This window comes from Solea solea, chromosome 6, assembly GCF_958295425.1.
Source record: "Solea solea chromosome 6, fSolSol10.1, whole genome shotgun sequence".
NCBI classification, from domain to species: domain Eukaryota; kingdom Metazoa; phylum Chordata; class Actinopteri; order Pleuronectiformes; family Soleidae; genus Solea; species Solea solea.
The window spans coordinates 13,214,258-13,316,884 of record NC_081139.1 but is presented as its reverse complement, the minus strand read 5'-3'; the positions used below and the strand labels follow the sequence as shown (position 1 = coordinate 13,316,884).

At 38.5% G+C, this 102,627-nt stretch overlaps 4 protein-coding genes and 1 non-coding gene across 20 annotated transcripts; 3 read left to right on the top strand and 2 right to left on the bottom strand.

Annotated features, from left to right (window-relative positions):
- The first annotated feature begins 4,313 nt into the window (after window positions 1-4,313).
- On the top strand, window positions 4,314-15,059 carry si:ch73-267c23.10 (serine incorporator 1). The gene is made up of 10 exons (XM_058631327.1): window positions 4,314-4,450; window positions 6,314-6,475; window positions 7,548-7,741; window positions 9,320-9,399; window positions 9,516-9,653; window positions 9,752-9,921; window positions 10,774-10,864; window positions 11,133-11,334; window positions 12,066-12,293; window positions 13,669-15,059. The coding sequence occupies exons 1-10, from the start codon at window positions 4,412-4,414 to the stop codon at window positions 13,802-13,804; spliced, it is 1,440 nt and encodes a 479-aa protein (XP_058487310.1). The 5' UTR covers window positions 4,314-4,411; the 3' UTR covers window positions 13,805-15,059.
- A 214-nt stretch (window positions 15,060-15,273) lies between these two features.
- On the bottom strand, window positions 15,274-17,835 carry tp53rk (TP53 regulating kinase). The gene is made up of 2 exons (XM_058631328.1): window positions 17,532-17,835; window positions 15,274-16,420 (listed from the first exon to the last, which is right to left on the bottom strand). The coding sequence occupies exons 1-2, from the start codon at window positions 17,752-17,754 to the stop codon at window positions 15,933-15,935; spliced, it is 711 nt and encodes a 236-aa protein (XP_058487311.1). The 5' UTR covers window positions 17,755-17,835; the 3' UTR covers window positions 15,274-15,932.
- A 61-nt stretch (window positions 17,836-17,896) lies between these two features.
- On the top strand, window positions 17,897-26,420 carry slc2a10 (solute carrier family 2 member 10). Of its 3 annotated transcripts, none has more exons than XM_058631326.1 (6): window positions 17,897-18,458; window positions 20,251-20,324; window positions 21,229-22,485; window positions 22,849-22,971; window positions 24,909-25,044; window positions 25,176-26,420. In XM_058631326.1, exons 2-6 carry the CDS (start codon window positions 20,321-20,323, stop codon window positions 25,255-25,257), a joined length of 1,602 nt encoding a protein of 533 aa, XP_058487309.1. In that variant the 5' UTR covers window positions 17,897-18,458; window positions 20,251-20,320; the 3' UTR covers window positions 25,258-26,420. The 3 variants fall into 3 exon arrangements, with proteins under 3 accessions (XP_058487309.1, XP_058487306.1, XP_058487308.1); XM_058631323.1 differs by having other exon boundaries at window positions 17,897-18,497; XM_058631325.1 differs by having other exon boundaries at window positions 17,897-18,497; window positions 20,157-20,324.
- A 2,250-nt stretch (window positions 26,421-28,670) lies between these two features.
- Window positions 28,671-85,396, top strand: plekha6 (pleckstrin homology domain containing, family A member 6). Of its 14 annotated transcripts, XM_058630740.1 has the most exons (29): window positions 28,895-28,986; window positions 39,370-39,516; window positions 49,674-49,757; window positions 50,503-50,620; window positions 50,706-50,810; window positions 51,186-51,258; window positions 54,936-55,036; window positions 65,352-65,366; window positions 66,086-66,267; window positions 67,063-67,629; window positions 68,093-68,573; window positions 69,051-69,137; window positions 69,786-69,839; window positions 70,110-70,190; window positions 71,797-71,868; window positions 72,367-72,447; window positions 72,594-72,743; window positions 72,935-73,030; window positions 73,962-74,073; window positions 74,161-74,300; window positions 75,829-75,996; window positions 76,974-77,043; window positions 77,217-77,317; window positions 77,866-78,024; window positions 78,752-78,904; window positions 79,024-79,157; window positions 79,433-79,581; window positions 80,544-80,651; window positions 81,768-85,396. In XM_058630740.1, exons 4-28 carry the CDS (start codon window positions 50,519-50,521, stop codon window positions 80,639-80,641), a joined length of 3,531 nt encoding a protein of 1,176 aa, XP_058486723.1. In that variant the 5' UTR covers window positions 28,895-28,986; window positions 39,370-39,516; window positions 49,674-49,757; window positions 50,503-50,518; the 3' UTR covers window positions 80,642-80,651; window positions 81,768-85,396. The 14 variants fall into 14 exon arrangements, with proteins under 14 accessions (XP_058486711.1, XP_058486716.1, XP_058486713.1 ...); XM_058630728.1 differs by lacking the exon at window positions 39,370-39,516 and having other exon boundaries at window positions 28,671-28,986; XM_058630733.1 differs by lacking the exons at window positions 39,370-39,516; window positions 69,051-69,137 and having other exon boundaries at window positions 28,671-28,986.
- Window positions 85,397-97,553: 12,157 nt separating this feature from the next.
- On the bottom strand, window positions 97,554-97,626 carry trnaa-agc (transfer RNA alanine (anticodon AGC)). The gene has a single exon. It is a non-coding gene; the product is annotated as a tRNA-Ala (tRNA).
- Window positions 97,627-102,627: the final 5,001 nt, after the last annotated feature.

Genomic DNA, 102,627 nt, shown 5'->3' with positions numbered 1-102,627 from the left:
CAAATTAGACAAGGATTAAACAGGAAAATAAAACAAAGGAAGGATATTTTCTCTGTTTCCAACATTGTCGTGGCCCATAGAAGTATAAACAAAAGCCCTGTCGTCTCTGGCTGGACGTGCAGAAAGACAGAATTCATGTATACTTGTTTTCTCACAAATACAATATGCAGAACTCCTTACTTTATCAAAATACTGTGTGCACAGTTTTCGTCTATACAGAGTGGGACGAATGACGCCTCATATATGGCAAGAATAAAGGAACTTCACAATCGTCCTATATGTTTGAATAATGATTTCCCTGTAGTTTCACTGCATGGTCTCAGACATCCATTTCGTTCTGATTCAGAAACACTGAATATTCTCAACATTCAAGTCAGTCTCACAAACCGAAAGGGGGGCATACATACATACTGTGCATGTACTAGTCACCTAATCCATCTGGGCCATATGTGCCTTGTGTTGTCTGAGCAGAATACAGGACAAACGACTCTCCAGATAAATATTAACATCTCACTTTTTGATCCTGTAAACACAGCCTGGTTGTAAAAACACAAAGTGGCTTGATTAATGTGTATAAGCACTTGGAAGAAATGCCGCGGCCAGATACAGACGGAGACAATCCACAGCAACAACAGTCTGTGAAAACACAGACACATCAAAGCTACTGCTGTGTTTTGAACCTTAAATAATCTTACATTTATATTTTTTTGTTTTGCCCTAAAACAACAATAGGAGGTGAAGTATCCCTCCACGCTAAGTCCAGAAAACCAGAAGCAGTGAGTGCTACAAGCATGCAAAAGGCTATTTCGGGTACTTTAAAGTGTGATTGTATGAGATATACTGACACATTGTCACACACTTCTGTTTTCCATCAGAAAGGGCTTTCTAAAGGTTATTTAAAGTGTTAAACATGTTCTTAAGGTAGGATTTATGTATTATTATCACATATAATGACCCTTAAAAAAAAATAAACCCAGGTCATCAGCTCACCTGGGAGCCAAATGTACACAACCAACTTGGCATATATTCTTTGCTGTAAAGGCAAGCTTATATGTAAACAAAATAAAAACATTTCTCATACTGTTGGTCACATCATATAGAAATGTGAAGAAATGTAAATGTAATGTCTGTGATGGTGTAATTTTTCCACAGATAATATCGAGTGTAAAAGTTGCGTTGGATCCTAAATGTAGATTAGCTGTAGGAAAAATGAAATCACCACCGATGTTCTCGAGTGTCTACAATGACAACGCCAAAGTCTGAACGTAACCCCACAAATGCCTGAAATGAAATGACTGTGCCAGTTATAAAACTCCATATTAATGATGGGCAGGACCTGAAATTGCACTGTATCATTTCCGTGTGTTTTTTCTATTGTGCAATGATTTGCCCGATAACACAGCGAAGCAGATGAGGGAGGTTGAGAGCACAGGAAACAACTGTCTATGACTCGTGTCTTATTATTGGGTTTCTACAATGACTGTTGAGTTTAGCTGCTAAGTTATTGCCATGATGTTTTCTGTCGCTGTCGGAATAAGGAGACATATTTAGGTTTTTCAACTCCAGCCAGACACCAATATACACAAAGGGTGGAGGCAACAAGACACAGGTGTAATATATGAGAGCAGAGCAGGTAATCCAAAAGATTAGAGACACACAGTATGAGAAAGAGCTTTTTCCATCACAGGAAATAGTAAAAGCAGAGTCACTTGTGATGCAGAACATGACAGCGGCCTACATGAAGTCACTGGATTGTAAGCTGTGACACGTGTGGCTCCATGGCTTTATCATTTAGTTTTATATGGGAGCACAGTTCTGAGTCAACCTGTAGGCTTGCTTAAAGGGATAGTTCACTCTTTGAGATAGTGACACCGAGTCAATGATCACTGAGATACGGAGGCTCACTGTCACTGAAAACATGGCTGCCAAGGAAAAACAGACTTAGGCCACTAAACAAAAGCCTCACCTGATACATCCACTTAAATCTAATCTATGTCACTTTAATGATGTATAATAACTTTGTTTATTATACGTTGTTTGCATTTGCAGCAAGAACACCGGGGTTCGCAACCTGGTCAGAACAAGGGCCTTTCTATATGGAGTTTGCATGTTCCTGTGTATGTGAGTGTTATTTTTATCTGGTTTGTTTCTCTGAGTGTGAGTGAATGGTTGTTTGTCTCGATGTGTGGTCCTGTGATGGACTGGCGACGTGTCCAGGGTGTACCCGCCTTTTGACCTATGTCAGCTACAACTGGCACCAGCGACCCTCATGTGGAGGATAAAGCATTCAACGATGAGTGAGTAAACTTTATTTACGAGCAAATAATAATTAGCTCCATCTTGGTTAGACAGCCTTTTCTCATCACTTAGGTAAATATAAGTAAAGGATTTGCCAGAGTCATGACATTACACAAGTTAACTTACTTAGTTATTATTAAAATGAATAATTGTCTCTATGGACTTTGATGCAGCGGGTGAGTGGTTTACAAAAGTATGAAATCAATGTTTGTTATGTATATAAATATAAAATATGTATATACGTCCAAATCAGGTTACAGCAATATGTTGTGATTGTTGTTGATGATAGAAATGCTGTCCGATGAGGAAACACACTTGGTGCTTCTTTATTGTGCCTGTACGTTGTTGCATCTGTGGCCCAGCTGTTCACACTTGTATTATAGTGTTTGCAAATGCGTTTCATAAAATCATAAAATAATAAATGCCAACGTTGATGGGCAATATGTTCCTATAATCTGTGATCCTTCTGTAGCATCCACCTGTGGCTTCTGTTTGTTTATAATATATCATCACATCACATCACGCTTTTCTTTTCTGTTTCACCTATCTGATGATGATGTGAGGAAAGTCACACTCATCCACCTGGACCCTGAATTCTCTGCACTTCTAACACATTTAGCACATGCATGATTTCCTTTTTCAATACTAGGAGTAATAGCGAAATTAAATATGGATTTATAAGATAAACAGAAACCAAGATGATATTTGTCTCCATCTAGTGGTGAAATCAGAGAGAACAGTGATGTCTTCACTGTATTGTGTTAATGTTTTTACTTTTCAAATTTAAAAAATGCTTCATTGCTATGATAGATCGCACATCAACAACTGTATTGACAATAATAGAGTAAGCATACATAAATCATCATACTACAGTATGATAAAGTTATTTTTCTTTAAGCTTTTTAATCTTAGGCTCCACATCCCCTTAGGTTACTCGCTAAAAGTTGCTCAATTTCTGGGAAAATGTTATGCTACTGTCTCTGGGAGGCAAAGGCTGCTCTCTGTCCAGATCGCCTAACCAGAACGTGAGATAAAGACGTGATTGAACTTGTTTCAATCAATCAAACAATAGACTGTTTAACACTTCAAAGTGAAAATTAGGCCAAAACAACAACAATGTTGTATTTCCTCAAAGAAAACTCGAATCACAATGTGAAGCCTCATTAGGAATTTAATTAAAAAAAAATAGTACAATAAAAATAAAAATAATTAAAGAGTAGAAAGTTTAGAAGTTGATTGTGCCTATTTATTATTATTATTATTATTATTATTAATAATAATAATAATAATAATAATAATAATAATAATAATAATGATAAAACTATTATCGTTATTATTATTATTATTATCAATAATAATAATAATAACAATAATGGTACCCTTATTTTTTATTAAAATACTTCAATACATAAAATCTATAAAAAAGTAATACAAGAGCTGTTTCATAATAAGTTAATAAGCTTAGGGTTACAAATAAAGTAAAACAAATGAACAAGTGCATATGACAACTACTCCCTCTAGCGGATTAGAGAGGTAAGACATTGTAATAACTGGTGGTCTTTATTTATTCAGAAAATCTTAAAGTCAAATAAAATAACCCTTTGAGCACATAGTCATCATAGGTCAAGTCCAGAATAAATGATGCATCGTCACATGTGACGAGTGTGTTCACAAAACCAGAAAACCTGGTCTCCGTTAAAGAAGGTACGAGAAGTATCAATGTCCTTTTTTAAATCTTCCCCCCACAAAAGTTTTCTCCACATAATATCGGTTAAGTGGATACCTACCCTTTTTTTCTTCAAAACCCAAAACTTTATTGATAAAAAATGTACAGAACAGCAGAAATGTACGCCTTGTACAGCAGATACAGTAACGGATAACTGCAAAATGTTACATAAATAAAGAAATATAAAAGAAACAACAAAAGAAGGAGACACCTATTATGAGTTTACAGCAATAACAGGTTGGCGTCGTAATGACGTCACTTAGCTTGTCGCGCACGAGCCGTGTGTGCATGTGTGTGTGTGTGTGACACAGAGGAGGAGGAAGACGTGTGTGTGTGTGTATCCACTGACTGACTGACTGTTTATCGTTGTAGTTGAACCGGACAGTTATGGGAGCTGTACTGGGAGCCTTGTCCTGCGTGAGTTGGGTAAGTACGTGATTTTGCAAATAATATAAGTGCGTCAGAATGTTTAATTTGACGTTAGAAAGAGCGAATGCGCGGCAGGTAAACAAGGGTGAACAGTTACAGGCAGTTACCCTTGATTTAAATCAATCACAGAGACACGTACAGGAGATTATCTCTCTCTCCACACACACACACACACACACACACACGTGTAGCAGAGCTTTTGCAATGACACAATGTCCTCTCTGTATTCTTTGAATAACGTGTGCTTTCACTTTTGTAAGTCGACTGACTTTAAGGCGCCTCTAAAATCCAACACAATTATTATAATACTATTGTTAACATTTAAGTGATGTATCTGGTAAATGCGAAGAAGACACAGTAAAGCAAAGGGTTAATCATTACACACTCAGTCATCTGCTTACACGTGATTAATTGGATTAACTGTACAGAGCCAACGACAAACCAGACTTTCAGTCAACATAGTGGACACAGATGGAAGCAGTGGACAAGAGAAGTGTATATACTGTATTATGACTAGAAGGATGGAGAGGATAGAAAAGTTACCACAAGACGATAAGAGGCTTAGTCTGCTGGACAGCCACAAGCACTTTCAGCTATTATTTACAATTTACTGTCACAATTTTTCTCACCAAAATGATCACGATTCACTATATTATCAGAGATAAAAAAAAAAAGGCCAAAACACACACATGTGCATACACATACTGTATATAAAATGATCTCTGCCTGTACCTGAGTTTCATGGTTGGTGCAGCATGAGAATAGATATGATATGATTTGTGATAGAAAATGCACATATATTAGGGCAACTAACTAGCTAACTAATTGTTTTCATTATCGAGTCACCTCTTGGTCCAGAAAATGTCCAGAAAATCTTGATCAGTGTTTCTCAAACTTGGAAATGATGTTGTCCTCAAAAGTCTTGTTTTGTCCACACACCTGACCAAAAGTTATAGCAAAGAAACCAGAAAATATTCACATTTAAGGAACTGGAAAATCAGAGAACTCGTTTCAGTTCTTTAAAAAACAACAACAATCAAACCAACCATCAAAATAGTTGACACTTAATTTAGTTATTGATTAATGATTGATTAATCGAGTAATTGTTTTCAGCCCTACTGTGAATAGAGAAATACTTTTTTGTCGAAGGGCTGCAACAATTCATTAATTGATTACTTCAATGATAGTCAACTTGATCATTGATTAATCATCTCGAGAGGAAGTAAAAAGAGAAAAAAATATAAATAAATATGATGCAAACTTAGTCTATTTACTAAGTATCTTTATTATGGACTAAACAACTACTTGATTAATTGAGACCGAGTCTTTTTACTTTCAATGCTAATGAACAAATATTCAGGCTTTGCTTCATGGCAAAGCATGAGCTGAGTGGTCTTGTGCTCTTATCTGGCACTCATTACCATGACATCCATTACCAAGGCCTAGACTGTCGTAGCACTAAGCTGGCCTTGTCTGGCCCGGCTTGGGTATTAACTTGTTGACAAAATCTGAGCATGTGTCTCTTGACTCCACTCAGTTATCTCTTTTTGAACTGTATGTCGCTGAGCCAGACAGCATTTTGATGTCATTCATCAAAGAGTTTTTACAGATTTCTCCATACATGATTATCCCGTCAATAGACATTTACCACAGAGGCAAGAGTGCTAGTGTCACCGTTTTAAATGTGTGTTTTGTTTTTTTTAGAATAATGATGTAAAATGACCTTGAATGCCTCTGATATCATGAATCAAATCGCAAGTCCTGTCAAAATAATCAAAATATTTCAGCCCTAGCATGTGGTGTGTGCCTGTGTGTCACAACACATTTGTTATGTTATGTTTGAATTGTTCTTTGTCCCAGGTGCCATGTCTGTGCAGCAGTGCAACATGTCTGATGTGCAGCTGCTGTCCAAACAGCAGAAACTCCACTGTGACCAGAATCATCTATGCCGCCATCCTGCTGCTTGGGACCATTGTGGCGTGCATTATGCTGTCGCCGGGTGTGGATGAGCAGCTAAAAAGAGTATGAGTGGATCATGTAGAGCTGTATGCTCTCTAATTCTGTAATGAGATGTAACGCATGCTTTTAGGTCAGAGCTGAATCCAAATTGTAGTTCTTAATTCATTGAATTGCAAACAGAACATCACAGAGAAGTATTTATTTTATGTCTTAGTAGTTAGGGAGATAGTTCAGGTCTTTTGAAGTGTGGTTGTGTAAGGAAGTGACACAATAGCTAGGTTTTCCATTGTTTAGTGGGAACATAGAAAGTTAAATGAAAGGTGAAAAAGTAGGTGTATTCATAAAAATTTAATGCGAATAAGCGCAATGGAAACAGATTTAGTGAATAAAAGAGGACTTTTAGAAATTATGCAAGTGACACGTTCTCCATGTTCATTTCACTGGAAAAGTAGCAGAAATGATGAATACAACAGTGAGTGAGAGGAATAGACCACAACTGTCCTCCACCTTTCCAAATAAAATCGGTGCCTGCTTAAGTCTATGACATGTGGAATATGTCTGCCACTGTTTCCACAGCCTTTTCTGCCTAAACTAAATTTAGCAAACTGCTTACTCTATCACATCAAAGTCCTTAGTGAAAATATGTGATTTTACATCCCAACCCGAAGGAGTTGTTGACCCACAGCTTCTGTCTACCAGTTACTTTAAATGTGACGTTTGTGTTTGAAATCATTTGTTCTCAATGACTTTAGTAACACAAACTGACCAAACAAGGCAGCAGTAGACCAGCAGCGCCTATGCCTCCCTGAGCTAAAAATGTTGATTTTCTTCCTGGACTTTGGTGTGAGGGAGTGAGCAGTTTACAAAGAGACACTAAATTTGGTTTCAAGCTGGAAATAAAGCTGCCAACGTGCAAGACACAGTGGGTTTTTTTCTTGTTTTTACTGAGAGCATGTCTGCTCTCATGGTGACAAGAACCACTATGTTCTCATAGTAGTTCTTATCATTGGACACTTGCCTCATACAAACAAACTTACTTAAAAAATACCTAAATTCTTCATTTAAGCTAAAACAATCTTCATCTTGTTGTTTATAGTTTGCAAATTAAAATGTGATTTCCTTTGATTTGTTTTAGATCCCAGGCTTCTGTAAAGAAGGTGCAGGCTCTTCTATCCCCGGCCTGAACGCAGACGTCAACTGTGAAATGTTTGTTGGCTACAAGGCTGTGTACCGTGTCTGCTTTGGATTGAGCATGTGGTTCTTGAGCTTTTCCATCCTCACGATTAATATCAAGAACAGCAGAGACCCCCGTGCTGCCATTCACAACGGGTAAGGATTATTACAGACAACATGTTGTCAATGGTGGGTTTGTCTTTCTAAACGACATCATTGGCTGCCAGCCATTTTCAGAGCAGTTGCCGAATTGACGTCTATAGCAGTCAATGGCAGCCAATGAGTTAATCTAACGTCCTTCTGATTCACTTCTTTGAACTTGAGTATATAAAGAGATGTACTGCTTGTGATGAGCTGAAAGAAAATGATCAACCAGCCTGAGTCTTTGCGTCACGAGGCCAGAGGTGTTAAAGTTATACAACATGTTATACAGGAGTTGGCCTTTGTCCTTCAGTCACATTTTATGCCTTGAGATCATTTATTACAGCTGCAGCCACAGTGCTTTTCTAATCATGGATGGTTCATAACGTTTAAAAATGCACCAGCAGTCAAGTCACTTGGTCTAACCAACAATAATTATGATATCTTAGTTCATAAGGTAGGATATTATTTGGAAAATTAGACAAGGGAGCTGTGTGTTTACACACAAAAGAGTTAAGTACATGCCTGAAAGCAGCCAACGTTGAAATTAATTCATTTAATCACATTAAGGTAATTAATTTTGCATACATCTTTACGTTGTTACATTTTTAGGGTCTTGCTGAAATAATATAAATATGCCAGATTTCTCTCCCAGGGGGGAGAAAAGCGGCGAAGGCGTGGGATGGAGGTAGAGGGATGTGTAGTATATGTGCATGTGTGTTTGTGTCCATGAGCGTGTGTGTGTGTATAAGCCTGGAGACTTCACTTTGCCTAGCTCACAATCAGTGTCTCAGTTCGCGGGATGCCATTGCGATAACATAGCAGGTTGCCATGGAGACGTCCTTGATCGGGTCCCAGACAGAGTCCAGAATCACAGGGTGTCCGTGAAGGAAGGGAGGGCGGAATACAGAGCATCTCACTGCAGCGATCTCCTGGGAGAGTTGTTCCAGCAACGGCCTTGTCCGAGACTGGTGCCGCAGGGTCCGAAACACAGATTAAATAATGATGACTGTTTGGGTTAGGGCGAGTAGTCGCATTCCAATAGACTCGACTTTGAGTTTGTCCATTCTGGTCTCCAAGTCGGTCCATTCGCTGTTGCAAAGCCGAAAGCCTCTCCAAGATGTTATCCATGTTGCAGTTAGTAACCACAGTCTGAGTGCTGACAGCTCTGCCCACCCCATCAATCATATTGGGCAGCTTCGTGGGGCTTTTGACTGCTGTCACCGTCTTCAGAATTTTCCGATACATCAGAGCCATGCTTAATCCAATCAGCCTGTTATCATGGTTCCGAATAAGTAGACATTTTCGATGTCCTCCACGGAAAGAATCGCCAGGCACACAATCCTCCACTTCTCCCAGGAGTCCCTCATGTAACCAGCGGCAAACGTTCCGTCAGGGCATCGGAGTTCCCCCGAACCCAAACGTCTCGTCAAATCAATGATGTGTCACACTTTGCTGTATGAACGTCTCGTGTTTTCAGCCATTTCATAATCAAGTGTCATCTCTGTTAAATATAGCTATATCTATATATACATACTGTTTTATTGCTCATGTGTCTTCTGTACTAATAACTGTCGGTTAATCTATTTTCAGATTTTGGTTCTTTAAGTTTGCTGCCTTGGTCGCAGTCACAGTTGGCGCCTTTTACATTCCAGATGGGCCTTTTACCTTCGGTAAGAGCTTTATATTTTAAACTGTTTTCAACTCCGATCATGACATCCAACATATAGATTTGATCATTTATGACAGTTGAGTAATAATAATAACCCAATGTGTCTGTTTTGTGTAGTGTGGTTTGTGGTGGGCTCTGCTGGAGCTTTCTGTTTCATTCTGATTCAGCTGGTGTTGCTGGTGGACTTTGCCCACTCGTGGAATGAGTCCTGGGTGGACAGGATGGAGACTAGCAGCTCCAGAGTCTGGTATGCAGGTCAGTGACACTGTGGCTCAGTGACAGACTGTATATAAAATTTCTCACAGCTGAAAATGACCTAATCAATCTGTCCCATCTCTGGCTTGTGTTTTCAGCTCTGCTGGTGGTTACAGTGCTCAACTACATACTGTCGTTGACTGCAGTTGTACTGTTCTTCATCTTCTACACTAAGCCTGATGGATGCTTCGTCAACAAGTTCTTCATCAGCTTCAACATGTTGTTCTGCATAGTGGCCTCGGTTGTCTCTGTGCTGCCCAAAGTACAGGTACAGACTGCTCTGCAGCAAACATTCAGTCAAGCATTGACACTAAAGCAATTCTATAATTCCCGTGACATACATGAACATCTGTTCAGCATGGTAATATTTTACATAGGCCATAGAATACTGTAGTCTTACTATAAAGGATTACAGTTCTCTGTTGCTCATGTTGATCTTCTGCTGTCCAGAGCCTTTTGTGTCTCATTAAGCAAATGACTGCTACAACGAGCCCCTTTATTCACTCGCTGTAACAATATACAACGTCAAACTCACACAGAAACATTCACTATTGGTTTATAGTTACAGTTCCGAAAATAAATTATGTTTCAAGTAGTGGCAAATGTACTATGAAGACGGTAGTTATCCAATAGGCCAGAATTTGCATATGTGTATGTTGTTTCACTCCAATGAGAGACTGAGTCTGTTTGAAACTATAATTATTGTTTGGTTTCAAAATTCTCCTCATGACCTAAGTCTTGTGGAACAAACAAATAAATAAAATCAATGTCTGTGGTCCCCACAGTATTGGAATAAACATGACCAACCATGTAGTGTTGAACCAAATAGACTGATTCACTGGCGTATCTGTTACTAACTGACCTGACTCGGATTTGATGTAGTCATTATCAGTGACTCTGTGCTCCACTTTGAGAACCACTCTGCTTATGTTTCAACAGACTAATATATTCCTAATCACCTCTCTCTTGCTTCTGATTTGACTTTTTTTTTTTAGAGATTGAGAGGTTTTTCTTTCTACCATTCAAAACAGTATATTCTTCTGTGAACTCAACATGCAAGTGTAGGAAGTAAATCTTGTGCATTCAAACATTTCTGACTATTCTATCTGTTCGTCCCCAGGAATCCCAGCCACGTTCAGGTCTTCTACAGTCCTCCATGATCACCCTGTACACCATGTTTCTGACCTGGTCTGCCATGACGAATGAGCCTGGTGAGGCTGTTTTGTTGGTTGTGTGACACAAAACTTTGATCACACTAAGGGTGCTGTTGTTGGTGCAGAGTCATGTGCTGTTGTTGACTGATTCAGTATGTCCAGTTAAAGAGCATTACAATTCATTTGAAATGGTTTAAGGTGATTTTTCAAGCCACTGTCATGATGCCCTGTCTTGTGGTGAGCGTGAAGACCATGTCTGCCTCCTTCATCCAACACACTGATCTATAGATTAAAACTCTGCTTTTTTTTCCCCTCCTGCTCTCAGACCGAGCATGCAACCCCAGCCTGCTGAGTATCTTCCAACAGATCGCAGCTCCCACGCTGACTCCTCTGGAGATGGAGAACCAGACAGCTGTGGTGATCATTGGCACAGAGGAACCTGTCCTCAACTCTCCATACCTGCAGTGGTGGGATGCTCAGAGTATTGTGGGGCTTGTCATATTTGTGCTGTGCATCCTCTACTCCAGGTAGGGTCACTGCCCCAAAAATGGTAGTTGGTAACTGATATTACTGCTTCATACAAGTGTACAAAATGACATGATTCACAATAATTCACAATTTTATGATATCTATCACAATAATATGACTGAAAACATAATTCTAATTAAAGTTAGTTAACACATTATACAAACATAATTTAATATAACGTGTATAACACCATCAACATATTAAATGCTCTATTTTTTTAATACAAGGATGAGAACTTATGAATATGAATTACCATTTTTAATGGTAAAGAATGGTGTAAAGCTTGGGTCAAGGATGCATATATAGGATTATTGTAAAGCACCATCTAACCCTAGAAAAGTGCTCAACAAAGTTTAAATTAACAAAGTTTGTAATCATCATTATACAGTAATATTGAATTGCTTTCCAGTTTCCAAATAATGGGAAAAAAACGAGAAAACTGAAACAAGACACAAGCACAGAAAAGAAACTTAAGTCAAGAAAATAAGACACCTTTTCATCTTTTGGCTTCTCCCTTTTGCGGTCGCTACACTGGATCACCTACCTCCACAAAAGACAATATATGCAAAAGAAAACAGGTGTAGATAGAAATCCAATTTTTGGCCTTTCCTCCTTTCATAAAGATGCTCTGTAGCGATATCTGTATACGTTTTTACCTGTTACTGCGGTTTGTGCTTTAGGTTCTTTGAATAAAACTGTCATTTTCCATTTGACCCTACTTTGCCCACAGCATTCGTTCATCCAGCACCAGTCAGGTGAACAAGCTGACCATGGCCTCCAAAGACTCAGCCATCCTGGCTGAGAGCGGCAGCAGCCCCGACCTCTCAGAGGAGTTGACTGCACCCAGGCGGGTGGAGGATAATGAGCAGGACCTGGTTCAGTACAGCTACTCCTTCTTCCACTTCATGCTCTTCCTGGCCTCACTGTACATCATGATGACCCTCACCAACTGGTACAGGTTAGTACACACTGCCCCAACACTCTACCTACATACTTTTCAGTTCAGCGCTCACATTAATGAGGTAAACATACCTGACTTATCAGCAAATAGGTTTCTAATAATCATTAACTTGATGAAGTGAAGAAGATTTATCTTCATAAACTCTTGCCAAGTAACTTCCCTTTTATAAAATAACGACCCCACATAAAAGATAAAACCAGTTCTGTTCTATTTGAACAGCTTATGTAGTTGCTGAAAATACTATAAAGGTACATTTTGTTGAATTTAGCAAGATTTATCAGTGAAGTTACACGTTCACAACTGAATATATAAGTGTGTTGGAGAACCTTTGTAGCCTTCAGTTAGCATCAAAACTCAAATGATGTTTTGTCTATTATTGGCTACTGTAAAAACATGGTGGTCCAAAATGGCGACTCGCTCTGGAGTAATGAAAGTTATCATACACAAAGTATCATTTATTTTTAATTTCTGCTAGGTAAAAATATTGTAAACTTAATTTTGCGTACTTTATAAGTTTTGGGTAAACAGGATTTTTCATCTTGTCTCCCTACTGGCTGCCATGTTTTGTCCGTATCTCAGGCTGATGGCACACGGAGTATTGACTATATATAGTCTTACTTACAGATAACTGACTATATATAGTCTTAACTTACAGATAACATCCAGTAACATGTTTTGCAAATTTTAACCCAACAAAAATGTGATAAAAGAAAATGCACATGTTTCACTGCTAAGGGAATAATGTTAAGCCAATATTTGGAGGTAGTTCATAAGCAGTGGGTGGCGCAGACGTCCGGGTCACCACATAAGAATAAGGAGATGTTTATGTCGTAATAAAGTTCGAAAAGTGTGTTATGAAAAGGTGTTTTATTGCAGCGTCCCATCTATTATTGCAGTCATTAAATACCTCTCTTGTCTGTCATCTCTGCTATTTTTCTAGTTCACTAAGTAGGAAAGTTGTAGTGTCACATTTTTTTCAAATTTCTTTTAAAAAAAGCACAGAAAACAGGCTTTTGGAAAAAAAAACAAAAAAAAACTATCACTTTAAAGCCTGGTGTGAATTGGGCCAAAGTGAAAGCAAGGCTTATGAGGAACAAGAAAAACACAGTTGGTGTCCTTTTTCTATTGCTTTTCAATCAGTTTTAACATCAAAATGTCAAATTTAAGACTATCTATTTCACCCTAAAGTTTTAAGGGCAAATGTTCAAGCTTTGTGTGCAAGTTGTTGTTGTAACATTATCGCTGAATCTCCAGACTTAAAAACTAGGTAAATTTCTTGTGAAATACACAGACTGAAATTCCTCTGGTGAAGGTCAACCTCATTGTAGATGAAATGATTTTTCTCCCACCTTTGGCTGTGTTTTCCTGACAGTCCTGAGGCAGACTATACTGTCACCAGCAAGTGGCCAGCAGTGTGGGTGAAGATCTCCTCTAGCTGGGTGTGTCTGACTCTGTACATCTGGACACTGGCGGCCCCCTTGATCCTCACCAACCGAGACTTCAGCTAAGACTCCAGCTATAATGCCTAAATATTACAGTCAGATTTCTTTTCTTTTCTTTTTTTACACTTTTAATGTGTCACATGAAAAGAAATTGGGTGTTTTGTCTGTAGTCTCTTTCCAAACTTTGTACATCAACATAGCATTCTCTATGCTCTAACAACATTCAGAATAATTGATGAGTAAAATCTTTATTTTTAACAATAAGAACGTTCTATTACAATAATCTTTATTACAGTATTTACACTGTTTGTCAGTTGTGAGTGAATAGTTTACTGATATGCCTTCCAATGCCCAATGTGTCTTTAAAAAGGTAAACTATAAGAGTCATGTTAAGTACAATGATGTAGTAAATCTGATAATGACGCATTTCTACATTATGACTTGAAGTCCGTTTACATTTCTGCCAAACATGATATTATGGAGCGTCTTTAAGATATGATTGTAAAGTTTCAGTTTAGAAAATGAACCCATACAGTGTCAGACCATAGATGTATTAATCGAAATGATATGGAAGAGCTTTTTCTGATATTTCTTTTAATATTTTTTCATTTTGTTTAATGGTGAAATATGTTTATTAATCATTGGTCAAATGCCTTTGTAAGCCAAAGTGATTGACTGTACTATCTGATTATTTCTTTGAAAGTTTCTTTTGTTTAAAAGGTAAATGTTTCGTTCCCTTTGACTCACAAGAACAAGTTCATGTACAGAAGGAAAAAGTAAATACCTTACACAAAGACACAAATATAAGAGGCAGAGTCAGTCCAACGATAGATGTGACAAGCAGCAGACTGACGACTCTTTATCATCATGTTTCAGTTCTACCTGGTTTATTCTTTGTTCACTAACAGTTTGGTAATATATTTTCAATTGTTACAGGGAAGTAATATTATTGTAATACCATCCAAGAATAATCAAAAAGTAAAGGTAATAAGTAGTAGAGAGTGTTTATGGCAATTAATTCGATTCACAAACATTTTCCTGTGGCGATTTTACATTGATGGTGGGCCATAGTAATTCTCATGACCAAGCCATAACCTTGATAGTACTTTGGAAATAACATGGTATTACTTTATTGTTTTTAAAAATTGGATGGTATTACCATAATGTTGACCCCTTTTACAAAGTTAAAACCATACCATTACAACATTGTTATTGTAAAGTGTTACCCTTTGTTCTCCTTCTGCCTCAGTTAGTCACTCCTTGTTTTTTATGGTCTTCCTCATAAATCTGAAGATTCCTCCACCATAAACCGCCAGGATTATTACCGTGTCTTTGTGCCGTATCGAACAAAACACAAAATTTTACTTGTTCAGATCATACTTATACTTCTTAGACTTGAAAAAGAATTGATCAGTTGTTTAATTGTAACTTTAACGTGTGTCTGTTGTTTTTACTGTTTAATTTGGCATAATACTTGCTGCCGTCACAGTGAAGATGAAATGAGTGATAAAAAAAATAACTCGATATAGCACATGTACAAACACAAAAAAGCTATTTTATTACTACATAAGCAAATAGATTTGATTAAAGGTTAAGGCAGAAACCTGAAGAAACACCAAGTTTGTATAAACATGTATAATTCAAGAGCAATTTTTAGTGACATCTAAGGGTGCGACTACAGATTGTAACAAATGGAGGATTCCTCTGGTCAGCGCTCCCTTTCCCAAACGTTTTAGGGAAACTACAGTTGCCTTTACCTAACAGAAATTCTTTGTTAGCATAGTAAGATTCCTCTTCCAAAAGCACTGCCATTAAAAAAAAAAAAAGCATTACTAAAAGCACAAGACTTATTGTACGAAAACCAATTTTTATTTTAACACTATTATATACACTTGGAGACATACTTATGAGAAGTAAAATTAATTTCTGCCAGGAAATCAAATGTTACACACTGGACTATTAAAGTAATAGTTTGAAGTTTGACTCGACTGTTAGAAATCAGTAATACATTCCTGGTGCACTTTTTGAGATATAGTCAGTGAAAGTCATGAAAAGTGCCACCCTCATTACAGTCCATCATGAGAAGCAAAAGCTTTATGACAAAACATTTATTTTTTTGTAATAACTGCACATAAAACCACCTTTTGATCTAAATATGCACAAATACATATTTAGATTTTAGGATGTTGGATCATCATCCCACCATGGACCTCTTCCTCCCTCTTAACCGAACCTCATCAAGCTTTTTGATGACTGCTGACGACTTCTTGGATGAGACGGTGTAGCTCTTCAGCAGCTTCTGGAACAGAGCCTCTGTGTTGGGATGGGTACTGAGGAAAGCCTTCTCCAAAACGTACAAGTCCACCCCCTTATCTTCTGGCAGAGCAGAGATGTAACTCAAGCCAAAGTCAATGAGGACAAGGTCAGACACTTTGTCCTCCTGACCATGTCTCAACAGCAGGTTGGAGGTGGTCAGGTCTCCGTGGATGACGTCCTCATCGTGCATTTTGGCCAGAACCTGGCCGACCCGCTGAGCGAGCTGCTCCAGCTTCTGTTCCTGACAGGAATCCGACTGCTGAGTGGAGGTGATGTAGTCACGCACAGTCGATGAACCCAGAATTTCCTCCATGAAAATACAGTTGGAGGTGTAGTCCACAAAGTAGACGACAGGGGCAGATATGCCTGAGGAGAGAAGTTAAAGGAGACCGATCAGTCACAATGTATGGCTCCAAAGACAGTGGTTACTATACACTTAAGTTATAGTGTCAACAAATAAGAATGGGCTTCTCCTATGTTGTGTTACTGTTGAAAAACCATAGTAAAAGTCCAATACCAACAATGCAATAATCCATGTAAGTAAGACTACAACTAATGAGTGGTAAAAAGTAAATGCAGAGATTTATTTTGCCAGACCGATGATTAGGTGAAACTAAAAGTAAATGATGACAACGATAACTGAGTCAATTAGAAAGTGAACTGTGGGAAACTTGTTCATCACTTCTCAGTTTTCAAGCTAAAACGGAACTGACGGGATTTCCATATTTCTCTGTTTAGTTGCTCCAAAACTGCTACGAGTGGATCGTAGCAGATGTGATGTGTATTTACAACTGACGTGCTGCATTTGTGTCTCTCAGCCTCGTGCCCACTTTTACAGATGAAAACCTATATGAATGTCTCATAGATATTATATGCTGTTGAATTTTTATGAAGTTCCATTAATTTCATAGAAGGGATGTGTCACTTGAAGTTCTCAATGAGGCATGACTAATAGGAAACCTGTGTGACTGTCACCTGTATCATCCAATAGGAGCCTTGAAGCAGCTGACCTCTGAACTTTCAATACTGAGACAACGCGAGTTTGTTTTACAGCTGGAAGACTATGTCCACTTTTAAAGAACGACAATGGTTCCGTGTCAGTAGAAAGATAAGAAAAACAGACAACATCCACTGTAAGAATGAGGCTCTGATGCTGATCAGCAGTACAAAGTATAAGTGTATCCTGCCCTCTTGTGGCCTTAAAAGTGCAAATCATTTCAGTTCCCAGTTCTAAAATAGTGACAATATGGGATTTCACTAATACAAGTACGTGGTGGCTTGTGTCTTACTGTAGAGCCATATACAACTATTGACAACTATAGTTATTATGGTACTTGTCATTTCTGGCCCCGAGTGAGATTTGAAGAAACCAGTTAATGGTGGTTGTAAACGTGTTTATGAACATAAAACAACACAACGCTTGTTAGTTAGCTGATTTAGCTCCTGTTGAGTTAGCCGTGTCGTGGTTAAAACCCACCTGCTCTGCGGCAGCGCAGAATGGAGCGAACCTCCTGCACCGCCCTGCGGTGCGTCAGCTTCTCGTCCAGCACCGGGTGTCTATATCGTTTCGGAAACCTTTCCTTCACTATGGCCGGTTTCCCGAGAAACTGTACCCGGTACACACGCGCTTCTGCTCCCTGTTTCATTAACTCTGCTTTACTCAGTAACTCTGGCACCGCCATACTGTGATTCAGAACCATGCTTCCTTCTTCTTCTTCTTCTTCTACTTTTCACGACGGTTTACAGCTATTTAGGCGCACTACTGCCTCCTACTGGTTTTGACAGTTCACTACACATGAGACGTACTACTGTAACTGTTGGCATGCGTTCTTTTACAGATGAATTACACTCCTTCCTTCTTCTTTTTGAAGGATTCTTGATAAAATCGTGTGAAGATGAAACAGGCCTTTTGATATTATCATTATTATTATTTTAAATGATGATGAGATAAGAATTGTTCGCATGGAATGGTCATGAAGTTGTTTTCACTGAGGGAAAGTGTTACCGTTCTGCGTAATTAAGGACAACAATACAACTTTAACTGTGTTGTTACTATTTCTGCTGTTACTATGAACATGATAGAATCTGCACTATGCTGCTCAGCAGATGTCGACCTCTGGCGTCAAAACCTCCTTTCGGCAACAACTTTCCTCCCTTTGCAACATGATACGGCTGCCACGTAGCTCAAACTTCCTGAAGAGGAGCCAGTGGAGTTTGAGAGCAGCGTCTTAATTTGGCTAATCCTCCCGGCTTTAGCCGTGAGTCTATGTTGTTGTTTTTTGACACAGTAGCAGATTGATGTGCAGAAGTCAACGGCGACTGAAGAGGCTCCGGACTGTTGTGATATTAACATGGGACAGATGGGTGGAGGGAGTGCTGCATCTGTACGTTCCGTTGCAAACAGGTACAGCGTCAATAACTTTCTGCCGGACATCGTCTTTGTGTGAGTATGAGAGAGAGAAAGTTTAAAACTAATGAAAACAGCAACACTAATAGATGCTGCACCCGTGCTGCATGTAATCCTACACTGATCAGCCACAACATTAAAGCTGCACCATGTAGCTTTTAAACATGAACATATGTTTGTTACATTCATAATGAGCCCAGATAGGGTCATGGTGGGGGATATTTTTAGACCAAACTTTTGCATTCCCTCACAATACTTTTTGCGTTCCCTCGCAATACTTTTTGCGTTCATTTGCAATACTTTTTGCATTCCTCCGCAATACATTTTGTGTTCCCTTGCAATACTTTTTGCAGTCCCCGCAATACTTTTTGTGTTCCCTAGCAATACTGTTTGTGTTCCCTTGCAATACTTTTTGTGTTCCCTCGCAATACTTTTTGTGTTCCCTTGCAATACTTTTTGTGTTCCCTTGCAATACTTTTTGCGTTCCCTAGCAATACTTTTTGTGTTCCCTAGCAATACTTTTCGTGTTCCCTAGCAATACTTTTTGCGTTCCCTAGCAATATTTTTTGTGTTCCCTTGCAATACTTTTTGTTTTCCCTAGCAATACTGTTTGTGTTCCCTTGCAATACTTTTTGTGTTCCCTCGCAATACTTTTTGTGTTCCCTTGCAATACTTTTTGCTGTCTCCGCAATACTTTTTGTGTTCCCTTGCAATACTTTTTGCGTTCCCTAGCAATACTTTTTGTGTTCCCTAGCAATAGTTCCCTAGCAATATTTTTTGTGTTCCCTAGCAATACTTTTTGTGTTCCCTAGCAATACTTTTTGCGTTCCCTAGCAATACTTTTTGTGTTCCCTCGCAATACTTTTTGCGTTCCCTAGCGATATCTTTTGTGGTCCCTCACAATACTTTTTGCGTTCCCTCGCCAAACTTTTTGCGTTCCCTCGCCAAACTTTTTGCGTTCCGGGGAGTTCACGCAGGGAGCAAGTGACATACACAGGCAGGCAGTGCCACCTGAGGCATGGGAAGAGCCAGGGAGCACTGTATGTACTGTGTGTGTGTGTTTTGAAATTGGGTCACCTGGTGACATTCCCATGCCACACACAGGGTGTGATTAGTTTTAAGGCAGAGGCACGACAATAACAGTATGCCTGTAAAGTGAGATGGTGGAACCATTTCAAGCAGCTGGCTAGTGTTGTGATAATTCCTCAGAATTCCTAAAAGCGAGGGGCGAAAGCAGTTATGCACTGGAGCTTTAAAATCATCCATCCATCCATTGTCTACCTCTTTATCCTCCACATCAGGGTCACAGTGCTGCTGGACCCTGCGTCAGCTGGGATTCCAGTTTCCCACAACCCTCAAGTGGAGGATAAATTGGTAGACGTTAATTTATTTATTCTCTTCATCCAACAATAAAACCAGTTTAAGGCTAATCGGTGTAAATATTCATTGTGTTCTCCATTAAAAGTACTAAAGGCTTTAACTTATAAACACAAGTGAATTTTAATATATAATAAATTTATTATTATTTATAATAAATTATAAATAATAAAATAAAAACAGATCTCTACACAGATGTGCAATTTGCTCAGTCTGAAGTGGACACCCTAATGAAATCCTGGCAGTCTCAAGCGTTGTCATGGTGATGGTCCTGCAACAACAAACACTTGTTGGCTCTACTGTCTTTTCTTTGAGCAGGACACGAGACTCTCTGTGGGTGTCGGAACAGGAGAACAGGAGGGCACCACGGCAACTATCAGTCACTATTGTGTGTTTTGCTTATATTTTAAAGATGAAGTCCTCGAAGAAACGTTTCAAGTTCTGCACAGTGTGACTGACATGCACATAACAGGACACAAGCAATGGGTAAGCCGTGTGTAAACAAGTGTTTTATTCACCGTAGTGTTTTTAGAGAAACTTAACTATTTAGGTAGCAGATGTGTGAATGAATATCCCTTGCAGATAGATCTGATAATTGTAATATGTTTAGTCATTTTTTTTTATGTTGAAGTCTCTGAGACGGCATTTACCATTAAAAAAACAGCCTGCCTCATTTGCATTTTGTCAAAAGATGCTGCACATCAAAGGGTAGTGCGGTGATAAACAGCTGCAGAGGACTTGGAGTGACAAATACTAACTAGAATATGAAATCTATATTTACAAATATTTACAAATGTTTTTCTGAGATTAGATACAGGTCGTTGATTGCAGTTGATTTACTATTCCTGGACTGAAAAGTGCCAGAAATAAAAAATAAATAAAAGAAAACTGAACAGAAACTCTATTGACAGTAATGACTCAGTTTTATTTAATTGTACATTTGTATATAGCAATTATAAATAATTAGTCCTGCAATTATTGTGTTGTGCTTTATCTCACAACTGAATTATGATGATTTATCATGATTATTATCCCCACATGTATTACAGTGTTTAACTCGGAGGCAAACAACCCTGTATTTTTGCTTTGCAGATTCTCACAACAAAAACAGACACACTAATGTGCTATTTGTGTAAAACACACACAGTGCACTAAAAATACTCTGACACAAATGATTATTAGTCTGGTCCAATTCATGCCTGATTTTAGCTACGTCAAATCAAGCACAGCACTGAACAATATACAAACTCCATTAACCAAGGCACAAGACAAAATAAATGTACCTTTATGACATTGGCATCCATACCCAAATTAGTGTTGGTAATCGCTGATGGTGGAATTGACGATCACATAGAAGAGCATTCATCTACATTTGTTTCCATACCCCTAGGTTCCTCCATCCTCCCATTGGCCAGTGTGGTGTCCACTCTGGGGGGCCTGGTCTTTGGTTATGAGCTGGGCATAATCTCAGGTGCCTTGTTTCAGCTGAAGGCAGAGTTCAGTCTCTCGTGTGTCCAGCAGGAGGCTCTGGTCAGCTCTTTGTTATTTGGAGCGCTGCTAGCCTCTACCATTGGTGGCTGGCTGATTGACCGTCATGGACGCAGGAACGCCATCCTCCTCAGCAACATCCTTATCCTGACAGGCAGCCTGGTCCTGCTCATCAGTTCCTACCCTGCGTTAGTGGTTGGGAGGATAACCGTGGGCTTTGCCATGTGTATATCCTCCATGTCCTGCTGCATCTTTGTGTCTGAGATGGTTAGTCCAGACCGCAGGGGCTTCATGGTAATACTGTATGAAGCTGGGATTACTGTGGGGATCCTGGTTGCATATGCTGTGAACTACCTCCTTTCTGACTCCAGGAGAGGATGGAAATGGATGTTTGGATTTGCTATATTGCCAACTTTGCTTCAGCTGCTCTCTGTGTGGTTCCTTTCGTCCAGCATGAAGAAAGATGTAAGCTACTGCTGTCAGACTGAAAGAGTCCTCATGAGTCCCGCTGAAACTCAAGAAGTAGATGACGCAAAACTTACCTCCAGCAAAGACAGCAAGAGGGCTCAGTGTGACTGCATGTACCTGTTCCAGAGTAAAGACAACATGAGGACTCGGACTGTCATTGGTCTCGGACTAGTGCTCTTTCAGCAGTTCACAGGTCAGCCAAATATTTTATTCTACGCCTCCACCATCTTCAGCTCAGTGGGCTTTCAGAGCACCAACGCAGCACTTCTGGCATCCACAGGCCTGGGGTTGGTCAAAGTGATCGCAACTCTGATCTCGATGGTGTTTTCAGACAGAGTGGGCAGGAGACCGATGCTCATCGGTGGATGCTCTGTAATGGCCCTGTGTCTGATAATCATTGGAGCCTTCTGTGGACATTCACCAATGAATGCTGAGAAGTCGTGTAATTCTGTGAACACAACAGATCCACCTCAGTTAACTGCTGTAAATCAGTCAGTCTTTGACTTACCTCTCGATGAGAGACTCAGGCTTTCCCATAACAATACACGTCATGAAAATCTGTCATTTGAAGTTGGACAAAAGCCACTGGAGCCTGCTGTGTCGCCTACGATCCACAGCTCAGTGATGAACTGGGTGATTCTCCTTTGTATGATGGCTGTCGTCAGTGCGTACTCCGTTGGATTTGGACCAAGTTTGTATAATAATTCAATACATTGTTTTTTAAATGAGATATTTTAAGGTCCAGTGTGTAAGAATTAGTGACATCTAACTGTGAGACTGCAGAGTGCAACAAATCCTCCGCTCAATCTTTTCCTCTCTCAAGGAAGTGCATCAAGGAACTATGGTGGCCTTAACGTACCAGACACTTACACAAATATGCTTATGGACAGGGGATTCAATTTCTGCCAAGAAACCCACCTAAATGTTACAGACTGGACCTTTAATCATCAGATTTTGTTCACTCAGCTGCACTCAGAGAGATAATATTTATTTAAATACAACTATACTGCTATTTTTAACAAAAAAACACTAAAGAACTGTTGTCTTTGACCAGTGACCTGGCTTCTCCTGAGTGAGATATTTCCCACTGCTGTCAGAGGAAGGGCGTTCGCATTCACCAACTGCTTCAACTGGGCTGCCAACCTGCTGGTCACGTTCACTTTCTTGAATGTTGTCGGTGAGTTCCCATAAAACCCTGTTCCTGTTAACACAGCCGGATGAGTCACTCTCAGAAAATTGCAGGTGTAAGAAATGTGATCTATGTTTGCTTATGAAGTTGGCAGTCAGGAATAACAATACCCAGTGAAAGCAAAAGAAACCAATGACAGTCGCATTGTAAAAGTCCTGTTGATCCTGTCTGGTTACAGTCTTTAAAAAAAAATGCAATTGTGTATGTCGAATATGGCAAGTACAATAGTCAACAGAACTTAAAACTAGTGCCGTCAAACAATCATTTGTAACCTAATCGTGAGTAATTGCAGAGGTTCAGTAGTTCATCGCAATAATGTCATGAACCAGAGTGATTCTGTGACACAGAGAAGTATTTTTCACTGTCTATTTCACTACTTGATGACGTGATTGATCCGCAGTCTTTTTCCCAAAGCCACACTGTACTTAATTGTATTTTGTTGCATTTACACAGAACAATCATCACATGTTTTTGTGTGACACCGACTGACCAATCCCCCCCCCCCCCCCCCCCCCCCCCCCCCCCCCCGCTTCCTCCACCTTTCTGTCTCTCAGCACTGAGCACCAATATTTACATGGACGCTTAATGTGCACTGCTCTTCACATTCACAAAGGGTTCTGAATATTAAACTAAGAACATGTTTTAAACGAGCTGCCCTAACATTTTCTTTTTAAAAGAACCTTCTATCCAAACGTCCCCAATCACTGACACTGTCCAAACCAAAAGAACTACTGTACAATCACTGACTCCAATGGCATTTCAACAATGTGACACGTTATGTTGAAAGTGGAAAAACAGGTGGACTAATGTAGATGCAACGGCACTTATATGTAGCTTGTAAAGATGTGAGCCTGATCAATCAGTGGGCGCATAGTATGCACAATAATGTCCAGCAGATACAAGTCCAACATTTTCATCTTCTTTTAACTTTGTTTTGGTCTCCGTAAACCTTTGAGAGAAACCTCCGACTCTCTAGTTGTCTTCAGACAGTCTCACATTTCTTGTTCTCTCTCATGCGCTTCACCTCGTTCACTTAAAAGTAACATGATCCTACATGCAAGTGCCAAATCTCCTGTTTCATTTTATAGGCTTACAAAACAGAAGTGGCTACACTTCATGTTATTTCACATGCGGCTCAGAATTGCCTGAGTTGCTATTTGGACTGAGGCTGTCATCTGTCAATATTTGAAATGTTTCTGGGCCTCGTGCAATGCATATACAGTGCATGTTTTTTTTTTTTTGTTTGTTTGAATTGCCAATGAACTTGTACATGTGTAATATGCCCAGTGTGCTGTTATTGGGCACATTATTGGCACATTGCAGAGCCAGTGGGCAGCAGCAGAACATCTGATCTGAAATTAGTGGTGCAGTGATTTGAATAAGCACCTACTTTGAGACTGTTTGTCTGGGTGACACATTGTTGCTGCTGCAGTCTCTCATAAGCTGACTTACTGACATTATCTGCAGAGAAGACGAGGCAGCCGGCGGGAGAACCTGCAGACATTATAAGCCCTGCAGATAATCTGTTAGGAATGTTTTGCATGTCTGAAAGCAGAAGTTTTGGGTGATAAAACAAAACTTTCACTTATGTCATTTTCACTTTTGTAAATATTGACTGACTAGCATGGCTTGTTGAGCAACATGACCAGAATACTGTAGATCTGAACACCTGAGCTCTTATTGAGTGACACATGACATGTCGTCTGTGTGCACACCTCTACACAGAATCCAATCATCCGACATAATAAACAAAAGTTTACTTAAATTTGTCTCACTGAAGGGACAAAAAAAACAAATGTTTATTTGATTTGTGAATACATTGTTGCATATGTTCACGTAGTCACAAGCTTACAAGTCACAAGTATTTCGTTTGTTTGTTTAAACATCATTGTCATCAGAGAGTAAAGCATATTTCTGTTCAACAGATGCGATCGGTCTGTCGAAGGTGTTTTTTCTCTACGGGATCACCGCTGTGACAGCTGCTGTATTTTTTTACTTTATGCTGCCAGAAACCAAAGGGAAAACTCTGGAGGAGATAGACGCGGAGCTGCGATTAACCAGGTGAGATTATACACTATACATTTGTGTGTTTTTCACAATGAATGACACTTATCGACGGTAAACATGTAAATGCAAATTCATGGGATATCTCCTGAGACAGTGGTGTGTGTGTATTTGTTCTTGTTGAACAGGTTTCACCACAGTGACAGTTGCTGCGGCCGCGTCATTTTGAGGAGGACGTCTCCACAGTACCAGAGAGTTCACACAACTTAGCATCTCAGAGTGAATATTCCAAAACTGTTATAATCACAAGACATTGGGCCTGCACTTGAGGGTTGGTTGAAACACATCCGGAAAACACAAAATAAAGTCATCCTGTCCACTATAATAACAGTAATCTAAATCAAGTTTATGGCTTGAAGTAAATGTTGCTCTGTGGCTCTTGATATGTGTGTGAAATCTTGATGAAATGTGCTGATAAAGCCTGTTTTTCTTCTGTGGGATGATATGTATTGATAATACCAGCTCACGACTGACAGTTTTGACTAACGTGGGCCTTATTTTCACACGTTGTTGTATTTGGTTGGTTTGACCGTCCAGAAAACATGGATCATGTGACAACAGCATCAGTCTGAATATACCTTATTTACTATAACACAAATATCGTTTTTACTGACATTTCTGCAACACCTTATATTATTTTAAATCAATAAACATGACATTTCTGAGAGACATGTTTGATAAATGAATCACAACTTAATTGTTTGTATGTTTTATTTAAAAATGTGTGAGGGGACGGCAAAGGGTTTTGTTCGGTGAGCCATGTGTTGGCTCTGACCCAGACTCAGGGAATCACTGGTGTAGATTATTGTCTCACTTCCCTGTCAACTGTCAAAGGCCCAATGCTCTTTAACAGGAACCGATCCCTCCTGTCATTGGTGTACAAAGACATTTTAAAAATGACACCGGCACATGTTTTATTTCTGTATTTATTTCAGCTTATGTGCAGATATTTATGGGTCTGCTCAACAATTTTCGAGGACTGTATATAAAAGTGACACATGGCCTGTCCTGTTACGCTTTTATTTTGATATAGTTGGTCTGCAAAATGTTGTCTATTGTACCTGTCCTCTCTGAAGGTTGCAGGGCTCGTGGCTGCTGCTGCGGTTGTGTCTCGGTCTCCAGCAGTTAACTGTTGTACTGCAACAACACATCACCCGTACAGCTACCATCAACTTCAGGTGCTCATTCTTTTCTTTATTATACTGTTCATTTTAGTTTTCACGTTGTTCTCGTGCACATGTCCTAGCTGATATTACAGAGAGAAAGAGAAAATCACTTTTCAAAGTCAACTCATCTCATTCAGTGATGGTTGCATTTTGCTGAAGTCCTGTTACCAGAACTAAAACAATATCAGCTTGTTTGTTTGTTTTCCTTTGGAGAGAGTCTTTATTTGAAACATTTGTAAATTGTAAATTACATGTTCAAATAAATAAAACTTGAGACAAAAAAATGACTGATGATGACTATGAGTATTTCTCTACAAATCTAAAGCCTTTTTTCCTATGAGTTAGCTCTACTTTTTATACAAGAAACTTGACATGTAATAGTGTTTAAGCTAGACTAGGAGTGAAATCATGTTCATGTATCAACTTTCGTCATTTCTATTAGAAAAGTCAAGCAAGTTATCATTTTGTGTATATCAACTTTACTATTTACTACACCAGAGGGCGCTATTTATTCTGCTTCTCAGTCCAGAATAACAGCTGGAGTAACAGCCCCTTCTAGAAGAGGCAAACTCCTTCTGCTGCCTCTGATGCCAACATCCTGTAAGCCCAAGCATTGAGGAGACAGACTGCACTGACCTGTCCACCTTTAACCCACCTCTTTAGAATTATTATTACTAACGTGATTAATGAAATGCATTTTATATTTTGCTTGTTTTTGATATTAGCAGATTTGTATTTGTCTTTTAGCGTCATTAAAAGTGCTGTTTAAAAATGTGTAATATAAATTTGTGTATAACTTTTTTTATCCCTAATTACAATACGCAAGGAACATATTTTATGATCCTGTATTTGGTGACTGTTCACATTTCTATGGACATGCATATCAACATGATGGGGTTTCAACTTTTTGAAGTGCATTTGGCTGAAAAGGGACCCTCATAACTATTTCCTGTCCATGACTGTGGCCTGAAATATTTGGTCTTGAACTGGCCTGGAACTGTAGTCTGCTGCTTGGACAGCATGTATTTCATCTTGCTTTGTTATAAATCACTGCCCTCACATCATTATCCTCGTCTTAGTCATGTACTGTTTCAGCTTTTCGAACATCTCTGCTTGGAACTTGTGTTAATTTCTCTTTCTCTCTGTTCTCTCTCTGTCTGTCTCCTTCCTTCGCTTTCTTTTAAGACAGATGGCCACCCACCATGAGTCTAGGTCTGGTCAAGCTTTTCTCCACTCTTCTTTCAGAAGGATGCTACACTGTGCCAAGTGTTGGCTGCTGCTCAGTCTGTGAATAAAACAAGTGCCCTCGCATCTCTGTTATGATTCAAACGTGGGCTTGTTTTGTGGGGAATCCAAGCTTCCCACCAGATGACTCCTGGAAGAATGGAAACGGTAAAAAACTATTTTTTTGCACAGTCTTATCTTTTCTCAATGAAAGACTCTTCAGCACTCAGGCCACCACCACTTCCGCCTCCTCTGAATACAGCTGCAGATATTTAAAATTGATTTTCTCTCACAAACACATCAGTGGGAGGCAGACAATGTAACCGACGTGGTACCACGTGATTCAGATAATTCAATAATATACAAGTAAATCACTTAGCTGGAACCTCATCATCATCAATATTGTCATCATCCTCAATTTAAAACTGGAAAGGGCCGCTGAGAGCATGTTCTCTTTTTCAAGGTCACCCCGCAAAATTAAATAAAATAACATGAAGACATTACACAGAAAAAAACTAAACAAAACAAAAACTACATGATGCTGTCAAAAAACATCAGGGAGACAAGAAACAGTCACAGAAAGCACACAGATTCACATTCACACTCTAAAATGTGTTCGATTGAGTCATTTTTGTCCAACGTTGTGCATTTCTTCTCCATAAATACTGACATATTGCTGTGAAATTTGTTTTTGTTGTTTGAATTTTTGTGACTGTCCCGTCAGCTTTTGCTCATCATGGTTAGTGTGCACTCAATCTGAGGCAAGAGACATGGAAAATGACAAATATCAGATATCATCTGGCATATTACTGAGATGCAGAGATATACTGAGATTTCCTAATTTGATGTCGTCCCTGTTCTGGTCTTCTCTGTGTTTATGTAAACACAGCAGGTCAAACATTAATGGCTACCTTTTGTCTTCATGTGCGTAGGCGACGCCTTGTACCAGTGTCTTGCCTCTCTCTTTGAGGTTTTCTTTGTCTCTCTCTCTCTCTCTCTCTCTCTTTCACTGTCCATGTTTGCGTCTCTTGGTTTTTTGTGCTCAGGGAGGGGTTCTCAGTAGCAGACAGGGCTCATATCTCATTGGCTCATGCCTCCTTCTATGTGCCCCAGCACTGCAATGAAAAGGGAAAATTGAACAGCACTGTGATGTCGCCCCCCTCCACCCATTCACTCTAGCCCTCTCTCTCTCTGCTGCTGCTGCTCCTTCCTTCTCTCCCTCTTTTCATCTCCTCCACTTGCACTGTGACTGACGGTGGTCATGTGATGCTCTAATACCCAGGGATTTTCTGGCTTTTACCGGGCATGCTCCGTAGCCTCCCTCCAACCATCCCAGTGTGAGGAGAGATTGCCTTTTATTGTCCTGCATTCAGTCGCCTGCTCAGCTCCCTTTACTGGAGGATCTATTGTTAAGCGGTGGTGACATATACAATGGTTAGGACTGACGGATGAATGGTGCGCTCACACCATCTTTCCACACTGCTCATCAGAGGATAAACACACGTTGGAATACATGTGTAAGAGAGAACAACAGGGATGAGGCAACATGGTGAGTGACATGCATGTTGTGTGTTTGGCTCATGGAACCATGGCTTCAATCTGTGGTTTTTATTAGCAATAAAAGGAAGTGTATTGATTAGGGATTGAGTATTTTCACTAGTGTGCATTTATAAATAAAACCAGAATGGTAGCTCCAGTGAACGTACATGTGTATTTGGAGCCAGGAATAAATTATGTATTCACTGCTTCCCCCTCCATGTGTTGTCTAAAATTAATGTGCTCATTGGTTGGTTTGCAAGTGTGTGAGGTGAAAGCCTCTGTCTGTTGTTTCTGCTTCGCTGAGCAGAATGCAGTGAACACTGGGCACAGTACAGGCTCGTATCATCATGCCGTTTGTACCATGAACACAAGAGCAGCAGCACAGACAGATGGGGTTGGTTTGTGCGGCAGTGGATGCCACCTGAGCTGATGTTCGCTGGCAGCACAGCATGGACCAGTGAAAGACGGACATGCTGACATACCCACATTTTGGGTGGAACAATAACATAGGCAGCATGCGCTGTAAAGTTGGTGGTAAATGTGGTCAAATAGACAGTGTGTGTGTGTTGTGTCAAAGCATATGTAGTTCTGGTAAAAATGTTGTGTTGTCTGAGGATGTAATTACCACTCAGCCTCTCAGCTGTGCTAACCACAAACAGGGCGTAACATACACTGACCGTGTCTGAGGTCCCAGCAACAAGAAAAGATGCAGGCGAGAAAACACAGGGGTGGGTTGGGTCTCGTGTCTGTGTCACTTTTTTCTTTTTTTTTAAAAAAAAAAAAAACGTGTCCATCACAGTCTTAAAAAAAAAAATAAAATAAAATAAAATCAGACTCTTTGGGAAAGGAAGATCATGCAGCATTTGTCAATACTTGAAAACCTGAAATATTTATATTTAAGACTGTACTAGCACTGTTGGTCCAACCAAGGGCTTTTCTGTATGGAGTTTGCATGTTCTCCCTGTGTGTGTGTGTGTGTGTGTGTGTGTGTGTGTGGGTGGGTGGGTTTTCTCCAGGTTCCCTGATTTTCTCCCACTGACCAAAAACATGCTTAATTGGACACTCTAAATTGCAGTAGGTGTGAATGTGAGAATGAAAGGTTGTTTGTCTCTGTATGTTGGCCCTGCGATGGACTGGCGACCTGTCCAGGCTGTACCCTGCCTTTTGGCCTATGTTAGTTGGGACCAGCTCTGAATCTTATGTGTATTTTATATTGTGTATGAATTATTATTATCATCCACTCGTGTTAACCCTTTGTGGACAATTTGCAGTTTGTGCAGTGTCTGGCTCGCAGACTCCCTTCTGCACAATGCTGCCTGTTTGTTGACAAAACAAAACTAAGTGATGCTAAAAGGAAGAGTCATTCTTAAGATACACACGCGCTGATTAAAAACAGACTGAGATTCTCCTGTGGGCGTGTCTGCATGTCATCGGGGGCTGTGCTAAATGCCACATGGCAGTATTAAGCTAATCCCAGCCAATTCCTCTGCAATCCTCCCAGCAGAGCTCATCAGAGTCAAAGTAGGATGAGAAGCTTTGATTCAAGCATTCAGCCTCACTCTGTTGTGTGTGTGCTCAAGGGAGCGAGAGAGAGAGAGAAAGAGTTGCTGACACCCCGTCATCTAATACTGTGTGTGTCGTAGTCTTTGGAGGGGATTGGATAAACCATGTTTCAGTAATGTGTGTGAGCCGTTGTCACAAGCCACGGAGCTGGAGAGTAGTTTTTTTTTCGACAATTCGTTACATTTTCCCCCCTTAAATGACCAGCTTCAAAATCATTTTAACGGGTGCATTTAATAAAAAAGAAGGATAACCAGAAAAAGCCATGTCTTTACTCTGAGCATGGGCATTATGGTACAACCAGTAAAGACACTGTAGATACATTTTGTAATCGATGAGGACAAGAGATTAAAAAATTAGATCTGCAAAACCAAGTGTTGCTTTAAATGAGTTTAACGTTATAGCTCATGTGTAGTTCCTTTCCTGTTCTGCAAGATGTAACAGTAAAAAGTTATATTTATTTATCTTCTAATTTGCTAATGGATGCGATGTGAAGTGAATTAAAGGTTAAGTACCTGTCTTCACTCTGCTCTGGCATGCAGACACTCCCCCCTACACACACACACGCACATACTCACACACACACACACACAGAGACTCACATGTACTACAACCATGGCAACAGCCACAATTATGGGACAGCCTCGTTGCGCAGATTGAAAAGTAGGGACAAAAGATGTGTGGAGGAGGGGAAGGCAGAGGAGAAATTAAGGAGAGAGTCTGTTAGGGTGAATGAGAGGAGATACACAGGATGAAGTGAGGGTGAGAGACAACGATATCTAGTTAAAATACAGTGGAAAAGGAGAGGGCAGATAATACAGTACTGGTTTGTAGACACTGCATTGTTCAGCCTGAGGCTTTCAGGTGGCATTGGATGGCACATGGTGTATATTTATATAGCGATTTTCTAGTTTTGATGACCTATCAAAGCACTTTATAACACAGTTTTGCCATCCACACCCATTTATACAGCACATCTCTCCAGTATCCAAAAACACACAGGCAAATGCATCGTAAACTAGAAAACAATCATAACAAAAACTGCTGGACCGACAAATGACAAACTAAAACATGCAGCTTGAATACACAAGGGAAGGGAGGTTAACTAGACACCGGTGTGGCTGAGTATGAACAAAACAACAAGAAAAAACAGAAAATAAATAAAATGCACAGAAACAGAAAACATAACTTAACTCAAGCATAAACTGTTACATTACATCAGTGTTTATACAGTAGTTTGCATTATAAGTTCAGGTTTGTTCATGTGAAGACAATATATATTTAAGTATGAAAAATAATATTATTGGTGAGTTTACACAAATATTCTCTTGATTGAATATACTAATAGTGGACATGGTCTACAGGTCTAGAGAATGAAGCCAATGTCAAAGTGCCTGACACCTGTGATCCAGGGGTCAAATTTGTTTGTGTTTGTAAAATAAATTAGCTTGCTTCTCACTTATATTAAAAATGTCAGTAAATATTTTCCTGATTTTCTTTATGGTTATAATCACTAGTTTAATAATCACTGTCTTCTTCAAGATACAATTATGACCATTTTGTAATTATGCTCCTATTTAGATAGATAGAAAAACTGTATGCGAATGCAACACTAAAATAGTAAGTAATGTCTATTTTTAATAATAATCCAGTCACAAAGTAGGGTCCAATTAGAGCACAGATGTTGACTTCATCTTGATCTCCACCACAGATCAGGTGTTCTAAGAGTACTGAGTATTTGTAACTTGTCTAATACAGTCCTTATAACAACATTTAAAAGAAACATTGGAAGGTGTAAGACTGTACTGGATCGTTGGCAGTTGCACGTGACAAACCCGCTTACCCTCACTTACCACACAGGAAGCATCTTTAATGCATTTCTATTAGATTAGAGCTCATTTATAATGCATCAGATGAGCTTAGGAGGGCTTGTGTGTGTGCTGGGTAAAGTTTTCTGAAACACAGTGGTTGGGGATTTACTGCACGCCGTATTGTTTCAAAAATGTTTAACAATTATGCTGTGTCTATGAATCAGCTACATGCGGATTTCAACATGTTCAGAATTAGAATAAATGTGTTGTTTACGTCATTTTACTACTCGGGAAACAAAAATGAAAAGAGTCCGCACAAAGCAAGCATATAGTTCCTGTTCTGAAGTCTAATCGTGTGAAACAATATTTATGTACTGAGGCTGCGGCACTGCTGAATGTTTTGTGTTTATGTTTAAACACATTGTAGCACTTGGATAATATGCGTACGGAAGGAAAACGAAAAGAAAAGACTGATGGTTTAATATAAGAAAACCTCATAAAGTGCTTTTCTTTATTCACATTTTGATGCAAGTGCTAACTTCAGTGACAGTATATTGTTTTCTGTGGCTTTTGAAAATGAAAGACATCCATTTGTACATTAACATGAACACTGACAGTGTTTACAGTGTACTGGAGTGATTTAATCTATCCATTATTTATACACTTGTCCTTGTAGGGCTAGCTGGGTTGGGCTGATTGTGCAGCTCATCTGAGACTTGTAATCAGAGAAACCAGAGACACTAACCCGGCTATAGCCTAGCCACACATATGTGAATATTGACAAAATGATAAACGTGAAAATGTTGGCTCTGACCCAGTCTCTCAAACCCCCCCCCCCCCCCCCCCTCTTCTCCACCTGCTCTCACTGTGTCCTCGGGGACTTGTTAATGGCCTTTGTCTTCTTCTACTGTTCATGACGGCACAGCTGGAGACCACCTGCACCCATGTCATTTCCACACACATTCATAATCTGGTGGGACTGACTATTAAAGCTTATTTTATTTATGAATGCTTTGGATACGTCACATTTCCCCATTTAGCAGATGCTTCTGTCCAAACCACATTACAATGGGGGAAGAAAAGACATGACAAGACACAGTGTTAGAGAACAGTAGGATGCTGTAAGGCTCAACCAACAATGTCAGGAGGATACTTTTAATATCAAAATGTTAATGTTCAACACATTTGATAAAGATGTTCTAACGTGGTGCTGAAAAACAAACAAACATGCAATCCAGTTCACATTTAAGTTTCAGTCTACTGAGCTTACTTTGCTTGATGATACAGAGCTGCCACAAAATCTAAGAACATCATACAGAAATATGAACTCTTAATCAGTCAGGTTTTAGCCACACATGTCACAAACATCTCCACTCTGCTTACTGATTCTCAGCAATAACTCTAATATAATAATAATAATAATAATAATAATAATAATAATAATAATAATAATAATAATAATAATAACTCTCATTGTTGCCTGTCAGACACAGCACGGTAATCACTGTGCCCCTGCTGACCACACACACACATAGACACACACCCTTCATCATAATCATCATCATCATCGTCATCATCATCACACCAACTCAGTTATATAACTGTTGCCCCTCCTATTGTGGTTTCATCCCTCACTCTGCTTAAGAATGCAGATGCCCCTCTCTCAGTTGTGAGGTCACTGGTGTTGTCCACCAGGACATGTCTAATCAGGATGAGAGGAATATTCCAACTGATTCCCACGGAAATGTATGAGTTATTTTGAGTCAGGGGCAGGACTTCAGTGTGTGTCAGCTACAGACTTAGTTTGACTGTGTTATTCTTATCAGGGATCCTGATGAGTGTTGTGGAGTTTTGGAGGTTCATGGAAGTTGTGAGAGGCCACCTGAAATGTAATATTACAAATCGAATAAATAATCAACAAGACAAATCAAAGAGTTTGAGTCCATCGTGTTTTTAAATGAGTGTAAACTCTTCTTTTGGAATAGCCACACACACACTCGCTGCACCGGTCTCATAGTCCTCTCTAACATGCAACACAGACAAGGTCAAAGGTCATCTAATTTTAAATCCCGGCGTATGCACTCTGCCGCCAAGCCTCGGGATTTATTTGGCTGGAGGTTTAATAACAGTGAAAAAAATCCTGTGGGTGAAGAGGGGGTGAGTCTGCATGTCCTTACTCTGCAAGTTAAAGCCTAATCTGTTTTTATTGTGGAGAAAAAAAGGGTCATAAATAGGTAAACAGTGCTCTATTCATATGGACTATACAGACTAATTTGTGTGAATACAATAACTTGAAGGAAATATTTTTGAATACATCTGCATTTTGTCATATCTTATCATCAACATTTCTTTTTAAATGTGGATGATATTATTTAGTTTGGTCTCTGTAAACAGAAACTATGTAACCTTAGTTGTATGTCCTTTATCATACAGCAGCAGTGCAGGAGCAAGAAGCCATGATCCCGTCAAACGTCTGAATCCCCTGGGTTTGTTTTTTTTAAAGCAGTAGAATTCACTTCTAAAACATTTCACGGTTGCTTCTTTGTGTTTTCAGTCACTTTCATCCTGTGTCATTTTGCTTGACACAGCCACACTGTAGCTTCAAATGGCTACAGTGACTGAACTGTATGACTGCTGAAGTATTTTACTGTACATAAAACTAATCTGGGTATTGCAGTGATAGTAATGTAGCCAGTGGTTTTGTTGTTTATCTGCTTAACGGAGTTGTTGATGTGTTTTTGTGGCGACATGTAAACATGTTGGATTGAGTGATTTGTGTCCACACACTTAAGTCTTGAGCCACAGGACCCACTAACCTCTACAAGTTAAAGGCCCTGTGTGGAAGAAGAACCACTGTGGCCGTCACATACCAGGAAGGATGTTGTTCTTCTTCAGTGTGTCGTAAGCTTCCACTTAAAGTACATACAGGCCTTATTGTAAAACTATTTTTATTTTAAAAGCAATTATTTACATATATGAACATATACACACACTATTACACACTGGACCTTTAACAACATGTCATTGTATATTTGTGATTTTGTTTTGCAAAGATAGTGATTCCCTGGCACTGAATACAAAAACTGTGCTGTGTCCTCTCTATAAACTGTGTAGTGCTAACATGGTTCTGTCCATATTAAAAATACACAGTTTCTGCTGTAAGTAAACATGACAATTTATGTCAGTATTTCATCAATAATAGTGCTCAGATAACTTACTGCTCCTGTACATTTTCATTCATCATTCCAAAAGACAAAGGGTTCTTTCTAAAAAAATCAAACATGTTAATGTCTTGTGTTTCCATGGGCTACAGCCATACTAGTCACACAAACACTGAATTAACTCTGCGGTGATAAGCTGAGCTGTGATGGACTGGGTAAGCTCACATGGATTAGTAAAAGTTGCAGCTCTTCTCTGATGGAAAGATTCCTCACCCTTTATTCTCATTTGAAATCATTTTTTTCTGATATAGTAAAAATAATGCAAATGTTTAGCGAGACGAACCAAAAGTGTATACTGTAAGAAAGAAAATAAACTTGGAAAGTCACTTTAAACCATAACGCTAAATGAGAAAAGAGTTGTTTATAGTGCTAATAATATCTTTGTCGGCCTTTTGATTGACTTGCGACCTTTTGTTTTCAAGCATCGTTCTGGGAAGCAACGTAAGACCTTGTCGTGCCAAAGAGAAGTTAACAGATTTTTTTCAAACAGATCTGTCACAGACTCTTTTTTTTTTTTGCATTAAAATACTATCTGTCCAGTAAAAAAATGGAATCAAAGCAGATTCACAAAGCAAAACAAAAACATAATCAATATCTTTGTGGGGTCCAAAAAAGTGGATACTACTGTCCCACTCAGGGAGACGTTTGGTGACATCTACTTCCACTGAATGGTTGTGACGGCTGTGCCCTAAAGGCTGTGCAGGGAGATGAAGGAGCAGCCAGCAGCAAATTATGATGGGAACACACTGATTATAGAGTGGATGTACATGCACAAGTTATTTCTGGAAGTACACAGCAATGACTACACACACACACACACACACGGTCTGTTTTCTATGACTTCAGAGGACATTACATTGACTTACATTTATTTCTTGGAGACTTACTTTAATCTTAACTACTACTGGTCTAACCCTAACCTTAACCATCACCTTAACCTAACCCTGACCTCATCCTAATACAACATGTCTTCATCGTAAAATATAATAATTTACGTTTTGGGGACTTGTTAACAGATTTAGGTCCCCACAACATGAGCAATACCTGGAAAACACACACACGGACCATGATAACTGTCATTATTTTAAAGTAACCAAAATAATATGACTCTGAATCTTCAGCCTCTTTTAATTTGTTTAGCTAGAAGATTCTTCTCGTATATCTCACTGCACAGTAAATCCGTTAAACACTTATTAAACACTCTCATCCTCAACCACCATATTGAAACAAACAATTGCTCCTCACCAGTTGATGAGCTGCGTTTCACGTTTCAAGCTCATTCCATCATAAATGTAATGGTAGCATTTTATTTTTTTCATTTTGTGGAGTCTTTAAATGGTGACGTCTGTACAGAGGCCGAGGACGGCCATTTATCTCATGATAAAGAGATAAATTAACTTGTTTTCTCGGGGCAGCAAGTCTCATTTTCTTGTGATAATGAAATTAAGACACCATGTGCAATTTGCTACTGCAGGATGTTGCACTGTGCACTTTGTAGAGATATGAGCTGCTGACATCATCGTGTCACATTAGATATTTTAATCTGCCAGCAGCCTCCCAACACATTAGTGGACTGAACCTGATATATGATCTCTTTACACAGACTGCACCTTTAGACAGTGTGAGAAATTGCTAAAAAAAAATCACAAAACACAAACCATTTACAATGCAAAATTAATTCATAAATAAGAAAACAGACAGAAATGAAATATAATCAAAAGTTAAATCATCACATGTAGACAACTGTAATTAAAAATTGTTCACTATTCATGACAATTGCAAACTAACATATTTAGTCTCACAATCTGTCGTCATTCTTTATCTTCATCATCATCATGTGCACATGAAGCAGCTTTTGCTTTGAGTGTAACTGTGGTATAAGTGCCCGAGTTTGAGTTTCTTCCTAAAGTCACCTATCTGTCTAAATATAATGTCAGCGTATCTTCATAACTTCACTGTATTGGGAAATTGTAGGCCAAGTCAGTCTATCTACTAATCAGAAGGTGGTTGTTTTCACATTGTGCCCCTTAAAGTTGTGTCCCTGAGTGCAAGTTTAAACATGATGCCGCACTCTGGGTCTGAGCAACAAAGGTGTTTGATTTGGCAGACGCAGAGTAGGAGTGTGGGAGCATGCGAGTCTGTTCCGGTGAGTTTCCAAAACAGTCTGGATGAAGTAATGAGACTTCATAGACTGGGGGGGCAGAGGCTTGTATGGACATGTGAATGGAGGTGTGTGGAGGTTGCAGAATGAGTTACAGCCCTCTGGCCATGAACTTCATCCTGTCCTTGAAAGCACCATCATGTAATGTAGAGATTCCTCCCGACACACCTGTGTTCCACAGAGTGGCGTCCTGTGACTAATGCAGAGTATACACCCATAATCATGGGTGAGTGGTGAACACTCACTCAGACACTAAGGAGACTGTGGATGTGTGTTTGATCTGAAGCTGGCGCGTGTTTTAATTGTTGCCCTGGGCCGTTCAGTCAGTATAGGGTCTCAGCATAACTATTTTTGAATTACTCTGGCATTAGAATTTCTTTTATAGCCACTTGGAAAAAAAGGTAACAATCTCAAGCAATTGTGTTCCATCTCTTTTGCACTCCACACTGACTATTTACATCCTATTATTTAGTCAAATTAGACACTGAAACCAGAAAACCTCTGGCCTCTAAAAAGAATCTGTTCATAAATATTATGGCCTAACCACTTTTAACCAGGTTTTTCTGTTAACTAAGTCATTGCATGATAATTCCCTAACTTTCAATCAGAAACTAGTTTTCTTTTCTTTTCTTTTCAGTTTTATTTGAAGTAGCTGAATGTTTTAAATCTGCCTCAGTCTGACATTTTGAGCATCAAAAAGCTTATTATTATTGGACACAAAACTTAACTTAAAACTAGTAAAATATAGCTAAGAATGAGTTTATGTTTACTTATTTTTGCAGTGGCCTTTTCTTCCAGTGCTCAAGCTAGACCGTTTACCATATGGGGCAGGAGGAGCCTGGGCAGGTCATCCTTTAACCTGATCGTTCAATTCCCTGACTCTTCCAGTCCTTGGGCTGTGTGTGATAGAAAAAGTGCCACATGAATGCGCCGTACGAACATATATGTGAATGGCAAAACTGTGAAGTGAGTTGAGTTGATGCAAAACTAGAAATGTGTTTATCATATAGAGCATTTCTGTAGTTTTGAGTCCTGGTTTCTCCACAATACACATTAAAGTCTCTACATTGTGTCGGCCCGGCTTTCTCTTCAATGCTTGATACACAAGCTTTAAATATAGAGCTTACTTGTGTAAATGTACCTGTGCAGCTGTCCTAAAGACTAAAGCAGCTCTAAATAAACACAGGCCATACCCTCATGCTAAACTGTTTCATCTGCTGATATTGCTGTGGACCCTTTGATTGTCTGCCATGCAACATCCAAACTGTGAAAATGTGGGTCTGGTCTGAAATGTGGGTCAGGTCTGAGGGAGAGGGGAAAAAAACAGAGGTGAGGGAAGAGAGAGAGAAAGCCAACAATGGCAGAAATGTACAGGAAATGGAATGAAAGGAGTGAAAATGGACAGAATGAAGTGCTCTGACTGATGTGATAAATGAATGAGTGGGAGATGAGGCAGAGGAAAGGAGAGGGTGAGAAGCAGAGAGGGCGATGGAGGTAGACAGCAGTGGGGAGGAGAAAGGGAGGGGGGTGATTGTTTCTGGAGCTTTGGAGGTTTCAAATTTCCAGTTTCTTTCGATTCTCAGTTCACATGCAGATTGAATCTCTTCCCGTCTTTTCCCTTCCTCTCTTATTTTCTTCAGAGTGGCGGGATGGACTTTTTGCAGACTGGCCCATTCCAGCCAAGTCCCAGCATGTTGTAGGCGGCTGCTAAGCCACAGGAAGACTAGAGTTAAGAAAGCAACAAAGACGAGAAGAGAAGAAAACCAGTGAAGGGATGGTGGAAGAAGGTAAGTGCTGCTGCTGCACGTGTGCGTGTGTTATTTGAAACAGTGGAGGGAGAGAAGGAGGGGCAGAGAGATGCAAGGATCTCTAGTTTCTGCTCTCTTTGTGTCCAGTTTCTGTCAGGGGTGACGTATTTGAGTTTGTATGTGTCAATGCTTATGTGTGTGTGTGTGTGTGTGTGTGTGTGTGTGTGTGTAGGACATGTGCTTGTTCTTATATTCCAATGGGGACGCTAACCTGTATATTGGCTAATGAGGACTTAGCGTCTGTGTTGGAGAGACTGCTTCTTCATGGTTTGTCTTGTCATATTTATTGCATATCGTACACAGAGATTGCCCATGTTCCTGCTACTGCTGCCTGTCGAGATGGTTGCAGTTTCCACATGCATGCGTGTAATAATAATAATATGTGTATTAGTATACAATATGGACATGTAGTCAAGTGCAGCTTGACAAGTACTCTTTTTTTGTTATAGCTCGCCACATGTCAGAGATTGTCCATGATGCTTGGCTCCCTCAGAAGCTTGACCAACCTCACTTTGTTAACATGACTCTGTTCACCTGTGAAAGAGAAACTTCCAGAGACAATAGTGTGCTGCCACCACAAGAGGGTAGTAACTTACAAGAGGAATTCAAATAGGCATCGTCTGATAATGTATTGAGCATAATGCTGTTCTGTGATTAGATGTAAGCATCCAGTTTGTTTCATCAAAGTATATGAATTTCCAGCTTTGGCTGCACTTGTCTCCTTACTTGTGAATACAACAGTGGATACAAAACTACAACATCCACAGAAAGTATAACAATAATGATCATTTCTTGTTGATCTCTGCCCAGTAGCTGAGTAAATGAGCAAAGGTGAAAGCAGCATGTCTTCCTGTTGCCATAAATGCTCATGAACGTTGGATGAAATGGGCAAACCTTATGTGGTCCTTATTGGTTTCCCATGACTGCAATTTTCCCATTGGGTCCTTAAGCATTTCATTGAGTTTTTAATCTTAAACAAACCTAATCTGAGAAGAGTACAAATAAAGAACAGAGAACAATAATAATTTGCGACCAATAGATGTCAGATCAGAACATTGGGGCAGTTGATGTCCATCCATAGACCAGAGCAGCGTGTGCAGCACTGTTGGCCCTTGTTGGCATCAAGAGGAGCCGACAATATGTTGAGAGAAATCACCGTGATTGGCAAAAGGGCACATAACAGTGACTTATGAACATTCTTCACTACAGTCTTTTGTCTTTAATGTAATTTGGCCATTTTGAAGCAAATACAACATGGAGTCTCTTTATAGTGATAATGTAGTGCAGTTTATATGAGCTACGGGTGAAAAGGTCTTCCCGTTTCCCTTTTTTCACGGATGACTACAGATTACTGCCGCTTGGCTCTAAGTAAAGTAATTTCCTCTAATGCAGGTGCAGAGCACACGTGCTGGGCGCTCCTCAGCTTTAGCAGATGCAGTGTGTGCGAGTTCAGCTTTTTGCTGCAACAGCCTGGTTGGTCATTGTTCTTTGCCACTGGCCGGTCCTCAGGGTGGTATGTCCTGGGCCTTACAAACCATTTTGAATGAAATGTGCCTCAGTTAAGTGGATGAGAAAAGGTCACAATCTTTCAGTGAAAATCCCTAGAAGTATACTCAACAGACAGTCTTATATCACACTGGCCTCCATCAATTCCAGATTTTTCTTCCACCTTTCCTATACTCAAACCCTCCCTCCCTCCCTCCCTCTCATGCTGACAGTTGAATAGCAGCCAGCGCCAGTGAAGGAGTCTCAGTAAGGAGGAGAGGTAGAAACAATTGTTTCTTTTTCAAGTGAAATCTGCGCTTTCCCCCTTAGGGCAGTTCTCACTGACCGCACATGGATCACATTCCCCACAAGGAAACTATCTAACTAACTTACTTACAACTAACCTACTCTTTCTTTCTTTCTTTCTTTCTTTCTTTCTTTCTTTCTTTCCTCCTCCTGGCTGCCTCCCTTACAATCTAAACAAAGTCCATATGTAAGTGATCATTTGAGCTACTGAATTCTAGCCCAGTATTGTGGAGGAATCCACATGTGTAGGATGTCATGGCCATGTTTTAACTAATGCACATCCCGATCTTTATGTATAAGTCATTTACATATTATCTTTGACATAGGAATCATAGTTTCTTTCTATTAGTCATGTGCTGAATGTGGTATATGGATGCACATACTTGCTGTGTTTTGTGTGTGCACAGTACATTTATTTGTTTTGTGCTTTGGTGATTTGAGTGAGATTTATCATTGTTCTTGAAAACTGCTGTCTCAATGTGGGGAATCTCAGTGGGATGATGTACAGCTTGGCAGGAAAAATCTGCTGCTGCAATGGTTGCAAAAAAACTATCAAAGGCTTCCCATGTTGCTCAGCTATTATGTGTGTTTGCAACATTCCTGGTAATTACAACATTAGTCGTGTGTGTGTGTGTGTGTGTGTGTGTGTGTGTGTGTGTGTGTGTCCACCAGACGGCAGTACAGCTCAGTCTTTTGTAAATAAGTAGGTTGGCATTGCCAACTGGGCCAGGCAGCTGATCTTGCTGTGACTTTATGAAATGAGACCAGCAGGTAATTTATGAGAGGCATCTGTTGTGGCTGCTGGGGCTGAAGAACACACATGTAGTATCATTGTGTATCAGCTCAGTAATCAAACCACCTAAAGTGACTGACACTGATGCTGCCTAATGACGTCGGCAGTAACTGTGGCTCCTGCAGTCATCCTCTTGCAGAGTCATGCCTTGTTCCATCTATTTTCTTGAACAAACTTGTCAACAGGCAGGGAAAATGCAACACGACACATGTCAAGATTCATGTCATCATTTTTTTTTGCCATGTTGTCCCCAAATCGCCAAACATACAGCAGCAAGGCAAACAGATAAATTAATCCACTCCACAAACAATGCAGATAATAAGCCGAGAAGGGTGAATACATAAATATGTTATAAATACTTGATGAATAGCAGATATGAACGTAGCCTGCTTTAAATGATATTTAGACTGAGTCTAGATAGGAGACATGCTTATTAAGTTGGGTGTAAATGGAGTCACATTATCTACTTCAACCAGTTCCTCTAGATTTACTTTAATAATTGTTGAGGTAAACATTACCGTGGTTAGGTTTAAGCAACAATACAGCCATTATTATTCACACCCTGGTTACATCCTGCACTGGTTACTGTAACTCCCTTCTCGTTGGTCTACTGCTCAAGTCTATAAGCTTCAACTGGTCCAGAACTGGTCACTGTTGAAAAATGAGGTCTCAAATAATGCAAAATACAGCAACATACTTTGCTGTGAAACACTGGGGGGGGGGATGTCTGTTGTACTTTCTGTTCTTCTCTACTTAAAGTCCTCCTCTTTAAATAAACTGGCAGAGCAGGTAAAACCCCTTATGAAGCACAACATGGGGTTTCATATTGTTACAGCAGGAGGAGGAGTTATGCTAATTATGGCTCTAGTGTGTCATCAAGCTGTGTTTTTAGACACACCTAAAACATCCTGAACAGAACACTGGAGAGAGACCATTTGCAGTCTTAACTCCATAATTCCTTTCTCCACATTAGAGAGATGAATCTCTGCATTTATTCAAAAGTACCAGGGCATTTTCCCACCCTTGTTTAGTGAGATGTTGGGTAGTGTGTAGGTGTTATCTGTGAACATGCCATTGCGGATAATTAGGGAACATTGAACTGCAAACTGCTCAAAAGTTATCAGGAATATTTCTTTAACACTGTGTGTCCCTAATAGAGAAGGCCTGTGATTGATAGTTGGGCAGTTAATACAAACTACAGTAAATTTCAGTTGTTTATCACATGGGGTTCAACATCCTGCGGGTTATCTGTGTTTGTTTTATACCAATCTGGCCACAGCTAATTAACTTGAAGCCAGCAATTCCTCCTCACTTTAAATGTTGAATTTGCAGAATATGTCCTGAGCTCCTCTCCCAGCCTCGTTAGAGAAGAAAAGTGGAGTGTTGTTCCCGTAAGTCCGCTTCTGTGTCTTTGTCATATCAGTATGTTGATAAAGAACTGTCTGGTGGAGCCAGAGTCATAGAGTGGAGACACGCGATGCTTGACAGTGAATCTGGGGGAAGATCCTTGTTACAGATGCTTAACATTTCCCTTCAGTAACTCTGTTAATGTGAAAAATGTCAAAAGACATCGAGTAATGATGGTTTGTACATCTAGCTAATGAATGCAGTATATTGGAAGACTGACTTGCTGGTCCTTTAGACTCTTGAAGAATTACATGATGCTGTATATTACATACTAGAAATGTTATCATGTAGGTTATCACTGAGCTTAAAGCATACATTCAGTCTATACTGATTTTTAGAGTAATTGGTTTATGAATCAATTGAGCAAAGTAAGTTGAGTAAATATTATAATAATAGGATTTTAAAATGTCTCTCAAGTCTCAAAGATGTTTTTCTTTCATACATGTGACCATAAAACATTACATTTATAGCAATACAAAACATTGGAAAACCTAAAAAAACACACACAGAGGAACAAGACTTTTAACATAAATATTTTAAGAGTGAAGGAACTGCACAGCTCATAAACCACTGAAAATAACCTCCAGTGCTTCTTCTTGAATTTAAAGTTGTTGTTACGCTTCAGTCATACCTGACAGGATATGTGTAAACATATCCATGGTAACAGCTTATTTGGTCAGAGGCTTTATATTTTAGAATTTGTTCATTTGCACATACAGTACATCCCATTTGTGTAACAACATCTCGGGTTAATACTTTAACCCTGTTCACTTGGACTCAGATGAACTGTTCAGATTTGGGTGGCCAAAGGTCAAGGCCGCAGTGACCACACCAAATGTGTTCCTGGACATTAGAACAGTGAAAACTGGGGTACTTTTATATTTTAATATTGTAGACTGTTGGTCAGTGGAGACATACAGTACAACCACCGGGTGGTCGAGGCTTAAAATGATCATATCATATGAATTTGTTGGTAATGATATTGCTTCATGACCTTGTAGCTTGTGGTAATTGCACTTCTATTTCAATCTCTAGTCTTTGTAGAAGAATAAGACCGATAATCAAAATCCATGTCAGAAGATGTGCGGGAGTAATACTTCCATAACCAACTCTCTCACAGCTCAGAGTCTGCAGAGATACACAGTAGGACTGGATGAGGATATCTCGTGCTGCGAGGCCAAATGAGTATCATCGTAGCTTGGCTTGGCAGAGGATGGCTGTGTAAGAACCCACCTGTGGTGAAATCTGATTACTTGTTAATGTAAACACAGATAGGCAGCGTCAACTGCTGTAGTTTCACAGTCTCCCTCACATGGTGCCAAATTCTCGTATTTCTCAATTCTTCAGTCTGTGAATGTGTGGTCCATTTCTTACTTCTGCTCTGAAGAGTTAGGATCCTCGAGGACATATACTCACTTAGAACTCCTTCATTGTCATGAATTAATGCAGTTATATTAGGAGATACATTACAGGAGCTACATGGTGCACAATCATGATTGTACAATGCACAATCATTACACACTAAAAACAACAAGAACTACATACTGTCAATTTGTATATTTCAGTCTTATATAACAGTCGTCTGCCTCAGTGCATAGTATCTGTTGTCACATTTAATAATTGTGAAAGGTGAATTAAATGCAACTTTGAACTTATCTTCTATTCATTGATGTGTATTACATTATTATTCATTATTTATTACGTCAAGCTATTAGTCTTTCTCTCTGCTGCACTCAGCTTTTTACAGCGGTGTAGTCTCTAGTTAATTTTACATTTATATTATCAAATACAACACAGGATCATTTGCATGCCTTCATGACTTACACTGGATTTAGACAACTTTGAACATTTTGGAAAAGATAAAGCGAGCAAGTATATATTTTAGTGATTAAAACCACTGTCTGCATTGTTTCCTGGAAATCAGAACAAAAGAGACTAAATTGTCTTTCAAGAACACAATACAACAATATTCAGTGAACGAAAGAAGGTCAGAAGACGGAATGACAATACAAGATTTATTTTTTCAGGTTAGGAGAAGAAGAGGGACAATTAAAAGGGCATTGATGGTTAAAGGTTAAGTCACTACACTATTATCAATGAATACACATTTTTACTCCCTTCAATCTGTTGCATCATATTATATGGATTTTTTCTGACCACTTCTTAAGTAGAGTGTAATAGGACACAGGAGAGAGAGAACTGTGAGGAACAGAGCCAGAAAACAGCCCCTCGGGTTAATGTTGGCAGCACGACGCGTTAATATGTGAATTCTGCAAAGCTCAGGGCTCAGGGGCTTCGACTGGAGCTACATTGAATGCTGACCTTGACACTTGCGTCTTAAAGCCCCCCACGTGTTTGCAGGATCATGCATGAGCTATTGAATTTGCAATATCTGTGTCAAGAAATGTTTTTGTTTGTTTGTTTATTTTCCTGTCTTATTTTCTTCTATTCTGAAGAGGAGCGTATGGTAGAAATGGATTTTTAAAATGATATAGGAACTGAGTTTAAATTACAGCGATGCTGTGAAACAACAAAATCAAGACACAGTTCAGATTAAGATTATTAAGATTATTAAGATTAAGATTATTATTTGGAGATTAATTTATAACAAGAGAGAGAGAGATTGCCAGAAAATGAGATCAAGATAGAGAGAGACCATGACAGAGATTAAATGTACATCAACCACACTGAGGCAACTGAATAAGCTGAGTGTTGCAGTTCTCATCCAGGAGGCAGTGACTGTGTGTGTGAGTGTGTGCGTAAGTGAGTGAGAGCGAGAAAGAGAGCGAGAGAGAGAGAGAGAGGGAGAGAAATAGGGGGTGAGACAGGTGGGGAAACAGGCAGAGAGAAGCATGCAGTCTGTAGGAGAGAGAAGGGGACAGTGGTGTTTGTCTCCCACCTCCCCTCCATCTGTCCAGCTGCTCTCCACCTCTCTGTTTATCTCTCCATCTTTACATCTGTCCGTCTGTTTTCACCTTCTCCTGCACTGTTGGTACATGACTGATCCAGGGAAGGATGTTGAAGTTCCGTGTGGACAGGAGAGTCAGGTATGTGGTGACAGAGAGGAGGAAGTGACATGTGGGGCCAGGTTAGGAACAAGGAAGGGAGGAGGGGAGGGGGAGAGGCTGATGGAGCAGTAGACGACCACGAGCTTGGAGGTCAGAAATGACTGCAATGCAGTGCCAGTCGGAAGCTATAAGCCCTGCTATGTATGTATGGATAAAGAATGTGCTTTATGTAGTGAAGCAGAGAGAGGGGGGAGAGGTGTGTATCAGTGCAGGAATCAAAAAGGAATTGTTGGATATATTGTCCTGATTCTGTGTGCGTGTCAGGGTTAAACGTTCCTCACTCGTTTGTCCTTTTGGGGTAAGGTTCAGTCAAAGGAAAAGGCTAAGGGAGACAGTGATGCAACATTACAGATGCCAAACAGCAAAGAATAACAACTGCATCTTTTTTTCTTTCTTTTTTTTCAACTCAACTGCACAGCACATGTCAGTCACAGGAACAGGGACTGGACTAGTATACGTACTGTTGTCTTCCACTCATTCTCTGTTGGTGTAATTATGTATATTTGTTTGTGTAGGAGTTCAGCCAAGTTTGGGTCCATCTGAACTCTAATAATCACATATACAATAAAGTCAACCAGCCAAACAATATTTTAAATAAACAAGTACAACCAAGTGCAATCAAGTACAACCTCTCACTTCAGCTCCCACTATGATGGATGGATGATGGATGGATGATGGATGGATGGATCAGTAACCCTTAAACCCCAAAAGTGGCCGCAATCTTCTGGTTGCAAAACAAACTTTGTACGTTTTTTCACTGGCATAACCTGCAACCAGGCTCCCATTGGGCGATAGATGTCATTCATACTGGTGTTTACTCATTTATGCAATGCTTTATCATCTATTTTTTCCTCTAAATGGGAACATAATTTGCAAAATTAACATCATGTACTATTGAAGCATACTTGAAAACAACAACATGAGATCAGGCCAATGATTACTGATGTTCTACATCAAGTGAGAAGTAAAGCAATTTTCCTATAGACTTCCATTCAGAGTTCTTTTTGCAACCAGTGGAGTCGCCCCCTGGTGGGTAACTTACTACTTACTTCCTAGGCTTCACTTTTCAAAATGGAATGTTATGACCATTTTGTATAATGACCTGTGGGACGTATGGATGTATGGATCTTTACTGTCAAGACAGTTGGAAATAAAAGCAACTTGGTTGAGCTTTTTCATCTTACCCCTTTCTCAGGAAATAGTTTGTTTTACTATAGACTGATGTGACTAAAGTTGTGATTCCCCTCAGGAAACCCCCTTGAAAAGTGGTTGAATGCTTCACACACAAAACAAATTGAAACGTGGACAGATGTTACATTTCTCCAATGAAAAGCTTTCAGGACAAGATTGTATGAATCTCTCACAGGAGATTTTCACTTGTTACAGCAAAGTGGGGGCCACATGTGCCACAACTTTAAATAAGAATTGAAAAATAAGCAAAATAGGAACATAAAATATTAGAGATATAGACTTAATGTATGCCATTCACTATACAGATAAGTAAAGTGAGTAAGGCAAGTGAATGGGAAAAGTTCACAGCTACAGGATGATTGTACTTTTCAATTGTTCAGTTGAAGTTGAAATTCTTCAATCTGGACTTAGAAACTGTGACTGATACAAAAAGGTGAAAATGTTGAAATTGTTCAAGCTTTTTTGGACATAGCTCACTCCTGAACAAAATGAATCTACATTTCATGTATTTAGATTGATGAAACACCTGGTATTCTTAGTGTCACCTCCTCTGATGTGTGCTTTATCGCCTGTCAGAGACATGGTTGAGTATGCTGACTGTGTCTGAGGTGACACACTTATACCGAGCCATGAGCCATAGAAATGTGCTACTGTCCTGTTTGTCCTCCAGCAGATTCAGCACACGTGGATCCTTCCACCTAGTTTCTGCTATTTCTTCTATGTAGGTTTATAGGTTATCTGTGAGCAGGCAGGAAACATCGTCCTAACAGATCTGTGTCTCACTCAGAGACACTTGATGCACAACCAGGACACACGTCATCTACACTCAATTATTTGTATAGATAGATAGATAGATAGATAGATAGATAGATAGATAGATAGATAGATAGATAGATCCTGTGACTTGGGTGTGAAGCACATTATTAAAATATGTATCAAGTCTTATCTTTTGAGAGTCATTCTATAGATTTACGCTGGCACTGGTAGTAAATGCATCTCAGGTTTCTCCCTGTGGTTCCCAAGTCAATAATGATGCCCCTCCCCCAAACAGAACTCACGCACATTCATATTCCACCCTGGCACATTTCCATATCAAGAGATAGCTTTGATAGTGTTTATATTACAATTATGCTGTACCAAAAGTCATCTCTCAGCTTAATATTTTTGCCTCAGAGTATTCATATTCGGTCCAAAATGAAACTGTCAAAACAAAATGTGAGTAAATGACTCAACATAATGCATTTGCTGCTCCAGCATCTCTCCAGAATTCCAGAAAACTATGCAAGTCTATCAAAAACTCATTGGATCAGTAGCATCTGGATTTAGTTCAGTTCAGTTTATAACTGAAGATGCTGGTACTCATTCAGTGACTTTTGGATACCTATGATCTGGATGATGAATGAGAATCTACACAGGAATTTGTTCACCAGTTTAGATTTAGCAAACTTGCAAAAGTGGCAATTAAGCTTCTATGTTTTATGAATGCTGATTTCACAGAGTTTGAGTGGGATGTGGTTGAGTGTGGGGAAGCAGCTTTCAACTCAAGTGCATGAAGTAGTCTGTGGTGTTTTCTGACATGGCTTCAGGTATCACAGCATCATATTGCATATGTACAAATGGCCTACATGGCACAATCTTTACTGCATTAAAAACTTTGTCACCCTTTAATCCAACCACGACACAACCTGAACCTAGGCCCACTTATTTGGGCCCTCACTACACCTGCAGAAGTTTAAAATGGATTTGGTGATTGCTGATAAGGGAAAAATTAGTGGCTTAAGCGAAATCTAAAATGCAGAGAGTCCCCTTTTTAAAGTGAAAAAAAGATGAAATAGATGTGCCATTTTACAGCTTGTGTTGATTGGTGTGCATTTTCCTGTTTTCAGTCAACATGACCCCAGTGGACCAGCTGGACCTGCAGTGAGTCTGATCCAGCTGGAAGAGCATACAACAATACACTCTCATCTGCAGTAAGTCTATCACTATAATCTGAATTTACCAGCAGTGGGTTACAACTAAGTCTAAGGGAAAACCTGACCGTTACAAGAGTGAGGAAACTCTCTCTTTCCAACTCTTTTTTATTTTAAACGATTATGAAAAAAACAAGCAGGAAATGGTTCTTTTATGCTGGAACCTCCTGTACAGGAACAATCAGCTCCCAGGAACCACAAACGTGTCAATCAATCAAACAAACACACCTGCAACCCATCACACACGCACATGCAGACACATCCTGACAAGGTGAAGGACGGCACGACCCTGGGGTCGTAACAAGTGACACACACATTTATGTTTTCTGTTACATTATTATCATGTTCAGCTTTGTCAGGTTCAGAGCCTCAGCAGCAAACTCACAATAAAATGAAATGTTTTTCAAATGATTATGTCCTGTTATTGTAACATCCAACACATCCTACACATAATGCATTCCCTATAGACCCTTACCCTTAAACATCACAACTAAGTGCCTAACCCACACCCTCTCTCTTACCCTAACCTTGACCTAAACCCAATTCTAACCCTAACCCTAATATCAGGTCTTAACCCTAAAAAGTTTTTTAAAGTTTGTGGGGCCCAGACAAAAAGTCAAAATGTCCTCATAAAGCACAACTACACACACACACACACACAAACACAAACACACACACGAGAGGCAAAAATTAGAAATGGGATTGGTTCGTAAGTGACAAGAAACATTTTTGCTTTTCTGTCCAGCAACTGTAATTTGGATATGAATGGAAAGGTGAATTCTACTGCTGAAAGGATCACCCATTCCAAAAGTGCCAATATGGTGTCAGACCTGTCTCCAGATGCCCAGAAGCTCACCCCACGGGTAAGTGCACACACAGACATATGGATAGATTTAATAAATGAATTGAATTATCCTCATCTCCTTCCATGTCTCTGCTGACCTGCAGATGTCTCGAACTCCCAGAAAGGTGGCTATGTTCGGCAAGCGCTCCAACTCGATGCGCAGGAATCCCAAAGCAGAGGTCACCAAAAAGGGGTGGCTGTACAAGCAGGTAAAACCCTTTCTAAGATGGTTCTATGTTTATTTTGCAATGTTTTTGCTACAAGCCACCACCATCGCCTCCTCCAGGTGAAATTCTTCTTCGAATACTTGTTTTGCACCATGTCATGTCGGTGTATGGAAAGCACAAAGTGTAAAAGTATTTTTAGCTCATTATGGCCCAGGACACATTTGTATTCACACTGCTTAAAGAATGCAGCCACAAGCGTCTTAGATCGTCTCTGAATCTGGTCTGTGATGTGTCTTGGGTGCATTGCAGTGTCAGTGGTTTGACGTCCTCTTCCTCCTGAGCCACAGCCCCAGACATGAAACAAGAAGATGTTGTTGTTTTAAATGATGAGTGAGTATGTGTTGTGTGTTCTGACAGGCCAGCAGTGGTGTGAAACAGTGGAACAGGCGATGGTTCGTCCTCACTGACAGATGTCTCTTCTACTACAAAGGTTTGTGCTTCATTCTGATTCTGATTCAGTCTATTGGCGCCACTGTTTTTACACAATACACAACGTTTTACCAGCATGAGAGGAGTGAGTATACTGATTTAATTAGCTCATAGACATACTGATGACTGATTCATGCTCATGACAGTGGAGCTGCCAAGGCACTGAGGTTTGAACTAAACCTTCCTAAATGGGGGATTGTGTCTCTTTTTGTGCTCACAGGATCACAGGCCATGTTGGTTGCTTCTACAGGTTCCTTCGGTGTTCTTTACTGCTGTGAAATGTTTTACAGTGTGTTCAGCCGGTTGAGACTGTTCATACTTCACCTGGTTGTGTCAAACATTTGCCGACTGTGCACTTTTCAAGGCCATAAATGGTGATTTAACAGCCTACACACAAAGCCTAACTGGCTGGACTGTACATCCTGTACATTGCCACAATGTAACCTTGTAGAATATATTTGTGCTCTTTTTAACACAATATCCCAGAATGCCTTATGACAAAATCTCACAAATTTGGCATTACATTTTCTTGTGGTCAAAGGTCGAGGTCACTGTGACCACACAAGCCACTATTTCTTGTTTTTTAAGGTCAGAGTTAGGCTTGTCTCCATAACGCATTTTGGCAACACTTGACACTGCCTTATTCAAATGTTGTCCTTTGATCACTCATTTCTTTCCCAGGGCCTTCAGGGGACCTACAGTGACCTTTGCATGCCACGAAGGATGTAAACACTCTTTAACAACTCTCTCCACACTCCCACTCTCTGCTCCTCCTTTTTTTTGTTAATGTGTGCAGAGCCAATTATGTTCTTTTGTGAAGTAAGAGAAAGAAAACTTCTGCTTCAAAGTGCAAAAAGGCACATGTGTTTGGACTGCTGTAGGAACATGGCGATGCAGATGGTGAAGCAAGGCCCTTGCAGTAGATAGAAAAGTCTTCTTAGGCTACACAAACCAAACTTTTATTATCAATTTCTGCCACTCCTGAATGTTACACACTAAATCTTTAGACATCATGTCACAGTTAGTGTTATTAGTGTTGGTTTTGCACACAAACCTTGACCAGATTTAAATTCATAGGTCAAGTCAAAGCTGAACTGTATTTAAAACATTTTAAGATAAAATGTATCATTTCAGTAACCAATCACCTGGAAACCAAATTTGCATCATGTATTTTCTTCCCATTGAGCGATCAATGGTATTTAAGAGTTGACCACATCGATGTGCTACGCGGTGGTGCACGTGGCTAGCACTGTTGTCTCACAGCAAGAAGGTGTGTGTGTGTGTGGGGGGAGGTTTTCTCTGGACTATCTGGTTTCCTCCCACAGTCATAAAACATGCAGAGGTTAGTTGGACAATCTAAATTGACTGTAGGTACGAGTGTGAATGGTTGTTCATCTCTATATGTTTGCCCCGCAAAGGACTGGCGACCTGTCCCTGGTGAACCCTGACTCTCACCCTACGTCAGGTCATGTGGGATCGGCTCCAGCGCACGCCGTGTCCCTCATATAGAGGATAAAGCTGGAGACAATGAACGTATGACCACAATTAGGTTAGGTTACCCCTGTTCATCTTCTCCCTTTGAGATGTTAAAAAAACCTGCGGCAGGATTCCAGTGATAAAGTCAGTCAAAGAAAACATGCTGAGTGGAAAAGCCAGCAAAACTGTCCCTTCAAGATTAAGTGCTGCACTATTTCTTTGTCTGTGTTGCTGTGATACACACTTCTTTGTCCCATTTGTTTTCATATGGAAAACAATCCATGTTCAACTTGTGCTCCTTTTACAAACCTGTAATAACAAATATGACGATTATAGGTGCAATTGCTTCCCTTTTCGTACCTGTCTTATTTTGACAGTTTTGCCCTCTGAGCCAGGAGCTTCTCTGTTGATTCCAAACACGTCTGTTTTGTTCCAGCTTCTCCTCTCTGTCTGCTGGCCCAGCTGTGTTTAGGAATAGAAGGCTTAGAGACAGGGAGCGATAGAGGGAGGAATGTGTGACAGTGCAATTTACCACTGCCATTGCTATGCCAGTGAGGACCAAGGGCCAAAACATGGGCACAAGGGGAGGAGAAAAAGTGCAGGACTTTTGTTGTCAGGATTGTTTTATTGGGCTGTCTCTAAATCTTCCAGGGCAAAGCTTGTACTTACATCAGTGTGTTTAATACTGATGTTTTAGTTTAAAAAAAAAAATTGTATTCCAGCATTCAGTATGCCCCTATATTTAATATGTGAAAACAATTTATTTATTTAATTTATTACAGTGCTTCCCACTCTTTGTTCTGCAGGTCTGTGTTTCAAATCATACGTCAAAATCTGTACTGATATAAATGGTTATGCTTCCTTGTGAACAAAGTATTGTAACAACCAAAATCACCAACCTATTGAGGGCTCAAACTTTGATTACTCAGTGTTCTGAACAGTTTACCCAGCCCGAGTCTACAAATCTCTGATCATGTGGTGCCTATTTGTGTGTGTGTGTGTGTGTGTGACACAAAATGGAGAGAGAGAGAGATTTAATAATGCTACGCAGGTTAATTGTTTAAGTAACATCTTGAGGAGGCAGATTAAAAAGAAATTGGGAAAACCCTTAAAAAAGTTACCTGCCACTAAACTCACAAAAGAAAGGTAGAGGCAGACATTTCCGTGATTTGAGAACTTTTTGGTGGTCATTTCACCTTAATACAATAAGGACTTTAGCACATCACCTTAAATGTTGGTCCATTGACTTAGGGTCCATACTTCCTGGCTTCCCTTAAAAAAAAATAAAAAGAATAAATAATAATAAATAAATAACTAAATTCACCTTCTTTATTATTTCAGTCGGATAATCGTTCAGTGTGTAGGAGATTCGAGCAAAGGGAGGGAGGGAGAGAGAGGTATGAGTGTGTTTACCTGCTGTCCCTTTGTGTGTGTGTGTGTCTCACTGGTGCAGACAAGCAGCAGGTATAGTTGGCTGGAGGCCGAGATTCCTGCAACACTGAGTCACATGGGCTGATCATTATCGCACGCACACACACGCGTGCTTTCTCTGTCTCACACACTCACAAACACACACAGATAGAGAGAGAGAGAGAGAGAGAGAGAGAGAGAGAGAGAGAGAGGGGGAGGGCTTGTGCAATCATACAATACACTGATTCCTCCTCTCTCTCTCTCTCTCTCTCTCTCTCTCTCTCTTTGCTCCATTGCCCTCGTTTGCTCTCTCTCTTTTTCTCTCTTTCACACACACCCACCCATAAAATCACACACTCAGTCAGTGGCAGAGCGAGTGCTGGTGCAGAGCTACGTTTGGGAAATAAGCGGTAGGAACTGCTGAAATTTTCATGCCTCCTTCTATTATTTATTCAGACTCTGTTCTCCTCTCCTACGGCGCCTTTATTTATCACCACTGGATCCTGTTGTGTCTCTCTGTGTGTGTGTGTGCGAGTGAGCATGTGTGTGTGTGTGTGTGCGTTTGCCCCATCACCACTGCTTATCACAGGGACCCTCGGACCATAATGGTATCTATTCTAGGAAGCTGTCACTGTGGGAGCGGAGAGTGTGCTGAGTGGAGAGCAGCTCTGATTCCACTCACATGTCTGGACTCTTAACGTCCTCCTCTGTCTTTTATGCAGCAGGTTGAATGAACCAGCTTATGCTGTTAATAACAAGGATTCTCTGATTCTTCATTTTCCCTCTTTCCAGATGAGAAGGAGGACTCTGTGTTAGGGAGTTTGCCGCTGCTCAGTTTCCGGATCAGGGGAGTGGATCCCTCAGACAACATCACCCGTAAATTTGCCTTTAAGGTTAGTAGCATCATGCAGAAGGGCAACTGGATGCAGGGGGGGGGGGGGGGGGGGGGGGGGGGTTTCTATGTGTAACTGTGTTTCATGTAGTGGGACATACATTGTACATAAGGAGGAAAAGGTCAATTCATTTACAATTGCTGTGAATTAGAAGTTTCGTATTTTGAAGAAAGCTTTACGATTAAACAAACATAGCAGGGTTTTTTCCTGCAGCACAAGATCCATTTAAATAAAAGAAACAAAGGAGCAATTCAGTGGAAAAAGTCTCAAAGCAGCACGGCTCCTCACAGATCCGCTCCTCTGAGTCTTAAACAATACTTGCTGTGAAATGTGACTGCTTGCTGCAAAAGCAGGATTTACTGATGTTTGAACTTGTTCCTTGGTTGCACCACTGTGGCTTATAGAGGAGTGTTGCTTTGGCTCCGTGTGATTGATTGAAGCTGACTGGGTTCGTGGCTGCGTTGCATAATGTTATTTATGACCCCCATGGGGACAGGAGCCTTATCACAGTTCAGGGTTGGTGGATCTTCGATTGGGATGTACTGTATGATTGTGATGCTTCGTGTTGTTGGTGTCAATAGTGTGTAAACTGTGTTACCGATGTCTCAGTTGTGTCAATTTCTCTTATATTACACACAACCATCCTCTTGGATAGAGTTGAAAGATCAATTCCCCAAGACAGATTAATTTTGAAAGATGCTAAGAACAAGGGAAGTAAGAAAGTGCTGTGACTGATGAGGATGATTGCATGACGGGTTCATGTTTATGTAGAGATGGAACAGGAGGCTCTTCATATATATCAGCTGTGTGATATCAGAGGTGTGCAGCATGGATTTGTCATCTGCAGTGATGATGGGACTTCTCCGAACATATGCACTGCTGCTCTTAAAATATGTTTTGGTGTGTGGTAATGACAATTAAAGACCAAAAATAGCCTGACTGTCAAACTGATCAGGGTTGTTTCCTCACATCCTGACACAGTGACATTGACAGCAGCATGCAGCCACCTGACAGAACTGTTTGTCAGGACTGAATTAAGATGAGACTATGAGGATTTAATCTAGGTTAGCTCGGTCCAAATCTGCTGAGTGAATCTTTATGTAAGATGGAAAGTTTGCCTTGTTTTACTTTCAGCTTCAGCATCAAACACACACACACACACACACACACACACACTGTGACAGCTCTATCTGCAACTCTGTCCCCATCTTCCTCTCTTATCTCTCACTTTGTGTCCCCCTGCTCTTTCTGCAATCACTGTTCATCATAAACAGTTTTCTTCTCTTTTAGAACATTTAGTCCACTCTGTAGCGCTCTTCGGTGCAAAGTCCAGTCCATGTACCCAGCGTGTGTGTTTTCCACAAACACTCACATACACACACCTGCAGTGGAGATAGCCTGAGCAAATATATTCAGTGCCAAGGCTTGGACTGTTTGCCAAGGGTTAGGGTGCTTCTTGTTGGCTTTGGCAAGTGGACACTCAGTGCTGTTTACTGTCCAGTATGATGACAGAACGCAACTCATGTTGCAATCAGCTTGTCGACTGAAGTGTTTAATACCAATGTTATAATGATTATATACATATTTGTCATCATAATGGAAAAGTACAGAATCAAATGTGTGAAGCTTTAAATGTAGCGGACAACAAAAGAAACAAAGAAAGAATTAAAATAGATATAGGACAAATATAAAACACTTTGATTCAAAGTTTGTCTGACAAAGTGATTTTATGTTCACCAGTGACTGATAGTGACAGAAAATCCTTTCCCATAAACATTGCATTTACTTACATCCAGCACAAATAATAGGTTTATATCAAACTCACATCTGTATCTGGAAATAGGTTTTAAAATAAATATAAAAATCAATATGTTTTAAGAAATATTTAAGCAAGACAGGCTCTATGACTTTTTATGACTGTCCTGGTGCTTTCCCCCCTGTTTTTTATTGTTTAACGTTCATTTGTTTAGTTTGTGCTTTTCTGTCAGACCTGAACCTTGCCCTCGCTCAGTTTAACAGAACTAGACAAACAGAACTGGTTGTGATTTTATTAGTGAGGTTCACATCAGGCTGTGACCTGTTTGACTTCATGGGCGACAATTTATTTCATTTTTGTCTTTAGTCATTTTCTAACTTTTATTGTGAGTCTTGTCTGCTGAAAAACCTTGCCTCACTGTTAGCTAAAGACACCAATGTATTCTTACACAAATCTGTCTTTCTTTGGCAGCCATGTTTTTAGTGAGAGACAACCCTTCGCTTTTTCAGACTTTGTACAGGTGACCCACGTTACAGTCAGCGCAGACTATAGCCGGACTATATGTTTCCATTATGTTATGGTTTGGAATGGTAAAACCCTGGGTCAGGCTCGCGTTTCGACTAAGAACAGTACTTTTACTTGGTAGACGGGCTGTAGGCTGTGCCCGATGGCCGTGTCAGCGAGATAGAGTAGACATCGGACCGTACGTGCAGCGACAATGGACGACAACATTTAATGGGACAACAACACAACAAACAACAATAGAGGACATCCGGCAGCTCGTTTTTTCCTGTCTTTGTGTAAGAATAGTCTGCGGGCATTTGATGAAACATGAGTCGCAAGGGAGTGACATTTTTTTGTCGCCCAATTAGCTGACTGTACTGCACCATTTTACCCTGGTACCTCTTTGGAAAGGATGCCAGTAATGGAATGGTTGAGGCCGGTTATTTTGGTACAATTCCTAACCGAAATGCAAAAAATTACGAAACCAAACCGTTTCATTTGGTTGAAACACTTCATAAAACCCAAACTATCTGTTTAAGTTATACTTCACGATCATTCTTTATCAGTATAACATATCTGACTATAACTTGAGCTTGCCGCTTCTCATGTTCTTGGTTTAATGCATTGTTTTTGTTCAGGATTCTTGGACCAATATTTCTTCACTACATAGACTTTGAGTCTGCTGGTTATTGCACAGGTAGTCTGTGTGCAGCTCAAGTGCATTTTAACATGTCAGGTGTGTTTGTGCAGTAGCTGTGAGCTACTTTGAAGATTGTAGATAAGATGAGGCTGCCGTCAGAGGTGGAACATGTCAGCTGCACATGAAGTGGAGGGAAGACATGTCAGCAAATTATAAAGGTTGTTTTGGTGCCATGAATTTTCATGTTGTAGGTATTTACAGTACACGGTTTATGACAAAGCTCTGGTGTTTTTCTAAAGAACCACAATGCATGTGGTCAGAATTTTGTTTAGAAGCTTTATTTACTCAGGTATGTGGTCCAGGGTGTTCAGGAGTTGGCACACTGTAACTGACATAATGACAGGTTAGTGTGACATGAGTGGTTGAGATGTGCTACATTTGTGTGTTTTTCTCTGGTGGGCACCTTGTGTTCCCTCATACTGGATCTGTTCCTCTGGGGCATTGTGGAGCTTGGATTCAGACTCTCTGATGTCCTGTCCTAGCACGCCTTCTTCAAAGCTGTTTCGTGATTCCTGTCCAACTACCTCACTTTACGACAAGTGTCATTTCAAAATGACCCCAGATGACAGGGAGACAAAGAATACAGGGAGTGTAATGTCTCTCACCCTGATGATATCTGAGCACCAGATAATGACCTAAAGGCTTTACTGAACACAAATGAAATGCAAATCAGCGGGTTATCATGTGAGTTATTTTTAAAGCAGTATTTTGTCCAGCATGGGATAAAGTGTATATCTTTTTAGGATTTATTTGGACAGGAAATGCATCTCATTGTGCCGGTTTTACCTTCAGATTATTTTCTTTTTAGTTTATTAGTTTATGCTTTACCACAGACTCTTCATCTTGGATTAAAAATCAAATGTATATGACCAGGGATCTTGACCTGACTGTAGTACCATTGGTATCATTGTTGCCATGTTGATTAGGCAAATGCTCACCTTCGGTGGCGTGTTATGCTTTATCAGGCAAACAGTGGCTATGGTGTCATGTGGCTTAGCTTAGTTTCCTCATGTCATTGTTGTCAATAGAGTAGACTGCGGCGGTGGCGGCGGTGGTGGCGGTGGTGGTGGTGGAGTTATGACACTGGCAGGTATACACAAGTGCTTTTTATTGATGGCAGATCAAATGCATACACACACAAAAACCTTTAATGAGATCCTTAGGTCAGTTGTCATGTCATTCATCTACTTTGATTACTTCTTGTTGGAGTGTGATAATGCTCAGCCCTATGTTACCATGGTGCTTCTTGTTAGCGGCTGTTTAATTTCATTTGTTTGGGCCTATCCCTGTTGTTTGTTGCTTAGTTAATGTCATCAAGCCAGTTAGGTCCAAGTGAGTTAACTGTCTGCTAATTTAGCAGCATAGGTTGCAGACCATCTGCGGAGGCCCATGCCATGGTGCCTTGCACAAGTGGAAACAAGACTTCAGACTGGATTTCTCTAATGACAGCCAGAATGTTTCCATGCATGTCTGTCTGTGTGTTAATTGCATGGCTGTCCAACAGTTGATCACTTGATAGGCTTCAAACTTGCCAGGCGACTTACTAAGGGCACCAGTGTGTGAGGTGCCGACTTTGCTGTGTTGAAATGCAAGGGATATCAGTGGAAATACAACAGAGTAGTGTTGCTACAAACGTGACTTTTGCCACGTCTCACACTGCTTAAACTTCGAGATATTAAATTATTCGAGCTGGCAGAGCATAAACTCTTCATCAGTCCAAAAATTTAATGGCCTGGATTTGGCCCTGTTTTTCTCGCCGTCAACTATTTACCAGCTTGTCCTCTTATTTCTGGGTCACAGCCCAGGAGCTGGAATTGTGGAGCATGCACAGGGTGTCTTGGTCATTTTGGGTCAGATTGAATGTATACGTGCATTTGTAAATCAACAGAATAATCTGGATTTTTTTTTTTTAATGTCATGTAAATGCATTGCAGAAGCGGGGTTACCCTATAAGTGGGCCCAACATGGAGCCCACCCACACTGAGTAGATCCAAGTCATAAAAAGATTTGCTGCCTCAAAGTGGCACATGTTTCAACCAGATCTGACAGTCACATTCTAAATAATCTAGATTTAGACCATGTCTGAAGCATGTGACACATTTGAGTAGGGAGACAAAAATCTATGACTCTAGATTTTATTTGATGAATTAGAAAATCCCTCTTCTCTCGTCAAATTGGTAACGCTCTCATCTAGCTGAGTTGTTAAGCCACACATGAGGGATTTGAGCTCTGTGTTGTTTTCAATCAGCAGCAGTCACTGCGCTGTCAGAACCTGTTGTACTGCCTGACTTTGTTGAGGTGTGGCCACAGCCAGGAGTCATTTTTGTAAGGAAAGTAATCTATGATCAACTGAAGGTTTTGTTTTGTCTTAGACCAAAATCATGCTGCAAAAGAAATGCTGTTGGTAAAACACACCTTTATACACAGCAGTAGTAAAAAAACAACAACCAATCACCTTAAACATTTAAGGCATCTATAAAAGCTTCTTCACACCTCACAATCTTGAATACCTTATTCTTATGATGACGCCATGGGGTTAATTTTTACACCTGGACCATGGGTGTTTGTGTGTATGCGTGACTCAACAGGCAGACCGATAAGGTTACATATATGGGTGTGTATGTGTGGTGTGCTCAGTGGAACTTAACCTCACCCTTCCTGTCAGTAAACAGCGCAACAGAACTATCAGCAGGCTGTGAAAAGACGAGCGTTCATTCCTCAGGGGCTTGTGTGCTGCTTTGTCTATTTCCAGATATTCATGTCCCTGGCTGAGAGGACATTCATCGGTGTTCACTTTCTGATCCTCTCTGAAACACAATGATTGAGTTGTGAGGGAATGTTGCCATTAGGTGAATCAGGATGAAAGTTAAGAGGCATTTCTGTTGTCCTGTAGGCTGTGGCATTCTGCCTATGTTACTGATTCAATCTGTCAATTTAAGATATGAAATCTCAGGGTTAGGGTTCACTGAACACTGGTTGTCATATACCCGGGTAGGAATAATGTTTTTGTTGTAATTATCATTTTATACCTTAAATATCAAAAACACCTTCCAGCATAAGGTCAATTTTGTCATTCCGACATTGGCAACTACTGCCTGTGCGCTAAAACAACCAAACACACACAAAAAAATAAAAAGCAAAATTCCTGGAAAGAGAGTCAGACACAAAACATAATAACCCAGATTTTGTGGTGTTATCTCGATTAAAATACTACTAAAACTAACAATGATCTCAATAGAAAGGGATGTAGAACACAAATACGTTTGCCCCAGAAACCACACACCCTTTTTCCAAAGCATTATGGGTAATGATGTCCACACACTGTGCATCAGACATTCAGATTCAAGTTACTGATTATGATTGTGTCATATTTATTATCAAATGATTGAGGGAAAAAAGATGCTCAACCATTGTTTTTAATCCAGTTTCAAAGCCTGTTTAGTGTACAGCAGAAATACTTGCTCTGGAGGGTTGTAGTGCATGATGGTATAAACATGATTACACAACACTTGTTTGTGTCAGCAAATGATACTGTCCTGAAGCTGATGTTAGTATATGAATAACACTATAGGACTATAAACATATTGCAACTTTACAACTACTCTGACAGATTATACAACTTCTTTGGTTGTGGTTCTTCCTGTAAAAATAGAGGGTTTTTTTCTCGCCACTGACACTACTATGAAAAATGCCTTGAGATAAAGTATTACGTAATTTAGCGGTAGACACATTTGATGTGATTTGATGTGATGATTGTCATGTGACTTGACTAAGATAAGTGAAGTGGTCTTTGGTCTTTTACCAAGATGTAATGACATGCAGAGTCAGGAATGTACAGATGACCAATGTCACACTTAAGTCGTGTTACAATCTTTATTTAATGTCTTTACTTTGACGCTGTTTCACACACAACAGTCATTGGATGAAGCTCATGGATATTTGTTGTTTATTGCAGTTTACTGCATATTCATACACCATACCTATTTTCACATTATCAGCCATCATGAGACCACTTAGTGTTGTTGGTTTGAGAGCTAAGTCAGAAGGCTAATCGTTCCACACTTTTATTTTGAAGTTGTGTGAGAATATTGTCACAAATCATGCTCACATCACCCATCCTGGCTCCCTTTTCCCTCAAAAAGTTGGACTGTTTTTCACCTGACCAGACCAGACCTTTGGCGGCCACCAGGTCTCCTGAGTTTGAGACCACTCTAGTGGCATCCTCTAGAGCCAAGTCTCACAAATTTGCAGTGATGTCTTTGTGTTATCTAACATCTCCTGCTTCAATACTGAGTGGTCACATTAATGTGTCATATTCTGTTGTTGATGACACAGAGGAAAAAAATATCTTTGTGCATTGCCTGCCGACACTTGTATTTTAAATGTGAACCACCAAATCTGATTTGTACTGAATCAGATTTGAATCAAGATATGGTAATCTAAATGTAGACAAATCAGATTTGAAAATCTTAACTGATGATCACATTTCCTTTGAGCTCTTTCCATGCAGCTCTGACAAAATCAGATCCCAACAATCACAGCTTCTTCCTGGTAATGTGAATGTAGCCCATTTTCACAACAACTGCTGAAAAGAGGGCAATGGCACTTAGTTTATGCCATAAGATGACTGGCATCCAGTCATTTAAGAGTTCCACCCTTTTTTTCAAATCAAGTGACAGTTTGATATTGTACATAGCAATGTACAATATCATGACTTTTTTACAAACGTGCAACTACATGACAGTTAACTATCTGTTTTTGTGTCTGCAATTGTAAATTAAGTCAATGATACAAGGTTAAATTACCTGCTTGGTGAACAAGGGAATGATCGACAGTGATCAAAAAGTATCAGTGTACAGTAAAAGTAAATACAACAAGCTCGTAAGAGTCGGTATGATTGTTGTGATGGTGTGTTCAGTCATATGGTCGTGCACCTCCACAGTGGAAACTGTGTGTGAGGACAGCCAGAGAAGCATTTCAATAGCTCACAGTGACTGCTGCGCTGGTCTGAATGGCTGCATTGACAAAACTTCCTGGAGGCTGGTCTTGGCAAGCAGGATGCACACACAAATACACACACACACACTGACCCAAGTATACACTGTATATTCAGGAGATAGATAGATAGATTTTTTATTAATGGATAATGGATAATGGATATATTATATAATACATATAATAAACTGGTCCCTAAGATATTGTTGCCCTCAATGAGACAGTCCTTTCTTTGTTCTTTCCTTTTTGTGTGGAGTTTGCATGAGTTTCCCAAAGACATGCAGATAGGAGTCAGGTTAATTGTAGACTGTGATTGTTAGTGTCATGGTGAGTGAGAATTAGTGAGAACGGGCTGGTGACTTGTCCAGGGTAAACCCTTACTCTTACCAAATGTGAGCTGGACTTTATTCCAGGTCCCTCCTCAACCCTCTAAGGATGGATGGATGGAGAGACAGACACACAGACTCATAACACTTAGTACCCTTTTATTTCCTGATCAAAAAAAGAAAAAGTGCCCAGCTGAATCCAGGAGGTTTTGTTTTTTTTATTTCTTCCACTCAATGGCTGGTTCACAGCCCATCCCAGGACGTGGTTAGTTTCACAGAGCTCCATTTCTCAACTGCCCTGCATGTCTCAACATATTTGCAGATTGTTGTCAGGATGGATCAGGCTGCTCAGTGTCTCCATAGCTGTAGATATTGTATATGTAGATTCTAATTTTCTTCCAGATCTTTATGTTTTGGATATTCCTTCTTTATTTCCTTCCTCTCTGTTATATGCTTTCATTCCCTCCTGCTTTCCTTAGATTCTTTTCCATATAGTAACAGCAAATGGACCAAAACATGTGTCTCTGAGTCAAATGAAGTATGTCTTCTCTTAATACCTGAAAGGATAAACAAAGGAAGGACAATGAAGGAGAGAAGCTACCACGCAATCACACACCTCACAGCTCCACCTCTGTTGCTAGGTTACTGCTGTCACTTATGATACAGTCATTTCAGCCAATCGCGTCACCTTGTGTCACTAAAGGCGGAGCCTCACAGTGCTCCACGGTGGAAGGAAATGACTCCTGTTTATCAGTGACATCATTTCCCCCTGCTGTTTTACGGCAGTGACGCTCAACACACACAAACAGAGAGAGAGAGAGAGAGAGAGAGAGAGCACAGAAAAGGGGGGAGGATAAACATGAGCTGTTGATTAGATGGGTCAAATTAAGATAAGATGTCATTGTCAAAAAGCTGTAAAAGCACACAACCCAACATATTTACAGGGGGCATGATGGGTGGAGTGGATATGATTGCTCTCATTCTCAACATGGACATAAACAATACATCAGTGCAGATGTGTAATGTGCAGTGAATCAGATTTTAACTGGGGCTGACGTAGCTGACAACACAGAAGGTCATCACTTAGAGATATTTTTATCTTTTCTCCACACACATACATGATGTCTGAGGGTTAAGAATGAGGATTTATGGAGAAAACACCCCCATCTTAAACCTGGTTGAAGCTCAATTCAGTTATAGCATCAAATGACAACATATATTTTCTTAATACTTCTATGTGTGAATTCAGTGATGGAGATTTTTTTACAGTTTTTACGAAACATTAAACAGGTTTAAAAACATTTCCAGAAACTGATGACTGAAGTGTTTGTCCTGTTGAGTTTGAGTTGAGCAACGTGAGAGAGACACATATTCTTGTAATCAAGGATTTTTAAAGGCAATGTTTCTCTGTGAATTAGGTGTGCTAAATGATTGATGATGATTTTGTTTTTGAATGATATATTAGTGAGACGTGCCTAGAGCTTTGCACTGACTGATACATGAGCTTCACATTTCACAACTCTGTGCGTCGTTCCATATTTTGTGTTTATAAATTGGAGGAAATATGTAATATAGGTGATTGGTAATGTGAGCGAATGTACCATAGGCAGATGCTTTTGTCTGTGCCGCCCTCTTGTGTTGAATCTCTGAAACTGTCCAAACTGGCGTTATATAATGAGTCAACATCATAGCTTCTTTACAGTATATCCTTCTTTCCTATTTATTTTTAAGAAAAATAAGCAGTATGTCTGTTTTCATGTTGGCTGTTCTGTTTTACGTTTTACCCACATAAAGACTGGCCTTTGTCATATACTTGAATCTACATGGAGATGTTTGTTATGGTTAAGTAGATGTTCATTTGGATGACTCACAGTCTCTGCATCCTGTTTGACCATTCACAGTATAGACACCTGAAGAGAGAGCAGTGTGGTCCAGCTTTAAACACTGAATATTTCACCATTTCAATTGTCACTGTCTTTGCTCCCCTCCACCTTTGTGAGGTCTGCTGACTCTCGATGGCTCCCATTGTGGTAGAAAGTACAAAGAAAGGTGCAGTGTTGAAATTCTGAACATTATTTTCAATTAGCAGGGTGGAGGCATGAACAATGCATGATTATGCCTGTTGTATCATGTCTTATTATCTTCACAAGGATGCATGCACAATGGTCTTGTTCTGTTTGGGTGGTTCAGATATTGATTGCATGCCTATTATGTTGTGCAAAGGTGCAGTCTACGTCATTGCTTCTGATACCAATTTTACAGGCTAATTAGTGACAGCGTCCATTGATATGATTGAAGGATTTATTTCCACAGTAATGTCAGCTCATTTTATTGTTGAAAAACAACATTGTGGTTCGTCTGCAAAAGAGAAGACGGAGCATGAGTAGCCAGCCAATATTTGAAATGATTATCCAAACCTCACAGTCGATGCACATTAAATTTGGTAATGCAAGTATTCAGGTTCACGCCAACCTCTGATCATCTGACTGCTCGTGTTTCGTACCCAATCAGAAAAGCGCATGTGGTCATATCAAGTTCTCAGAGAACAATAAATAATGCAAACGATCATCAGAACTGTGGAAATAAAGCCAAGGTTGTAATAAATGGGAGTCAGGTTTCAACTGTGTGTCTTTATATCACGCTTCTTCATTGCATGTGAGCATGATGACGTTGAGCATGATCCGTCAGTGCAGCCAACATTACGCTGTTAACACTGTAAGTAACCGTGAGACTAATCTGCTGCCTGTGTGTGTTTTGTCCCACGGCAGGTATGGTCTGAGGAAAAGGAGGGCGAGGACAGTGAGGTGAAGGATTCCATTGTGTTTTGCATGCAGGCGGAACACGCTGGGACCAGGACGTACTACTTCAGCACAGACAGCCATGAGGAGCAGGAGGAGTGGATCACAGCCATGAGTGAGGCTGCAGAAGTCAGCGTTCCGTCAACACAGAGGTGCTGCTCACATTCTGGCATAGAGCCATGTACACACATAAATAAGAGTCGTATTCTTCTGTTCAGTTGGTGTAATCAGTATGTCCATGTGTTCAATTTGCTACGAGTTATGTAATGTTTACTTTTGTGCTCAATGCAATTTGCTGTAACGCAGGCCACCGAGAGAAAACTACTCATGGTTTTACATACATCCACATCTATAACATAACAAACACTTTACAAACTTATGTAATCTCTTTATGTTTTATGACTAAATTAATACATTATTATTTATACTGGTGAACTAGTATAAACTGTTAGAAGCTTAAATTGAATAGTACAGCAACAAATGCAATGAGGAAAAATCCACACTGTCCTCTAGAACCACAACCCAAAAAATCATCCATCAAACCAAGTACAAACATAATGTATGTTTATTACAGTATTTACTTGCTCAGAACTCTATACACAAATTTATATGAAGCATTTATAAGAATGAAATGACCTGGTTCTTGGCAGTGTGGTGTAATGATGATGGAGAACTTTGACCAAAACTGCCCAGTTACTTGTTTGTGTGTGTTTACTTTTCTAACTGGAATCAATCAGATAAAAAATATTGGCAACAATGGATCATTTTGTGGTTTTGGTCAAGACTAACTGAGTGTTGGCATAGGAACAGTATTAATAATAGATTTAATAACATGACCTAGTGTTGAGGTGTGTTTTCGAAGTCTCCTTGTGCTTCTGGAAAAGACTAGAAACACAACTATTTGATTACGTCATTTCATGCTTTCTTTTTTCCTTCCGACTCTTCAGAACAAACTCGTCAGACACTACGGCTGATCCCAACCCAACTATGGTGACCAAGGCACCAGACTCAGAACAGCAACCACAAACACAAACACACAATAAAACAGACAATGACTTGACCAGCCATCCTAAAACTAATGGGGCCAACAGCGTAGAGACACCTTCACCTTCTACCCCGTCCTCTGATCTACAGGGGAAAAAGAATGACAGAAAACAAGGAGGAGATAAAGATGAAGGTGGAAGACATGGTCCTGATCCCAGCCCTCACTTAAATCATCATCCAAACGGTTGGGGCAACCATGGCCCTCCCAACAATGTACCCCACAACAGCAATAGCAAACAGCCTCTCTCAAGGAGTCACAGCGGACATCATGCCACACAACGACACCCAGAGGGGAGTGCTGGTCCATTACAAGACTCCAGGGAGCAGAAGCAGGAGAACGTAGTGCTGAGGAGGGGCTTTGTGCCCAGGACAGCTCCAGAGAAAGTGGCCCAGAGGAAGAGCTCGATGGCCCAGCTGCAGCAGTGGGTCAACCAACGGCGGGTCATGGCCTCACAAGAGGACATTAACAGGTACATAATAGAGGAAGAGAGGAATCATATCTCACGTTAGATCTGTGGAATTCATGGTTAAACCATGAAGACAGATGTGTGGTGGTTTCCTCCAACATGTGCCTTAATACTTTATTGTGTATTATTTTCAGTTTGCATCTGTTGCATTACTGCCTTGTTCTTCTCTTTCTTTGCCTCTTCTGAGAAGAACATGTAAACTAAATATAATAATATACAATAAACCCATAAGTATTACATAAAGAATAATGACAAAATTACATAGAAAGGAAAAATATAAAGGAAAGACTCACACCATTGACTCATAAAATGGTACATATTATGGTATTATAGCCCTTGTAATATGTGGAGAGAGATACAGATTATTTTTAGGTCATAATAAATAAATTAATTTCATAATAGATTATAACATAATCAGTGAGCATCAGGGAAAAAATATAATCGCCATCTTTCACTCTGCTTTCAGCCCATCTCGTTACTACACAGTGAACGAAGGTATCCCAGCTGATTACTACCCTGGTGGCCCCCAGTATGTGGATGAGTACCCTTTGTACCCACTGGGGGTCAGACCTGACAGCATCTGCTCTGTCTCTGCTGTGGGTGGATACGACCGACGCTGGACTGTGGACGAGAAACGTCACTCACTGAGGGACGGACCCCATCAGTTGTATGGACCCCCAATGTCCAGGGACTCATGGGGGCCACAGTACTATGGTGGAATGGAAACATCCATGAGGCGCCTGTCCATCCAGCCCCGCTCCAGGTCTGTGCCGAGGTCACCTTCTTCATCATCAGGAGGGCCCTATTCACCAGTGCCAAGCAACTTTATGTCGCCGGCTCGATCACTCTCTGCCCGCTTTGATCGGTTTCAAGGAAGGATGAGGGATGATGTGATCTATGCTGATCCATCCGTCTACAGCCTGAGGAGATCTCTCAGCTCACCCAAGGTGAGTAAAGTATGTAATTATACAGTAACTGCAATGTGGCATTTACTTCACATAGTACATCGACTGACCATAGCTTAGTCATTTTCATGTTTGTTCTAAAATGTGTGATAGAAATACCTCAATCCCCACTCTTTTCTGAACTGGACTCTTAGACAGTAATGGTTATATGTTGGAGATGAAATATAGGTTAACTAAAGGTTTAGTACAGTATAATTTAATAATATTACAAGGAATAATAAGATATCTATGTTTCTCTCTGTATGTCATCTTCAATTATGAGATCATCTTACTGTACAACCAGGTATTACTGTTTGGTAGCCTTCTGTTAACACATTATTTAAAACTTTTTAACCATGGGAATTTGTGGGGGAGTCCTATATTGGACCATATTCACCTTCTTTCACTCTAACTACTTTAATTCATTGTTATCTCCATTCTTCCCTTCCTTCTTTCCTCATTCTTTCCTCCTTCCTTCAGTATGACTACCCTGGTGACAGGAGGTCCTTAAACCAAGGATTATACCATCAAAACTACCCTCTATCCCCTTCCATCCACAATAAAATGGTATGTGCCAAGAATGTGGTCTTATACATATAGTCACACACACATTTTGTGGTGGGAGGCAAAGTCTATACATTTGGTGTCCTACTATATGTGTAGCTTTGCAGGTGTAGCCAGCTGTCTGCTTTCTTCAGCACATCTGTCAATCTGTCCTTCTAATGTGCTCTTCACTCTGTTCTATACCTAATATGCCACGCCCTTGAGTGTGTGTGTATATATGTGCGTGTGTGTGTGAAAAAGAAGCATGAGTTAATGATGGAGAACACTACGGGTTCCACCATTTTAGGGCTGCCAAGTTGCCACTTGTTCTTTGCCTTAACAAACGAAAGTGTCCTGGTGTCACTGAAGATACCTGTGGGGGTTCTGATGACTGATGGCGCTGTGGAGCAATGTTTAACAATTGGTTCCCTGTCCACCAGCTTGCATCATACCCCATTAGCTAAGCAAGACTGCTATGGTAGAGCCAGAACAGACTCACAACAGAAGGCTCAAAGATCAGTGAAAAGTCAAAAAGCAGCCCATTATTATTAGAACCGTGGACCTGCAGTTTCATTGGCCGGGTGGCTGTAGTGCTTTGCTTTGCTGTTGTCCTGTCTGAAAGCTTTCTGTCTGTGTGTGTTACTGTACTCCTGCTGCTGCTGCTTGGCTCAGGAGGACATATTAGACCTTCAGCTCCAGCGCAACCTGGATTACCTAGACCAACAGGTAGACGCACACACACACACACACACACACACACACACACACACACACACACAACCATGGTCTGCGATAACATTTTTAACACTGTGTTTTCTTGTCAGAGTTGACATTAACAACTTTGCATTTGTTTCCTTTGTTTTCGTTTGTTATGCTAAATTAACATTTTTCTCACTGTGGATGATAAGTTTATCCTAACATGATTCTACGTTTTTTGCCAAGACACTGTTGTATCAGCTTGTTGTCAGATCTCTGTAATCTGAGCTGAATCTTCAGGTACTCGAGAGAAGCCGCCTAAATAGCATGGTTACCCGAATGGTGAAGCGCTCATCCTCATCAGCAAAGCTCTGTGTACAAGTAAGAGAGGAGGGAGCACCACAGGGAGGCAGGCTTACAGCAGCACCTCATCACAGCTCTTTTTCTTCAACTTTAACTAATAATTCCACCTTCCAGCCGGGCTCTCGTCTGAATGACCTTCTTGAACTTCTGAGCCAGTGTTGGATAGTTAGTCCGGTGCCTGTTATGGACCTGGACAAAGCCTTGTAGACCCCAACAGACCAGCTATTCCATACCCAAGCCTGCCTCTCTCACTTTTTTCTTGTCTGCATGTGATTCATATTGTCACACAGAACAACATGTGTGTCTGTGAGGGTCCATGTGCATTTTTTTTTGACTGCGCCTTAAATGCCAAACCACACCTGTAAACATTTGGAGACATTCAGTGGAGACACTCAGCATTACCAGAACTGTGACTGTCTGACATGTTGTTTACTAATATGTCCATTTTAGAGAACTGTGGGCTAATTAAATGCATCAGTATGTTTGTATAGTCCATCTGTGCAGTGTCATGTATTTTGAATTATGAATGATTTTACAGACATATGTTTTAAAATCATGGACCCTTACCGACATTGGAAAATTAAGTTTTTCCTCAACTGATCTTGTGCCACGTTCTGCTGTTTCTGTGAATTCATACACAAAACTTGAGTTACAACCATTTCCCCCAGCACTTTACATGATAAAGATGTCAGGATTGGTTTCATGCATCAGAGTTTTTGTTCATTTTACTTGTGGTGTTTAATGTGATTGTAACAGTTGTGATTATGGTGTGTTGTTCAGTTATGTGTAGTCCTAATGGTAAAACATCTAGGGTTGGGTGGAATCAACATTTTTTTTTACATCTTCTCCATATGAAACTGTTACTAACTGAATCATATGGCTCAGAGGGAGAGCCAAAAAGGCATACTGTAATAAAACAAATTAAAGACATTTAAAAAGTAACAATAAACACATAAGTGAACTAAACTAAATAAGTGAATGGGTAATAACAGGTACTACTATAGTTACCAGTCTAATCAATTACAATAGTAAAAACACTGAATATTCACCCTAAGACAGACATGTTGGACAAACACTCTTTATCTATGTGACATAAATTAAACTGATACCATATCTATTTTTTAGAAAACACGGAATACTATTGTATTGTATATGTATATTGTATTATACAATTATCACCCAACCCTACATGACACATCTCACTTTAGTTCTTTATTCTGAGACACAAAGAGCTTCTGTGACATTTTCTGATAAGTGCATGTATACATTGTAAACAGGATGTTGTTAACTGTAATACTAGGCTGAAAAATGGAGTGAGTTGTTGTTTTTTTCTGTCATGATGCTGATCCATGCTGTTTTTTTTTATAGAAACGTACTCTAGAAAAAAAACAAAAAAACATGAAAACTCATAGTCTCTAATAGCTCAATGTGACAAATCATTTGTTTGCTGGCAGGGGTTAAGTACAGATATTGATGAGATGATAATCTGATTCAAGTAAGAAATTCATTCCTCAGAGTGAAGAACAGAATTTAAACTTGAAACTATTATTTTCCTGTCATTGGTGCAGTCTGTGTCCATACTATTTGATTGATGCTGATGATTTTGTACAATCTTTTTCCACAGGTTCCTCCATTTCATGACGTCTACAGCAGAGAGTTACATCCCACACTGAAACTGAATGAGATTGAAACCAGTGTAAGACACTTGACACTGTATGCACATCATACACATACAAATATACGGTTGCATCCAGAGTTTGTAGTTCCATTTTTTTTGAAGATAAATAAAATACCTGGCTAAAAGTATGTGATGTCTCTCTGTAAATATGTATATCTGCAGTCTTAATGGCAGTTTTCAAACTGTTTTAATATCATAGTGCTTCTAGAAAGGTTTTTTTTCCCTCTTAAATGTGAAAGAATCTAGTTTACCTGGACAGTTTCCTGACCTTAGCTCTGTCCATTAGCTTTACAAAGAACTGTAACCCAGACTGTGAGGTAAACAGCAGTGCAGATGAAGAATGTGCCCCTGTAACATATGGGTGACACATTTCAGTGTCCATACACTCTGGTCCTGCACTGTCAGCATGCACTCATTCAGATGCATTGTCGTACTGTTTGTTTTTAATTATGTTTCCTCTTGTCTATGTAACGTGCCTGTACTAACAGTAACCACCCACTGTCATGTCTGACACAGAAACTCTTAGGGCGACTGTGTGAGCAGAATCGAACTTTGAAAGACCACGAGGCTGTTGTCCACAGACTGAGAATGGACAAGGTACATGCTTTTTCTCACATTATTTGACTATATGTGTTCAAGTCATCTGTGCGCTCAACATTTTCTTACCACCAAAATTGTGTAGAGCAGTTATGCAAATGAAGATTAATGTAATCTACACAATCTACAATGAATCTTGTTTTCAGGACAACCTCGAAGAAGCACTGGTGGCCACCCATCAGGAGATGGAGCTGTACCGTAATCAGCCTATCGCCATGGAAAAGCTGCAGTTCAAAAAGGAAACCCTGCAGAACCAGCTCATCAACATCAGAGGGGAGCTGTCCCAAGCCTCCAGTGTAAGAACTGTTACATAAATTGTCTAACATATATGTATGTGTGCTTGCTTGCTTGTAGAACATGTTGAATTTTCAATTAATCAATCTGTGTTTTTATTACACTAAACACATATTAATTTATATCACAGAGACATACCCTACAGATTTAGCCACACATTCTGAGTATGGCTTCATTCCTTTGAACCCCCCAGGCTTTAACCACCACTCGTATGGAGTTTGAAGCACTGGAAGATGAGGCCCATGCCATCCATGGTGATCTATGGGAGCAGCTTAATGCAGGAGGACAGGTGAGGGTCTTGTTGTTAGCCACCCTGTGTGGCAGAATTGACTACAATCTCTTAAAGTGCTTTTCTCCGAGGGAAGTAACAGTCAAATACGTTATGAATCAGAGCTGACATTTGCTTTGTGTGCTTGTTTTAATCCACCAGGCTGAAGGATGGTTGTCAGAAAGGAATTGTGTTGTACACTTTGGACACACCTTTCCATTTACTTTACCTTTCCATTTACAAACTTTTGACTGGTTGTGTATATTATCATAGCCTCTTAAAATCAGTGCTATTACATTATAGTGTAAAATGAGGCACAACACATCTAAGCTTTTGTTATTTGTTGTCATTGCACATACTGTACCTGAACAATTCATTAAGAATAGGTGTTTCATTTAAGCCTTGGCTCCCAGATAGTCAGTACAATACTACTGAACTTTCCATGAAGTTTGGTTACTTTTTCTAATAGCTAATGCTGTGATTCTCAACCATGGGATCGAGACCCCCATTGGGGTAGGGGGAACATTTCTAGATGTTGCCAGATAAATAAAATACAGTAAGATTGTGAATGATTTTCACGTTTAAGTGTTCATACTAGTGAGGAGATCTGCCTTAAAATGAATGTTATTGTTCTCGTGAGTTTGTGCTCAAACAAAACAAAACCTCAAAATAGATTTGTCGCATGCCCAAGCCTGATTGTTTTGGTGGGTTGCAGCTTTTAAAGAACCAGATTAGAACCAGTTAGCTAATGGAAGGTCATTCTGCCAATTGAATACTTACCTCTGGCAGTAGCTAGCGTGCAATTTGTCCACAGCGTTGACATTAATGTAATCTCCATCTTGTCCATAAAGCTCATACAATAGATAATCCATAGATCTCATTTTAAACAGTTCCCTACAGTGGCTGTTACAATAGAGTTATCATCCCTCTCTCATATAACTTTGACTTGCAGAGTGAACTTGTTCGTCGGCACATCCAGAAAGAGTTTTGGAGAGTCCAGGATGTATTAGAGGGATTGCACAAGAATAACTCATCCAGAGGTACAGACACAGCCAAGCACAGAGGTAAAACACTAGAGCTGGAATATTATTCATTTGGTTTAATGCATATTCTAATCTAGCCATAACAAACCCTACCTCTTTCTATTTCAGTTGCCAGCGGTGCATCAGGCTCCTTTAGCACCAATAGTCCAGCCAGTCCCCTGAGCTCAATAAGCCTCACCAGTCCGCTCAGCCCCTTCTCCCCAGTGCCCGGCTCCCAGGCCTCCCCTACCAAACAGCTGGGCCCGGAGGTAAGCACCGGACACACCCAGCTTGGGACAAACCCCACTTCAAAACCTAAAACAGGCATATGTGCAGACTCAAGAACTAACTCTGAAGTATGTAGAAGGTCAAGCCCTAAACCTCGCCCCAAGTCATGTATAGTACCTGACTTCAAATGTGACCCTAAGCCTAGGAGTAGACCCAGAAGTTACAGAGAGTCTGACATAAGCCTGCAAGCAGAAAATTATCATGGCTATGAGACGTATGAACATGCCTTTCCTCAGCCCTCCCTAGCTTTCCAAAACCACCAGGAGTCCTTGGGTAGATTAGATCCGGTGATAGAGGAAACAGATCAAAATGAAAACTGCAGAAACAATTTAAGCTCTAGCCAAAGAGACCAATGTCCAACCCAAGCCAGAGCAGGAGAACAGTTCAACGTTCTTCAAGTACATTACCAGGATTCCAAATCTATCAACGGACATTCAGACACAGTGCAAACCCATTCTGATCTTCAGGATGTGAGCTGGTTATCCTCAGATGGTTGCATGCAAGAGGTTAAAGTTGGCCTAAGAAAAGATATCTATCCAGACTTCCACCCATCTCAGTTGTCATCAGGACACCAAAAAGACCTCAGAAATGTGTCCTCCACCAGACGCTTTTCTATGCCTGATTCCCAGATCCTCCTTTTCAAGGACTCCTATCAGACTGATGTTTTATCACTATGTTATAGCCCAGATCTTTATTCACCTCCTGTTCTTCGCTTTAGAAGTGCAGACCCGAAAAACCATCACCATAGCCAGCTAACCTCTCAGTCATGTTATGCTGGTGCTAGGCCACTTACTTATCCCAACAATCAAGAGGAACAGGGAGATGATCCGTTGATCTGTGCCTTAACACAGTCTGATAAACATTTGGGGAACATGTTCATGCAGGGCCATCTTTAAAAAAGTTATCCATGCTTTACATGGTAAGGTTCTAATAATTCTAATAAAAAGTTCCTGTTTGTAGAATAGTATATAATATAATGACAATAACTTTCCTGCAGATCATAAGCATTTTACTTCAACTTTAACATTCCTTTTGTCAAAGATCATAGTATAAATTGTGTGTCTTGAATGTAGCTGGTGACATTTAATTACATTTGGCTATTATGTCAAAATATAGAAGAGACATGTTTTCTCATTGAAGTGAGATCTGCCTGCTTTCATGTCTTCTTCGTCACCCAAAGAAAATATATTTCGATAAATTAGTTAAAGGTATAAATCATTTGATTTCAGTTTGGTTCAGCTCATAAGCATTGATGTTTGAAATGTCACGGCTGTTTCATAGAACCTTGCATGGTTTTCTATGGATATGCTGAATCCACTAAGGCCCACATTTTATTGGCCACCAGGGGAGCCCAAGAGCCCATTCCACAGAATAATTACCTTGAGCCCTTTCTGCTCTGCACTTTGCCTGGCTATTTATAACTCCTCCTGATGTGCAGCACTCTTTCTTCCTCCTGTCCTTTCTCTCCTCCCTGCTCCCTCTCTCCCTGCTGCCCTTATGGTGATATAGGAAAGTGTCCCCCCAAGGCCTCCCCTCCCCAAGGCCTATTATCCATTGGAATCCTCCCCCACCTGCCCTCCCTCCATCCCCCCATTGCCCTTTGACAGCACCGCCTGGCTACGCAGCTTGGGCCTCGATGATGGTTACCTTGATGGTGAAGAAGCTCACATCAGAAAGGTATTTGGGTGTCCACCACTCCCATGGTACAGTCTTAACTGTTATCTAATGTCATCACTTCGAAAACATCATTCTTGTACTTATAAGCCACCAGAGACCCCCCCACACCCCCCCATGTCCACATTCTTTCACCATTGCCACTCAATATTCCTGTGTCTGAGTATCAGCCTGGATTTCACCTCCTACACACACATATTCCTAAATATTTCTGCTTCCTTTTCCTCTTTTCAATGCCACACTTTTTTTTATATACTGTACATAGGGAAAGGTATGAGCTGTAATTAGCTCTTGGTAAGTCCTGTTATGTGGTATGGGGTTCTTTACAGCTACAAACTCATTATGTGTCTAATGTCTTCTATGTAGTCATACTAGTAACAGTAACTATTGAACTGCAAGCACAAAGGGTTATATTTTCAGCGCGTTGGGCTGCCTGCGTTACACAGTTCACACACACTAATGAATGAACCCTAAAATGGATAAATGATAGATTTGGCTGCGGTACGATACACATTTAAAATATTCAATGCTCTTATTGGCTCATGGTGTCAGGGTGAGATGAACTGACATGCAACAGTGTCATAGAGAAAGAAGACAGCGTTCCTTCTGTGGCACTGTCATGCCTAAGTTTGTCTTCATGACAGAGTAAAAGATGCATTTGCTGAAGACACCACTGACCTGATCTGTCAAACTGCAAGTCTCCTGCAGCAGAGTCAGTGTTTGCCAATGTTGGACTCTTTGCACAAAGCTCAGAGATCAAATTCACTGATGTCTGCAATTTCCATTTCACTGTCATGACACTACACATACTGTACGATCAGGTGTTATTCTGTCTGCATTCATGTGTTGCTTCTTTCATTATGGGTCTGATGGATGTTTTAATGTGATTCAACCATAATTCATCATCTTAAGCAGCTTTTTACGTGTGCTGACATTTGTCACAACCTCAGAGATTTATGTTCAGTTAAATTTTATTTCAGCCAAAGTTTGGGGACCAATGCAATGACAAGCAGGACCAGGTCCAGGACAGACATTCCAGCACAAATAAAGGTATAACAACAGCTTAATGTGAACCAGGTTCTGCCTTTGGAGCTGTGATTTTGTCACTGAATAAAGTAGAACTGCCCATATATCCATATATAAATCCTTACTCTGTTAGCACTGAGAATTTAGATTCCTTGCTTTCACATGCTTCTAAATGTCTCTCTCATGTTCTGTGCCAGTTGGCATTGTTCCTCCTAGAACCAAGGCCTCCACAGGGGACGCACACAGCAGCCCTGCTGTTTCCCGACATAATGGTAGAGTGCCTAATGGAATCTCCAGGGTATGTCAACTTCTACTTTATGTCAGTACTGCAGTGTCTAAACATGTGTGCACAAATGTAAAACATAAAGCAATCCAACAAAACACAGTGTGAAAATGAATCAGTGAGTAAAGTTTGAGAGCAGGGCTATCCTAGCCTTTATTATCTGATATCTTAGATCCTCATAGTTACTATTATTAGATCATCAATAGTCAGATGAATATAACTGATTCCCTGTACAATAACTCTCAGTGTAGCTCAGATTAACAGATATCATTGCACACGTCAGTGTTCATATTACACCGTTTGCGGGAGTACAGTGGCTCAGTGGTTAAGACCGATGCCCTTTGTGCAAAAGACTTCATGGTCGCAAGTTCAACTCCACTCCTGGCAGGTTGTGCTCAATTCCCTTGTAAGTTGCTTTGGATAAAAGTGTCTGCTCAATGACATGTAATTTACTGCCCTTGTATTTCTGGTCAATGGTTTAAAAGGCACCACTAAGCTCCAACAGAATTCAGACCTAAATATTGTCATTAATCTATTGTTTATGTGACTTATCTTTGTAACAGGAGCGTCCAAAGAGTGCTGTGTTTTCTGCAGAGGCAAAGTTGAAGATGAGTGTTGAGGAGCAGAATGAGCGAATTCGCCGCAACCAGAGCAGCTCCATGAGAGAGAAGAGGCGGAGTCTAAACCTCTCAGGCGGCCAGTCTCCAGCCAACTACAGAGTGGTATGATCACTATCAGCTATGAGATGATATGAGAAGCTATCCGAGCCAAAACTGAGTTCTTCACATGCGTACTGTATACTGTGTGTTTGTGTTACCTCTTCAAGGCTTTTCTGGCACAACAGGGACCTTTGGTCCTAATGAGACAGAACCTCATTTCTGAGGGACAATTTTAGGGTTAGTTTTATTAATTGGTTATGGTTACAGTTAAATATAATGCTTTGTTTAGGCTGTCCAAATGAATGGAAATCAATGCAGAGTCCTTAAAAGGATAGCTGAGTGAACCTGGGTGTATGTGTGTCTGTGTGTGTCAGTGTGAGACAATGGACAAGTTTAAATTGCTCGATTTAGCTGGACTACAGTTTGCCCTCATATAATTGCCCTATTATACACTGGTATTAAAAATGTCCTGTAAGCGTCAGGGGACAAATAAATTATATATATATATATATATATATATATATATATATATAATGTGTTTGAATGAAAGTTGGTCTTATAGAAAGCTGCCAATGAGTTTGTGTGCTCATTACAGTATTGGTGGTATTGCTAAAACAACACATCTAAGGTTTAATGTATAGAATTCAGTGGCATCTATTGCCGATGAGCCACAAAAAACAAACATTTTTAATAGCATTGGTTAGACATGGCTGAGTTATTCAAGCTGGGGATTATCAAGAAGATTGCAGTTGATTAATGTGTCTGTGTGCATCTGTATGTTTGTGAACAGGTTCGGCGGCGGTTGACAGCTCATGAGATTGACATTAAAGACCTGGAAACAGCGGTTCGGGGACCGGGACTAGAGTCACCACGAGAAGAAATAGCTCGCCTTCGACGGTTGCAAATTGGACCAGAACACTACGAACTAGACATCAGCAAAGAGGTGAGCTCACTCTGGTGTATCACTCCCTCATTTTTGCAATAAATATTTACAAATACGAAAAATAAATTTGCATGCATGTATGGACTCATGTTTATTGATGTGCGTTGTCCTTGTTGTAGCTCATGGCTCCTGACAAGGTTGTGATCCCAGAGCGTCACCTAGAGGTAGAGGATAACACACCTCTGAGCCCTGAGGAGCAGAAGGAGAAGCAGAAGAAACTGGAGCGGATCAAGACCCTCATTGCCAAATCAAAGTGGGTTTTGACTCAGCACAGTGCTCAACCCTCTCTTTCTTATATATCTGTCACATCTATGCTACACTGTGTTTGTGGACAAAACAAAAGTACATATTGGGATCAACAACAATCTAAATATTTGATTAAGAATATAAACAACAAATACAAATTGAAAATTGAGCTACTGTATGGTAGCAATATGGTACAATAAGACCTGCTTTCAGCAAACAGATTGAAAATAACATCAGCTCAACAGCCTCATGTTGTCTAGTTAACAAACCCCCTCCTCTCAGTTTGCAGAATATGGTTCCTCTTCTGGATGGACCAGTGGAGGGTGGAGCTCCAGTCAGCTCCCAGCAGCAGTTGGAGGAGCAGGAAAAGCTGATTGAGATCTCCTGCACTTTGGCTGCTGAGGCCTCTCGTCGCAGCCGCATTCTCTCTGGTGAGGACAATCTCCACTTGGCTGCCATGACTTTCACACTAACGTGTCACTAACCCTTTGCTAGTAACATCTCATCCTGATCACAATAGTGCAGGACAAGCGGCAGTATTTACTTTATACATACAAATAATGAATCACCTTATGCACCAACTATGATCACTTTTTATTCTGTTATATCCACAAGTATACAATATATTATAAAGTATAGACAAATACCGACCAAAACAACAGGACATTCATACAAACTTTTAGTTTGCTTTAACTTAACTGTTTTGTCTCACATGCTTTGGTGACCACAACATGAATGTCATATGTTTTTGATTACTACAGCAATTATGTGACTAATATAAATCCCAGGTAACTGACAAATATGAAGAAGAGTAATGTGTTAACAGGGGAAGACATTGGAGACCATGAAAACTATTAAACCTTTGGATTTAGAAAACAAAACTAACCCCTTCCTGCAATTCCGCATGACTGGTTAAAAAGACAGACAAAGAAAAAAAAAACATGACATAACACTGGTACACAAAAAAAAAAAATATTGAAAACAAATATATGTATTAACATCAACATCTACTGGTTGAATAGAAATATGATGCAAACATTTCTAGTTACCACAGGATAATAAAAGGTCAACATAGCATGTAGCATTGGGTTGATAACATCATTAAGACAAAACATTCCAGTCTTAACAATGAAATGATCAGTTTTTAGTCAAAATAAACTTTTTTTACACATGGTAAAAAAACAGTGTTGGGTAAGTTACTTTGAAAACATAAGATGGTTAAGCCAAATCTGGGCATGTATTTGGATAAATGACGTATAGGGAGGACAGTCAGAGAGCACAGTCCCTCCTCCTACTGTCCCTCTACCTTCTCCCATTGATTTGCTCACTCCTTGAGTTGCTTAACACTTTCCCCCTCTGTTCCCTCCTTCCACCCTCCTGCACCTCATTCCAGCCCAGTGTGCCCCCAGTCCCCCCACATCCCCAACCAGCCTGGCCCCTCCCCCTTCCTCTTCTGACTTCCCCACCTCAGCCCACATCATGAAGGTGTAAGTCTGACAAGGTGAGTCTGCGTCCACCACAGCACGTAAAATCCCCAGTCCCCTTCTTTCCTCATCCTGTTAAGACCCACTCCTCACAGTTCTGCTGATTTTATCTACTGATGTTTTTATGATACTTTATGTAAAGTTGGTAAAGGTTTTATATTTATAAGTTGAGTCTGAGAAAGAGACCTGTTAGTTTTAATCGATGAAATGAATACTTCACTTTTTGGATTGTGCTTGTATGAGATGCTGACATGTCAGGGTCTTACATGCAGCTGACTAGCATGAGACATTAGGCAGACATGTGCCCAATGAAAACATGGGTGCAAAGAGGGACACAAAAAACAAAAACATTTTTTTTAAACTTAAAAACCCGAATACAATCTACACCAACTTAAGTTTACACTGTTTGCCACTTAAGTTTGCTTTTACACACAAAAAAAATTAAACAATGAAGAACACCGTGAATCAACATCTGTGTGACAATATGTAAAATCACAGATTTTACATCACAGTGGCATCACAGAGAGATTAATTTACAAAGTAATACAAGCTTCAGTTTCCAGCCAAAAGGGGTTGTTTAACTGCAAGATAAAGCATCAAACATGTTTCTTTTATGTGGCTAAAATATTATTTTTCCTGGTGAACCCGCTGACAGTCAACCATGTTTTCACAAAGAACTTGTCTGCCACTCTCCTGCTGGTTCTAGACAGCCACACTTAAAAAACCCTTAACTACCATTTTTTTTATTCTTCTTCTTCTTTGAAATTAATTGTAATGTAAAGCTTGATTAAAACTTGAAAGAAAATCCTTCCATTCTCAAGATTGTAACTTGTGCTCCACATCACAACTGAACTCTATCTGCTCAAGAACACAGACATCAAGGAATATTAGTTGTTAGTCGTTTAAATTAGTCATTGTCATGGAGATATTGTACCATACACCACATACCTGTTTAAGTTGTGTCACATGAGTTGATTAAACAATGTTTTACTCTTTTTTTTAATGACATTAGAATTGTACTTATTTCCCAAAACAGTTAGTAAACAAGTATTTAGTGTCAAATGATGGTAATCTAAAAAAAGATCTTTGTATCTCTTACCCTGTTTGACTTTTCCTCTTTGTTTTCCCTGTAGCTCAAGCCCTGGCTGCTGTCATTTTTGATGGAGCATCTTTCTGAGGATTTACTGTACAAAATGAACAATGGAGATGACCACAGACAAATTACTTTTATTTTTTTAGCACCTATAAACTGATACAACCAAGCAAGGAGATCTGTCAAAGGAGGTTGTTTGGAAGATAAAGCAAATTTAAATCCCAGAGTGAAGCTGTAAAGACGATAAAGCCCACTCTCTCAACAGCTGATCCATCCAACCCGAGGCAGCCTGCATCGCCGTGTCTCCAGTGACACAAAGAAAGGCTGCAATCCCTTACCAGCTTCAAGTTGTATAATATTTCTACATATTTTAGCTCAGGACATGTTTGACAAAGTAGAGATTACTGATGACTTCTGATGATGTGGTGTTTTACACTTAAAGTGGGAAAATGTAAGTAAAGGATTGATATTTCAAGCACTTCTACAGGTTGCATGTGAAAGGTCCACATTGAAGATGAGAAGAGACAGAGTCTGGGATGACATCAGATTAATGTCCTTTAGAGTCTCACAAAATCTGGACACTAAAAGCCAAAAGAGACATTCTTACTTCTAATAATCGTCTACACCACCAGTGGATTGAAGCTGAGTGTGGCTCAGTACTTGACTGAGGATACAGTATATACTGACACTTTCAAAAATAAACAAAAGGCCTCTCATCCTTTGTAAAAAAAAATCCAAGGACTGTCCTTGAACTCACTGTGATGCCTATTTTCCCTACAACTCTCCTACGCTAATCCCACCATATTCAGCTTCTCTGCGTTGCAACCGTTAGCATTAGATACAGTGCATTTCAATGGGCCAAACACAGTGTCGCCTGGATCATGTTTCTCTTCCATGCATTTCCTATTGTTCACACCGAGCAAACAAAATAAGCAGTTTGCTGAACTAAAGGTGAACGTTACATAAACCACATTCAATCTTACGATGCTGCTAGCTATGTTTTACATCAGAATACCATATCATAATCAGTATCAGGATAACACAAATATTAATTTTCTTAACATTAATCCTCTACCTCTCCAATATCTGCTGTCCTTCTTGAGATTGTCTTTACTCAAGGACTGGTTAGATCAGAGAGTGAAGTCCCTAATATACACACAATGAAGCTTCCTGTACACTCTACATTGGCTGTTTGAGTTTGCACATGCATTTGGGTCCTAATAACTGTTATATTTGATGACCTTTACAAAGACTGACTTGAACTTAACCCACAACAGCTGTAGGAAGATCATAACAGTGTGCACAGTGATGCTTGCTCTGTAAAAGTAAAACAAAAAAACAAAAAACAAAAACAAAAAAAGATCTTGCTTGAGTCTGTGCTAAGTTGACTTCACTCTCTGAACAACGTACCAGTTACATTGTTCAGGCTGAAACCCAGATTTATTTATTTATTTTTTCACTGAAATTAGCTCATTTTAACTCACACTAACACAAGCACACTTGCTGTGTTTCTGTTCAACCACAAGTGTTTGAACCAGAGCAAGGAAACGGCAAGCCACATGGTCTCCCTAAATATCACAACTAAAGCATTAAAATAAAAACACCAGCAGTGGATTAGCAGTAACTATACTGACTTCAGGAAAGAGCAGGGAGCAACACAGTCTCTGGCACGCTACCATACATATTCTACTGCTCTCACAATCACACCAACAGTCAATGTAGTGTGTCCAATTTACCTAGAATCCCCATATTGCATGTTTTTGGACTGTGGGAGGAAGCCGGAGAACCCGGAGGAAACCCACGCACACACACAGGAAGAACATGTACACTTTTTCTTTTAAGATTTTTCTTTTTTCTTGGGTTGCACCCCCCTCCGAAAAAGCAGTTCAGCAGTTTTGCTATCTTTCTTTTTCTTCTGCTTTCTTTAACATTTTGAAATAGGACCTTTTAACCGTTGACAGAGGTACAGTATGTGCTCTCAGTCTTTGAGCACTTTTGAGGCTACTTGTAAAACTCTGACCTCCACAAGATCCCTCTGCGTTACACAGTTCTGAACTGCTTTGGCACAAAACGTTGGCATGGAGCATGAAGCTCTGATGTAGACCAGTTATATGAATGTAATTCCTCTTGAAATCCCATCACCTCACTACCAGCCACTGTGTGCAATCCGGCTTTGATTAAATCCTTTCACATTTAGCATCAGATTGAGTAAGTCCATCAAAATGCTCAAGAAAATACACAGTGACTGGCTATCCTGTTAAGTATACTGGATATATGTATGTCTATAAATGGTATAGTGTATGTGGAAAGTGATAATAGAAGTGACCTTAGAAGAGTAAAAAAGCTGGTCTGTGTAAAGAGGACATAAGAACTTAAGATGTATTTGTGCGGAAATAGTCAATATACTGGTAAATACTGTCATGTAGCATATTCCACTAACATTCCATCCCATCATGCTGTGCCAAAACTCTGAAATATGTGTTTTATATGTTATAATGAATGGACTTATTGTCGACAAGACTTACAATGGTGTTTAAATCTGGAGAAAACGCAATTAGTGATGTTATTTAATCACAGTATTAAATAATCATGGATGAATTTCACAATTCAGCTTCCCCTTCCTAGAAACACTGTTAACTGCTATTTTGCATGAAAGCTGGGATAGGAAAGATATTTGATGTTGTTATTGTTCAACAATCCCATAATTAACATTCAAAAAACAACAAAACCCTACATCTGATCTTTCCTACCCCATCTTAATTTCGTTTTGTTAAAACAAAAAAAGACAAAAAACACATTCTACAAACCTCTGTGTTTAAACCTTACATATCTGTCTTACAAAAAGACATTGAAATTCAGTTGTTATAAAGTAATTTATTAATTTCAGATGACTAAAAGAGACCGTTTGTCATAAGTCGTCATTCCCCATGATATGACCTGTGTGACCCTGCGAACACATACCTAACCTTTGTCATGTACATGTACTTCATGCTCTTTTGCCCTTACATGTTAAAGTGACCTGTCTTCATTGAAAGGTATTGTATGTCCATACTCAAATTCAGAGAAAGTATATTACATAAAATGACATAAATGGATTTTTTATATAGTGAAAACAGTTACAGGCTCTCATGATGCAAAAAAATAAAAATAAAATCAAGGAAGTTGAGAAAACCTTTATTTTTCCTTATTTGAGTTTTGTAAGAAAGGGAGGCAGTACATATTTTTTTAGATGCATGATTATTCAGTGACAAGTTGTTCGATTTTTACACTCAAATATCTAATGTGTAACATTTTTTCACAAGCAAGACTTTGTTTTTCTTTTATAGCACTTGAGGGTCATTTGAAGGAGCAGAATATAGATATTTTTGGATTAATTGGAATCTGACACATAAAGAAATGACAGCCAAAAGGTGGTGTCCAATATTTGGTACTAGATGTAGCATTTGTGGATGTTGAAAATAAATAATATATACATTGTATACATTGGCCCGTGTATATAATAATTTGGATTTTAGATACAATATATCCTACTATTACATGTAACCGTTGCTTCTATGGGTGAAAATAGATTAAACTGCTTGAACTATGCAAATTATATACATAAAAGAGAGACGTACAATACGCTTGCTTTCAAAAAAAACCTTGCAATAAAGTGAATGTACAAAAACATGTTTCTCTGGTATTCATCACAGTAATTTTACTGATAAAAACATGTCATACTGTTTCAAATGATAATATAGTTACTGCTGTTATATCAATCCATGTGATGATGATGGTGGGGGTGATGATGAAGTTCACTGCCAAACAGTCTGAAGTTCATTGTCCAGCCTGCTGATTACCAATATCATATCCTGTTAATATTCTACAGTCATTATTTATCTGTATGTGCAAATGAATAAACACAGACTGGTCTCATTTACATCAGAGCTAGATGAGGAAATCAGTCAGTCAGATATACTGGTTATCACAATCATTTACAATATATAGACAATTAGAAATGAGACGTAAATGTAAGATGTAACTTATGTTTGTTTGGTAAAATAAATCTGGAAGCTTTCTTTCCAACCAATTTGGTCTTCAGATTTTTTAGTTAAGTATGTCATCAAAAAATTTACCAAAAATTCATACTTTAGTATGTCGTCCAAAATTGCACATAGTTTAGTATGTCGTCCAAAAAGTCACCAAAAATTCATAGTTTAGTATGTCATCCAAAAAGTCACCAAAAACTCATAGTTTAGTATGTTGTCCAAAATTAGACAAAAATGTCATAGTATAGTATATCGTCCAAAATCACCAAAAAAAGGTCATAGTATAGTATGTCGTCCAAAATGAGGACAAAAATGTCATAGTATAGTATGTCGTCCATAATGAGACAAAAAAGTCATATAGTGGTATATCATCCATAATGAGGAAAAAAAAAATTCATAGTATAGTATGTCGTCCAAAATCACAAAAAAAGTCACAGTATAGTATGTTGTCCAAAATCACACAAAAAAGTCATAGTATACTATGTCGTCAAAAATCACCAAAAAAAGTCATAGTATAGTATGTCATCCAAAATCACTCAAAAATGTCATAGTATAGTATGTCGTCCAAAATCACCAAAAAGTCATAGTATAGTATGTCATCCAAAATCACTCAAAAACATCATAGTACAGTATGTCGTCCAAAATCACAAAAAAGTCATAGTATAGTATGTTGTCCAAAATGAGACAACAAAGTCATAGTATAGTATGTCGTCCAAAATCACTCATAAAAGTCATAGCATAGTATAACGTCCAAAATGAGACAAAAATGTCATAGTATACTATGTCGTCCAAAATCACCAAAAAAGGTCATAGTATAGTAAGTCGTCCAAAATGAGACAAAATTGTCAAAGTATAGCATGTCGTCCAAAATGAGACAATAAAGTCATAGTATAGTATGTCGTCCAAAATCCCTCAAAAAAGTCATAGTATAGTATGTCGTCCAAAATCACACAAAAAAGTCATAGTATACTATGTCGTCCAAAATGAGACAAAAAATTCATAGTATAGTATGTCGTCCAAAATCACTCAAAAAAGTCATAGCATAGTATGTCGTCCAAAATGAGACCAAAATGTCACAAATAAGTGAATAAATAAATAATTGCATGAATAAATCACATCTTCACATTTATTTCTACGTTAGTGTTCACCTACAATTATTAATTTCTACGTACACAAGTCATGTTTTGCCCTATTACTAACAGATATCTTGGACTGTAATTTTCAGGAAATACTTAGAGTAAAGTGGCTAAACACGACTGGAGGATGCGGGCATCGATCCCACTACCTCTCGCATGCTAAGCAAGCGCTCTACCATTTGAGCTAATCACCCTGTTCAATTGCTAATTTAACAGACAGAGATGACACAGACAGTCATCAATACAATATAATTCAGTCATATTTTCTTAACTAAATACATTTTTGTGGGTGATAGTGTTTTTTGTATATGTGGCAAGTACTACTTGGCTTTGTCAACTGTATGTCCGTCATAGTATAATATGTCGTCCAAAATGAGACAAAAAAGTCATAGTATAGTATGTCATCCAAAATCACTTAAAAAATCATAGTATAGTATGTCGTCCAAATCACTCAAAAACATCATAGTATAGTATGTCATCCAAAATCACTCAAAAATGTCATAGTATAGTATGTCGTCCAAAATGAGACAAAAATGTCATAGTATAGTATGTCGTCCAAAATCACCAAAAAACATCATAGTATAGTTTATCGTCCAAAATCACAAAAAAACATCATAGTATAGTATGTCATCTAAAATCACTCAAAAAAGTCATACTATATAGTATGTCGTCCAAAACGAGATAAAAAAGGCATAGTATAGTATGTCGTCCAAAATGAGACAAAAAAGTCATCGTATAGTATGTCGTCCAAAATGAGACAAAAAAGTCATAGTATAGTATGTCGTCCAAAATCACCAAAAAAGGTCATTGTATAGTAAGTCGTCCAAAATGAGACAAAAAAGTCATAGTATAGTATGTCGTCCAAAATAACTCAAAAAAGTCATAGCATAGTATGTCGTCCAAAATGAGACAAAAATGTCATAGTATACTATGTCGTCCAAAATCACCAAAAAAGGTCATAGTATAGTAAGTCGTCCAAAATTGGACAAAATTGTCATCGTATAGCATGTCGTCCAAAATGTAAAAAAAAAAGTCATAGTATAGTATGTCGTCCAAAATGAGACAAAAAAGTCATTAGTATAGTATGTCATCCAAAATGAGACAAAAAAGTCATAGTATAGTATGTCGTCCAAAATCACTCAAAAAAGTCATCGTATATAGTATGTCGTCCAAAATCACCAAAAAATGTCATAGTATAGTATGTCGTCCAAAATCACCAAAAAAGGTCATTGTATAGTAAGTCGTCCAAAATGAGACAAAAAAGTCATAGTATAGTATGTCGTCCAAAATCATTCAAAAACATCATAGTAAAGTATGTTGTCCAAAATGAGACAAAAAAGTCATAGAATAGTATGTCGTCCAAAATCACTCAAAAAAGTCATAGTATAGTATGTCGTCCAAAATAACTCAAAAAAGTCATAGCATAGTATGTCGTCCAAAATGAGACAAAAATGTCATAGTATACTATGTCGTCCAAAATCACCAAAAAAGGTCATAGTATAGTAAGTCGTCCAAAATTGGACAAAATTGTCATCGTATAGCATGTCGTCCAAAATGTAAAAAAAAAAAGTCATAGTATAGTATGTCGTCCAAAATGAGACAAAAAAGTCATAGTATAGTATGTCATCCAAAATGAGACAAAAAAGTCATAGTATAGTATGTCGTCCAAAATCCCTCAAAAAAGTCATAGTATAGTATGTCGTCCAAAATCACTCAAAAAAGTCATAGCATAGTATGTCGTCCAAAATGAGACCAAAATGTCACAAATAAGTGAATAAATAAATAATTGCATAAATAAATCACATCTTCACATTTATTTCTACGTTAGTGTTCACCTACAATTATTAATTTCTACGGACACAAGTCATGTTTTGCCCTATTACTAACAGATATCTTGGACTGTAATTTTCAGGAAATACTTAGAGTAAAGTGGCTAAACACGACTGGAGGATGCGGGCATCCATCCCGCTACCTCTCGCATGCTAAGCAAGCACTCTGCCATTTGAGCTAATCCCCCTGTTCAATTGCTAATTTAACAGACAGAGATGACACAGACAGTCATCAATACAATATAATTCAGTCATATTTTCTTAACTAAATAAATTTTTGTGGGTGATAGTGTTTTTTGTATATGTGGCAAGTACTACGTGGCTTTGTCAATTGTATGTCCGTCATATCCAAAATGAGACAAAAAAGTCATAGTATAGTATGTCATCCAAAATCACTTAAAAAAGTCATAGTATAGTATGTCGTTCAAATCACTCAAAAAAGGCATAGTATATAGTATGTCATCCAAAATGAGACAAAAATGTCATCACAGTATGTCGTCCAAAATCACACAAAAAAGTCATAGTATAGTATGTCGTCCAAAATCACCAAAAAATGTCATAGTATAGTAAGTCGTCCAAAATCACCAAAAAAGGTCATTGTATAGTAAGTCGTCCAAAATGAGACAAAAATGTCATAGTATAATGTGTCGTCCAAAATCCCTTAAAAAAGTCAAATTATAGTATGTTGTCCAAAGTCACTCAAAAAAGTCATAGTATATTATGTCGTCCAAAATCACCAAAAAACATCATAGTATAGTATGTCGTCCAAAATCACTCAAAAAAGTCATAGTATAGTATGTCGTCCAAAACGAGACAAAAAAGGCATAGTATAGTATGTTGTCCAAAATGAGACAAAAAAGTCATAGTATAGTATGTCGTCCAAAATCACCAAAAAATGTCATGGTATAGTATGTCGTCCAAAATCACCAAAAACTTTAATAGTATAGTAAGTCGTGCAAAATCACCAAAAAAGGTCATTGTATAGTAAGTCGTCCAAAATTGGACAAAATTGTCATAGTATAGCATTTCGTCCAAAATGTAAAAAAAAAAGTCATAGTATAGTATGTGGTCCAAAATCACCAAAAAAGGTCATAGTATAGTAAGTCGTCCAAAATAAGACAAAATTGTCATAGTATAGCATGTCGTCCAAAATGAGACAAAAAGTCATAGTAAAGTATGTTGTCCAAAATCACTCAAAAAAGTCATAGTATATAGTATGTCGTCCAAAGTCACCAAAAAATGTCATAGTATAGTATGTCGTCCAAAATCCCTCAAAAAAGTCACAGTATAGTATGTCGTCCAAAATCACACAAAAAAGTCATAGTATACTATGTCGTCCAAAATGAGACAAAAAAGTCAAAGTATAGTATGTCGTCCAAAATCACCAAAAAACATCATAGTATAGTTTGTCGTCCAAAATCACCAAAAAAGGTCATTGTATAGTAAGTCGTCCAAAATGAGACAAAAAAGTCATAGTATAGTATGTCCTCCAAAATCATTCAAAAACATCATAGTAAAGTATGTTGTCCAAAATGAGACAAAAAAGTCATAGAATAGTATGTCGTCCAAAATCACTCAAAAAAGTCATAGTATAGTATGTCGTCCAAAATAACTCAAAAAAGTCATAGCATAGTATGTCGTCCAAAATGAGACAAAAATGTCATAGTATACTATGTCGTCCAAAATCACCAAAAAAGGTCATAGTATAGTAAGTCGTCCAAAATTGGACAAAATTGTCATCGTATAGCATGTCGTCCAAAATGTAAAAAAAAAAAGTCATAGTATAGTATGTCGTCCAAAATGAGACAAAAAAGTCATAGTATAGTATGTCGTCCAAAATAACTCAAAAAAGTCATAGCATAGTATGTCGTCCAAAATGAGACAAAAATGTCATAGTATACTATGTCGTCCAAAATCACCAAAAAAGGTCATAGTATAGTAAGTCGTCCAAAATTGGACAAAATTGTCATCGTATAGCATGTCGTCCAAAATGTAAAAAAAAAAAGTCATAGTATAGTATGTCGTCCAAAATGAGACAAAAAAGTCATAGTATAGTATGTCATCCAAAATCACTTAAAAAAGTCAGAGTATAGTATGTCGTTCAAATCACTCAAAAAAGGCATAGTATATAGTATGTCATCCAAAATGAGACAAAAATGTCATCACAGTATGTCGTCCAAAATCACACAAAAAAGTCATAGTATAGTATGTCGTCCAAAATCACCAAAAAATGTCATAGTATAGTAAGTCGTCCAAAATCACCAAAAAAGGTCATTGTATAGTAAGTCGTCCAAAATGAGACAAAAATGTCATAGTATAATGTGTCGTCCAAAATCCCTTGAAAAAATCATAGTATAGTATGTTGTCCAAAATAACACAAAAAAGTCATAGTATAGTATGTCGTCCAAAATGAGACAAAAAAGTCATAGTATAGTATGTCATCCAAAATGAGACAAAAAAGTCATAGTATAGTATGTCATCCAAAATCACTCAAAAAAGTCATAGTATAGTTTGTTGTCCAAAATGAGACAAAAAAAGTCATAGTATAGTTTGTTGTCCAAAATGAGACAAAAAAAGTCATAGTATAGTATATCGTCCAAAATCACTCAAAAAAGTCATAGCATAGTATGTCGTCCAAAATTAGAAAAAATGTCATAGTATACTATGTCGTCCAAAATCACCAAAAAATGTCATAGTATAGTATGTCGTCCAAAATAACCAAAAACTTTAATAGTATAGTAAGTCGTCCAAAATCACCAAAAAAGGTCATTGTATAGTAAGTCGTCCAAAATGAGACAAAAAAGTCATAGTATAGTATGTCGTCCAAAATGAGACAAAAAAGTCATAGTATAGTATGTCATCCAAAATCACTTAAAAAAGTCATAGTATAGTATGTCGTCCAAAATGAGACAAAAAAGTCATAGTATAGTATGTCATCCAAAATCACTTAAAAAAGTCAGAGTATAGTATGTCGTTCAAATCACTCAAAACAGGCATAGTATATAGTATGTCATCCAAAATGAGACAAAAATGTCATCACAGTATGTCGTCCAAAATCACACAAAAAAGTCATAGTATAGTATGTCGTCCAAAATCACCAAAAAATGTCATAGTATAGTAAGTCGTCCAAAATCACCAAAAAAGGTCATTGTATAGTAAGTCGTCCAAAATGAGACAAAAATGTCATAGTATAATGTGTCGTCCAAAATCCCTTAAAAAAGTCATAGTATAGTATGTTGTCCAAAATAACACAAAAAAGTCATAGTATAGTATGTCGTCCAAAATGAGACAAAAAAGTCATAGTATAGTATGTCATCCAAAATGAGACAAAAAAGTCATAGTATAGTATGTCATCCAAAATCACTCAAAAAAGTCATAGTATAGTTTGTTGTCCAAAATGAGACAAAAAAAGTCATAGTATAGTTTGTTGTCCAAAATGAGACAAAAAAAGTCATAGTATAGTATATCGTCCAAAATCACTCAAAAAAGTCATAGCATAGTATGTCGTCCAAAATTAGAAAAAATGTCATAGTATACTATGTCGTCCAAAATCACACACAAAAGTCATAGTATAGTATGTCGTCCAAAATCACACAAAAAAGTCATAGTATAGTAAGTCGTCCAAAATCACCAAAAAAGGTCATTGTATAGTAAGTCGTCCAAAATGAGACAAAAAAGTCATAGTATAGTATGTCGTCCAAAATGAGACAAAAATGTCATAGTATAGTATGTCGTCCAAAATCACCAAAAAGTCATAGTATAGTATGTCATCCAAAATCACTCAAAAACATCATAGTATAATATGTCATCCAAAATCGCTCAAAAATGTCATCGTATAATATGTCGTCCAAAATCACCAAAAAAAGTCATAGTATAGTAAGTCGTCCAAAATCACCAAAAAAGGTCATTGTATAGTAAGTCGTCCAAAATGAGACAAAAAAGTCATAGTATAGTATGTCGTCCAAAATGAGACAAAAATGTCATAGTATAGTATGTCGTCCAAAATCACAAAAAAGTCACAGTATAGTATGTCATCCAAAATCACTCAAAAATGTCATAGTATAATATGTCGTCCAAAATCACCAAAAAGTCATAGTATAGTATGTCATCCAAAATCACTCAAAAAAGGTCATAGTATAGTATGTTGTCCAAAATGAGATAAAATGTCATAGTATAGCAAGTTGTCCAAAATGAGAAAAAAAAGTCATAGTATAGTATGTCATCCAAAATCACTCAAAAACATCGTAGTATAGGATGTCGTCCAAAATCACACACAAAAGTCATAGTATAGTATGTCGTCCAAAATCACACAAAAAAGTCATAGTATAGTATGTTGTCCAAAATGAGACAACAAAGTAATAGTATATAGTATGTCGTCCAAAATCACTCAAAAAAGTCATAGTATGGTATGTCGTCCAAAATCACACAAAAAAGTCATAGCATAGTATGTTGTCCAAAATGAGACAAAAATGTCATAGTATACTATTTCGTCCAAAATGAGACAAAAATGTCATAGTATACTATGTCGTCCAAAATCAACAAAAAAAGTTATAGTACAGTATGTCGTCCAAAATCACCAAAAAAGGTCATAGTATAGTATGTCATCCAAAATCACTCAAAAAAGTCATAGTATAGTATGTCGTCCAAAATTAGACAAAAAAGTCATAGTATAGTATGTCATCCAAAATGAGACAAAAAAGTCATAGTATAGTATGTCGTCCAAAATCACTCAAAAAAGTCATAGTATATAGTATGTCGTCCAAAATCACCAAAAAATGTCATAGTATAGTATGTCGTCCAAAATCCCTCAAAAAAGTCATAGTATAGTATGTCGTCCAAAATCACACAAAAAAGTCACAGTATACTATGTCGTCCAAAATTAGACAAAAAAGTCATAGTATAGTATGTCGTTCCAAAATCACCAAAAAATCTCATAGTATAGTATGTGGTCCAAAATCACCAAAAACTTTAATAGTATAGTAAGTCGTCCAAAATCACCAAAAAAGGTCATTGTATAGTAAGTTGTCCAAAATGAGACAAAAAAGTCATACTATAGTATGTCGTCCAAAATGAGACAAAAAAGTCATAGTATAGTATGTCGTCCAAAATCACCAAAAAAGGTCATAGTATAGTAAGTTGTCCAAAATTGGACAAAATTGTCATAGTATAGCATGTCGTCCAAAATGTAAAAAAAAAGTCATAGTATAGTATGTCATCCAAAATCACTCAAAAAAGTCATAGTATAGTATGTCGTCCAAAATTAGACAAAAAAGTCATAGTATAGTATGTTATCCAAAATTAGACAAAAAAGTTATAGTATAGTATGTCGTCCAAAATCACTCAAAAAAGTCATAGTATATAGTATGTCGTCCAAAATCACCAAAAAATGTCATAGTATACTATTTCGTCCAAAATGAGACAAAAATGTCATAGTATACTATGTCGTCCAAAATCAACAAAAAAAGTTATAGTACAGTATGTCGTCCAAAATCACCAAAAAAGGTCATAGTATAGTATGTCATCCAAAATCACTCAAAAAAGTCATAGTATAGTATGTCGTCCAAAATTAGACAAAAAAGTCATAGTATAGTATGTCATCCAAAATGAGACAAAAAAGTCATAGTATAGTATGTCGTCCAAAATCACTCAAAAAAGTCATAGTATATAGTATGTCGTCCAAAATCACCAAAAAATGTCATAGTATAGTATGTCGTCCAAAATCCCTCAAAAAAGTCATAGTATAGTATGTCGTCCAAAATCACACAAAAAAGTCACAGTATACTATGTCGTCCAAAATTAGACAAAAAAGTCATAGTATAGTATGTCGTTCCAAAATCACCAAAAAATCTCATAGTATAGTATGTGGTCCAAAATCACCAAAAACTTTAATAGTATAGTAAGTCGTCCAAAATCACCAAAAAAGGTCATTGTATAGTAAGTTGTCCAAAATGAGACAAAAAAGTCATACTATAGTATGTCGTCCAAAATGAGACAAAAAAGTCATAGTATAGTATGTCGTCCAAAATCACCAAAAAAGGTCATAGTATAGTAAGTTGTCCAAAATTGGACAAAATTGTCATAGTATAGCATGTCGTCCAAAATGTAAAAAAAAAGTCATAGTATAGTATGTCATCCAAAATCACTCAAAAAAGTCATAGTATAGTATGTCGTCCAAAATTAGACAAAAAAGTCATAGTATAGTATGTTATCCAAAATTAGACAAAAAAGTTATAGTATAGTATGTCGTCCAAAATCACTCAAAAAAGTCATAGTATATAGTATGTCGTCCAAAATCACCAAAAAATGTCATAGTATAGTATGTCGTCCAAAATCCCTCAAAAAAGTCATAGTATAGTATGTCGTCCAAAATTAGACAAAAAAGTCATAGTATAGTATGTCGTCCAAAATCACCAAAAAATGTCATAGTATAGTATGTCGTCCAAAATCACCAAAAACTTTAATAGTATAGTAAGTCGTCCAAAATCACCAAAAAAGGTCATTGTATAGTAAGGCGTCCAAAATGAGACAAAAAAGTCATACTATAGTATGTCTTCCAAAATGAGACAAAAAAGTCATAGTATAGTATGTCGTCCAAAACGAGATCAAAAGTCGTAGTATCGTATGTCATCCAAAATCACTCAAAAAAGTCATAGTATAGTATGTCGTCCAAAATCCCTCAAAAAAGTCATAGTATAGTATGTCGTCCAAAATCACACAAAAAAGTCATAGTATACTATGTCGTCCAAAACCACCAAAAAGTCATAGTATAGTATGTCATCCAAAATCACTCAAAAAAGGTCATAGTATAGTATGTTTTCCAAAATGAGATAAAATTGTCATAGTATACTATGTCGTCCAAAATGAGACAAAAAAGTCATAGTAGAGTATGTCGTCCAAAATCACTCAAAAAAGTCATAGCATAGTATGTCGTCCAAAATGAGACCAAAATGTCACAAATAAGTGAATAAATAAATAATTGCATAAATAAATCACATGTTCACATTTATTTCTACATTAGTGTTCACCTACAATTATTAATTTCTACGGACACAAGTCATGTTTTGCCCTATTACTAACAGATATCTTGGACTGTAATTTTCAGGAAATACTTAGAGTAAAGTGGCTAAACACGACTGGAGGATGCGGGCATCGATCCCGCTACCTCCCGCATGCTAAGCAAGCGCTCTACCATTTGAGCTAATCCCCCTGTTCAATTGCTAATTTAACAGACATAGATGACACAGACAGTCATCAATACAATATAATTCAGTCATATTTTCTTAACTAAATACATTTTTGTGGGTGATAGTGTTTTTTGTATATGTGGCAAGTACTACTTGGCTTTGTCAACTGTATGTCCGTCATAGTATAATATGTCGTCCAAAATGAGACAAAAAAGTCATAGTATAGTATGTCATCCAAAATCACTTAAAAAAGTCATAGTATAGTATGTCGTCCAAATCACTCAAAAAAGTCATAGTATAGTATGTCATCCAAAATCACTCAAAAAAGTCATAGTATACTATGTTGTCCAAAATGAGACAAAAAAGTCATAGTATAGTATGTCGTCCAAAATGAGACAAAAAAGTCATAGTATAGTATGTCATCCAAGTATAGTCATAGTATATGTTGTCCAAAATTAGACAAAAAAGTCATAGTATAGTATGTCATCCAAAATCACTCAAAAATGTCATAGTATAGTATGTCGTCCAAAATGAGACAAAAATGTCATAGTATAGTATGTCGTCCAAAATCACTCAAAACATCATAGTAAAGCATGTCGTCCAAAATCACTCAAAAACATCATAGTATATAGTATGTCATCCAAAATGAGACAAAAATGTCATTATAGTATGTTGTCCAAAATCACACTAAAAATGTCATAGTATAGTATGTCGTCCAAAATCACCAAAAAAGGTCATTGTATAGTAAGTCGTCCAAAATGAGACAAAAAAGTCATAGTATAGTATGTCGTCCAAAATCATTCAAAAACATCATAGCAAAGTATGTTGTCCAAAATGAGACAAAAAAGTCATAGAATAGTATGTCGTCCAAAATCACTGAAAAAAGTCATAGTATAGTATGTCGTCCAAAATCACTCAAAAAAGTCATAGCATAGTATGTCGTCCAAAATGAGACAAAAATGTCATAGTATACTATGTCGTCCAAAATCACCAAAAAAGGTCATAGTATAGTAAGTCGCCCAAAATTGGACAAAATTGTCATCGTATAGCATGTCGTCCAAAATGTAAAAAAAAAAGTCATAGTATAGCATGTCGTCCAAAATGAGACAAAAAAGTCATAGTATAGTATGTCATCCAAAATGAGACAAAAAATTCATAGTATAGTATGTCGTCCAAAATCACTCAAAAAAGTCATAGTATATAGTATGTCGTCCAAAATCACCAAAAAATGTCATAGTATATAGTATGTCGTCCAAAATCCCTCAATAAAGTCATAGTATAGTATGTCGTCCAAAATCACTCAAAAAAGTCATAGTATATAGTATGTCGTCCAAAATCACCAAAAAATGTCATAGTATATAGTATGTCGTCCAAAATCCCTCAATAAAGTCATAGTATAGTATGTCGTCCAAAATCACTCAAAAAAGTCATAGCATAGTATGCTGTCCAAAATGAGACCAAAATGTCACAAATAAGTGAATAAATAAATAATTGCATAAATAAATCACATGTTCACATTTATTTCTAAATTAGTGTTCACCTTCAATTATTAATTTCTACGGACACAAGTCATGTTTTGCCCTATTACTAACAGATATCTTGGACTGTAATTTTCAGGAAATACTAAGAGTAAAGTGGCTAAACACGACTGGAGGATGCGGGCATCGATCCCGCTACCTCTCGCATGCTAAGCAAGCGCTCTACCATTTGAGCTAATCCCCCTGTTCAATTGCTAATTTAACAGACAGACATGACACAGACAGTCATCAATACAATATAATTCAGTCATATTTTCTTAACTAAATAAATTTTTGTGGGTGATAGTGTTTTTTGTATATGTGGCAAGTACTACTTGGCTTTGTCAACTGTATGTCCGTCATAGTATAATATGTCGTCCAAAATGAGACAAAAAAGTCATAGTATAGTATGTCGTCCAAAATGAGACAAAAATGTCATAGTATAGTATGTCGTCCAAAATCACTCAAAACATCATAGTAAAGCATGGTACAAAATCACTCAAAAACATCATAGTATATAGTATGTCATCCAAAATGAGACAAAAATGTCATTATAGTATGTCGTCCAAAATCACACTAAAAATGTCATAGTATAGTATGTCGTCCAAAATCACCAAAAAAGGTCATTGTATAGTAAGTCGTCCAAAATGAGACAAAAAAGTCATAGTATAGTATGTCGTCCAAAATCATTCAAAAACATCATAGTAAAGTATGTTGTCCAAAATGAGACAAAAAAGTCATAGTATAGTATGTCGTCCAAAATCACTCAAAAAAGTCATAGCATAAGTATGTCGTCCAAAATTGGACAAAATTGTCATCGTATAGCATGTCGTCCAAAATGTAAAAAAAAAAGTCATAGTATAGCATGTCGTCCAAAATGAGACAAAAAAGTCATAGTATAGTATGTCATCCAAAATGAGACAAAAAAGTCATAGTATAGTATGTCGTCCAAAATCACTCAAAAAAGTCATAGTATATAGTATGTCGTCCAAAATCACCAAAAAATGTCATAGTATATAGTATGTCGTCCAAAATCCCTCAAAAAAGTCATAGTATAGTATGTCGTCCAAAATCACTCAAAAAAGTCATAGCATAGTATGTCGTCCAAAATGAGACCAGAATGTCACAAATAAGTGAATAAATAAATAATTGCATAAATAAATCACATGTTCACATTTATTTCTACGTTAGTGTTCACCTACAATTATTAATTTCTACGGATACAAGTCATGTTTTGCCCTATTATCTTGGACTGTAATTTTCAGGAAATACTTAGAGTAAAGTGGCTAAACACGACTGGAGGATGCGGGCATCGATCCCACTACCTCTCGCATGCTAAGCAAGCGCTCTACCATTTGAGCTAATCACCCTGTTCAATTGCTAATTTAACAGACAGAGATGACACAGACAGTCATCAATACAATATAATTCAGTCATATTTTCTTAACTAAATACATTTTTGTGGGTGATAGTGTTTTTTGTATATGTGGCAAGTACTACTTGGCTTTGTCAACTGTATGTCCGTCATAGTATAATATGTCGTCCAAAATGAGACAAAAAAGTCATAGTATAGTATGTCATCCAAAATCACTTAAAAAAGTCATAGTATAGTATGTCGTCCAAATCACTCAAAAAAGTCATAGTATAGTATGTCATCCAAAATCACTCAAAAAAGTCATAGTATACTATGTTGTCCAAAATGAGACAAAAAAGTCATAGTATAGTATGTCATCCAAAATCACTTAAAAAAGTCATAGTATAGTATGTCGTCCAAAATCACTCAAAAACATCATAGTATAGTATGTCATCCAAAATCACTCAAAAATGTCATAGTATAGTATGTCGTCCAAAATGAGACAAAAATGTCATAGTATAGTATGTCGTCCAAAATCACTCAAAACATCATAGTAAAGCATGTCGTCCAAAATCACTCAAAAACATCATAGTATATAGTATGTCATCCAAAATGAGACAAAAATGTCATTATAGTATGTCGTCCAAAATCACACTAAAAATGTCATAGTATAGTATGTCGTCCAAAATCACCAAAAAAGGTCATTGTATAGTAAGTCGTCCAAAATGAGACAAAAAAGTCATAGTATAGTATGTCGTCCAAAATCATTCAAAAACATCATAGTAAAGTATGTTGTCCAAAATGAGACAAAAAAGTCATAGTATAGTATGTCGTCCAAAATCACTCAAAAAAGTCATAGCATAGTATGTCGTCCAAAATTGGACAAAATTGTCATCGTATAGCATGTCGTCCAAAATGTAAAAAAAAAAGTCATAGTATAGCATGTCGTCCAAAATCACTCAAAAAAGTCATAGTATATAGTATGTCGTCCAAAATCACCAAAAAATGTCATAGTATATAGTATGTTGTCCAAAATCACACAAAAAAGTCATAGTACAGTATGTCGTCCAAAATTAGACAAAAAAGTCATCGTATACTATGTCGTCCAAAATCACCAAAAATAGTCATAGTATAGTATGTCGTCCAAAATGAGACAAAAACGTCATAGTATAGTATGTCATCCAAAATGAGACAAAAAAGTCATAGTATAGTATGTCGTCCAAAATCACACAAAAAAGTCATAGTATAGTATGTCATCCAAAATGAGACAAAAAAAGCTGGATAGTATGCCGTCCAAAAACACTCAAAAAAGTCATAGTATAGTATGTCGTCCAAAATCACCAAAAAAGTCATAGTATATTATGTCGTCCAAAATCACCAAAAAATGTCATAGTATAGTATGTCGTCCAAAATCACACAAAAAAGTCATAGTATAGTATGTCGTCCAAAATTAGACAAAAAAGTCATCGTATACTATGTCGTCCAAAATCACCAAAAATAGTCATAGTATAGTATGTCGTCCAAAATGAGACAAAAACGTCATAGTAAAGTATGTCGTCCAAAATCACTCAAAAAAGTCATAGTATAGTATGTCATCCAAAATCACTCAAAAAGGTCATAGTATAGTATGTCGTCCAAAATCACACAAAAAAGTCATAGTATAGTATGTCATCCAAAATGAGACAAAAAAAGTCTTGGATAGTATGTCGTCCAAAAACACTCAAAAAAGTCATAGTATAGTATGTCGTCCAAAATCACCAAAAAATTTCATAGTATAGTAAGTCGTCCAAAATCACCAAAAAAGGTCATTGTATAGTAAGTCGTCCAAAATGAGACAAAAATGTCATAGTATAATGTGTCGTCCAAAATCCCTTAAAAAAGTCAAATTATAGTATGTTGTCCAAAATCACACAAAAAAGTCATAGTATAGTATGTCGTCCAAAATTAGACAAAAAAGTCATAGTATACTATGTCGTCCAAAATCACCAAAAATAGTCATAGTATAGTATGTCGTCCAAAATGAGACAAAAACGTCATAGTAAAGTATGTCGTCCAAAATCACTCAAAAAAGTCATAGTATAGTATGTCATCCAAAATGAGACAAAAAAGTCATAGTATAGTATGTCATCCAAAATCACTCAAAAAAGTCATAGTATAGTATGTCGTCCAAAATCACACAAAAAAGTCATAGTATAGTATGTCATCCAAAATGAGACAAAAAAAGTCTTGGATAGTATGTCGTCCAAAGTCACTCAAAAAAGTCATAGTATATTATGTCGTCCAAAATCACCAAAAAATGTCATAGTATAGTATGTCGTCCAAAATCACACAAAAATGTTATAGGATAGTATGTCGTCCAAAATGAGACAAAAAAGTCATAGTATAGTACGTCGTCCAAAATCACCAAAAAAGGTCATTGTATAGTAAGTCGTCCAAAATGAGACAAAAATGTCATGTCGTCCAAAATGAGACAAAAATGTCATAGTATAGCATGTTATCCAAAATTAGACAAAAACGTCATGACTTTTTTGAGTGATTTTGGACGACATACTATACTACAACCTTTTTTGGTGATTTTGGACGACATGCTATACTATCACATTTTTGTCTCATTTTGGACAACATACTATACTATGACTTTTTTGAGTGATTTTGGACGACATACTATGCTATGACTTTTTTGTCTCATTTTGGAAGACATACTATACTATGACGTTTTTTTTTTCATTTTGGACAACATACTATACTATGACTATTTTGAGTGATTTTGGACAACTTACTATACTATGACTTTTTTGAGTGATTTTGGACGACACTATACTACAACCTTTTTTGGTGATTTTGGACGACATGCTATACTATGACTTTTTTGAGTGATTTTGGACGACATACTATACTATGACTTTTTTGTCTCATTTTGGAAGACATACTATACTATGACGTTTTTTTTTCATTTTGGACAACATACTACACTATGACTTTTTTGAGTGATTTTGGACGACATACTATACTATGACTTTTTTGAGTGATTTTGGACGACATACTATACTATGACTTTTTTGTCTCATTTTGGAAGACATACTATACTATGACGTTTTTTTTTCATTTTGGACAACATACTATACTATGACTATTTTGAGTGATTTTGGACAACTTACTATACTATGACTTTTTTGGTGATTTTGGATGACATACTGTACTATGACTTTTTTGGTGATTTAGGACGACATACTGTACTATACTATTACGTTTTTGAGTGATTTTGGATGACATACTATACTATGACTTTTTTGGTGATTTAGGACGACATACTGTACTATACTATGACGTTTTTGAGGGATTTTGGACGACATACTATACTATGACTTTTTTGGTGATTTAGGACGACATACTGTACTATACTATGACGTTTTTGAGTGATTTTGGATGACATACTACATACACTATGACTTTTTTGAGTACTTTTGGACGACATACTATACTATGACTTTTTTGAGTAACTTTGGACAACATACTATACTATGACATTTTTTGTTGATTTAGGACGACATACTGTACTATACTATGACTTTTTTGGTGATTTTGGATGACATACTGTACTATACTATGACGTTTTTGAGGGATTTTGGACGACATACTATGACTTTTTTGGTGATTTAGGACGACATACTGTACTATACTATGACGTTTTTGAGTGATTTTGGATGACATACTATACTATGACTTTTTTGGTGATTTAGGACGACATACTGTACTATACTATGACGTTTTTGAGGGATTTTGGACGACATACTATACTATGACTTTTTTGGTGATTTAGGACGACATACTGTACTATACTATGACGTTTTT

What these genes read in the sequence shown, in the direction of transcription:
- slc2a10 (XM_058631326.1), top strand. An exon ending in CACTTTCTTGAATGTTGTCG is followed by an intron (nt 22,972 to 24,908) that starts GTGAGTTCCCAT and finishes TCTGTTCAACAG; the next exon opens with ATGCGATCGGTCTGTCGAAG. An exon ending in GCGGAGCTGCGATTAACCAG is followed by an intron (nt 25,045 to 25,175) that starts GTGAGATTATAC and finishes CTTGTTGAACAG; the next exon opens with GTTTCACCACAGTGACAGTT.
- tp53rk (XM_058631328.1), bottom strand. Translation starts at nt 17,754, where the DNA reads ATGGTTCTGAATCACAGTATGGCGGTGCCAGAGTTACTGAGTAAAGCA. An exon ending in TCTGCGCTGCCGCAGAGCAG is followed by an intron (nt 16,421 to 17,531) that starts GTGGGTTTTAAC and finishes TTCTCTCCTCAG; the next exon opens with GCATATCTGCCCCTGTCGTC.
- plekha6 (XM_058630728.1), top strand. Translation starts at nt 28,886, where the DNA reads ATGAATGGTGCGCTCACACCATCTTTCCACACTGCTCATCAGAGGATA. An exon ending in TCACAAGAGGACATTAACAG is followed by an intron (nt 67,630 to 68,092) that starts GTACATAATAGA and finishes CTCTGCTTTCAG; the next exon opens with CCCATCTCGTTACTACACAG. An exon ending in TCGCAGCCGCATTCTCTCTG is followed by an intron (nt 79,582 to 80,543) that starts GTGAGGACAATC and finishes ACCTCATTCCAG; the next exon opens with CCCAGTGTGCCCCCAGTCCC.
- si:ch73-267c23.10 (XM_058631327.1), top strand. Translation starts at nt 4,412, where the DNA reads ATGGGAGCTGTACTGGGAGCCTTGTCCTGCGTGAGTTGG. An exon ending in CGTGCTGCCATTCACAACGG is followed by an intron (nt 7,742 to 9,319) that starts GTAAGGATTATT and finishes ATCTATTTTCAG; the next exon opens with ATTTTGGTTCTTTAAGTTTG. An exon ending in TGCCATGACGAATGAGCCTG is followed by an intron (nt 10,865 to 11,132) that starts GTGAGGCTGTTT and finishes TCCTGCTCTCAG; the next exon opens with ACCGAGCATGCAACCCCAGC.